At 48.2% G+C, this 143210-nt stretch overlaps 3 protein-coding genes and 2 long non-coding RNA genes across 11 annotated transcripts in view; 2 read left to right on the top strand and 3 right to left on the bottom strand.

Annotated features, from left to right (window-relative positions):
* Positions 1-20620, top strand: part of Mxd1 (MAX dimerization protein 1) — a 24163-nt gene extending 3543 nt beyond the window's left edge. Inside the window, exons 3-6 of one of the 2 annotated variants that reach the window (XM_036181218.1) lie at positions 4315-4344; positions 14459-14573; positions 16041-16200; positions 16591-20620. In XM_036181218.1, coding sequence (XP_036037111.1) covers positions 4315-4344; positions 14459-14573; positions 16041-16200; positions 16591-16814 — 529 coding nt within the window. In that variant the 3' untranslated portion in view covers positions 16815-20620. Of the gene's footprint in view, positions 1-4314; positions 4345-14458; positions 14574-16040; positions 16201-16587 lie in introns of both variants that reach the window. The other variant, XM_036181217.1, reaches the window with a different exon arrangement.
* A 15874-nt stretch (positions 20621-36494) lies between these two features.
* Positions 36495-43149, bottom strand: Asprv1 (aspartic peptidase retroviral like 1). The gene is given in 3 exon segments (XM_036181909.1): positions 36495-37517; positions 37520-37730; positions 43013-43149. Coding segments are annotated over 3 exon segments (1260 nt in total). The 3' UTR covers positions 36495-36605.
* Positions 43150-59429: 16280 nt separating this feature from the next.
* On the bottom strand, positions 59430-62403 carry LOC118579216. The gene is made up of 2 exons (XR_004944450.1): positions 61842-62403; positions 59430-60457 (listed from the first exon to the last, which is right to left on the bottom strand). It is a non-coding gene; the product is annotated as an uncharacterized LOC118579216 (long non-coding RNA).
* A 13928-nt stretch (positions 62404-76331) lies between these two features.
* On the bottom strand, positions 76332-134437 carry LOC118579215. 6 transcript variants are annotated; one of them, XR_004944445.1, is made up of 7 exons: positions 133214-134437; positions 129388-129533; positions 110302-110485; positions 110101-110185; positions 99041-99115; positions 78150-78292; positions 76332-77400 (listed from the first exon to the last, which is right to left on the bottom strand). It is a non-coding gene; the product is annotated as an uncharacterized LOC118579215 (long non-coding RNA). The 6 variants fall into 6 exon arrangements; XR_004944448.1 differs by lacking the exons at positions 76332-77400; positions 78150-78292 and adding an exon at positions 98253-98283 and having other exon boundaries at positions 133214-133304; positions 133935-134437; XR_004944449.1 differs by lacking the exons at positions 76332-77400; positions 78150-78292 and adding an exon at positions 98253-98283 and having other exon boundaries at positions 133214-133301; positions 133935-134437.
* Positions 134438-134960: 523 nt separating this feature from the next.
* Pcbp1 (poly(rC) binding protein 1) lies at positions 134961-136705 on the top strand. Its single transcript, XM_036181412.1, has one exon. It carries the CDS (start codon positions 135246-135248, stop codon positions 136314-136316), a length of 1071 nt encoding a protein of 356 aa, XP_036037305.1. The 5' UTR covers positions 134961-135245; the 3' UTR covers positions 136317-136705.
* The last annotated feature ends 6505 nt before the right edge of the window (positions 136706-143210 follow it).

Below are 143210 nucleotides of genomic sequence, written 5' to 3'. Positions count from 1 at the left end.
CCTGAGTTGGGAGGGACCGTCCACCTTACTAGGGTTACTCCAATTCCCTAACACTCTTTGTCCTGCATTTTAGAAGGTTGCGGAGGGACCTGGAAAGGCTTTGTGAAGTGACTTGGTCCCAGGAGGATGATTAAAAAAGCATAGTGAGAGCTGAAATGCCAAGCTAATCACTAGAGTCCTCCTCCTGTCGTTAGCCTGCAGTGCTCCTGGACAGTGGCTGCAGTTCCTGGGTTTGTAAAAGCGGAAAACCCTTCTGTTAAGAGGCCTGCTTTCTATTCCTAGAGGCCAGGCTGTCGTGTCTGTCTGTGCACTTCACTGACAGTGAATGGGTGTGATGCAGTCAGTGTAGGAAGGAGCCCTCAGAGTCCAGGATTAAAGTCTAAGCAGGGTTTTTTTGTAGGCATGGTCTCTTCCATGGCTGTTGGCATATCCCTCTCCTGAGGAGTGAGACACCATCAGAGAGTAGCTGGACACCAGTCAGAGTCAGCCTTCTGCCCAGGGCCATGTGACCATGAATTTGAAATGAAAAGGCCAGGGAGATACTGCTAGTTCACAGAACTCTTTGACAATAACATGTTCAGGTTGAAATATTATGTATGCTCTTTGCTTGTGAAGTCTGAGGAAATACTTTGCCTTGGACAATAAAGAATAAGATTCAGCCATTTTTTTCAAACTTCTTGGGAACTGAAAATGCAGTTTGTTTTAAAATTGCTTTTGTCAAAAAATTAATAATAATAATAATAATAATAATAATAATAATAAAAGCATAGTGAATGTCAGTTGCTTTGGAATCATCCAGAGAACTACTGGATTAGAGAGACAGGATCTTTCTCTCCTGCTGGTTTTTAAAATCACTTAGTTATTATTTAGACTTGAAATTGAGAGCTTTGTTTTTCATGTTTTTGTTTGCTGTTGTTTTTAAAGAAAAACATCTCATGACAGAAGATAGACTTCAGTGGTAAAGTGCTTGTCTAGGATGTGTGAGGCCCAGGGTTCAGTCGCCAAAGGTAAAGACAGTCCCGTTGCCCAGGCTAGCCCAAACTCCTAGGTCTGACATTGTTCCTGCCTCAGCTTCTTAAGTAGCTGGAACTATGTACCATGCCTTTGCCTGTGATAGAGTTTTTAGAGGAGTATTTTGTTAACGTGAGTTAAACAGGCTCTCCCACTGATGTGAAAGAGGAAGTCACTTGGTCACTGAACTATTTTATAAGGAGTGGCTGTGAAGGCGACCTAGCATGGGGCGGCTTTCTGACATACTGCATTAGGTTGTGTTATCTTTTTATTAGGGCATGCTGTTATAGGGTAGGATTGACCTTATGGCCATTCCAGAGTCCTCGGTGACTGCACGAAAATGGTTTGACACAGAAAGTATCTATGCATTCTACCATGCCTTAGAATCTTGGTGCTCACCCTTCAGTGGGCTGGCTGCTGCTTATTAATGACTAACTCAGTCAGCAAGCCAAGAACACTTCAGTTACACCTTAGATGGCCGCCCCCCTTTAAAAGGTACCATGTGCTCAACACTCTTAAGTAATCAAGTAAAACCTGTCATTTCTAAAACTTGAGTCAAAAACTGCCAAGAGTTATGCTTCCTGCAGGATTTGTAGATAAAGTTTGTCCTGGGGATCAGATTTTTTTTATGTAAATAGAAATCGTCAGTCTGTCTATCTATAGCTCTTCAAAGAATCCAATTGTCAGTAAGAGTACCCCAGATGCTCTTTCTCTTCCCAATATTCAGGGACAGGGTGGGGGCGCTCCTTCTCTGTAGTTAAACAGGGAAGTCTTAACCAGCTCTATTAAAAAAAAAAAAAAAAAAAAACCTGTCAGACTTTGAACTTAGAATTCCCAGTTAAAGGTAAAACGCCACGTGTTTGAAGCCACGTGTTTGCAGTTCGGGCCAGATTCTTGTTAACCGAGGGTCCCTGCCAGTCCCTGAAAGACTTAAACCAAACTGATGGAGAACCCAGGGAACCAACTGAAAACTGGTTTGGAGGTCCTAAAAACAAAACTTTAGATGCATCATTATTTCCTCATTTGTTTCCCCTCGTGAACAGAAGTTAATCTTCTGGGGCTTTTAGCAGAGAAGTTTGTTTTTATCACATCTGTATTTGTTTGTGTGGATGCGTGTAGGTGCACACACACCACAGTGGGCCTGTGGAGATGAGAGGGCACCTTTCAGAAGTTGGTTCTCTCCCTCCACCAAGTGGCTCCCGGGTATCAAACTCAGGTCATAGGTGTTGAGGCAAGCACCTTTATCTGCTGAGCCTTCTCACCAGTCTCTGGAAGAGAAATTTTAATGCTGGGCTAGAAATCTGCTGTCTGAAGACAACCCTCTACCCCGACTCAGACATACACACTATCCCTGATCTGTGAGTGAACCTGGCTGTCGTGCCAATGATACCATACATGGCTGAGCATTCGCCATGGCCGCCATGAGACTTTACCTCCTGGGCTCACAGAATTCACACCAGAGCCAGTTAGAGTCCACAGAATTCCACATGATAAGTCCAGATTCAGTCTTTTCCAAAGATGGGCTTCCTCACTTTTATGCCTAGTCATAGAGAAGCTGCATGAAGATGCGGAGGAATGGTGTTGACTTGGATGGCTGTGGAGCCCTGGCCATGGAGTCCAAGGCCAGGTCAGCTATAAACACTAATCATGGGCTTCTCACCCAGCATGCCTTGCATCGGAGCCCTGCCCGTCACTTTTATGGTCGCTTCCTCACTGATCAGCGCTCGTTTCGTAGATTATCGGCAATTTTGTATTCCCATTTAACAGAGGGGTTAACCAAGGACTTGATAGTAAAATTATTTCATCTCCACACCATGGAGGGCAAAGGTTGCCTTTCTTCATTCCAGCTCCTGCTTTACCAGACATTGTCTTCTTCGTGTTGAATTTGAAAACGCTGCTTTACCTCACTGCTGTGGGGAGCAGCGGCTCTCCTGAGGTTGTGCATGAGGCATTTAATTCAGGGAGCTGAATTGAGGAGGAGTTATTTCACCAGTTAAAATGGGATTTTGTACCCGAACAGCATCACAGTTTAGTATATGCTGCCCTTAGGAGGTCGGGCGGGGGTATGACACCACCCCCAGGATTTTACAGATAACATAAAGAAAGCTTTGGAGTGTTATGCAACTCCAGGGCACACCACACTGTACAACTGTGTTTTGTAAGTGACCCTCTTCCTCCTTATAAAAGACTGCATGCCTCTTAATAAGTCATTGGAGTTCCTTGAGCTGTATTTATTTAGATTTATAAATTTGTGTATATGAGTGTCTGTATGTCACATACATCATATATGTAGCTGGTGCCCACTGAGATCAGAAGAGGGGATCAGATCCCCTGGAGAACTGGAGTTACAGATAGTTGTGAGCTGCCATGTAGGTGGTAGGAATTGAACCCAGGTCCTCTGCAAGAACACCAGGTGCTCTTAGTCACTGAGCCACCTCTCCAGCCCCTTGAACTGTATAGACTCCCTTATAAGAACCCAAGGAGTCACCCCATCTACCTCCTCTGTACCAGCTTTGTAGAAAAGAGTTAAAATGGGGTTAGGGAGATAGCTGTCTAGGTGATATGCTTGCCCTACAATCATGGGGTGCCTGACATTCACGTAAAACTTGGACTTGGGAGCAGACATCTCTGACCCCAGCACAGTGGGTATAGAAACAGAGCCATAGGGCTCTCCGACCATCAGTCTACCTAAGCAGAGCTCCAGGTTCACTGAGAGGCCTGGTCTCAGTATGTAAGATGGAGAACAATACTAAAAAGATGCTAACATTGCCCTGTGGCTTACACACACACACACACACACACACACACACACACACACACACACACACACACACGTTCAGTTACATTGGTGTTGAAGGCACTTTTTCTTTTCTTTTCTTTTTTTTTTTTTTTTTTTTGTTTTTCGAGACAGGGTTTCTCTGTAACTTTGGAGCCTGTCCTGGACTAGCTCTGTAGCCCAGGCTGGCCTCGAACTCACAGAGATCCGCCTGCCTCTGCCTCCCGAGTGCTGGGATTCCAGGCATGCGCCACCATCGCCCGGCCTCTTTTCTTTCTTTTTGAGACAGGTTCTCATCATGTAACTCTGGCTGTCCTGGAACTCACTATGCAGACTGGTCTAGCCTTGAACTCACAGAAATCTACCTGCCTCTGCCTCTTGAGTGTTGGGATTAGTGGCGTGGGCCACCATGCCCAGCTTGCAGTCATTCCTTAACACAAGAATAATTGAAGAGGGGAAAAAACGCCAAGAATAGTTTATTTCTTTTGAAAGACAAAAATAATCTTACTTCTTTGCTCCTCTTTCAGGTCCACCCACAATGAGATGGAGAAGAACAGGTGAGTGGGGGTCTTGAGTTTGACACATCTATTACTCATCACGTTTTTTAACCCTCCCTCCTCTTCCCAGTGGTGACTTCTGAGTTAAGAGCTCACTCGGGCCCTCTAACCAGTGGTGTGCACGCATCACCTGGTGGATGAAGAGCTTGCTGCCCTCCCCTCTCCCCACCCACTCTCAGGGTGTTCACGTGCTTGGGTATGCTCTTAATCACAGCCTTAATCCCATGTATGTGATATGTGCAGTGTGTGTGCACATGCATACATGGCTGCAGTTAACTTGTGGGTGAAGAGTCTCGACTCAGGCAGCTGTGCATGTGGAAATAAGGAGGATGGCATGGAGGTCTGGGCTGTTTGTTGCCAGAGGGGCCTGACACTCTCTGCGCCTCACCAAACCCAGCCTGACTCCTGGATGGCTGCTTGCTCCGATGTAAACCTTGTTTCCAGTCAAGTTAACCTTCCTTCAGCTGCGCTGCCTGGTAGTTCTCAGCACTTTTGACACACTGGCAAAACGTTTAAGTAATTTTTTTAAAACGTGTTAAATGCATTATACATACATATATACATGAGTTTTCTGGGGCGGAAAGCAACTGTTTATTTCTACTGATTCTGTGAAATAAAATCTTAATGGGGAAATTTTAACATACAAAGGTAAAATGGATGTAGTGAGTATTATGTGTGTCCACCCAGCCAGGTTCCTACACTTGCAACTACCCTTCTCCATGAAGGAGTTAAAGCAAATTTCCCATCTCCACTAAAAACTCCTTTGTGTTTGTTTGTTTGTTTTGCGAGACGGGATTTCTCTGTGTAACAGCCCTGGCTGCCCTGGAACTCACTCTGTAGACCAGGCTGGCCTCGAACTCACAGAGATCCACCTGCCTCTGCCTCCCAAGTGCTGGGATTAAAGGCGTGTGCCATCATATCCAGCAGTAGAGATTTATTTAAAAAAAAAAAAAAAAGTAAACTTAACCACAGGCCTCTACTATACTGAGAAACAATTAATAATGATTCTCTGAGGAACTTTAAAAACAAACAAATAGTGCCAGCCCTTGTGAAATGATCCAACTTAATTGCTTTGGGCTGGGGCTCTGCACTAGAATTCTTCAAAAGCTCCCCAGGTGACTCTCACTGGAGCTGGGTTGAGACCATGGAGCAGCCTCATTCTGTGTCCCGAGCATCCATTCACTTAAATACAGGCTACCCACCCAGGTGGAAAGGCTTTTGTGTGCCTGTGCAAACAGGAAGATCAGCTCTGATGATGGCCCTGTGTCCGGCAAACCTCTTAAGGGACCCAGACTCTGAAAGTCAGATCAGAATTGTATGTAACTATGGAAAAGACAGACTAGGCCCTCACCAGGCAGGCAGGAGCTGGGAAGAAAACCAAACCTTCAGTTCTGTTACCCTGCAGGATTCCAAGTGAGTGTGACATGTGGGCCTCCCCACTGCTCTGCTTTGTGACTCTGCTCTAAGGCTGAGCTGCACACGTCAGGGCTAGAAACTCAGGATTTTCTTCAGGTGGAAGATGGTAGCTGTAACCGTCCTTCCTTATCCTTAGCGTCTCTCTTATGTCTGCAGAAGTCTAGGTAAATCAGGCTGTCTCTGCCTCAAGTTATCCTTCTTTCAGACCTTTTGTGTGGCTGTTTATTTGTATTCTCCAGTTCCAGCCCTCAGGGCCAGGGCTCCGTGGTGGAGTGCATGCTTGGCGCGCACAGCCTTGGGTCCCATCCCAACACTGCAGAGGAAAAACAGATTGCATCCCAGGCCTCCCGGGACTTTATGCCTTTTTCTTCTGTGAGAGCATTACACAATGTCTGTGTGTCTGTCTGTCTGTCTGTCTGTCTGAGTGTCTGTGTGTGTGTCTGTCTGTCTGTCTCTGTGTGTGTGTGTCTATCTGTCTGAGTGTCTGTGTGTGTGTCTGTATGTGTGTGTGTGAGTCTGAATGTCTGTGTCTCTCTGTGTGTGTCTGTGTGTGTGAGTGTCTTTGTGTGTGTATGTGTGTATGTGTCTGTTTGTGTGTGTGTGAGTGTCTTTGTGTGTGTGTCTGAGTGTCTTTGTGTGTGTGTGTGTCTGTATGTGTGTGTGTCTGAGTGTGTGTGTCTGTCTCTGTGTGTATGTGCGTGTCTGTGTGTGTGTATGTGTGTGTATGTCTGAGTGTGTGTCTGTCTATGTGTATGTGTCTCTTTGTGTGTGTCTGTATGTGTGTGTATGTGTCTGAGTGTGTGTCTGTGTGTATGTGTCTCTTTGTGTGTGTCTGTATGTGTGTGTCTGAGTGTCTTTGTGTGTATGTCTGAGTGTGTGTCTGTATGTGTGTATGTGTCTCTTTGTGTGTGTCTGAGTGTCTTTGTGTGTGTATGTATCTGTATGTGTGTATGTGTGTGTATCTGAGTGTGTGTGTCTGTCTCTATGTGTATGTGTCTCTGTGTGTATGTGCGTGCGTGCGTGTGTGTGTGTGTGTGTGTGTGTGTGTGTGTGTGTGTGTTTCTGAGTGTCTTTGTGTATGTCTGTTTCTGTGTGTGTGTATGTGTGTGTGTGTATGTGTCTGAGTGTCTGTGTATGTCTGTTTCTGTGTGTGTGTATGTGTATGTGTGTGTGTGTGTGTCTGAGTGTCTGTGTCTGTGGTTTGAAGTCAGCACTGCTGGATAGACCTCAGATTGCTTCCCTGTGTCCTTCAACTTGGGCTTGTCAGGAGTCCTTTCCACTCTCCTACTTCCTGTTCTTTTTGGGATTTGGTCCTACACTGTCCTGACAAGTTCTTTGCCTGTTTACAGTATGTGGTCTGAAAGGGAAGGAAGGAAGGAAGGCCTCCATCGCTTCATTTAGCCAAACCTTGGTTACTGCAACCCAGGGGAAGAGGTTCCAGTTTTCTGACCCTTCTTCCTCTCCCTTGTCTGCGTACACTGCCACACCCAGTCTTGGCTGGGCTGGGCTCAAACCCAGCAATCACCTACTATGAGTTACACTCCCTGATCCACGTAGTCGAGAGAGAGAGAGAGAGAGAGAGAGAGAGAGAGAGAGAGAGAGAGTGAGTGAGTTTCAGTGCACACTCAGTGGTTAAGAGCACTGGCTGCTCTTGCAAAGTACTAGGATTCCATTCCTAGCACATACATGCTGCTCAACTGTCTGTAACTCCAGTTCCAGGGGATCTGACATCCATGGATACCAAGCACATATGTAGTACATGTACATACACATGTACACATTATTTTTTAATCTTAAAAATATAGAGCACGTAAAAATAGTGAGGGCTCTCAAAATAAAAATGACCTAGAAAAAAGTCTAAGATGGGATCCCCCCCACCCCCGGTTTTGTAGAGTTGGTTACATTTGGGTTTCTGTGGCACCTTAGACATTAGGAACAAGCCTTCCCCCAGGTTGAGGCTCAGCGGTTAAATACCTGGCATCCATAAGAAAGATGGTACCAGGCTTTGTTAAGCACCTGCAGTTCCACAGGATAAGGATGTGCATGAAAGACACATCTGTTGTGTAGCTCTCTGCTTTATCATTTCCTTCAGGAAACCAGTTTTCACTGATGGCCCTTGCCCTGTGTGTTCTTAATTCTTGCTTCCATCCAAGTTCTTGTTGTTGTTTTGTTTTATAGACATATCTATTTTAATTTATGTGTATGGGTATTTTACCTGCATATGTGTATGTGCACCACATGTGTGCCTGTTGCCTGCAGAGTTCAAAAACTCCCTGGAACTGGAGTTAGGGCGGTTATGCTGAGCTACTGTGTGGGTGTGGGAACTGAACTGGAATCCTCTAAGAAGAGCAGCCAGCGTTCCTGACCACTGACTCTTCTCTCCAGCCTCGGTGGCCATGTTTTTCTATGACAAATTGTCTTTGCTTTTTTGAAACACAACTTCACTACTGTAGCACAAGCAGGCCTCAGATTTGCTATGTAGCCCAGATGACCTTGAAGGGGGGGGGGCGGTCTCCTCACTTCAGCCTCCATGTATGGGGGTTGTGGTAACCTGTCACAGAGCCCAGTTCCAAAACATTTTTTCGATCAGTCCTCCAATTCCTCATCTCCCGTATTAGGATATCAAAAGTTGAAACTGAATAATTCCAATAAATTAGCCTTTAAAAGTATATGCCCAGCCAGGCGGTGGTGGCGCACGCCTTTAATCCCCCACTCAGGAGGCAGAGGCAGGCGGATCTCTGAGTTTGAGGCCAGTTCCAGGACAGCCAGGGCTGCACAGAGACAACCTGTCTCAAAAGAACGAAACAAAAGAAACAAAAAAGAGTATATACTAAGCTACTACATCTTTCCATCCAGGACTCGGTGTGTTTCTTCATTTGCTGAGACCTCTTTTCCGTCTCTAAGCAAAGCATTTCCACATAAACCTTACACCTCTCTTGCAAAAAGTGTGCAGGGTTTGTGTAGTTTTGGGGTACTATAGGTTCCTGTGGTTAACAGGTTGGTGAGCTTCAGAACACAGGAATCCTTTCCGCCTCATTGCATGCTGTGTGTGGGTTCTGCTCTGTCCCTGTCTGGGATTGCTCTGGTGTAAGTGTCTTTAGGAAGGCCTGTGGTGATGGAGCTGGAGTCAGTGCCACAGCAGGGGCCTGCCCAGAACCCTCTGCTTCTCCTTCAATAGCAGGCACCCATGTTTTCTAGGGTGATACAGGTGTGGGCTTTGCCAGGCTTAGGGTCTTGTGACCCTATGACTAAAGATTGGTGTGTGTGCTCTGTGGAGATTCACAGCCCTGGTCTGTGCTGTGGTCTCCATTTGTCCAATAGGACTTTAGTGCTGCCCAGCCTGGCATGAGAGATCATTCCAGTAGTTTTTCTGGAGAATGTTCTGATAATCGTAGGTCCCTAGAACTGTTTCCCTGGGTTTCTGATTTTCAAATGGCCATACTCTTTATATCAAAAGGGTCATGCATGGTATATGCAGGACGTGGGCATGGTGCATACTGGGTGTGGTGTGCACTGGGCCAGAGTGTGCTGTACACACCTTCTCCGCTTCTGCACACCCTTGACCACACTCAGATTTCATTCTAAGATACTATAATCAATTCTTGACTGTTGGCACCTTAGTGAAGGCAGACAGTGATCGGCGTACAGATGCAGGCCGTGCTGACAGTGTACCACTAGAACCTTCTTTCCGGTGCTTACCTCCGGTACCATCTGCCTTTGGAGGTTGGGAGAAGAGGCCTGTGTGGTCTGCTTCTCCAACTTCCAGCCCCTGCCTGGGGCTCTGAGGACACTCTCTGACTTCATTGCCAGAATTAACAGTCACCGGGTGAGACAGAGCTACCAGGTACTCCTTAGAATCTATTTTATATTAAAATCAAGCCCTGGGAAGGAAATCCTAAGGAGGCGTGACTGCGCAGTTCTTGATTAGTAAAGAGAATCAGTGTCTTCTGCATGAAGCTACTGTGCCGCTGTTTCTGGACATCACTGGGCATGTTGCTGCCTTTGTGTTTCTACAAAGATTTATCAGCATGATGATGAGGAGTCTTCCAGGGCTTCAGTCAAATTCGTGCGACACCACTCCTGCAGTTGATGAAGACATCACTGTAAAGGAGAAGAGGAAACGTACCTTCCCTTAAGGCATGACATGCAGTCTTCACCTGGGTTCTGTTTAGCTCAGCAAGACTTCGTTCTCAACACGAACCAGTGGCAGCCCTACTCACTTCATGAGGCTTGGATTCCTTAGTGAGGCTTGGTTCTTCCGACTCCACACAGCACAGCCTGTGCACATCTAGAGATCCTGAAGGGCTCTGTGCACACACCATGGTGGGAGACAGAGCTCCGAAGGCCCACCCTCTCCTCTTTGGATAGTAATCACAGGCACCTGCTAGTGGAAAAGCCAGCTCTAAGCAAGGTCAGGTCATCGTGCTCTGGGGGACTCTTGTCAGATGACAGACACAGTACGCTCCCGGGGTCCAGTATTTGATGAGAAACAGAAAACTTGGCATCTTTTTGTCCTTGGTAGTGAGCTGGCCACATAGAAAGTTCAGTGTCAGTTAGTGAGTGAGAGAGTAATGTGACCCAGTTAGAGAGGAAAGCAGATTATCATAGACCGCACGCAGGGAGCTCTGAGGGGCTTGTCGGTGAGGAAGAGGACAAAGGGCGTCCATTCAGACGCTTGGGTGGGAGCTGATCTTAAATGGCTCCAAGGCAGGGACTTGCTTTCTCCAGCATGGCCCCAGTGCCCAGGAAGAAGACAGTAGTCCCCTGAGAATCCCTTCAAGGAATAAGGAGTGGATGGAAGAACCGAGCGTTTGCCACATGGAGGCCACCTTGACCCTGGTTCGGTCTGCCCCTTGATCAGCAAGTGCTCAGCTGCTGTAGGGTTCCTATTTAAAGTCAGGCTCTGCAAAAGGTGATAGCTCACACAGCAGCCTGGCAGCTTCTAAGTCAGGGAGCGCAGGGTGGACACTGTTAGTTTTCACACTGAGTCTGTATACAAGGCATTAGCATGTGAACACCACTAGCCCTGGGGTCATTTCTCTCTGTTGGCTATTTGGTTTTCCGTCCTTCATGACTAAGGAAAGCTGAGCAAAACTAACAGCACTCTGCATCATCGTGTGAACGTGTTTGTAGTTAGACCTTCAGTGTGTTGGGGTACATTTTGGTGGTGACCTGTCCACTCCCAGGCCAGAGCCTACAAACGCCTGCCCTTTCTCTGTGAATGCAGCTCTTGTTTCTTGAGAGTCTGTTCTGCACTCTTGACGTGTATGCGCTGCCGCAATGCTAGCGCTGCCTCCGGCCATCACAGCTTCCAGCGGGTCAACATCTGGGCAGAGCAGTCCTCCTCAGCTTTCTCCAAAATGTGGCAGTCTCTCACATGTATTCGTCCAGGTGAAGTGTAGACTAATTTTCCAGCATTAAACGAAAGCTGTAGGGATTTTGTTTTTGTGAACTTGTATTAAATTTTAGGGACCCTGGCATTTTTGCTGTGAGGAGTCATTGCCAGGAATGTGTGGATTTTTCCATATACTCAGATTTTCCTGTCCTTCAGCAATATTTGATAGTTTTCTTCCGTTAACCCCCCTCAAACTGTTTTAATGTCGCTCCTGGCTGTGGTACCTCTCTCTTGCTGTGGGAGGGTTTGAAGCTCTCCGGATGTGCGGCTCTCCAGCGAGGGCTGCATCCTCACCTTTTGCTTTTCAAAGATCTTTGGGATAGATTTGGAGGGAGGCTGGGGCACTTCAGAATGACAGCCTGCAGCCTGGAAAGTGAGGCCCATGCCTCCCTCCTGACCTGGATCCTGCTACCACGTGGCACACAGGGCCTCAGAGGGACCTCCTGTTCCACTCACTACTTATAAACACTTTGTTGATCCTTCCATAAGCAATGCCTGTGTTTCCACAGAAGGGTTAGCTTACTTACTAGCTGTTTCAAGGACAGAAGATGTCCATTTTCTTTGAGTGGTTTATTGCTCATCCCCTGCCTGGTGAGGACCCTGAGCTTGCTGGTGGTCAGGAAGAACATGGCAGCACCCTGCTTGTTCATATTTGCTCAGGATAGTTACCGTCGTGTAGAAGTTCTAGGCTTGGAAGAGTAACACCAGCCGAGGCAGAATACAACACATCAGACCCTATGTGGGTTTCTAGAGAGCCACAGAGACTCTCTGGGGTAGGCTCTGTCACACATTCTACAGATGAGGACATAGAGGCCCTGAAGTTAGGTAGCTTGTTCAGTGTCACATGGGGAGTAAGTGGTAAACAACCTCTGCTCCGCACCCCTGCACTAATGTTGGCTTGTGTAGCACGGACTGGTGGAGAATGATAAAGAATGGTGCTGGGGTACTTGGCAACCAAGAGGATTGTGGGCAATCAGTGTGGACTGCTGCTTACAGACCACTCCTGACTGTAAGCACCCTGATTGCAGGGCAGGGCAGGGCAGGGCAGGGCGGTGCAGTGGCAGGGCAGTGCGGTGCAGTGCAGGTGAAAGCATGGCTTCTCCACTGCTGTAGTCTCAAGCCTTTTGTCTACGCATGCTAAGTACAGCACTCTCCTGAAGAGCCAGCAGGAAGCTGCCCAAGTTCATTACCTGGGTTCAATGACAATGTGGCTGTTAGCAGCAGGCGGAGGGGCAGGAGGAGCTAGTGTTTGGTACTACCTTCCCCTGCCAGGACAGGAGCGAAAAGCCACTCTTGGTAACAGAAGACCATCTCATGGGACAGTAAGATGACCCAGGGGACAGTGACAGATCTGTACACTGCCAGTCTGTGTCCGTGTGTTACTACATCACAGGAGGACAGTGTGACAGACTTGTCCCCTTCAGTCTTTGCAAATAGCAAGCAAGCTGGTGAACTTGTAAATATAATTAGTCTGCAAGCCTTGCAGTGGGAGTTAAGTCAGTGTAAACGGGTCCTGTCATGTGTAGTCACTAGTATTTTTTCAGTTTCTCCTTTTTTAGATTATTTTTTTTTAATTATATTCCAAGCTGGGCAGTGGTAATGCACACCTTTAATCCCAGCACTCAGGATGGCAGAGGCAGGCAAATCTCTGAGTTTGAGGCCAGCCTGGTCTACAGAGTGAGTTCCAGGACAGCCAGGGCTACACAGAGAAACCCTGTCTCTGTGTCAAACAAACAAACAAAAATGTGTGCCTGTGTATGAGTATGTGCCATGAGTGCAGGTGCCTGTGGAGACTGGAGGCATCAGATCTTCCACTGGTTGTGAGCTGCCCAGTGTGGGTGCTGAGAACCAAATCTAGGTCCTCTGGAAGAACAGCAGTGTTCTTAATCACTAACCTGTCTCCAGCCTTCGTGGTGTTTCTTTAGTAGTCATTTTCTAGTGTGCGAGCAAATGTTTCATTGTGGCATTTTCATACATGTGCATTGTGTTTTGCTTCTGCTCAAACAATATTTCTAATGGGCTGATCTGTGGTGGAATGTTATCCACCACCAGTACTGTACACACAGCTTCTGCTCCCCCACCCCCAGCATCTAGCTAATGCTATTGAGCCTTTACTGTGGGCTCCTCCCCAGGGCAGGACTTCACAGCCAGCATCCAGGCCTTTCCATCAGCCAGCTTACTTGTGATCCCTGAGCTCAGAGGCCCTCAGCGCACCATGATCCAGGTGGGGCAGGGGGCTCAGAACGAGGTCCAAGCCACGTTTCCCAGTGCTGCCCCAGGAGGCACTGACTTCACTGTTCCCCACCAGCTGGAGGCACTCTGGCTGGCTGGCAGTGTGGGAATGGGCATGCCCGGGGCCAAGCTCTATGTAGATGTGATGAGTTGGACGCTGTCTTTGAGAAGCCTGAAGTCCACTGGGAGGGTTGATGCAGTCAGTCATTGTGTGCATGTTAAGTGTCAGTAAGTAAACCTCAGCTAGGCTTCCCAAGGAGTGAAGGGTTGAGAGACAGACACCAGACCACATGGAGAACCCCAGAAAGAAGGATTCCCTGTGGGCTAGGATGGCTCGGAAAGGCTTTAAGGAGGTGCTAGACCTACCCAGACACCTGGAAATTGGCCATTTCTCATATTCATGGAATCTATTCCGTTCTAGAGTTGCGTTCAAACCAAGGTTTCAGTAAACCGTAAACGTCCACAGTTGTGGGGGCTCCTATACTTCTTCTGGCCATGCTGTGACACAGGGTTTGTGTGTGGCTGTGGTCCCTCCACATCAGCCTTTGTCCAGCACACTTGAGATGGAGGTGTGGTTCTCTCAACCACACATTTGTCAGCATTACCTGTGATATACCTGTCCATAGCTGCATGGTCTTCCCTATGTAAATATACCGTAACTGAATTCCAAACAGTGGTTGTTTGGGTTGCTTCCAAAATCTTTGCTACTATATATATATATATTTAAAAGCCTCAGTAAATAACTACAAACATAAAAATTCTATGCACGGCAGTGATTAGATTCAATAACTTCGAAAGAGAAACACAGGTTGAGGACTTTCCCCTGGGCATGTCATCTTCTGACTCAGGAGAAGCTGATAAAAGTGCCTGATACAAGCAGATTTTATACCCCACGCCCCGGAGTTACACATGGAATCAGCCTAGAAGCTCCAAGTTCGGCTTCTCACTGGGTTCCAGTGCAGGTGCCTGACCTCATAGGGTTGCTGCCCCCGGTCTTTGCTGGGTCTGGCAGTCCTACACTCCAGAACCCATGTAGGAGTCTCAAGTGCTGCTGTGGTTCTGTTTTCACAGGCGTGCTCATCTCCGCTTGTGCCTAGAGAAGCTGAAGGGCCTGGTGCCGCTCGGCCCTGAGGCAAGCCGACACACCACACTGAGTTTGCTGACGAAAGCCAAATTGCACATAAAGGTAGGTGCCTTGGCCTGCCGCTCTGCCTCTTCAGGCCTGGTGCTGTGAGGGGCAAACAGGAGTGTGTCTCCAGGATGGTCTCTGGGTTCCTCCCATCCCACCTGCCTCCCCAACATCCAAAACCTGGTTAAAGGGTCCAGTCAGAAATTCAGGCCCTGATGCCTTGAGCCACTGGTATCCCCACCATCACCAAGACCTCAGTGTTTCACGGCTTGACAGTGCCCACCACTGTCAACTGAAAGAGACCCCACAGTCTCCTACATGCTCTGTACCCCCACACACATCTGTTGCCCCCTGAGAGACAAAGCTGCTGAAGCTCAGCTGCACACGTTATTCTAAATGCCTCAGGGGCTCTGGACGAGCTGTCGCTGGGGCTCTGCAGTCTCTGCAGCAGCCCACTGCAGCCTTCTCCGTTCCTGGTCTTGTGTGTTCTGGAACCAGAGCCACCATAGCTGCCATGCCCTCTGCGGTCCCTTGTCCCCTCTTCACCATGGCCAGCGTCTCCTCACGCCTCATATCTCTGCACAGGGCTCCCAGTGCTCGAGGCCTTTGTTGACTCTTTCCTGTCACAGGACCCCTGACTCACTGATTGACGTGGTGCCCATTTGTCAGTGTCCTGTGTGGTGGCGGGTGTCTCTAGAATTGGATTGTTGATCCCCGAGAGAACCAGGTCTTTGTGCATCCATGCGTCCTGAGCACCTCATGATGTCTGTCTGTGCCGACTCTGGATACACTGCTGCGCCATTCAGCCATAGCTTGGTCAGACAAATACCAGTTTCTTACCAGTTAGCAGCCTGCAGACGGGACAGCTCTGGGAGAGAGCCCCTGTTGGAAGCAAACAGCTACAATTAAATAATGAGCTACTCTCATTAATTATCTGCAGAATATAAGGAGCTGGGGGCAGATTTGTAAGAGTAAGGCATCTGTGGAACTGCACTTCTAGACGCTTCTGTTGGACAGTTCAGAGTCAGGACTTTAAAGGGCTCTGATTTCCCACTAGCAACAGAAGTTAATTGGGGTTTGGGGTTTGGTGTGATGTGAGAACTTGCTTTGTAATCGGGACTGTGCTGGGATAAACATCTTTTTAAATAGTGTTTCAGAGCTCACATGCTATGTGGCTTTCCAGTTCTGAGAGGTGTCCAGATGGTTACTGAAGCTATGGATTCCAGGTCAGGGGGTTGTAGTATTTTGGGTTACCAAGGACAAGGGGTATAAGATTCAGACTGTTGAACTCTCCCTGCATCTCTGTGACAAGCCAGCCAGCCCCACAGTGCATGCTGAAGTTAGACAAAGCTCACAGTCACTGGCCAGCCAACTCCCAGTCTAGGAGAGAAGCCTGACAAGGCACACACCGCCTGGCTCCTAGGGATACACAGCACATTTCCCTGCTGGCAGGGCAGGTATAGGTCCTTTGCTGGTGTTCAACATGCCCCATGGACTCCAACAACCACCCTTTTTGACTTGCAGAAACTTGAAGATTGTGACAGGAAAGCCGTCCACCAAATAGACCAGCTTCAGCGAGAGCAGCGGCGTCTGAAGCGGCGGCTGGAGAAACTGGGTGTCGAGAGGGCTCGGATGGACAGCGTGGGCTCTGTCGTCTCCTCAGAGCGCTCTGACTCAGACCGAGGTGAGCCACACCTGCCAGAGGGGCTTCAGGCAACAGAGCCGGCCCCAGAACAGAAGACAGGACTCGTGGGGGCTGTCGAGGTGGCTCTGTGGCTCTGTGGACCTGCCACTGTGCTCGAGTTTGACCCCGGGGCTAATGGTGGAAGGAGAGAACCGACTCCCGAAAGCTGTCCTCTAACCTTCACTTGAGCACACAAGCCCATGCGAAATAAAAACGCAATAAAACTATAAAAAAGGTAGAGCTCAGGCCTTCAGGAGCTGAGCGGCAGGACAGGTGTAGCCCCACTGCAAGAGTTAGCTAGCAGTGTCCACGAAGGGATATGGGAAACTCTGAGGTGTCCCGAGGGCTCTGCAGCAGGTCCTCACCCATGTGTTTCATCCCCTGCAGAAGAGCTGGACGTGGATGTGGACGTGGACGTGGACGTGGACGTGGACGTGGACGTGGATGTGGAGAGCACAGACTACCTCACTAGGGACCTGGGCTGGAGCAGCAGCGTGAGTGACTCGGACGAGCGAGGCAGCATGCAGAGCCTGGGCAGTGACGAGGGCTATTCCAGCTCCAGCGTCAAGAGAGCCAAGCTCCAGGATGGGCACAAGGCGGGTCTTGGGCTATAGGAGAGGGCCTGCAGGTCATCTCCACCACACCTGATTAGGTAGTACCAAACCTGCCCAGATGCCCTTGCACGCAAACCTCATGCACCACCTTGACCAAAATCAGCTGTCCGTTTTGCAGAAAGCACGTAGGGTTGCGGTTCTGAGTGCGTTCAGTCGGTAGCTTCTCTGTCCATCCACGTCAGTGCTGAGAGACTGTACATTCCAGTCCATTTGAAGAGCCCAAGAATCCTGAGCCCTAAGCAAGTTTCACCTCTGAGCAGCCCCTGTGCACTGTCCTGCAGCCGGCCAGGCCCTTCTTAGTTTTCTGGCTCATGATGGTACTCGCCCAGGAGAGAAGTTCAAGCTTTGTCTGGCACATAGGAAACCGAAGCAGACAAACTTCTCAAAGGGAACTCAGTCTCAGAAATCCCAAAGGAAGCTTTGAAAGCAAAACTGAAGAGCACTGAGAAGCCAGGAATACCTCCAGATAGCCCTGCTGCGGCCCAGCCGCCGTGCCTCAGTGTCCCCGCTTAAGAGCGGGCACTCGGCAGCTCAGGAGAACAGTGTGCCCCCTGCGTGCTGTTCTGGGGGCCTGGCTGTGTGCTGTGTCTCAAGGTACCCCCACGCCCCAAGTTTGTTGATGCTACTTGTCTCTGGAACATTGTCCTACCTCAGAGATAGATGAGATCTCCATTGTCCACACAACAAAAGTGATGATGCTTCTTTACCCCTGGCCCACTCCAACCTGTTTCCTGTTGGACTCCCAGCAATAACTGAGTTTGGCACTGGCTGAGCCAGGAGCCACTGTCTCTGAGAGAAAGAAGCCACGTTTCTTTTCTGTGGCAAGTAACCAGGAGGGTCCCCATGTCACCAACACCTCCCACTGAGTTATTTTTGAGCACATCTGGAAGCTTCCTTCTGGAGACTTCTGGGTGATGGCTTAAAAGGATGGTTTTTTCCCCCTTGTGGCATTTTTATTTAAGCTAAACCAGAGCACATGTGTATGTACATAAGACACACAAAACCTATAAATACTATTTATTCATTTTATATAAACTAATGTAATGGAATATAAATTCTTATGACTGCTTTTATAGATGTTCTAGAAACTTTGTATGTAACTGTCTACAAATTAGTTCATTCCCCTGAATATTTTTGCATTTGTATTTTGAGGTCTAGATGTTTTCAGCCTTTGGTGAATCTTTTTCATTGAGTCTGAACCATTTGTAAAATCTGTGCCCTGCTCGGAGCCAAGTCTGTGTCACGGAGTAATGGAACATTCCTGAGACCCACAGGTGCCACCTAAAGGCTCCATGGCTCACTTGGCAGCAGCCAGCCGCACAGTCACACACCTCTCCTCAGAGCCAGACAGACCCTGGCAGAGAGAGCAGTCCTGACCACACAAGGTCACTCTGTGGTCTGTGGAAGGTGTGGGTTCCTCAATGATCCTGAAGCCCTGTTTTTGTGCCCCCACCCCCCTTTGGAGTGTTTCCCAAATACCAGCTGAAAATTAGCACAGAAACACAGCTTGGATCATTTGCATTTATAAAGTCCCTTCCAGAGTCTAAGTGAGTGATGGTGTTCAAGGAGCCGGCCAGGTCTGCCCTTTGTCTAGAAGACACAGCTGTGCCTTGAGGTCCTCTTCAGTCCCCATGTGCTAGACCGACCCTGAGGGCATTGTGTCTGCTCACTGCATCCAAGCGTTAGAAAGCCAAGACTGAGGGAGAAGCTTGCGGGCTGCACAGGGCGGGGAGGGGACAAAACCTGTGCACACGCTCATTTCACTCAGAAGATCTGAGAAATGCCATTATTTTCTGGTTTCGTTATTTTGCCTTTGAGTTAAACTGCTTTTCCCCCTTTTTTCTCTTCTTTTTTTTCTGGTTGAAATATGAAGTGTACTGTAACGTAAAGCAGTATCAGTTGACCTTTGCCCTGTTCACTGGTCCTTGCATCTATGTGTGGTAGATCTCTGGTTTTGAAGCACTTGTGACAGGCTAACTGCCCAGGTCAGGCTTTGGAGGTAGACTGAGTGTGGTAGGCAGGCTTTTCTCTGACCAAAACTGTAGATTTGGGGGCACGGCAGGCTTAGAGCCCAGGGCAGCTAATTCCCACCCCTCCGCTCATCACCAGCACGACTGCCGAGAGCTAACTTGAGAGTGGCTTTTGTTTTCTTAAGCAAAATGAGGGGGCAAAGGTGTGAACCCCAGCCGCTAAGACTTTGACAATATACATAAACAGAAATGTGTCAGTGAGGGCACGTGCATATTTTTATGTGCAAGTTCCTTTTGAAACTAAGACCTAAGCCTCACTCACTGTCATGATGCAGGTGGGAAATCAGGGGCTCGCCCGTCGACTTCATTCCTCAAGGAAACTTTTGCCCCGTCCTGGAAAACACAGGACTGGCTTTGGGTGCACGCCCAGCACCCAGCACGTTTGATTTGGGTTTTCTTTCACTGACCAGGTATCTTGAATTCAGTAGCAGCTGCCTGATGCCTCTGCCCTCGGAGACCTGCCGCTTCCTTAGCAAGGTCACCAGGGTCTCAACAGGACCTAGATTCTCCTTCTTGACCCAAGGCTGGGATGGGTGAGTTGGGTAGGGCCCAACCCTGCAGTGGCGGCTGGAATAGTTTTATTGTTTGGTTTCAAAGTAGTGGTTGTTGTTTTTTTTTTTTTTAATCTACCCCCTGCTGTGTTCAGAAGAAGCCAAGGTTTCCCTGAGTTTCCTGTGGCCTTTCTCCCCATCTTTGATGTAGCCAAGGGCATTTGGGGTCTAAGAACACAGGAGATAGCATATGATACTCAAAACCTTCTAGCAATATCTTGGGGACTTGACGATGAGTTTTGTGGACTTTTCCCCTCTTGCCTTCTTCCCTGTCCCTTCAAGAGAGAACTTATTTTTTGAAGAGCGTATATAGACACATTAAGGTTTTATACCATGCTATATTGGCAGGAATACCACTTGTATTGTACTTTGTAATTGATCACCGAAATCGTGTTTTAAGGTTTCCTTCCCGGGGTGGCTACATTGTTTTGTCTTCCTACTTTACCATCCCTGTGTGTTTTCTATTATTTCTGTTTCTTTGGTATTGCAATCGCTGCTACTCCTGGCTTAGTGCTTTCTGGGAGAAGACAGCTCCGCACTTCTGTTGTGCGCTGGCTTCTCTCGTTCTGTGTGCTCAGAGCACTATCGTCTGCAGCATGTTCTGTTCGCAAAGATCCTGGGTTGAGGTGGTGTGAAATGTGATTCATCAATACTTCTAATACTTTTCTTTTACTGTGGTCTTCTAAAAGAAGACATAACTGATTGGCACCATTGCATTCAGATCGTGGATGGCCAAGGAAATCAAGTGTGTATGGTATCTCAAAATCACACGTGAGGATTCGGAAGGCGTTCTGTCCTCAGATGTATCTGAATTTCTTACTCTGAGTTCTTACTCTGCCTGGGAGGGCAGTGGGTTAGGTGGGCATTCTTCACTTTAGCTTTGACCTACAAGCAGGCTTGCCCAGACCACTGTCCCTAGAATTGGTGCTCCTGGTGTGTTGCTGAGTGGCTAGTTTGGGGAAACCATCTTTCTAAAGGTGAACAGCCTCCACAGGAGAGCCGCAGATGAAGGATGGGAAATGTGTTTCCAGATGTTTCTTTATGTAAATATGGTGCCAATGTAAACCTGTGTTGAGACTGTGGAGAATGGTGCTTTTTTGGGGGGTGGGGGGCTGCAGTTAGCACTTGTGTTTTTTAGAAACCATCATGATTTAGAGACTCCTTGCTGTGTGTAAACTTAATGTGTCCATCCATTAACAAATAAATTATTTCATTATTAAAGAAACACTGGCCTTCTTGTGTCCCACTTCTCAGGCTCCATGGCAAGAGGTGGGTTGATCAGATTCCTGTTGCTTTTCACTTGACAGCAAGTTCACTTGGGATTCTTTGAGACTCTGAAAGTATGGCCACTCAGTTGGGCTCTCCTGCTTCAGTTTTCCTCTCTCTGCCTCTCTCTCCCTCACCCTCTCCTCCCTCTCCTCCCTCTCCCTCCTCTCTGTTCTCTCTGACGTTTCAGATGGAGTTTCATATATATCCCCCTAAGCTGCCCTTGGATTTGCTAAGTAATCAAGAATGGGGCTGGAGAGATGGCTCAGTGGTTAGGAGCACTGGCTGCTCTTCCAGAGGACCCGGGTACCATTCCCAGCAACCACATGGTGGCTCACAGCCATCTGTAGCTCCAGTTCCAGAGCATCCAACACCCTCTTCTGGCTGCAGTGGACACCAGGCATATATGTGATACACAGACATACATGCAGACAAAACACCTATACACATTTAATTAATTAATTACTTAGAAACTAAGGAAAAAAGATTGGCCTTGGATTCCTGATCCCCCTGCCTCAACCTCCCAAGCGCTGCAGTGACAGGCATGTATCGCCACACCCAGTTCAGTGGGTCATTTGTCGATTAGAACTAATCACACTTTAGTTCCTTGGCACTGCCAGGCACCCATGTCCCCTCCCAGCTGGCATTCCTTACCATGTTCTTTGTTAGCATCTGGTGAGCCAGGCACTGTGCTGGAGCCAAGAAATAGGAAAGCACCTGGAACATAAGAGCCAGCTTGGAGAGAGTGAGTACCCGCTGGGACAGGGGCTTCACTGAGAAAAAGCCTGGGCTGGCCAAAATAAGGGCCAGTGTAGCTCTCCACAGGAGGAGAAAGGCATCCAGTTTACAATGACATCTTTTAAAAAAAGAAGAAGAAAAGAAAAAAGAAAAGTACATTTATTGCCAGATGTGGTGGCACATACCTTTGATCCCAGCACTTGGGAGGCAGAAGGATATCTGAGTTCAAGGCCAGCCTGGTCTACATAGTGAGTTCCAGGACAGCCAGAACTACATAGAGAGACCCTGTTTCAAATAAACAAAAAGAATTCCTTTATTTGTTCTGTATGTGTGAATTTGTGTACACACATGTGCCTTGCAGGAGTTGGTTCTTGCCTTCCATCATGTGGGTCCTGGGATTCAAACTCAGGTCATCAGGCTTGGCAGCAAGCAATTTCACCTCCTGAACTGTCTCACTGACCCTGCAGTGTCTGCTAAGGGTCATATACCCTTTGGTAATGTACATTCTTCACATAGACACCGCAGACCTCTGGGCCAGGTTCCATCTCACCTGAAGTCACACAAGTGAGCCCCAGGCGGTGCTCCTCCAGGGAGCCTGACCTGGACCCACTCCTGCAGTGCCCTGCTCACCTAGCTGCACGTCTTCAGGAACAGGAGTCGAGAAACAGATCTTTCTCCACGTCTCTTCTCCCTTCCCTTCTCTTGTAACCCTTGGGATGGAACCCAGTTTCCACACATGCTAGGCAGGCATTCCTTCTCCAAGGAATTAATTTTTTCTTTGTAAACAGGCCTCACTCTATGGATCAGGTTGGCTGAACCCCCTGAGCCCCTGAGATTGACAGGTGTTCAACACCACACCCAGTTTGACCTTCAACTTCTTATTCTTAAAAACCACCCAAAAATCTAGAAAGATTTTTAGGTGTCCCTAGAAGCCTGTAGATCACAAAGAAAGGGAGTTTCCTGTTATTTCTCCTTCGGAAAATTGGCCTAGGATGTGAGCTTTCTCACAAGGAGGAGAGCCTTGCCCTGTCCCTCAGGGACCATCTCTGATCAGGCTCCAGCTCGAAACCATCGCCCACTCTGTGACCAGCCGCACCCACAAAAGTGGGGTTCCTCAGCATCAGGCTTACTGAAACCCAGGAGAGGATGCTCAGAGCTGGAGATAACTGTGGAGCAAGGTTCACCCCACAAGAGTCCCCATCACGCCAAGACAAATGCTACTTCCAGCTTCCCAGCGTTCTTTGTCCGCCCAGGCCTTGCACGATGTGTGCCGTTCTGCAGGGGTGCTCATACCGAAAAGCACTCACAGCCCATCCGGGGAGGTGGGAGCTGCCGCTCCCATTTCACAGATAAGAAGACCAAGTAGGGAGAGGGATTTGCCCACATGCACAGCAGGGGTGATGAGTGGGGGCTCAGCACTTCCACTTGCACCCCACCTGCCCTCTCGGGGTCTACTGTCACCAGGTCCCCAACAGAGCACCCGTCCTCTGCAGACCTTGAACAAGGAAAGCTGTTTTCCACCGGTCTGCCACGTCTACATCCCACAAGGGCTGCTGGCACCGGGACCCCAGGGAGGGGGGGAATTAATTCAAACCAGTCTTGCCCTCTGCTTCCATGGGCCTTAGAGTCCCCTTTTGCAAGCCCCATCTTCGGTCTCTGCTCTGACGTCACTGTAGCCTCCATGAGGACGCCTCTGGAAGGCTGCCCCTTGTCTCCATTGCTCCAGTGGCCGAGAACCCAGAGGGAACAACCCACACTGTCCACCCAGGATTCGGCTGCACCGTGGGGCATCACTGGGGAAACTGAGGCAGGCTTAGGGCCAAGCGGTCCCTGAACTGTGCAATCTAAAGAGTCTGAAAGGCCAGGGCCAGCACACGAGCCAAGGCCTTGTCAGAGTTGTGGGTGAGGACGATAGGTATGTGACCTCCTCTTGAGCAGAGGGGAGGGTGGCAACACAGACTGGGAGCTGTCTGCTTCCAGAAAAATCCAGGAAGGGCCAGGAGGAAGGCATGGTGCTATCCCAGGCTGGACAGCACAGGGAGGTCACCCCAGCACTGGGGCTGAGGGGGATGAGAATCCAACCTGTGCTTTCCAGAAAGCCCCTGTGGGTAAAAGCTGGGCAAACTGTCACCTCACCTCCACGATTGTCCCGTCTGGGTGGGGCACTGGAGTGAGCCAGTCCGACCTCAGGGACAATTCAATTGGGCAGGCCAAGCGAGGGAGAGACCCCCCAGGGCCCACAGCCCTTACATGCAGGAGTCAGGCCTGTTTGTCAGTCAAGTGCACAGACGTCCAGGCCCCAAGACCACTTCTGCCCTAACCCCTGGAGTCGTGGGGCAAGAGTGTTGAGTGCTGGCCCTATCTGTAATATGAGGGTGATAAAGGCCTCTTTTCAGACACTTCGGGGCTATGCAAGCTGAAGTAGGTCAGGGCCTCATCCTGGTGCCTGACAGACGGACAGCGCCATGCAGGAGAGCCATAAGACCACAGCCAAGAAGAGTCTGAGCGTGGTCATACACGCTACTTCAGGTTTGGGGTGCTTTGTTTTCATTTGAGGGGCTAGAGAATTTAGCCTGGAGCCTCCTGCATGCTAACACTCTACCACAAAGCCATCCCCAGCCCCCTCGAATTTTCAGAAATGCACTATGCCAAGCCTCGGTGAGAAATAGATTGGAGGGGGAAATTACATGGTGTGTGTGGAGGGGGGTTCAGATATGCCGTTCTGACTCTGCTGTTGAGATGACAGTGGTCAGGAAGTGGTTAAACCGAAGGCGTGGAATTGAGGGTGACTCAGGACAGAATGTGGACACTGGCTGTGGGGGGAGCAGTGTCAGGTGGGACCTCACCTCTGAGACATTCAGGAAGGCGAAGGGAGTCTCTCCCCATGAAGCCAGGCAGCATGGCGCACTGTGGGGAGAGGGTGGGGTGGGGAGAAAGGCTTTCGTCAAAGCCCACTCTGGGTAGTGTCTTGTGGGAAGAGGGTAATGACTTCACGTGGGGGAGGGGGGGGCTGGCTCAGGAAATGCCCACCCAGGTAGGCTGTCTCCAGACGGAATCTGGGCGAAGCCTCCCCACCTCACCTGTGAACACGACAGGGAGATGCTGCCGGATTGCAGGCCGTAGCCCGGTCAAGTGTGCAATCTGGGACCGAGAGTGGAACACGTGGTGTCTAGAGGAAGCAACTCTAAGGAGGAAAGGTCCCTCAGGGTTGGGACAGAACTCACTGTAGGAATGCTGTGGCCTCCCCTGAAGAAAAGGCGTGTGTTTACCTCAGAGAACTGATTCAGGAAACATCTTCTTTCTCCTTTTGCTTTGGCTGCCAGGAAGCTGAGAGCCAGTTTGCACTTCACCCTGATCTTTTCTCTGACCTTGATTTCTGTTTTTAAATTTTCCCGTTTTAGTATATGCATTTTAAAATTATTATTATTTATTTACTTTTTGGAGACAGAGTCTCACTATATAGTCCTAGAACTCACTCTGTAGACCAAGCTGGCCTCAAACTCACAGAGATCCGCCTGCCTCTGCCTCCTGAGCGCTGGGATTAAAAGCGTGCGCCTCCACACCTGGCACAATATATGTAATTTTTGAAGGGTTTTAGGTAAACCCTCTCGGAGAGCAGGGATCAGGCCGTCATGCAGGATCACTGTGAAAGAGAGCTGTGGTCTCTCTTCTCCACAAGCAAAGAGAGGGTAGTAAGACTGACACCATGCAGTCGGGGTCACGTGTGTGGTTTATTGGTTTGTTTCAGTTGTAGAAGGGAGCTGCCTGGGGAGAAGACACTCTCTGGTTCTGGGGACTCCTGAGGGAGCGTTCCCAAGAGTCCAGGTTGTGGCCAAGTTGACCAGGGCCAGAGCATTTGTCAGAAGCAAGAAGGGACAACCATTGCCCACCTGTGCAGCTGTGTGGTCCTCACACTAGGCTCACGCCTGTAAGTGCAATGCTGTTTCAGCACTAACCTTGGCTCTGCTGTTACACACAGTTAGAAAGTCCCTAACAAGGTAGGTGTGGTGGCATAGACCTGTAATCCCAGCATTTATAGAAGGTGGAGGCTAGAGGGTCAGGAGTTCAAGGCCAGCCTCAGCTACACGTGAGTTTTTAAAGTAAGCCTGGGCTGGACCTCTCAGAAAAAAGGGAGAGGGAGGCAAAGTCAACTTTTATTAACATCATCTGTGAAGCAGGTACCTTCAGTAAGGTGGCCAGGGCCACAACTGGGGTCCTGCTTCAGCCCTGACCTGGTCAGTATCACCTTGGGAATGTGGTAGAGTTTCCCGTATCGGTGACCCCAGGGTGGCCATGTTGTACTTCCAAAACCCCAAAGCACAGGGGCCAAAAGTTTTTATTCTTTTCTTAATGTGTGTGTTCACACACCTGCGCTTGTGAAGCCAGAAGTCCAAATCAAGGGTCTTCACCTAATTGTGTCCACCTAGTCATGGTGGGTGGGGATGGAGTGGGAGTGGGGATAGTGTACGTGTTCACATGTGTGTGTGCAGATGTGCATGCTTGTGTACACCAGAGCTCATTTCTGGTGTCTCCCTGATCATTTCTCACTGAACCTGGGGGCTCACTCACCCATTGGCTAGACCGGGCTGCCAGCAACCCTGGGAATTCTCCTGCCTCCACCTCACTAGCACTGGGATTGTTAACACTGTGCTTGGCTCTTAGGTGGGTCCTGGGGGTCCGAAGTAGGTCCAAATGCTCGCATGGCAAGCATCTTATCAGCTGGACCATCTCCTAGCCCAGACAAAGTTCTTGACAGGATGCAGTAAGGGGGTCTCAGACAAGACCAGAGGAGGCTCCTGCTGCATATGGGAGTCTCTCCCAAGAGAGAGACTGCTGCTGTGTGCTGCCGGTTCAGAGTCCTTCTCCAAAGGAGAGCAGCGTTGAGCAAGGGCTCTAGGAAGAGGCTGGAGTGAGGGAGACTGCCATGGACCCAGCTCCTAGGCCACCTGTCACTGCTTAAGACCAACTGGTCTTGCTCAAAGCTTCTCACTGCCCTCCTTGCCTCTGCCGGGACTTGTCTGCTCTCTGTGTCTTCAGAACAGGCCTCAGATCTCATTGTCCACATTTCTAAGCCTCCCAGAGAATGCCATCCACTTGGCAGAGTAGACAGTACCTTCACAGGCGGATACTCACGTGCTCCACCCTGACCCCTCTGTTTCCCATCCCTCCCCCTTCCTCACCACAGGACCTTTGCACGGCTGCTCCTCTACTCCCTCATTTTATTTGGGAGCCAGAACAAATGTCGACTCACGCTCTTGCTGACCTGCCCATCGCTTTCTACCCACTGTCCCGTGCTCTGAGTCACTCTGCTTTCTCTTATCTTCACAGGGCAGCTTGTATTTTTTTCAAGTGGATACTCCAGCAGGGCTCTGATCACAGAAGGAGTCGCCTCCTGAGGCTCTGTTCTAGCACCCAGAACAAAGCTGGTGCGCAGGCAGGCAGGCTCCACAATACCCACCCATGAAAAGAGACTTTAGGCTCAGCCCTGAGACAGGCCAGTCTCCATGGTCATATGGCCCAGCACAGACAAAGAGAATAAGACTTTTACTAAAAATGAAGGACTTGCTTGATGTGGTGATATATACCTGTGATCCCAGAACTCAGAAGGCAGGAGGGTGGACCGTAAGCTTGAGGACAGCGTGGGGTTAAAACTAAGCTTTACTGTGATGCCATATGCATACATAAAGGAAGACATGGCATTACTGAAGTGTCCCCCAACCAAGAATCAAGATGCTGCTGGCCCCGAGGCGCCCAGCATCCTTCTCGAGCTAAAGGGCATGCAGGTCTCCCAGGGAGTGGCTGTCCTTTCTTGACTCACTGTTTTGCCTTCCGAGCACGCAGCTCAATGCACTGTGGTTTAATTTTGCATAATTCATTTGGAAAATTGTGTGAGTAGAGTCATTGTGTACATTTTGTGTCTAGCTTCTTTCACGTAGCACATGAGATTTGTCTGTGTTGCAGGTGATCAGGACACATTCCTTCTCAAAGTAGTGGGAGCCACATAAGAACCCCAAACTAGGGGACTGGTTAAAGAATGGATTTAAAAAAAAAAAAAACTTTTATGAAGAAAGAAAAGACAGGCGCTGGAGAGACGGCTCAGAGGTTAAGAGCACTGACTACTCTTCCAGAGGTCCTGAGTTCAATTCCCAGCACCCACATGGTGGCTCACAACCATCTGTAATGAGATCTGGCGCCCTCTTCTGTATACATAATAAATAAATAAATCTTTAAGAAAGAAAAGACAGAACAGAGAGAGAAGGGAAGGAGGGAAGGAAGGAAGGAAGAGAGGGAGGGAAAGGGGAGGGAGGAAGGGAGGGAAGGAGGGAGAAAGGGAGGGAGGAGAGAGGGAGGGAGGGAGGGAGGGGAGGTAGGCTGCCTGGGTATGTGGTGATCCCATCACCAAAGCAGAAGAATTAGTAGCTAAGGCTAGCCTGGTCTCTACAGCAAGTTCCAGGGCAGCCTGGGTTACATGGTAAGACCCTGTCTAAAAAGAAAGAAGGCAGACGGATGGGTGGACAGACAGTCGTAAAGTGTCTATACAGAGAAGAAAGGAAAAACTGTGCCATGTTTGACCTACAGAGGGTGCAAAGGATACAAGGCCCTTCATAGACTCATTTATTTATTTTATTTATTTTGTATTTCAAGACGGAGTCTCACTCTGAAGCTTAGGCTAGCCACAGATTCACAGCTATCCTCATGCCTCGGCCTCCCAGTGCTAGGGATTTTTTTTTTTTTTGACTAGCTCCATTTTTTTCTAGTTTTCCAAGGATGAACACTTAGTGTTTCTATCACTGAAAACAAACAAAACCCACTAAAAAGAGTTTAAACCCCAGAGGAATTAACACAGAATAAGAAGTAGTAATTAAAAGGGAAGGATTGGGAGTTTTGGGGAAATACTAGGTATCCCCCCACACACACACTCACTCATACACACACACAGACACACACACACACACACACTCACACTCACACACACTCACACACACAGTCACACACAGACACACACACACACACACACACACACACACACAGACACACACACACTCACACAATGGGTTTATTTTAAAGCCAATTATGTTTCCTCTGCTTGTTTGGTAAACTTTTAATTTTTTTCTGTTTTCGTAAATCGATTAAAAACGAATGTTTCCAGCCAGAGTTAATGTGTTTCTGAGGTTTCCTCTCACCAAGGCTGTCTGCTGCCCGTTTGGCTTTGGACTTCATGGTGGCCCACTTTGTTCTGTCTGCTCTACTTAGAACAAAAGCGAGCGGTCCAAATCCATCCCTCCCCCTCTCTGTCCACAATGCTGCAGCTGACTAACTTGAAGGGGGCGGGTCCCTCACCCCAATACCAAAGAGATAACCCTGCTGTTTTAATTTCCCCAATTGTGGGGTGGGGCATGAGGTGAGGGTGGGAGTAAAACCTCCGGAGATGTTTTATGAGAGTGGAAAGAAATTCTCCAGCCAACTCGTCCTCTGCTGTGTTGGGGAATTCCCTGAGGAGCCTCCAGTGCCCGGACCTGGTCCTCTCTCCTCCACAGCCAATGCCCCCTGAGTGTTCCCTCAACAGCATCCTGCCCACTGGCCGCCGCTTCAGCCTGAACCTGGACCTCCCCCGTCAGACAGCCTCCTTCAAATAGCTTCTTTCCCTATCCTGTCTCTCCTACTAGTCGGCCTGCCCGCGCAGAGGGCCTCCTCCATCTGACCACCTTCCCCATCAGATGGCTCCCTGAGCAGCTGGCCCCTCCCTCGGGCCTTGCCTGGTCTCCTACCCCGAGCTGCTGGAATACACATAGCAAGGATAGCAATGAAGAGGGACTAATATTGCCTCCGTCCGTGTTTGCTGATTCTTCTTCAACCGGGCAGGCAGCGGGACTTGATGAGTTCTTATCTATTGTGCCAAGAGCCAGTGGTGGCTCTAAGATAAAGACACTTTCCTTCCCCTCCTGAATAAACTCAGGGTTGAGGGCAGGAGCATCCCCTCGTCTCAGCACTCCTGGTCTCTAAGTTTTCCCCAGCACATCTCACCACGTCTTGGGTCAGGTTGCGCCACTGATGTCTATACTTATGGCATGAGCTTGGTTTTTATTTATGCCAAAAAAATAATAATAATAATTTTTAAAACCTCACAAAATGTACAGCCCAGGTTTTAGTTGAGTGGCTTCTACCTCCCTGGCCACCTGGACTTTGCTCAAAGGGCGCAGGAGTCCCCCTCTGCACTGGTCTCTGACTTCCCCGTCACCTTTTGGTTGGCAGCAGCTTAGCTGGCCTTTGTGACGGTCTACTCTGAGGAGCCTCACTTAGTCCATGTGATGTTGGCTGGTCCCCACCCGCCCCCCACAGATGTGGGGAGCATGTTAAGCTTCACCAAAGCCTGCTGCTTCCCCTCTGACCCAACTCCCTGAGGGCGGGTAAAATGAATGACAGTCACATGGCCCCTCAAACTCTGCCAGGAAGGTCTGTGACTTGGGAGCCTCTGCCATTCCTGTCAACTACCTCCGTGTCTCGATGGTGGCAGAGGACCGGGCAGGCCAGGCCAGGTCATTCTCTGGAGCACATAGGCTGGCCACTCCCTTAGCACCCATCGGGATAAGCTCTGGTGGCCTTTGGTCTGGCTCCAGTTGTCTCGGTGTCCTCTGATAAGGGACCTCCGTCAGCTGGCCCTGAAGCAAGCCCTGTACACGTGAGGCCAAGCTCCTGTCTTGTGATTGCGTTCAGATTTTGCCACCCCACCTCGGATCTGCTGCCAAGGGCCGCCCAGGCCCTGAGGCACCCAGGAGGTAAAATTAGTTGCTTCTGGGTTGATTTTCATAGACACAGGGTGAGCAATTCAGAGACTCCTTTCAGTATTTCAGGACTGAGCAAATAACCTGGAGCTGGGTTCCTCACTACGAGCAAAAGAGTTTGCGAAACAGGAAAGGGGTGGAAAGATGGATGACAGGGCTACAACTCAGGGTCGGAACTGGAAGTGCCAGTGGAAACCCGTCTTTCTAATACATACAGAAAGAAACAGAAATATACCGTGGGAGGGGCTAGAAAGGCGGCTCAGTGGTTAGGACCATTTGCTGCTCTTGCAGAGGACCTGAGTTCAGCTACCGGTACCTATAACAAGCAGCTTTTAACCAACAGTAGCTCCAGCTCTGGGGCATCTGATACCCTCTTCTGCTTCCTTAAGGACCTATACCTATGTGTACATGCCCACATAACGACACACACATAACATAGTTAATAATAACAATTTTCAATAAAGAAATATATCATGACAGTTCTGTGGTTTTCTTTAGCTCTGACCACTGAGAGGACCTAGGATTAGTGTGTAAGGCAAAGAGTAACTGACCCTCAATCCTGGCTTCTGAATACCAGATCCTAAGGAAGGAACCAAGTCTTCTTGGAGAAATTGTGCTGGGCAGGGACAAGATAAACCTAGGATATCTCGTATTGGGAAATAAAAAGAGGCTCTGTTCTCTCTCTCTCTCTCTCTCTCTCTCTCTCTCTCCCTCTATCTGAAGCAGGGCCTTATATATCCAAGGCCAACCCTGAATTCACTAAGGAGTAGAAGATAACCTTGAACTTCTGACCTCCTGCCTCTACATTCAGTCAAGTGTCATAGCATACTTTCCTGAGTCCACTGTTAGGCGGTGCTGGAGATGGAACCCAGGGCTTTGTATGTGTTAAACAAGTACTTTACCAACGGAGCTATGTCCCCGTACCTTACTTTTCATTATTATGTATGTATTTGTATTTTTTGAAGCTCCAAGACACTTTCTATTGAAGTTTAAAAGAAAAACACTCCAAAGCAGGCAAAGTGGGACTCTCAGCCCCTGCCTACAGGAGAGAGAGGCAGAGGCTTTTGAGCTAAGCTGGTGCCAAGGTCAGCCCCGCGAGGGGGAGGGGAGCTTTATAAAAAGAATGAAGCCCTTTTGTTTGGGAAAGCATGCTTAGTCTCTGGCCAGCATCTGAAAGAAAATGACAGAAGAGAAGAGGGAAAACGTTATACCCACGTCAGGCAGGACTTGGCGAGGTGGGCAAACCCACACAGACCCTCATAACTCTGGGACAACTGCCTGCTTTTCTGTTTCTAAGACCAAGTCTTGCAAGGTAGTCTAGGCTAGCCTCAAACTCAGAGATCCTCCTGTCCTGCCTCACACCAACAATTACAGGTGTGCACCACCACCCAGGAGGACGACAATAGAAAAATGCCCCAAGAAGACAGAGGCCAGTTATTTTAAACAACTCAAACATCAAAATCAACAGCAATAACACCTGAGGGTGACTCCAAATTAGACAGGTACTATTGAGTGGTGGTAATGGAAACTGGGGAGCCCAGTGCCAGCTGGTGAAGACAGAGCTGGAAAATCCCCACTGGAGGCCGTCCCGGGAAGAGAGCCTCAGCTTGCAGGATCAATGACCTCAGTATCTAAGGAGAAACGTTCACAGAGCTTCGGGTGGTCTTTATAGACACTGACTCATTACACAGGGAAAAGTAGTCACCCGTGGGTGGAGAAACGTGGCTGGCGGTGCCCTAAGCAAGCAAACAAGCCCGCACCACCAGCCCTGGCCAAGTGAGCACGCTGCATCCCTGACATGATGACTGAGGACACACCATCTCTCCAGGGTGTTCTCCCGCCAAATTCGGAATAGTGAGAAAATAGGAGAACCGGCCAAGGTGAAGGCCATTCTGAAAAATAACCAGGCAGGTATCCCACACATCTCAAAGTCATGAAGATGGGCTGAGTGAGTGGTAAGATCATCAATGCAAAACCAGTTATTACGCCAAAGGGAACTCGGGAGAGCTTAATTTGGACTATGGCCGGGAACACAGATTTAGGTTACTGCGAACTCCATGTTCCAATGAGGAGGCAGTTTCAGGATGATTTCATAGTAACAGAACAAAGAATGTCGTAAATCAAGACACTTTTCACATACACTGGCAGAAACATTAAGTAGGTGGTTTCGGCAAAGCCGAGAAATCTCAGATTTCCCAGCCTCGGATGCCCTGATGAAACTCTTAGCCCTTTGATTGGTGGAAAACTAGGGTTAAGGTAATTCATTCCAAAAGGTTTTTATCTATTACTCAGAAGAGGTTAGGTCTAACAGAGGGAGGTATAGGGTAGTTATTTAGTGGGCCAAACATAGCTTAAGATAATTGTAATTAAGTTCTGATCCCACGACATTCCAACCTCCCGAGTCACTCAAGTTTTAAACAGTCAATTAATTGGCCTTTGTGGACATGGTTTCTTTTTATGAATTCTCATTCGCAAGATGAAAGGTGACGTGAGGGCTGGTACTCAGTTGTTAGAATGTTTGCCTAGATCCAAAAGCCCTCAGTTCAGTCCCCAGGACTCCATAAACCATACCCATAATCCCAACCCTTGGTGCGGGGTGTGTGGAGGCAGGAGGATCAGAGAAGTTCAAGGCCCTCTTTCTGGGCAGCTAGTCCAGGTTTTGTGAGAGACCCTGTGTCAAAAAATAAGGTGGCACTGGTAAGATGCTCAGCAGGTAAAGGTGCTTGCCACCAAGCCTGATGACCTACCTAAGTTCGATTCCCAGGCCCCGAATGGTAGAAGCAGAGAGTTACCCTACAGATTGTCCTCCGACCTTCACAATGCACTCACAAATGACACACACACACACACACATACACACACACACACACACACAAAATAAATAAATAAATAAATAAATAAATAAGCTTTTAGAAATAAGGTGGAGAAAGGTACTCAACAGTGAGTTCTGGCCTCCACACATATTTCTGCATCCCCCCAACACACACACACACACACACACACACACACACACACACGTACGTACGTACGTGTACACGTGTGATTTATTGGTTTTGGTAACTGTTATGTTTATATGGGAGAAAGTCTTTTTAAAATAAACAGCAATTAGCATTTCTTATGTGTGATTTTCAGATGGGTCCTCTACATGGGGAAGAATAATAATTACTAACTATTAACATTTAAGGAGCCACGTGAAATTCTTTGTTTTATTGCAACTTTTCTGTAAGCCTGAGATTAATTTAAAAGTTTGACAATACAACAAACATGTGCTGGATAAAAGCACACAGCATGATCTAGCATACTCTGGGAGACTTGGGGTGATTGGTGGGTGGAGCTGTGATCAGAGAAGGTGGAGCTTCTCCAGGTGAGGAGCTGGCTCCTTAGTGAGGGGTTTGTCAGGCAGGATGTTCCCTTGTCTGGTGCAGCTCCAGCCTGGGTCTGGGTGGGGCCTATGGTAGCCAAGCTGCCAGGTGAGCCTAATGTGCCTATCTACTGTGAGCTCCACACGGGCAAGACAAAGCACCAGTGGAATTTGATCCAGGCAGCTGCACACAGAGAGAACAGGGGAGCTGACCATCATCACTCCTCCACTGCCTCCAAATTTCAGCCTTCCTCTAGACACTGCAGGGCATCCACACTTCCTTCTGCATTCCATCTTACACCCAAGAGCCAGATGAGTCCAGACTAATGAAATGTAAATGCCTGACTCAGGTGGTGGGTGCATCTCCCAGGGATATGGCTGAACCCAGTGGCTTTTTTCCTTGGTTCTGCTTTGAGCAGCGGGGTCCTGATCCCTGGAGAGCAGCCCTGGGATTTTGCCCACCAAAACAAATTGGTTTTGCTATAGCTTTTTTGAGGTACTGTCTCATGTAGCCCAGGTTGATCTCCAACTTTTGTAATAAGGATGACCTTGAACTACTGATTCCCCTGTCCCTGATTTCTGTGACTAGAGGTGTATATGACCACACTCAGCTTATGTGATACAGAGGGTTGGTCCCAGAGCCTCCTCCCGCATGCTAGGCAAGCCTCTACAGCAGAGCCCGGGCCTCAGCCTCCTCCATCAATCACATTTCATCATCCTCCCGCCCACGAAGCATCTACCCTAGTCCACTTAAGCCTCCAGCACCGTGTGGTTCCTATGGCTCCTCTGAAGGCCCTTCCTCTCAGGGAGTCCCCATTCCTTTTGGAGGGGCACGTTATTAAGAGTTGCCAACCCAGGCCCCCCTTATTCAAAGCCAAGGTACAACATGTGTTGCAAGGACACCCACAGGAATTTGCCCAGCAAAGGCTCAACTCCTTTCTGGGTAGGAGAAGGGCAGGGACATTTTGGGTAGTGTCCCAGAATTCTGGCCTGGCCAGCCATTTCCTGGATCCCCTTTTCACCTCCACCCACTGTCTTCACCCACCCTCCTTCAACCTAGAATGTGGCTAGAATCTGAAGGACCTAGAGAAAAATAGGTCACAGGGAGGTGCCCCTGGCTTGCTCCCTAGAGAGAGGGTTTGGCCCAGGACAACAGCCGCAGCGTTCCTGAGGCCTACAAATAAATGAGGGGGTGGAGTCTGGGACCTCAGGGAGACCACTACCCTCTGTTGACCAGGCCCCCTGTCCATACCTACCCTTCACCCACACTTAGGGGCTGATTCCAGTTAATTCTGGCCTTGGCTGTCCAGGCCCAGGCTTCAGTGAACCCTAGGTATTAGGACCTGAGTCAGGATCTAGGGGAGTCACAGTTGGGACCAAGGAGGATGCCATTGCTGTTATGAACCTCCAGAAGTTCTCAGGTCTCTCAGACAGAGGGGTCAGCAAGGTTTCCTGCCATCTGCTCAGAGAGCCTTGAGGGTGGATCCAGCAGGGCTTCTTTGGCCTAGAGAAGGGGGCCCAGCAGAAAAACACCAGCCAGGTGTGTGGTGCAGGCCTGTTAGGCCGGACACTCAGAAGTCTCACATAGGAAGATCACGAGTTTAATGCCCATTGGAGCTGCAGAGTTCAAGGGCCAGCCTAGGCAACTTAATGGGACACCGTATTGAAATATAATTATTTAAAAAGGAAAGGGGAGCCGGGCAGTGGTGGTGCATACCTTTAATCCCAGCACTCTGGAGGCAGAGGCAGGTGGATCTCTATGAGTTTGAGGCCAGCCTGGTCTCCAAAGCGAGTTCCAGAAACCCTGTCTTGAAAAACCAAAAAAAAAAAAAAAGGAAAGGGGAATATAGCTCAGTAGTAAAACACTTGCCTAGCATTGTGTGAGGCCCTGGGTTCAATTCCCAGTATCACCAAGTAAAAAAGAGGCTCCCCCAAACTGTGTCCCCAGGACCCTGCAGCAAGCAGACCTGTGCCAGCCCACGATTCAGCTCCTCTCTGGAGCTTTCAATCCACTCTGTAAAACTGGTGAGTTTTCTGATTCTCAGAGGAGGCAAGAAATTGGAAGAAACCCAAGCTGGACAAGAGATGAGACCTGTCCCCAGCCTTAGGCATGTCCTCACCTCCATCCCATGTCCTCCCAGAACAAACTACTCCATCATGGCCAAGTTTCCCCTAGTTGCCGGAGTCCCAGATCTTCCCAGGGCTGCCCTTACATGCCCGTGCCTGTCTCCTGGCCTTATTTTCTACCTCCAAGTCTGGTTCACTGAGCACCACTCTAAACCTACTTGCTTGGCAGAAACTTCTTGCTATCCAAGCTAAACACCTCACAAAAATAGTCTTGGGTCACTTTTGGGCATTAGGGACAATTTTTGCGCAAAAGATTATGTAGCATAAAAGGGAGGAATCAGAAGTAGTTAGAAGGGATGCAAGGGATTCAAAGTTAAAGTAGCTGCAGTGGAGTCCACCTTGAAAACCCAAGACCCGTTGGTACTACTACGAGTTTCTTTTGCCTCCCCAGGCCAAGTACTTGGGGAATGCTCATGTTCCCCACCCCAATCCTCCATCTCTGTCACGACTATTAAGCACATGACATGTTTTCTTTTTTTCCACGAACAGATCTTTATTGGTGTTTTGAAATAATTGCATTATTAACACAGGCTCCATGGGGTTCAAGGAAGTGACATTCGAGGAGAGAACAGCACTGTGTAGTTGGGGGGACTCATGGGGAGGAGTCCAGGGCAGCTGTCACTCTCCTCCAGGGATCGGGATCATGGGGGCCTTAACCAGGACCACTTGGGGACCTGAAGGTGACCACACTTCAGGGGACCTAATATTCCTAACCTCCTTGGAAACTTCTGACAGCCTTGAAGGTCTTTGTAGACCCTGCTCTAGAGCACCAAGCTGCCCTCCCTCCCCCAGAGGAGCAAGGTAAGGCTCCTGCAGAAGGAGGGAAGCCGAGAACACATATAAAGACTGACCAGGCCCAATGACATCTCCTGAGGACATCTGCTCCCCACAACACAGGGTCCCCCCACCAATGCTGGTTAAAGGAAAGGGGTTTCTTAATAGGAGCCCTCCGAAGGCTCCTCCTCAATGAGCTCCAGGTCAAACTCATCCTCCAAGGAGCCCCCAACAGGCAGCATGCGGAACTTCTTCCCCTTCAGAGTGCAGGTACGGTGTTCAAAGTCCAGCACAGCGTTGTGATCCTGCAGGACATCAGTGCCGATAATGGCCTCTTCTGCACTTGCGTTGGCCACCAGAAACTGTGCCTTCAGCTTCAGCTTGCCCAGGGTCACTTCTGTGTCCCACACACCCAAGATCTTCATCTCTGCCCCATTGGCCACTTTGACCACATTTTCAAAAGGCCGAAGGCTATCCAGGTCACCATCAGTGACCTCCTCCCATAAGCTTGGGTGGACCACAGACACCTGAGCTCCAGAGTCCACCAGGAACCTTACAGGCACGTGACCAATCTTCCCTTTAAGGTAGTAGCCCTTACCCATGCTGTTGGCAAACAGAATTTCTTCGGGTTTCTCACTGTGGGTGGTCTCAGAGCCCCCAAAAGCCTTCAGAAGAGCCTCCTTCACAATACTGTAGTCGCCCTGAGCCTGGGGATTGAGTCCATTGTAGACATCCAGGGCATCTCCTCTGAGAGATTCTCTCAGGAACCTCAGTTTGGTGGTATGGTCCCAGTGGTTGAGGTCATCAATGACTTCAAAGCGGTGCAGCCAAAGGCTGGGAGCCTCGTTAGCCCCATTGAAAGGTTCCGGGATGAAAGCATGTTCCCGGCCTTCGTTGCTTCTGGCTCTGCTGGTAGCCATCCCTCTGCTCACCTCTGGAAGTTCAGCAGCAACGCAAGCCAAGTAAAAAAAGGCGCAGAGCAGTGTGGGCGCAATCACGCTGGATAGCAAGGCTTCTGTTGACAGGGCTTTGTACCTGCCCAGCCTGGGCAAGTTGAGGGGAGCAGGTATACAGGGTGTCTAGCTGGCTGCTGGGCACAAAGGCGGGCTGTCTGTGTTCTGCTTGTTCTGCTCGGCCTTTTTGATGCCCAGCCTGGGCCCCCAGGCTCCTCATTCTCCTTTGTTCTAGAAGCTCCACCCCCTGGTCCCGCCCTCCTGCCAGCATCTTGCCTGACTAGCAGGATGAGTACCTCACCCTCGGTATCCATCCACGTGACACCAGCCCACCTGGTGAGAAAGGGCAATCTCAGTCAGAGGACAGGGCTGTGGGACCCTCCCCAGCCTGTGTCCCAGAACAACTCAGATGAGGACACAGATGTGTTGACATTCCGGTATTTATCATTAGCCAGAGAAGGGGAGGCAGGAAGCAGGTCTCCATCTGCTTCAGAAGAGGGGACCTCGTTGGCCTCACCCAATCACTGCTTGGGGTGGTCAAGAGAAGGCACTTGTACCACTGATTCTCTCACTGTCTGCACCGATGAGGTGACTCAGGCCTTCTAGATTAAGTGTGGATCCTGTAAGGTTCCCCGGAGAGGGAAACAGAGGGGATTCCAGAGTCAGGAAATCTCAAGTCTATCATGGGTCTCTATCACCTGTCCATCATCTGCCTTTCTACCCACCCATCTACATCTCTATCTACCTGTCGGTCTCCGTCATCTATCCATCACATAGTTGTCATCTCTCATGTACCTACCTAACTGTAGCTGTCTGTCTGTCTCCAACATCTACCAATCACATACTTACTATTTATATCTATTATCTATTTTTAAAAGATGTATTTATTTATTATGTATACAGAAGAGGGTGCCAGATCTCATTACAGATGGTTGTAAGCCAGCATGTGGTTGCTGGGAATTGAACTCAGGACCTCTGGAAGAGCAGTCAGTGCTCTTAATCTCTGAGCCATCTCTCCAGCCCTCTATTATCTATTTACCTATCTGTATCTTTATCTGTCTCTAAGCTCTAGCAATCATATATCTATCTAGCTATATGTATCTCTGTCATTTATCTCTTTAGTTTGCCTTTTTGAGACAGGGTCTTCCTATGTAGCCCTGACTAGCCTTGAACTCATGGCTGTTCTGCCTCAGCCTCCCGAGTGCTGGGATCACAGAAGTACACCCTCACAAGCATGGACAGAAATTGTTTCTATGTGAGTTAGGACTCTCCCCCATACATAATAATTTTTTATAAACACATTTTACTGTGGTCATTTCTGTTACCAGCCACTTCTAATTCAGAGTTGGTCCACTATGGGGCAAGGCCTCAGCCTATGGGTTCATGAAGACCCAGAAGTAGGTGGGCACAAATCTTGAACTTCCTGGAGTGATGTCCTGAGTCCAGTAGCAGACTCCAGGTCTGGGTGAGCCCCATGCCCAGCCCCTTGAGCACAGTATCTTCCCTCCCTGGCCTCCTTTCTTGCCTTCTAGAAGGACTTCCAAGCGCCCCTTCCCCCATTGCCCAACCCTGCTCTTGCACACGACTCATCTGAAAAGCCACCGAGAACCTCACTAATTTGTTCTCAGTGGGGAACATCTACAGTATGGGGCATGCCCCTGGAGGGGGCCTGGGAGGTTCTGGACATAGGAGATTGTCATGGTGACGCTTTACCCTCTCCACTGCTGGGATCATGGACAGACTTGTCTGTGCCTCCAACAACCACAGAGCAAATCTGTGTGGTTCAAGGCTCAAATTGGTCTGTACATGAGTCAGGGACCGTGAAGGGTCCCAGTTTTATGGCCCTGTTCAGATGTCTTCTTCTCTAAGGAGCCCTCTACACTGTCCTGGCACGAGGGTATACTTCCGGCTGAACCTGTATTGGGTACTCCCTTATGCTTGCTCCCAAGTCCTCCTGCAATGCACCAAGGCTGGAGCACACGACATTGACATTCGTGATCACCTCTGCTCTTCTAGAAATTTATCCTGGGATACAGAGTGGTCCAACTGTGTGCAGTTACAGAGTAGGAGAGGTTCAAGAGTGGAGATCAAGACAGGTCAGCAGGCACCTGTGGCTGTTGTGTCTGGCTGAGAGCATGCTCCTGTCTCTCCCCTTAGACTGTCCATCACTCAGCACCTAGCTGAGCCCCAGGGTCCCCACCACTCTGCAAGCCCCTCAACATGTTCCACCTGACACAGTGAGCCATCAGAGATGGCATTTGGTCAACATGGCTCACCACAGCTGCCCAACTGAGGTGGGGCCAAAGTGGCATACCAGGATCCCAAGGGAGTGGAATAGATTGCTGGAAAGGTATCAGGAGAAGGTAGGTCTCTAAGATCATTAGTTATGCAATGAACAACACGTGTCCAAAAACAGGGCCCAGCCACCTACAGGACCAGAAAGCCCCTTCTGCAAAGAGAAGCTTATGGGTGGACTTGTGGCCCTGGGGATGAGTGTAGTCCCAGGGACTAGAGGTCTGACCCTGTGGCTTCCTAGCTCCCCAGGATTCATCACCTTGAACACCAGGTCCCCGGAAGTGAGGATGTGGCTGAAGGAGGCATGTGTAAAAGTGGAAAGCTGTGAGATGTCTGAGACAGAATTCTCAGACCACACTTCTCAATGTGGAGGTCAGATCTCCTGGTCCAGCACTGGGTCAGCATGGTACAGATAAAGACCGGATGGTCAGGATGCTGGGAGGCCATCCTGAAGACCTGAGGGCTTGTGCTATTGATGGCCTCCATACAGGGCAGTGGCCATGGCAGATAGTGAGACAAGAGATGATTATTAAAGGTTCAGGAAGTTTCTGAGTTGGTTGCTAAGTGGATTCATAGCTTGAAATTGGATGCAGTAGAATAATGATACCACAGAAATTGGCAAATGCCAATTTTGGATTTTTCTGCCCTTGAAAACTGATTTACATGTTGGGGATTTAGCTCAGTGGTAGAGTGCTTGCCTAGCAAGCGCAAGGCCCTGGGTTCGATCCTCAGCTCAAAAAAAAAAAAAAAAAAAAAAAAAAAGAATGAAAGAAAGAAAGTCGAAAACTGATTTACCCCTGAATGAATTCAAGTCAGTTTCCATCCCCACACTCAACCCACCACTTGGACCTTGTAAAGGTCTCCACCCCAGACCCCTAAGTGCTTTCCTAGTCTCTGTGCTTGGGTGGTCGGGGCTTGTGGCAGGGCAGGTGGCTTCTGTGCAGGGGCCGGTTGCTTTGCCCAGAGCCACATGGTTTCTGTGACTGCTAGCTGAATGCAGGACCCATTTCTGGTTAGTCATGAGAACACAACAGAAGTGAGTTCTCAAGCCCTTAGCTTTTGTTAGGTATCCACACCTGGAACACCCTGAAAACTGCAGACTTGGGGGTGACTAGTGCTGATGGTGTAGTGAGAAGCTAAACCCACCAGGGAAGGTGAGAACCACAGCCTCCTCCCAGAACCCAGGACAGCAAGTGTAATTATTGACCAGTATAGGGAGGTATTGGGGTGAGGGCGGAACACCTTCATTATCACCTGTGAGTACCTCTGAATGTACTTTGAAGCAGGCACCCCAACTTGACCCAGGAAGAGGCAGACCAGGACAATAAACAGGAAGGGCACAGGGAGCCTCCGCCCTCCTCCCCTCCTGTAGATTCTGCCCCAGCTCCTGGTTCTCTTGGCCATTTCTCTCTACATCGGAGTTGCCAGCTTGACAGGAACCCAGGGCAGAGTTGCTCCATCACCCTGAAGGCATTGGTGGGAAGTGGAGATACTCAATCCTGTTTTTATTTATAGGTTTATTTGTTTGTTTTCTTTTTGAGACAGGCTATTACTCTGTAGCCCAGGCTGTCCTCAGATCTCCAGGGTTCCCCCAAGTGAACTACCACACTCAGCACCCCAGCCTCTTTGAATGGTTCCTGATTCCTGGTAATATCCGAGGGACCTGGCAGAGACTCAGAGAGAGGCCTGAGCCTCCACAGCATGCAGGCAAGAGAGGGATGGAGGCTGTTTCTTGAAAAAGGCGCCCAGGACAAGTGTCACCTTAGGAATGGTGGTGTCCTGTGCGGGGCCTGGCCTCGAAGAGAAGGCACAGGAAAGGCCAAGGCAATGCTAGGCCATGCCAGGCTCCTGGCAGCTCCTGGCAGCTCCTGGCAGACTGTAACTCAGAACTTTTCAGGACAGCACAGAAGAGCTAAGAGAGATGGGAACTGAGCTTTCTTGGCTGGGTCCCCCAGGAGGGCTTCATGAACTTGGCTCTAGCTTGGGCTTGGTTCCATGTTCCCACCCGGACAGCCTGAGATTTTCGCGCCTGCTTTCATTTTGCACCAGGCTCTACAAACGCCGTGGCTGTTTCTGCTCATCACTTTGTCCTATCCAATGGCGGATTCTTCTCTTCACACACGTGCGCGTGTGTTCACACACACTCCCTGCCACACACATAGATACTAGCTACAGAAACACTCTACACACACCACACACATCCGTACACACCGCCTTCTCAGATGCAGCTCTGAGAAGTGGCCCTTAGCATCAGCATTCAAACTTGTCCTTCCTCACAGCTACACTCCCATTTATAGGGAGAATTAAGAGCTTTTTATTGGAGGCACCTGCTGTTTATTAGCCTCTAGGCATACTTGCAGTTTCAGAAAACAAGGTAGGTCCCCTTTGCTGAGACTTACAAGCTAATGAAAACAGAATGCCAATGTTTAACAGCTGTGTTTTGAAGAGTTTAAGACCAACGTATGCATGTAAGCTAACCCACTTAAAGCAGCCCCTAGTCACAGGCACGCTGCTTTGAAAGGAGCCGGTTTTTAAGTGGGTCATCCTGTCCTCGGTTCCTTCCTCCTCCGTGAGGCCAATGACACGAGGCACTCCATTCTTCCTACCTCTGGGTACTGCACACAGAAGGCAAGGGCTCCTATCTGCCTGCTGTACCCTGCCCAAACCTTCGTTGGCCCCAAGGCCCTGTCCTGGGACTGGTGTGAAGTGCAGGGGTGTGAAGGGCAGGGGTGTGAAGGGCCGGGTTGGCAGAGCTGCTAGTAGAACCACCCACAGCATGTCCCACTTCTGGCCCCTGCTTTGGGAGGCTTGTGACAGCAGGTCTTCTAGCTGAAAAGAAAAATGAGGAGGTGATTTTTGACACCAAAATATAGCTAGGAGCTTGGAATATAGCTCAGTTGGTAGGGTGCTTGCCTTGCATATCCAAAGCCCTGAGTTCAATCTCCTCGTTCTGAATAAATCAGGTGCGGTGGAATCTCACCAGTAATCCCAGAACTTGGGAAGTAGAGTTGGGAGAATCAGGAGTTCAAGGTCATCTTTAGCTACACAGTTTAAGACCAGTCTGGGACACATGAGACCCTGACTCAACCCAATAATCTAGCTAGGGGTTCAGATTGGAACCCCGGGGTCCAGGAAGGTGTCAACCAAAGCAAGGCATACTAGGAACTCCAAGGCAGGCTCAATACTGAGCCACCACCAGGTGGGAGCTGCCCAGCACTCACAACAGCTGGGGCCGAAGGCACGTGGCAAGATGGCTCTCACGTCTGCCTTTTGGGGCCATGCCAAGCTCCCTACAGGGAGTGTCTCTGCTCAGTCCTCACCAGATGCCACTGAGCACTTGTTCTGGAACCTCCTCTCTGGTTTGGTTGCCCTCCTCAACCACTGCCCAGGAGCTCTGCCTCTGGAAATGGTCCAGCATGGCAACCTCTGCCAATCCAGCACACTGGCAGCATGACATGCGGAATGAATCACTGATCCACAGGGCACCACCTGAGTGTATGGGGAGCTGTGACTTAGGACCCATTTCATTGTGAACCCTTGGATCTGGGGTCAGGACCAGGACTGGCCAATAGGTTGATAGGCACAATCTGCTGACTAACCCTTAGGAATTCAAGTTACCAAAACTGGTTCTCTCCTGCCTTTATCTATCAATCAAATATGAAGATCACTAAAGTGTCCTGAAGGCCTCCCAGTCTCCTTCTCAGTGACAGGCCCTCACACTGAGTTTCCATATTTTTCTCCCATTATGGTTTCCCTCTGCCTTCTTTCCCCTGCCCTCTGCCCTTTGCCCTCTGCCCTCTGCCCTTCACCCTTCAGAATCACAAAGTTCCAAGGGCTCTGCCTGGCCAGGCAGCAGCATCCAGGAAAGATCCTGAAGACCCCCTCCTTCCCTCTTTTACGCCCTGCATCTTACCCACCCAATTGAGCTTGGGAAGACTTAAAAAACAGGTCCACACATCTTCAGGGACAATAAACCACTTTCTTAGAGGCCTCTGCAGCTTATGAATTACCCAGGCAGTCGAGATATAGCCAGGCGGTGGTGGCGCACGCCTTTAATCCCAGCACTGGGGAGGCAGAGGCAGGAGGATCTCTGTGAGTTCGAGGCCAGCCTGGGCTACCAAGTGAGTTCCAGGAAAGGCACAAAGATACACAGAGAAACCCTGTCTCGAAACACAAACAAACAAACAAACAAAAAAGACACAGATTGAGAAATGTCCAAGCACAGGACAAATAGCCAAACGAACGGAAGCACATGAATTATGAACCAAAGGCTGTGGAGCCCCCAGCTTGATCAGGCCCTCTGGATAAGTGAGACAACTGAATAGCTTGAACTGTTTGGGAGGCACCCAGGCTGTGGGACCTAGACCTGTCCTTAGTGCATGAACTGGCTGTTTGGAACCTGGGACATATGCAGGGACACTTTGCTCAGCCTGGAAGAAGGGGACTGGACCTGCCTGTACTGAATCCACCAGGTTTAAATGAATCCCCAGGGGAGTCTTGGCCCTGGAGGAGATAAATGGAGGGGAGGGGTTGGAAGGAAGGTGGGGGCGGGGGGGGCAGGAAGGGGGAGGACAGGGGAACCCATGGCTGATGTATAAAATTAAAACACAAATATAATAACTAAAAAAAAAAAAAAAGAAAGAAAGAAATGTCCAGAAAAAGTGAGCTTCTCAGGATACTAGAAACCCCAGCTTAGGGCGAGCCATGTGGGAGCCTACCTCAAAGGCAGCTTTGTACTGATCCCAAATCGTTTTAATTGCTGTTAATGATAACCAGGGTGGTGAACAACAAAAGCTGTAAGGTAACTCACACAGGGCACTATTTTTTTAATGTATTGCCAACCCAGCTCTTTCCCATCACAGGAGCCGGGGTAGTCGAAGGGGCATCTTCCCTAGCATGACAGAGTGATCTCTCCTTAGGCATCTGGAAGAATGTGTGAAAAATCTCCAGGTGATTGGTACTATACTATAAGGTATTGTAAGGTACTAAAAGGCATGGGATGAGTCTACAGTGCAGCTGGTGATGGGTGATGGTAAATTGTAGCTCCATTCCACTACACACACACACACACACATACACACACACACACACACACACAGGCCCAGCCTGCCTGACTCTGAGGAATGCACACCTGCCTGCCTCTAGGAGCTGACGAGCAAGTTGCAGACACCAACCCAAATTCTCTGAATCGAGAGAGATGAGAGAGGAAAAGAAGCCACAGCTGTCGTGGGATATCTGCATACTGGGTGAAGGTATATTGGTGTGACTGGCTTAATAAAAAGCTGAACGGCCAATAGCTAGGCAGGAGGTATAGGCAGAACTTCCGGGCAGAAAGAGCACAAATAGGAGATGAATTTAGGAGCGCGCTCACCTGAGAGATGTGTGCAAGAGAGAGATGTGAGGAGACATGAAAGAAGCAGGATGGGCAGGACAGGACAGAACGTAGATTAATAGAAATGGATTGATTTAAATTGTAAGAGTTAGTTAAAGCCAGGTGGCTGTGGCACAAGCCTTTAATCCAAGCACTGAGGAGGCAGAGCCAGGTGGATCTGTGTGAGTTCAATGCCAGCCTGGTCTACAGAGTGAGTTCCAGAACAGGCTCCAGATCTACACAGAGAGAAACCCTGTCTCCAAAAGAAAAACAAACAAACAAAAAAAGAGTTAGTTAAAGACAAGCCTGAGCTGAGGCCAAGCTTTCATGATTAACAAGTCTCCATATAGTTATTTGGGAGCTGGCTGGAGGGACAAGGACTCATTACACACAGGTGCTTGGAGACTTTGGATGACAGTTCCAGAAATCAAGCAAGGTCAGCGAAGATCCCCAAAAATCAAAGGCTCGTTAAAAGAGAAACTGATGAGACATGGCGGCTTGCACTGAGGCTGAGGCAGGAGGATTGTGCCTGTACCTCAACTACACAGTGAGGTAGTGTTTCAAAGGAAGAAATAAAGAAGTTATGCTGGGAGTACTGGAGCACATCTCTAATCCCAGCACTCAGGAGGCAGAGGCCGGAGGATCTCTGCAAGTTCTAAGCCATCCTGGTGTGCATAGTGAATTCCAGGACAGCCAGGGCTACACAGAGAGACCCCATCTCAAACAAGCAGACAAGACTCTGAAACTATGCGCTGATCACACCACAAACAAAAACGTTAAGTCTGTTTTTATTTATCTCAGCCGACGGTGTGGTAAGGGGTCTGGAGCTAAAGGCTACAGGAGTGTCAGTAACTGTGGACGCAGCAGACAGGCAGACTCTGGGGGAAAGGGTTAGCCCCTGGAAAGGGTTAGTCCGGTGGAAAATGTGTGTGTGAGCACAAAAAATACATCCAAGCAATAACTCGGGTAGTGGCGGGGGAGGGGGTGGTATGGCTCATTCATTTTCTTCTGTGTATATTATTTGAATATATTCTCTAATAAGAAAAAGTTCTATAGAAACAAGCGAGAAGCAAGGCTCAGTGGATAAAGTGCCTATTGCGCAAACATAAGGACCTGAGTTCAGGTTCTTGGTACCCACAAAAATGCCAGGCACAGTGGCATGCACCTGTAATCTCAGCACTGGGGAGGTAGAGACAGGGGAACTGCTGGTGCTCACAGACAAGCAGGCAAATCAGTGAACTCCAGGTTCAGCAAGAGGCCTTGTCTCTAAACATAAGATAATGGGGCTGGAGAGAGGACTCGGTGGTTTCGGGCGCTTACTGTGCATGCAGAAGACACAGGTCAGGTTCCCAGAAGTCACAGAGCTATTCACAGCTACCTATAACTCCAGTTCCACAGGATCCAGCACCCTCTTCTGACCTGCATGCGTGTGGTGCACATACATACACTCTGGCACAACACATGAAGACAGATAAATAAATCTTTAAAAAGAATAGATAATAACTGCAGAAGACACCCCAGGTCAACCTCTGACTCATGCATGCATGTGCAAGGGTGTGTGCATTCACACATGGGTACGTATGTGCACACACACATACAGACACACACACCACCACTACCACCACCACACTAAATTAATATAAAAGGCTATTTTTAAAAGTAAAAAAACAAACAGGGAACTCTACCCAGGTCCTGCTGACTGTGTTCCTGGCCAGCTCCCTTGGCAGCTTGCTTTGGGGACAAGTGGTCTCAGCTGTATCTCAGGTCCCTGCTCTGCCTAGTAAATTCTGAATTGGCAGCTGGGCAGTGGTGATGCATGCCTTTAATCCCAGCACTTGGGAGGCAGAGCCAGAAGGATCTCTGTGAGTTCGAGGCCAGCCTAGTCTACAGAGCTAGTCCAGGTCAGGCTCCAAAAAGCTACAGAGAAACCCTGTCTCGAAAAACAAAAACAAACAAACAAACAAACAAACAAACAAAAAACAGAAAACAAAACAAAAACCCAAAATCTCAAAAAACAAACTGCTGCATCCTGGACTCTGCCTCAGACAGCCAGCAACCTGCCCCATCTCCTCCCTCCACCACCCCAGGCTCCTATCTCCACTCTGTAGCTTCTATTCAGCTGCTTGTTTGGGGCCCTCTCCTGTACCCTCAGTTCCTGAACCCCCAGATCCTCCATAAGTCCCTTGCTCTATCCAAATGGCATGCACTAGTCTACAGGCCTCTGGATCCTACATCTTGGGGAACAAGGGTGGACTCTCTCCTTTCTTTTCTGGCAGTCTCACCAGGGGCCATGGCATGGCAACAGCCCTACTGCAAGGTCACGGTACAGCCTGAACCATCTTGTCAAGCCAGTGTACCAGGATACAAGGCTGGATCTGCTGGAAGGGGAAGCATCGGGTCACCAAGACACCTTGTGTTCTGGGCACAGCCTCACTGCTCACTGTTGTTTCTGCTCACTCACGCTGCTGGCTTCTGTGTCCAAGGATGCCAGTGGCTTCCCACTGCACCTGCAGACCTTCAGCGCACAGCTCCTGACCCAGCCGTCCGCTTGCTGGGCTCTGCACAGTTCTCCTTAGTCTCTCCCGCCCCAGCTTTCCACAGGCACGTCCATCTGGAAGTGGTATTTCATACAGTAAACGTGCTCATCTCTTCTCCCTGACACTCTCAGCTCTCTGTGAGCCTTAGCCAGCTTGCAGGGTCCCGGCCTCCCACAACCCTCTGGGTCACTGCTATGACTCTCTTCCTCCATACCTCCACATCCCCTGTCCTAGTCCAGGCTACTCCAGTGCCCACCACGGTCATTGGCTTCTCTCACCAAAATGTCCCCCCAGAGTCATCTTCCAAGGACTTACGCCTGCTATGTCCTTCTGCTTGATGTTTCCAAGGCTCTTTATCCCCCACAAACTCTCTCTACTTGAACAGAACCTTTGAAGATCCTGTCTCTCTCACCCATGAGCCTTCTACACTAAATGGCTGAAGTTCACCAAACAGGACAGCTTTTTCAGCCGCCTTCTCCTCCCCAGTCACACAGGTGAGCAGAGCCCTGCCTCCAGGCAAACCCGCTGCTTCCCTTGGAAGTCACTGGAGGGGCTATGGACTACCTGCATGACCCCTGCTTCCCACAGCAAACCTAGGGGCCACTGCTTCTACATTTCCCAGCCGGCTCAGCCTCTGTCTCAGCTAGAGTGCCCAGGCATGCACCTGGCTGTCCTCCATAGTCACGGTTCAGTTCCTCTGTCGGATGGTTCACAACTGCCTGGAACTCCACCTCCAGCGGCTCCAATGCCCTCTTTTGGCATCCATGGGCACTTGTATGTGGGCAAGTGCACACATACACACACACATGCACACACACACATAAATAAATAAATAATAAAATAAATCTTTTTTTTTTTTAAAAAGGAAGATGGCTCCTAAAGAAGGACATCTGAGATTAGCCTATACACACATGTATACAAGACACACACAGAGGAACATAAATACACACATGCAAAAAAAAAATAGTAAGATATAGCCGGGTGGTGGTGGCGCACGCCTTTAATCCCAGCACTCGGGAAGCAGAGCCAGGCGGATCTCTGTGAGTTCGAGGCCAATCTGGGCTACAGAGTGAGTTCCAGGAAAGGCGCAAAGCTACACAGAGAAACCCTGTCTGGAAAAAAAAAAGATATATATGTTGCCTAACACAAACAATTGGTTCTATAAAATATGGAATATATGTCCTAGCAGCTTCTGCTTGGCTTTCTCAAATCCTGGTAATGACACTTGAGATGATCTCCCAATGCCCCAGTGGGTCCCTACCAGTTTGAAAAACTGCCCAAGCCAGCCTGGGGGGATCAGTTGGCTTCCATGAAACCCGGTAGTGCTTGCTGAATGTTCTAGGGGCAGGGCAGTATTGTAAATCACTAACCTGTCACCTGCTTCTTAACCTTGCAATAATGTTACAAAATAGCACGGTGATGTATAAATAAATGCATGCACCATTGGTTACAAAGTCACCAGGCATGGTGCTGTGCTCAGAGCCTCAGGTGACAGGAAGTAGGTGGCAGATGGAGCCTGAGACTTGGAGTCGTTTTCTCAGTACTATCAATGCCCCCAAACCTCAACATGTGACCCCCCCTTCCTCTGGCAAACCCTGGTCCTGGAGTGTGTGTCGGCCTGGACTTTGCTGAGAAGCAGGGCACCTGTGTGCAGTCAGCCTGCTCAGCACTGCCAAGCTGCCTACGTACCAATCCTCACTCAGACCGTTACCTTTGAGGGTCCTGAATGAATGATGCTTAAGTTTTCTATACCTTGGGCTCCACCCAGGATTGTTCCATGGTTAACAAAGAAATCCCAATCTCGATGTGTTCTGGGGCTCTGGTTTGCTGTCCACTCTGGTTCCCACTGTGCAAACTGCATTTCTTCCTTGTCCCCTCCTGCCTCCTCCTGGCCCTCCGTGGCTGCCCAGACAAACCTCTTCAGCTCTTCATTTCTTGCTTTGAAAAACATCTTCATCCAACCTGACAGAGGAAGTGGGAGGTGGGTCAGTTGCCTGCCTTTTTCAACCATCCCCACTGTTCTAAGACCCCCACACACTCCCAAACCCCCGCCCCATCTCTGAACCAGTTCAGGGCAGTCCCTCCCCTGAGCCTCACTTACAGGCCTCTTCTCTCCTGCAAAGCCCCTCCTCTAGAACCTATCTGGAGTCAGCTGCTGTCTCTCTTCAGCCAAGATGTCTGCCAGTAGTGCTCTGGAAATGTTAGCAAGGGACTTTATAGACACACACACACACACACACACACACACACACACACACACACACACACACACACAATGTTTTGGTAACACAGAAGATGATTAAAAGTTTACACATAATAATAAAACACATACTATTCTTCATTGGAAATTACATATAACCAACCAAGTCTATCTTTCTTTTCCTTCCTTCCTTCCTTCCTTCCTTCCTTCCTTCCTTCCTTCCTTCCTTCCTTTTCTTTCTTCCTGACAAGAAACAATCCTCAACAATCCTCCACTCTCTGCCAATTTAATCCATTTCTTTATTTTAAAGTAAGCACATGTATCTCATGTACTGTGTGTCAGGGGACAACTTGTGGGTATCTGCTGTCTCCTACCATGAGGTTTCCAGGGATCAAACATTGGTCTCTTCCAAAGCTGGGTTTGCAGCCATCAGCCACGCCCACCTGTGTTCTAGTGATCCCAACTCTGGTGTCCCTGCTTGTACACAAGCCCTGAGCCATCCCCTAAGAGCTCCAACCCCTGGCCTTAATTTTTTTGGACAGGTTCTCAGTCTGGAGCCCAAGAAAACTGCACTCACTGCGCAGGCCTAGCTGGCTCCAAACTCCTGATCTTCCTCCCTCTACCTCCCAAGGATGACAGATGTGCACCATAGTGTTGACACTAAGGACTGGCATGAGCAAAACCCAGCTCTTCATGGTCAAGCCCGCTCTTTCCTGGGTTCCTTGAGGAAGGCTTTCACCACCCACCAGGGGTCAAGGCCAGAAACCAGAGCAGAAGCCTTCTTCTGCCTCACACCTCCTGTGGCTTCAGGCTATGGCCATCAAGCACCTCTAAGGTCTGTCCCTGTCTCCACACTCTAGCAGACATGCCCACCTTGACCCTCACAGGCAGCTCCTCCCTCTCTCCCTCCCACTCTCCCCTCCCTATCTGACCCTGCCTCCCCTTCCCCATGGCACTGTGCAGAGAAGTCCTGCCTTGCTCTGTTCTGAGCAAAGCTAGGCTCCCAGAGCCCAACAGTCCCTGTTTCTTGTCTCACATCTTGACTCTCCAGATCTATGTCTGGTACCCCCTCCACCCTCAGCCTCTGCTCCTTCAGCAGAACTGAGATGGGGCCTCCTTAACAGGTCCCCACCTTGAGTGGAACCAGAAAGCAGGCCAGTCCCCTCAACTCTACCTCCATCTCCTCAGGCCTCCCTGTCCCTGCCTTCTCTATGCCCAGCATCCTTCTTGTATCAGATGTGGCTTATGAACAACGAGGCTGGGGCAGCCGAGGCAGGACAGGTGACATCTTGGATGGTGGGCAGCATGGTGGCTCTCCCAGGTGGTCCATCTGCTGCTGCGTTGGGCAGGGGGGGAATCTGAATGACTACAGGGGACTGGAGAGCCAGTGTCCTGTCAGCACCTCCTAATGACAGCAGGGATTTGGTTGTTTGCTCCCGTGAGATGGGAAGGTGAGGAGAGAGGTTTTGGGAAAGGCTTGGTAGAGTAAAGGAAAAGTAGAGTTGTCAGCTGCCTATGGATTGGAGTGATCTGGGCAGGGCTGAGTGTGAGGACAGAGGGTGGAGGATGCAACCCTAAGTAAGAAACCAGGGCTGGGAGGCTCAGGGAAGATGGTAGCTGAGGGTAGAGAAAGGGCCTGGTCAGGGGCTGGAGAGATGGCTCAGCAGTTCAGAGCACTGGCTGCTCTTCCAGAGGACCTGGGTTTGAGTTCCAGCACCACAAGGAGGCTCACAACTGTAGTTAGAGTTTTCCTACCTGGCCCAGAGTCAGGATAAATCTCTCTCACCCACCAGTCCCACAGTCTCTCAGACCCCACCAAGTAAGCACACAGAGACTTATATGACTTACAAACTTTATGGCCGTGGCAGGCTTCTTGTTATCTACTTCTTCTATCTTAAATTAACCCATTTCTGTTAGTTTATACTTTGCCACATGGCTTGTGGCTTACCAGTGTCTTTACATGTTGTTTCTCATGGCGGCGGCGGCTGGCGGTGACTCCCCCCCAACCTTCTACTTCCCAGAATTCTCTTCTCTCTTGTCCCGCCTATACTTCCTGCCTGGCCACTGGCCAATCAGAACTTTATTTACACAGAGCGATATCCACAGCACACAACAAGTCTCAGGTCCCAGAGGATCTGACATCTTCTTCAGGCCTCTACAGGAATTGCACACACGTGGTGCACAAACATAATTAAAAACAAAGAAAGGAGGAGGAAGAGGAGATGAAAGCCATGGAGCCAGCCTAGTCAGGATGGGAGAGGACAACGGTCTGGGAGGTTGGAGGGACAGCTGGCTGAGGCCTGGGGGGAGCTGGAGAGGGCCTCTTTAGGCAGGCTGAAAGTGAGGATTCTGGAATTGCTTTGGAGTAGACAGTCCTGGATGAAATGATATCGGGTGGCTGAGGAGTCCCTGAGTGTGTGGGACAAGGAGCCACAAGGCCAGGCTGTTTCCAGGTTCGTCATGGTGTGAGGACATGCTTATATCTAGAGGATTCTCCCCACAGCAGCATACCTGGTACCCCAGATATGGCCTGGGTCACACCCTGGCAGCCTCTGAAGCCTTCAGCCTAGGCCCTGCTGTGGGTGGCAGAGGGAAATGTTGTCACAAGTGCATGTGAGTTTGATGAGACTTCGCCACCAGCATCCTTCCATGGGAGACCCAAGGCCAGGCCCACAGCTTTCTCCTGCTGGTGCCGAGGTTTCTCTGGAAAGACATGGCTCCCCTAAACTTCAAGGGAGGAAAGGGCAGGTAGATCAGAAGCTGGAGCTGAAGAAAGGTTGGATTCCTCATGAGTGAAGGTCTTCCTGAGGCTACTTATTCAACATCCACCCATGCCTGTTGATCAGTAGACTGGCTCTGGTTTCTAACTTGCTTTGGCTGAGCTGGAGTCCTAGGCCTTGCGACCACAGACCTAGGTTGGAGGCCACACATCTCAGGGAAAAAGGGGTTACACCTGTCCTTTCTCAAGAGTCACAGGAAGTTGCTAAAGTGTCCAAAAGAAGAACCTTGTAGTTACTGTCTTCCCTGATAGCTGTCCCCACCCCTGCCCCACACCCCAACCTGTTGCCTAAACAAAGGGTCAAAACAGGAAAGATAAAGTCCATCCCACTCACAGTTCCAAAGACACAGTGTCAAAGATGTGACTTGAGGAGCCCTGCCCTCCTGGTACTGTCTCTTATCATCAATGTGACACCCCCCCCAGGAGACTTGAAATAATTATTTATTTTAATTGTTTTTAATTTATTATTGTCATTTTATGTGTATGGATGTATTGCCTGCATATATGTCTGTAGACCACATGTGTGCTTGGTACTCACAGAGGCCAGTAGAAGGTGTTGGATTCCCTGGAACTGGAGTTACAGATGGTCGTAAGCCTCTGTGTAAGTGCTGGGAATTGAACTCAGGTCCTCTGCAAGAGCATGTGCTCTTAACCACCAAGACCTCTCTTCAGCCCCCCAAATAAATATTTCTAAAATGTTCTGAGATACATGAATGAGTGGATAGTACATGACATTGATCCTTGAGTCATAAGCCTTCAAAATATGTCACTGTGGGTTCCTGTCACTCAGAGACCCCACTCTGCCACAGATGGGGCAGTCACATGACTTCTGTGCTACAGGTCCCGTCCCCCACACTGCTGTCTCTGCAGCCCACTCAAAGCTCAGAGTCTAACACAGAGTCTAACCTGTGTGGAACAGGCTGAGGGTAGAAAGCACTAGAAACACACACCACTGCAGAAACCCAAACAGGGCAAAAATGTCAAATTCAACTTTACTGGACTTCCTTTTTTTAAATTTTTTATTTTTTTGAGACACAGTCTCATGTAGTCCGGGCTAGCCTCACACTCACTATTTTAGTCCAGGATGACCCAGAACATCTGATCCTCCTGCCTCCACATCTCTAGTGCTAGGACTATAGGTGTGAACCACTCAGTTCAATGCAGAGCTAGGGGACCTTACTCAGGGCTTCACAGATGCTAGACAAGACCTCCACTAACTTGGCCACATCCTCAGTGCCTGAACTTTTTCCCCACTCAGTTTTGGAAATCCCCAGTGTCTCAAAATCATAATCCCCGGACAAGACTGCATAGGTAAATACAGGACTCGACTTGGCCACAAGCTGCGGTGGATGGGAAATCACCATCAAGGGGAACTCTTCCCCACCCTGGTTCTGCAATCTTGGCAGGTTCAACTCCTGATCCTCTGCATAGGGTAGATTGTGTAAGATATCAGCTGTTGAAAGACTGCAGGGCAAGACCCCTCCTCTAAGCGCTCTGTGACCTTGGATGAGGTCCTTTGAATATCTGGGTTGCCATGCCTCCATTTGAAGGATGGGTGGCCTTTTATCACCTATGCCATGAGTTCCTATTCTCTCTCAGTGCCAGCCCCATGTCACCTGGAAAGAGCTTCATAGAACAGATGGGAAAAACAATCCAACTCCCCTGGCTCTTAGGCTGAAACGTGGGTGGATAAGACATCGATTCTCATTGGCTCCTGGGGAGAGCCTGGTAAGGAGCCATCTTCAGAGGGTCAGGGGTCTTAGCGATTCTTTCTAATGTTTGGCCCTGGGGTGTAGGAGACAAGGGTGGAAGTCAGAAACTGGAGTGACTCGTGCCCAGGACTGCTTGTTGGTACCCTCTCGAGACTGAGCTGATCCATCCTCCATGCTAAGAATCACAGAAATGGGTCCCTATCCTCTGCTGACATCTGAGGACCAAAGTGTGTATAACCTTGTCCAGAAAGGGCCTATCCAGGAGGATCCTGCCCATAGGGGAATGGGGGTCCAGAGAGGCCATGTCCAAGGGGACTCTGTTCAGGGGGCCTGCTGGGGTTTCTAGTGCCTTCCTTGCATTAACCCTACTAGACAGGTGCCCTTCCTCGGCCCACAGTCAGAGCTCTGCAGGGCAGAGAAACTAGAAGGGACTTGGTACTCTGAGACAGGCTTACTGCACCCCACAAAGAAGCTTCCAGCGGGTGGGTGGGGCTTATGCAGCCATAGTCTCTCTGCCCCACCAGGCATGGTGAGGAACACAAGTACAAGTTTACTCAGGCAGTGCCTTGTAGGTCCATTCTAGAAGGGCTGCTTTCCCGTTTCTTCTGTGCCCCCTGGGGGCAGACCCAGAGAGCTCCAGAGCCCATCTTGAGTCCCATCAGTCCGGCCCCTCGCTGGCCAGACCACTGTGGGAAGGCCACAGGCAGATGTGGCCTCCTCCCCACAATGAGAGTAGCAGGTTCCGTGACAGCCCTGGAGGACAGCAGCTGAGACACCAGGGACACCTGGCCAAGCCCAGAGCTTGTCATGATGCTGACAAAGGAACTGCAGAGACCTCCCCAGTTTGACCAAAGACAGGCCACAGTGAAAAAACAAACAAACAGGACTGGGCGGCGCACGCCTGTAATCCCAGCATCCCAGGCAGAGGTAGGCGGATCTCTGTGAGTTCGAGGCCAGCCTGGTCTACCAAGTGAGTTCCAGGAAAGGCGCAAAGCTACACAGAGAAACTATGTCTCAGGGGAAAAAAAAAAAAATCAGCAATCAGGTCCCAGGAAGAGAGCTGCCAGGAAGTGCCAGATCACCAAAGCCAGCACTCACAGTGACCTGAAACTGTTGGAGGAACCCTCTGCTCACCACTATGGAATGGCAGGCTAGGGTGGAGGTCACATGGCAGTTTTAGGACAGTCAGAACACAGACTCTCTCTCTCTCTCTCTCTCTCTCTCTCTCTCTCTCTCTCTCTCTCTCTCCTCTCCTCTCCTCTCCTCTTCTCCTCTCCTCTCCTCTCCACAAAGCTGGATTATTTCTCAGTTTTTCACCACATTGAGCTGGTCAGTATGTTTCTGTCCTGTCCCTGGGTAATACTTGAACTTCGGGAAGAGCCATCTCTCCTTCCTTGATTTTCCTGAAGCTGGGTCTTGATCCTCCTTATGGGGAGGAGATGAGGGAGGGGAGGGGAGAGACTGGAGGAGGGGACCAACTTCCATGTGGAGGGGTTATCAAGAGGCTGGAAAACAAGCCCTGTGCTCAGGGAGGCAGGGCCACAGTGTGAGCTCCGAGACTGGACCACTCATAGGGCACACCCTTTCTCCAGCATCCTGTCTGTTTTCTGGGCAGTGCCATAAACCTCTTGGGTTCAGGGAGACCCTTGTAGGGATGGGTCCGATCATAGCCAGATGGGGTCTCACTGGGCAGCAGGAAGCTGAAGTCAGGGCTGAAGTCAGTCCAGAAGGGCTCTATCACCCCGGGGGTGTTGTTCTCACAAGGCCGAGCTCGGTGCCCTTCACAATATCAAAACAGTGTCTGCTGCTGGCCTGGGGTGTCACAAAGTACCACAGCGGTCCCTCTGGTCCCTACACAAGCCTGAATTGACTTCTGTTGAATAGAAGGAGACAGGAGGGCTCAAAAGGTGGGGTCCGGAGGACCCTGCCTGAGGGGCTCAGTGCAGCATGGTCACAGCCTCGGAGGCCCACCTGACTTGTATGTCACCTTGAAATCAACTAAAGACCTGGCAATAACACACATACCCCCTTCACTCTCTCTCACCCCCTCACCCCACACCCCCCTGTAGGTGGGGAATCAAAAACCAGGAAAAGAGAGTGGCCACTAAACAAAAACAAAAACCAAACTATAAAGTCACCAGCAATGAAGGGCTTCCTAACAGGGCTGGGCCTGCGTTCCCATAGAGTGGTAGCCCAGAATGGGGTTCTGTCCCCCATACTGCACAAACTGTGTGTGTGGGTTCACCTCTGTAATCCCAACCTATAGGAGGAAGAGGTAGGAGAGTCAGAAATTCAAGGTCGTTTTTGGCTACATAGGGAGTTTGGGACTAGCCTGGGCTACATGAGACCCTACTAAAAATAAAAAGTTGGCTGAGGAAGTCTAGAGTTGTTGTTTCTGCCATGTTTATCACATTGTTGGGGTTCCCCAAATACTGTTATTGGCATCATAAATCCAAACAGCTGGGGCTGGGGTACAGCTCAGCAGAGAGTTTCCATCCCCCAGCACTCCCAAGAAAAAATAAACAAAACCCACACTTGCCCATATATGCACACATTTATAGAGTGTCCTGTGTGTACACACACAGGTGTCCACACCCTGTTAAATACAGCATGGGGTCCCGGAGAGGATCTGCAGGCGAGAAATGGACATTTGTGGAGAACCAGCGAAGCTCAGATCGTCTGGCATTTTGAACCAGGCCAGCTAAACTGTTTGCTCGGATAGGGGTGCGCTGGGTAGGAAAGTCTGCCTCTGATGGACATCCCCCAACCATCGCCACCGCTTCCCTATAGATTCGCTTATTTCGAAATAAAAGATTTCTTTAAAAAAAAAAATGTTTACAGTCTTCTGCTCAGAATTTCACTTCTAAGATTTTTATCTCAAAACTTACCAGAGACTAAGACATTCTTCAAGGAAGAAATAATAAATACAGGAAACTGGGTATGTCAGAGCAGCAGGTCAACCACAGGCTTGAGGCCAGCCTGGGCTACTGAGACCCTGAGTAAAACAATAACAAAATGCAGAGGAATGAGCTAGATGTTCAAATGTAGCAGGCTGACCGACTGTGTGTGGTACGCTGGGAGGAACCACCCTATAAACTGTGAAAAATGCTTCCAACAGAAAGCCGGAAGGGCCAGCCAGGACAGCTCAGCCCAGTCCGGCTCCCAGTACCGAGCCTGAGGAAAGGCCACAGTGAACCAAGGTGGTCGGTCACTTGCCTTACTTTTTCCTGAGCATATTTATATGTATTTTAAGTTTCTAGGACTGATGGGTATTATGTTTATCAGGATGAAGGATTAGAAATTCCCTCCTTGTATTAGTTCCTCAAAAAGCAGTTCATAAAATCACCATATGACTCAGCAATTTCACTACTCAGTGTCCACCTGAGAAGTGAAAATTCATGCCCAAAATACAAGTGCAAGTGCGTATTCATGGGGACCTTGGTCTTTCTCAACGTATTCGTGTGGGGGATATATATGTGGACATGCCTTCCGCAGAACACGTGTGGAGGTCAGACACAGCTTTACCAAGTCTGTTCTCTCCTCACACCTTTATGTATGTTCCCGAAATCAAACTCGGGGTGCAGGGCGTGTGCAGCTGGCACCCCACTATCTTGATAGCCAGAAACACTATCAGTAATCACCAAAGAATAGAGGCGATCCCTCAGGATCATCAATCAGTGGAAGAGTATGCAGCCTGGCACAGGTTACAACATGGCTGGACCTTAAAGAGAGTAAGACACCAGGCACAAAGGCTGCATAATGTGTGATAATTCTTCTATCCAATGTCCAGGGTGGACACATCCAAGGAGACAGAAGATAGATTCATGGTTGCCAGGGGCTGAGCCACAAGTGACTGGTGATAGATTTAGGGTTCTTCTTAGGGTGAGGAAAATGTCCTATAATACGATTTTGGAAGCCGGGCCTGGTGACGAACACCTTTAATCCCGGTACTCAGCAAGCAGAGGCAGGTGGGTCTCCAGAGGGAGCTCCAGGACAGCCAGGGCTACACAGAGAAACCCTGTCTCAAAAAACAAACAACAACAAAGACAGTGATGGTCACATAACATTGTGAATATATTAAAAAAAAAAAAAAAAACAGAAACAGACAAACAGTAAAAACATTGGCAACCGGGCCTGATGACCCGAGTTCAAATCCCCAAGACCCAAGGAAAAGCAGAGGAGGAAAACTGGCTTCTGCAATTGTCTTCTGACCTCTAAAGCAGAGCACTGTGGGGAGGAGCACTGTGGGGAGGAGCACTGTGGGGAGGAGCACTGTGGGGAGGAGCACTGTGGGGAGGAGCACTGTGGGGAGGAGCACTGTGGGGAGGAGCACTGTGGGGAGGAGCACTGTGGAGAGGAGCACTGTGGGGTGGAGCACTGTGGGGAGGAGCACTGTGGGGTGGAGCACTGTGGAGAGGAGCACTGTGGGGAGGAGCACTGTGGGGAGGAGCACTGTGGGGTGGAGCACTGTGGAGAGGAGCACTGTGGGGTGGAGCACTGTGGAGAGGAGCACTGTGGGGAGGAGCACTGTGGGGAGGAGCACTGTGGGGAGGAGCACTGTGGGGAGGAGCACTGTGGGGTGGAGCACTGTGGAGAGGAGCACTGTGGGGAGGAGCACTGTGGGGAGGAGCACTGTGGGGAGGAGCACTGTGGAGAGGAGCACTGTGGAGAGGAGCACTGTGGAGAGGAGCACTGTGGGGTGGAGCACTGTGGGGAGGAGCACTGTGGGGAGGAGCACTGTGGAGAGGAGCACTGTGGGGAGGAGCACTGTGGGGAGGAGCACTGTGGGGTGGAGCACTGTGGGGTGGAGCACTATGGAGAGGAGCACTGTGGAGAGGAGCACTGTGGAGAGGGGCATTGTGAAGTGGAGCACTTTGGAGCACTGTGGGGTGGAGCACTGTGGAGAGGGGCATTGTGGAGTAGAGCATTGTGAAGTGGAGCACTCTAGAGTGGAGCACTTTGGAGCACTGTGGGGTGGAGCACTCTGGGGTGGAGCACTCTGGAGGAGAGTACAATAGAGGAGAGCACTGTGGAGGTAAGTGCTCTGAAGGAAAGCATGGTGGAGGGGAGCACTCTGATGGAGAGCACAATGGCAGGTGTGAAACCATTTTACAAACACAAATAAACAGCAAAAAATGTCTCTCATAACTTTCTTTATTAAAAAACAATTGTTCTTCCTTATAAGTGACGCTCAGACCTACAGGCTCTTAGATGAGACCTGAGCGGATGGCTTTCCTCAGAAAGGACATGGGAACAGAAAGGCAGACACAGCCAGGCTCAGCCTGAGCCATCCCTCCATGGCCTGTGGAGTTGCAGGCCCTGGCTCTTGTTTCCCGGTACTCTGTGTCCCTGTGGCTCTGCCCTGTACCCAAGCAGCCCACCCGATGACACGCTCTCCACAGGGTTTGGCCAGGACTAAGACATAAAGAAGAGCCTGTTTGAAAAAGAGAAAGTGGGAGGGAAGCAGCAGCGCTTCAGGCTGGGGGTGAGTGGGTGCTCGGGGCTCTGAATGGCAGGCCTCTAAATAAAGGTGCCACCCTCCTGGCCGGGGCCACCTGCGAGAGCCAGCGTGTTGGTGGAATGCTGAGGAATGTGAGGAGGTGGAGGAAGTGAGAATTACATGGCTCAGTTCTTGCCAGCCAACCAGCTGGGCAAACCAGCACCCAGGGTGGCAAGCTCCGTGCCTGGTCACCCTGTGGTGGCCAGCGGCCTGCTCCTCCCTGCTGGATCCATGCCTCAGTTTCTGCGAGGAGCTCAGCTCTAGGACACAGACCAGCTATAGACTGGAGGGTGGGACCCACAGGCCACACAGGGGGCCCGCAGCAGCCCTCCTGTCCTTCAAGCCCACGTGCCCCTTGCCTGGCTCCCCTGAGCACCATTCAACCCTGAGAAGTAGGTGGCTTCTAATAAGTGCTCCTTCTTTGTCTTAAAAGTGACACACAGAACGTGGTGGCATGGTCATTCCCAAAGTCTCCAGGTGCCTGTCACACAGAGGCAGAGTGTCCATTGATCTTCCCACCCAGGGAGAGGCCTGCTCCAGCCTGGAGCACCACACTCAGAAGAGACCGCTTCAGGTCCGGCTTGACCTGGCTTCCAAATTTAACCTTCTCCCTTCCTTTGGCCTTCCTGTCCTTCCTTCTGCCCTCTCTTTCTTCTGGAGTCAGAGCTGAAGAGCAGAGAAGCTAGTTAACAAGTATCTCCGTTCCTGGCTTAGGGCGTGCAGGTAAAGCCTGTTTGTTTTGGCTTTTGGTTGGTTTGTTTATTTGTTTGTGGTTTGCTTTTGTCATTCATTCACTCACTCGCTCATTCATTCATTCATTCATTCATTCATTCATTCTGTGTGTGAATGTGTGTTTCATATGGAAGTCAGAGGACAAATTTTGGGTGACAGTTCTCTCCATGTGGGTCCAGGGATCAAACTCAAGTTGTTACTGTTTTTTATTTGCTGGACAGGGGTCTTGCTATGTAGATGAGCCTGGCCTCAAGCTTGCTGTCTTCCTGCCCGCTCCCTGAACGCCAGGTCACAGGTATGTGCCCCCACACATGCCCCTTTGTGTCTGGTTACCCAATCCCGCCCCTCCTTGCTGAGCCACCTTCACTGTGGCCCTGATGACACTTGCTTGGGGCAGGGCAGGGCCTTTGGCTGGCAGGCCCTCCAGACACCTGGCAGAATCAAGCTTTTGGACTCTTTTGGTTGTTTCTCACAGGGACTCGGATCCAGCCTAGGCTGGGAAATGTCCAGGATGGTTCTCTGGAAGCCCCATCAGTCGGCTGACCCGTCAATCCTGCAATGTCCAGTTCTGGGCAAGGCTGAGGTGGGGAAGTGTCAAGAAAGAGGAAAATCCAGTTCCTGCCCAACTGTGTATAGAGCCCAGCCTCATAGCCAGGTCCAAAGTCCGGGGGCTGGCTACAGGGTCTGCCCTCCGAGAGCAAGAGCCCGGGGAAGGAGGAGGCCACTGCTACCCTGTGTCACAGGTTGTGGACTGGGGTACAGTAGCAAGGCCTGGGTGTGGTGCGTCGGTCACTAACCACAGGTTGCTGAAGGACATATGTGCGTGTAAGTACCTCTGGGTGTTATGAAATATAGTGGGCAGAGATTTTGACACATTTAAAGGGGAAGTTAGAGTGACCACAGGCTGGAGAGATGGCTCAGGGTAAAGAATCTTGCCACCTGAGTTTGATCCCAGGATTCATGCGGTAGAAAGCACAACAGCCCAGCACGATGGTGCACACCTTTTGTCCCAGAACTCAAGCTACAGAGGCTGGAGGAGCTCTGTGAGGTCAAGGCCAGCCTGGTCTACATAGCAAGTTCCAGGTCAACCAAAACTACATAGAGACAGAGGCATAGGGGCTGACTGCCAGTAGCTGTCCTTTGACTTCTACATATGTACCGTTACATGTGCGTGTGCACACACACACACACACACACACACACACACACACACTCTAAATAAATGTTTTAAAATTTTATGTGTGCCATGCTGCATGTGCTCGCACACACACACACTCCTACCTAAGACCCCCACTGCCCTCAGGTAGCCCCTCCTCACCTCAGATGACGAACACACGTCCATGCTGGTAGTTGTACAGTGAAGGGGTGTGGGCATCCCTCCTTCCCTGAGACCTCTGAGTGGCCTTGTAAGGTGGCAGGCTCCCTGCAGAGAGCATTCTTTACACATCCATTTTAGCAGTAATGTATCCCTCTAAGCAGCGACTTGTCCAGTGCACGTAGATAAATTATCACACTAAAGCAGAGTCCATCCAGGATATGTGTACTTGTCCCCTTGGCATTTGGGAAGCTGGTGAGGTGGCTTAGTGGGTGAAGGTGCTTGCTCTCAAGCCTGGTGACCTGACTTTGAGCCCCAGAACTTGCATGGTAGGACAGACCCAACTTCCACTTACACACACACACACACACACACACACACACACACACACACACACACACAATAAATGAATGTAAACAAACAACCGGAGATAGGGCTCAGTGGTAGGACACTTGGTTGGCATATGCAAGGCCCTGGGTTCCATCTTTAGCATCACATTAACTGGGTACAATGGCCCATACCTATAATCCTAGCATTCAGGAGGTAGAGGTAGGAGGATCAGGAGTTCAAGGTCATCTTTGGCTACAAGGTGAGCTGGAGACCAGCCTGGGCTACATGGGACCATATCTCATGTGTGTGTGTGTGTGTGTGTGTGTGTGTGTCTGTCTGTCTGTCTGTCTGTCCTCTGTTGTTGTTTTTGCTGTTAAGAATAGCATCAGGTGTCACAGGTGTTTATAACCATGTGACTTTGTCCATATCTCTGAGCTGATTTGTAAATCCATTAGCCAGTAGGCTCTCCCCAGGAAGGTCTATGGGCATCTGGGGCTCCTGGGCAGAATGGGGCTGTCTCAGCCTTCCTGGGCTGTTCTACTCTGGGTGGTCAGCTATCAGAAACTTGGTTCCCTTGAGGGCAGGGCTCTCTCCACTGAGTCACCTACGTTTACCTGGGTTGGGCAAAGAAATAGGTCTGATTTGGGCACTGGAAACCTTGGCTCTAAGTTCTGGTTTCTTATATGACACCTCATGTCTCAGACTGTTTACTTAGCTGTAAAGTGGGATGGCCCTGACACCATCCATGACTCAAGACAGGGTGTTTCACCACCGCCCAGCACAGTGCTGAGCAGAGGGGCCTGTGGGCAGCTTCAAAGAATAGGCCTGAAGCTTGGGGTGGGGGGTAGCTGGGCTGTGGGCCTTAAGCTGTTTGGGAGGCCTTGGGATAAGACTGCTTCTGTAGACCTGCCCATCCAGCCAAGCCTGTCCTAATGCTACTTACTCCGGGACCTGTTGGGGACACAAGTCCAGCCAACCCCAGAGCATACAGCCTCGAGAGCATTGCAAATGCCTCTGAGCAGTATCATGGCTTCAAAGGCTGGATCCCACACTCCATGGCCTTCTCCATAGATGAGTACAGCTACCGGGCGGTGATGGCACAGGCCTTTAATCCCAGCGCTCGGGAGGCAGAGGCAGGCAGACTGATCCAGGAAAGTCGCAAGGCTACACAGAGAAACCCTGTCTTGAAAAACCAAAATAAATAAATAAATAAAAATAAGTAAGATAGATGGGTACAGCTTAGGAGATGGGCAGCCCAGGACTGCCCAGCTATCTCCACAGGTGTTGTTCTGTGTCTCCCAGGCTGGGTTGTAACATCTAAAAGCAGGAATCGGACCTCCTCTTCTCCACTCCTCTCCCCACACAGAGGACCCCAGACTGCAGAGTGAATCGGTGGAGCTGGGAACACTGCAACTGCTGCCCAGCATGCAGCCTCAGCCACGGGAGTGGCAGGGTTCCAAGGGCCTGGATTTAACTTTTTAAACATCAAAGGAGTTGGGGATGTACTCGGCTGGTAGAGTGCTTGCCTAGCATCCCCAAGGCCCTGGGGTGGACCTCATGCACTGTCTGTGGTGGTGCACATCTGTAATGCCAGTACTCTGTCTAGAGACCAGCTTCCGCTGAATCTTCTAGAACTGTGGGTTGTTACACAGAAGAGAGCCCCTGAAACGAGGGCAGGATGAGCAGACACAAAACTTTGCAAGGATGGGTGCTGGGAGACTTGGCCCTTCCTGGCTCTCAGAATTTCTTCAGTGACAGGCTAGTGACTGTCCATCTATGTACTGTGCCTCCCACAGCCCCCACCCAGGCCTAGAGATACAAATAATGGCACTCCTCCACCGAGAGCCCAAGAAATTGTCACAATATCCTCCTGCTGCCCACACGATGCCTTTTCCTGCAGGCTCAGCCTGCCTCATCCTCCACCTGCCAACCTCGCCCAGGTCAGCACCCCATGAATCACTGCCGGCTCCTCCCCTCCCTCCCACACTCGGGTGCCACCTTCTGCCCAGCTGGGCCTCCTCCTGTACACCTGTACCTGGGCAGGACTGCCTCTTGAAGCCCCTGCTTCCTGTTCTGGCCACCTCAAGCCCTTGGGGTTTTAATTCTGTGTGAGTAACAGAGTGACCCAGATAGGTGTATAGTCTAGATTCTGACTCAGTGGGTTTTGTGAAAGCGGCCGGGTAACTCTGATACATCTGTCATGGCCTCCTCCTCGGGTCACTGCTTAACAACAACAAACAAGAATTGGCATGCTTCATGCACTTACCAGCTCTGCCTCCTGGAATCCTCTTGAGAAGCCTGAGGCAGGAGCAACCATCTGCTCCCATTTCACAGTTATGGAAACTGAGGCAAAAGCCATTCAGGAAAGCAGGGACATCCATGCACCCCACAATACCCTCAGTGACAGCTGTAGGAAAGAATGGCAGTATGGGAGCAAGTCTGTCTCTGAGAGCTACTTAACTCAAAGAGATCTTGGGTGAGAGATGGTGACAAAGTGGATGCTTGTATGAAAATGCACTGGGGTTTGCTCAAGATCTGTGACTTCCTGTTCTTTAGCTCCCAATAAAAAAGACCCTTTAGCGGCTGGAGAGATGGCTCCGTGGTTAACAACATGTATTATTCCTCCAGAGGATCTGAGTTCAGTTCCAGAACCCATGTCAGGTAGCCTGTGACCAGCTCCAGGGGATCTGATGCTTCCAGTGGGCACACTCTCACACACACACACACACACACACACACACACACACACACACACACACAGTTAAAAATAAATTAATAAAGAAGCTGGAGAGATGCCTCAGTGGTTAAGAGCACTGGTTCTCCTTCCTAAGGACCTGGGTTCAGTTCCCAGCATATACATGGTGTCTCACAGCCATCTGTAATTCCAGCCCCAGGAGATCTAACACGCTTTTCTGGCCTCTGTGGACAATGCATACATGTGGTACACAGACACAGGCAAAGCACATACACACATAAAATTAAAATAAAAATATTCTTTAAATATTTTTTTAATCATTTTTAAAAAGAAAGATGGTGCCGGGCAGTGGTGGCGCACGCCTTTAATCCCAGCACTCAGGAGGCAGAGGCAAGTGGATCTTTGTGAGTTCGAGGCCAGCCTGGTCTACAGAGTGAGTTCCAGGAAAGATGCAAAGCTACACAGAGAAACCCTGTCTCGAAAAACCAAAAAAAAAGAAAGGAAGGAAGAAAGAAAGAAAAAGTTCCACACTAGTCAGAATTCATGGTAAAACCCTGTCTCAAAAAAGCAAACATGCAGGTTGGGGATTTAGCTCAGTGGTAGAGCGCTTGCCTAGCAAGCACAAGGCCCTGGGTTTGATTCTCAGCTTAAAAAAAAAAAAAAGCAAACATCTTCCAAAGAAACTAAAAGAAAACCATTAAGTACTGGCAACTGGGAAGGAAGAGCTCTTTCTGGCAATAACTAGAGAACAAATTGAGAAAAGATCCCAGATCCACCTCACAGGAAGTCCTATCAGGAGGCCAGACAGGAACAGAGTCAGTCCAACACAAACACAGAAAGGCTTGCAAAGATGGCAGTGGGTGGCAGTGACCCGGCCTCTGAGCTGCAAGACTGCTCTCCTCCCCTCCCCTCCCCTCCCCTCCCCTCCCCTCCCCTCCCCTCCCCTCCCCTCCCCTTCCCTTCCTTCTTTCCTTTCTATCTTTTTTTTCTTCCTTTCTTCCTGTGACAGGGTGTTAACTATGTCATTGTGCCTGGCCTGGAACTTACTATGTAGACAGGCTGATCTCAAACTTAGAGAAACTTGCCTGCCTCTGTCCCTCAAGTGCTGGGACCATGCCTGGCTTGCAGGACCATCTTCAGGCTGGGGACAAGGCTTTTGTGACTTCAGCACAGGAAGACAGTCCGATCCCTCCAAATCCATTCCCTTATGGGTGCATTTGGAGGTCAGGATTCAAAGGACCCAACTGGGATCCCCTGTGCTCCCACAGCCCCGGGGCACTCCAGCTTGGCAAACTGAGCTGAAGTTCATTCCCAAAGAGCAACTGAAATGCTGAAAAAAATGTATGATAAGGCCCCCAGTACCTGTTAGCCCTGAAATACACAGAGGGCCCAGCTGTGGGGACAGACAACACAGGGATCCAGCTAGAGAGAACTAGAAGGAACCCAGGGAGATATGATGATGTCAGACATGGGACATGGCCAACCAGAGGGGTGAGAAGATATTTTAACACGGTGACCCTGCTTCCCACAGTTCATCATACTGCACAAACAGCATCTAGACTCAAGCTCAAATGCACAAATGTCCCATGCCTGTAATCCCAGCACTTGGAGTTAGGGGCAGGAGAATCAGGAGTTCAAGGCCAGCCTGACCTACCTGAAATACTACTAAAAAAAAAAAAAAAAAACAAACCCACTAAAAGTATTAGGATCTAGTTTGGGTCACCATATAATTCAACAGCAGGAGACTTTCCTGAGTTTGACAGGGGTCACTCACTTGCTCTTAGAGACCCAGATCTCAGCTAGTTATCCCACTAGGAGCTTGGCTCATCCAGCTCAAAGGGAATCAACCATCGCACCCATGCAGCCCTGAGGCACCTCCCTGCAGTCCCCGGTCCGGCTCACTGTCCTCCACCTGCTCAGCCTTTAGCAGGTCAGCCCCCCTGAGTCACTGCAGGCCCCTCCCCTCCACTCCTACCAAGCCTGATCACCACCCCCAGGGCCACCTCTCCACCCTGCACCCTGGCGCACACCCCACTGGCCTCCCTGCTACCAGCCACTCCCAGCCCTGGGCTTTGAAGACTATTGAATGTTTTTACAATTAATGAAACTAAATGGCAAATGATAATCTAGAATGAAATATTTGTGACATGAAAGGTGATAAATTAATAATCTGAAAAAGAATTCCAAGCTCTCTTAAGAATGAAAAAGGAGAGCTGGGTGGTGGTGGTTCATGCCTGTAATCCCAGCACTAGAGAGGCAGAGGCAGGAGGATCTCTGTGAGTTCAAGTTCAGCCTGGGCTGCAATGAGAGTTCCAGGACAGCCAGGGCTACACACAGAAACCATGTCTCAGAGAGAGAGAGAGAGAGAGAGAGAGAGAGAGAGAGAGAGAGAGAGAAGAAGAAGAAGAAGAAGAAGGAGGAGGAGGAGGAGGAGGAGGAGGAGGAGGAGGAGGAGGAAGAGGAGGAGGAGAGGAAGGAGGGAGAAAAGGGGGAGAGAGAGCATGTGTGGCCCATTGAAGTGGTCAAAGACTTAAGGCATTTGCCATCAAGCCTGATTATCCAAGTTCAGTTCTTAGGCCCCACGTGGTAGAAAAAGAAAATCAACTCCTGGAAGTTGTCCTTTGACTAAGGCGCGCGCGCACACACACACACACAACCACCACCACCACCACCACCACCACCACCACCACCACCACCACACCAACAACAATAAAACAAATAAATAAATATGTACATGTGTATATGCATAGAGTCACACAGGGGGAAAGATGTAAAACCCAAATGTTAACAACACAGATTTCTGGCAAGTGTTCTCAGTTTTATTTCCTTTACCAGGTTTTCTCCCGGTACTTCTGAACCCTGACTTACCATCCTTTGGGTGTTCCCTTTGGCTCTGAGCATTGCATTCTTTCTATGTGGCACATGGGATGGTTTATCTTTCTGTTTTGCTTTTTTATTGCTGGACATTGAACCCAGGGCCTTGAGCATGCTAGGCAAGTGCCCTGCCGACTGAGCTACCTCCCTATCCGGCCATGTAACTTCTTAAGCCTAATCTTGTCTCTGATATTCACTAGCATGAGTAAATCTCCACTTCTGTTTGCTCCCCTCAGTGCCTAGAACAGAGCATACTCTCAGCAAACAGCCCCAGAAAGAATGCATCCCTCTGTGGCCACACCCTTTCTGGCTCAGTGCTCTGGCGTCCAGCCAGTTCTCGGTCAGGTTTTGGGCTGTGTGTTGTGGCCTCCCATCAGTGTAGTCTGTGAAGGTGCATGGTGCTGCTAATTGTTGCTGAGTGACAGGACTGTCTCTTTAGAGCACAGGTCCCTGCTCCACTCCCAGGGCAATTAATGAACCAGTAAGTGTTCCCCTTATTTCTGATACACAGTGGGCATCGGTCCAACAGACACACCTGCTCCTGCCTCCCTCACCTCAGCTGTTGGAGACTTCCTTCCAGAAACATTCCTTCATCTAACCCATGGCCTGCCCACAACAAGCCAGCCCCACTAGCTCCTCCTGTCCTGAGCAATCAAGTGAGCTTGCGAGGTAAACTAATCTGCTAGACACTCATTTTCTCTAAGAGACCCTGGAGGAGCCATAGCGCATCTTCTACTCAAATCCAACAAGCAGAGCCTCACATTGCCCTTCGTCCTGGAGATGAGTGCTCCCTCTAATTTCACTCTCTGTAGAAAACAAAAAACAAAACAAACAAACAAAAACAGAGAAGCCACCAGGTTTCTGTACCAGTGACGTACTGAGGGGATAGAGACAGTAGAAAAAGTTCAAGGTTCTCCTTAGCTACATAGTGGGACAGCCTGTGGCTTCTTTTTCTCCTTGAATAGACACACTGTAGTGTGTACAGGGTTCTAGAAGGAACAGAGAGAGCTCTGGAACATGGGCTGTGATTCCAGCTCAGGAGATCCAACGCCCTCTTCTGGCGTCTGCTGGCAACTGCACTCACACGCCCATACCCTCTCCACAGACACACACAATTAAAAAGAAATCTTTTTTTCAAGTGTTTGTTAATATAGTTTCGAGCCAGACAGCCACCCATCCCTCAGCTTTTCTGAAACTGATTCTGGAGCCACAGAATGCAGCCATGTGCCAGAGACCACTGCCCTTCCTCATCTGCCTTCCTACCTCAGCCAGGGGACAGTGTGAGCAGAGCAGATCTCTAATGTGGAGTTGTCTGTGGTGGAGAGTTTCAGCAGCAGCCCTGGCTCTACACAGAATATCAGTAGTTCGAATGTGTGTGTGTGTGTGTGTGTGTGTGTGTGTAAAGTAAGCACCCCAAGTTATGACAAATAAAAATGTCTCCAGGGCTGGCAAAACATCTCAACAGGTAAAGGAGCTTGCCACCAAACCAGAGAACCTGAGTTCAATCCCAGGGACCCACGTAATGGAAAGAGAGAACCAAGTTCACTATTCCTCAAACCTCTACACACGCACCACGGCATGCACATGTCCACACACACGCACACACTAAATAAACAAACGTAATTTTTAAAATTTAGAAATGTCTCCTAACATTGCCAAATGTTTCCTGCTGGGGGTGGGGAGATAGTCTTACGACAGCCATGCAGAAACCACCTCTGACCACTGGCCAGGTCTGATATGGATCATGGCGCCTCAGCAGTGCTCCTAGTGGCTAGATGTGGCACTGCAGGTGAGAAGGCCACAGGGACCAGTTCTGCTTCTCCAGGCAGCTGCCTTTTTCTCATCCAGCAGGAGAAATACTAAAGCACCCTGGGTGGTGGGAGTGGGTCACCATCACCCTTAAGATACCAAAACTACAGATGAAAGAGGATACCCGGGCAGACTCTGCCAGCAGCCAGCCTATTGCCTTGACCTTTCTAAAAGGGCACTAGAGATAGGTGGGTCCAACGAAAGAAGTTGAAGTAGAACTCAAAGGTGGGGCCCCGGCACCAGGGGTGCATTTACTCGGGGTTGTTAGAAAACCACACTGCTCTTTCAAGAAGTGACACATCCCCAAGCCTCACTGTGCAGTGAACCCTGACTGAGCAGCACAGGGCTAGTTGTGTGCCTCTGGGCACAGCCCAAGTGCTGAGATCCACGGAAGGCGTGCTGTGCTCAGTCACTACCAGACATGTGACCTGGGGGGAATTATTGACCTCTTTGTGACTCAGTTCCTTCATTTGGGAAGTGGGTGTGATAAGAGGCCCTAATTGGACCGGGACAAGATGTACGTGACTTGCCAGATGTCAACAGTAATGTGGTCATCTGTGCTCCACAAGTACTAGCTGGTCACATGTGCATTGTGTCCTTAAAGCTGAAACCTGGGAGCTTAAATGCTGATTGGCTGCATACCTGTGGTATTTCAGTCTATGGAATGCTAGACAGCACTGGACAAATGAAGTGGAACCATATCTGCTTAGACCTACTTGGTAAGGAATGAGAAAAGTTTCTATTGTATGTAGAAAATATATGTAGATAAGTACACAAACATAGTTTAGTTGTTATTTTGTTTGTTTGTTTGTTTGTTTGTTTGTTTGTTTTAAGACAGGGTTTCTCTGTGTAGCTTTGAGCCTTTCCTGGAACTCACTCTGTAGCTTAGCCTGGCCTCAAACTCACAGAGATCCACCTCCCAAGTGCTGGGATTAAAGGCGTGCACCACCACCACCCGGCAGTTAGTTGGTATTTTTATTTATTTTGGTTTGGTTTGGTTTGGTTTGGTTTTTTCGAGACAGGGTTTCTCTGTAGCTTTGAAGGCTGTCCTGGAACTCGCTTTGTAGACCAGGCTGGCCTCTAACTCACAGCAGTCCACCTGCCTCTGCCTCCTGAGTGCTGGGATTACAGGCATGCACCACCACCGCCCAGCTTATTTATTTTGTTTTTAAGATGAGGTCTCATGTAGCCTAGATTAGCCTCAAAATTGCTGGGTAACTAAGTATGATTTGCACTTACCATCCTCCTGCCTCCACCTCCCAAGTGCTGGGATTACAGGGGTGCACCACCATACCTGGCTGATGAGACGTTGGGGCTGACATCAAGGTCGCATATGTGCTAGGCAAGCACTCTACTAACCGAGCCACATCTCCCTGCTCCCCATTTTTAATATTTTTATTTTACTTTTCAGATTATAATTTGATTACATCACTTGCCCCTTCCTTCTCCTCCCTCCAACCCTACCATATACCCATCCTTGTTCTTTTTCAAATTTATGCTCCCTGTTTTCATGGATTGTTTTGCATATATAATCCTTAAAACAACCTGCTTGGTCTGTCTGATGTTGCTTGTATGTATGTGCCACAGTAGCACACACCTGTAATCCCAACATTTAGAGGTTGTGGAGGGGGGATTTCAAGTTTAAGGCCAGCCTGGGCTACACAGCAAGACTCCCATCTAAAAACAAAACAACCAAGAAGTTATGTGCATAAATCGATACGGCATTATCTGCCTAGAATACTTGCAGCACCTTCAAGAGTCATGATGTCAACAACCTTGCCAGTCTAGGGAGAGGGAATGGAGGACCAGAGCACTGACTTCCTCCTTTGTTACTGTCTGAATTATCACCTGAGCAGATACTTTTGGAAAGCTTGGTAGACCCTGCTGACCTCGGACTGAGGGAGAATGGCCTCTGCCTCCCTGGCTAGGATTAAAGGCGTGCCTACCACATTCTTTAGCTTAGTCCGTCTCTGGCATGGGGAAATTTTAAGAGGAAATAGAGTGTTACTTTTTTTTTTTTTTTTTTTTTTTTTTCCGAGACAGGGTTTCTCTGTGTAGCTTTGCGCCTTTCCTGGATCTCGCTCTGTAGACCAGGCTGACCTTGAACTCACAGAGATCTGCCTGGCTCTGCCTCCCAGTGCTGGGATTAAAGGCATGCACCACCACCACCACCACCACCACCACCACCACCACCACCACCACCACCAAGTGTTTACTTTTAAGAGCAGGATATAAATAGTACAAGCTACAGGGATGAATCTTAGGTGTGCAAGAAGAAATCCAGCCAGGCAGAGCAATGGTTGAGAGGGAAAGACACTTGCTGCTGAGCCTGACCACATGTGTTTGCTCCCCAAGACTCACATGATAAAAGGAGAGAGCCTGCTCCCAGGAACTGTCCTCTTGTGCACACACATTCATGTGCATGCATTCGAACACACACACAGTGTAGTGATTTTCAAAAAGAAATCCAATCATAGCCCAGACTGGTGGTGCACACCTGTAATCCTAATCCTCAGGCAGGAGGATCAGGAGTTCAAGTTCAATGTTGCTACTACACAGCAAGTTCGAGGCCATCCTGGTCTACGTGACAACCTATCTAAATAATGAATAAATAAGTAAATAAATAAATAGCCATGCATCTTTTGCCTCCAAGCTGGTTGGAAGGTGATGCAGGCCACACTTTTGTGGCATTCTGGTGGACAGCCCTTGGCAACCTTTTTTGTGGAAAGGGTAGAGAGACCCATGAGGAAAGAGCTTTTTCTGGGCACGTGAGCGGACCAGAGCCGCCATCTGCCCAGTGACGATGAGCTGATCAGGCTGAACATCCATTTGTAAATTCAGATCTATCCATGGGGCCTCCCTACATGGCCCCACAGCCAGCAGGAGTGTCAGCGACTGACTCTCCAGAGGTGTGAGGGGCCTATTGGGCAGGGCAATAGCCAACGGAACTGAGAGCTGCTTTGCTATGGGAAGGGGCAAAGGGAAGGGGCAAAGGGAGGCCACAGACCAAGAGGAAGAGTGCGATGGTCACTGCCTAGCCTTGTCCACTAACGCGTGGAGACATGCACCCCGGGACACCCACATGCTCATGGGGTGAGGGTGTGGGAGCTAGGCGCTGGGACCACACATGGATGAGCCCTGCCCACATGAGAAGTGTGGGAGAACTCAGGTGTGTGTGCCAGTGGAGAACACAGCAGAGGGGAAACCACATAGTCTGCATGGGAGGGCCCAGCCATCCCTGAGCCATAGAGCACGTGTGATTCAGAGCCCTCTGACAGGCAGTAGAAGAAGGTGAGAAGTGGCTGGCGGGGATGGGGGGTGTGTGTACAAAGGCCTGGAGTTGAGAGTACAGGCTTAGGGGAACTGAAAGCAGTTTGGGGAGTGGCAGATGATGCCACAGGCTGGGCTCCACGTGAGGAATGTGGACTCTGTCCCACGGGCGGTGGCAGAGCAAGAAGAGGAAATGAGGTGATGGCGTTGACCAGGAAGGCCCTGCTCTACCTCTCAGCTGACACCCACCCAGCCAGGAGTCTCTCCCCTCACATCCAGGGGTACCAAGCACCCCCACCACCTTCCCCGTAGCGATGAGTCTCAGTGACCTGTACTGTTCTTTCCTTCACATCCTGAGTGCCAGAGGTCAGGAACAACTTCCGGTGTGTTCTATGCTGCTCCAACACACAGTACCTGTCTTGATAATTCCTCAGAACCCGTTGAGAGAAAACGAAGTGTGAGAGGTAGTTCGTGTGGTTCCCACTGGAGATGTAGAGTCAAGGTTGGACATGGGCAGCCAGGGGACCTGAGGCGAAGGCGCTTTTCAGAAGTCTAGGTGAAGACTGGTGACAGGCTGAGCTGAGGTGGAGCAGGGAGGGACTGGGAAAACAGTTAGGAGGCAGAAAGAACCAGCCTGCGTTGATAAGGATGCCAGGTTAGGGGAACAGGCACCTGGGCTTCTGGCTTCAGGAGCCCAATGGATGAGATAACCAGGAAGGGCTGTTCTGGAGGGAGGCGGCACACTGGGGTGGTCAGCTGAGGCCTGACAGCAGGACAGAGGTGAGGAGGTCCCATGTGGAGCCATGAACTGCACACCTACAGACAGGCCTCAGAGAGGCAGGACTTGCTAGTCGACAGCCTGCAGTGGTCAAAGACCCAGAGAGGGGTGATGGCCCAGGGAGAGGAGGGGATAAAACAGAGAGGAAGCCAAACCACAAGGAAGAGTTGAGGAAGAGAGATGGAGAGAAAAATTAGAGGTGAGTGAGTGAGGATGGGAAGCACCGGCCACTAGAGAAGCTTCAGGGACTAACACGTCCTGTGGGTGTGGAAAATGGGAGCTGTGTGAATTCCTTTTCTCCTCACTGTGGCAAAGCACCAGGTAGAAGCAACTGGTGAAGGAAAGGTGTGTTGTTTTCTGGCTCACAGGTGGAGGGTGCACTGCAGTGCGGTGACGGTGAGGGCGTGGTGGCAGGAGTGGGAGGCAGCTGGTCACGTGGCATCCATGGTCAGGAAGCAGAGGGATGTTGGTGCTGGCACTCAGCCTGCTTCTTCCTCCTTCATCCCAGGACCGCAGCCCATGGCATGGTGCTGCCCACATTCAGGGCAGGTCACTCTTTTTCAGCTGACCCTCCCTGGAAACACCTCCACAGACACATCTAGAGTTTCTACGATGATTCTAGGCCCCCGGTCAAGTTAACCACCACAGTCTGCCTGTGTGTGCCTTACAGCAGAGAAAACTTAGGCCCAGGGAGGCTGACCAAAGCAGGATACTGGCAGTTAGGCCCATGGATGTACAGATCAGTGGCCCTCAAATGATGGGCTCTGGGGTCCCCAAGACTCTCCCAAGGGTCCAGGACCGGCTTCATAACAACACCAAGAGATTTCTTCAGTGTCCGTTTTGTGAGTGGTGAGTAAAGTGCCTGGGACTTACCACAAGTCAACAGTGGCAGCTACTCGAGGAAAGTGTGGGGAGAATGGGAAGGCAGGAGGGAAGGAGGGGATCTCATGAACAGAAAGCTACTACAGAGCTATCAGAATCCGAGCACGGGGCCGGTGACACCAGCACGCAGAGTCCCAGACTAATGGACTAGCACAGAACACCCCAGCGAAAGCCATGGTCTCCATTCAGTGATTTGTGACAAGGGCACCAAACTGCACGATGGGAAACGGGGTGTGCAAAGTAGGGAATGCAGTTAGACCTGAACCTCGAAGTGCACAGAAAACACAAACTCACAGTGGGTAAGACAAGGGTGGGACCTCGGGGCTGGAAGGGTGGCTCAGTGGTTAGAGCACTTGGAACTCCTGTAGAGGACCTGAGTTCAGTTCTTAGACCCCCACATGGTAGTTCACAACCACCTATTACTCCAGTTCCAGAGGACTCAATTCCCTCTCCTGGCCCTTGGGCAGGGCATGCATGTGGTGGGCATATATACCTGGGGGGCAAACATGCACATAAAATAAAACTAAGTAAATCTTTTTGTTTTTTCTCAAGGGAGACCTGAACCTATACAGTAATGAGAAGTAAACAGTAAGGAAGCTGCTCTGGCCTCGGCAAAGATGCTTTGGATTTGATAGCAAAGGCACAGGGATCCTGCCAGGCTCATATCCAGACAGCACAGGAAATGGTTAGAGAGCGAAAAGTCACCCCACGAAACAGGAAGATGTGGGTGTGAATCATGCTGCAGATAGGAAATTGCTATAGGGCTGGAGAGTTTGGCTCAGCAGTTAAGAATATTGTTGCCTCTGCAAAGCAGGTTGGTTTGTTTCCCAGCACCTGCGAGATGGTTTACAACTGTCTGCAGCTCCGTCCCAGGGAGTCTGAAGCCCTCTTCTGACGTCTCAGACATCAGGCATGCACGTGGTGCACACACACATGCAGGGAGATCATTCATACATATAAAATAATAAATACATCTAAAATAAGGTAAAGAAATTACCTTATAAAACAAACAAAAGCCAGGTGGTGATGGCACACACCTTTAATCCCAGCACTCAGGAGGTAGAGGCAGGTGGGCTATCCTGATCTACAGAGCAAGCTCTGGAACAGCCAGGGCCAGGGCTGTTAAACAGAGAAATGCTGTCTAAAAAAGAAAGAGAGAAAGAGAGAGTGGGGGAGAAAAGCAAAGAGAAGAAGAGAAGAGAAGAGAAGAGAAGAGAAGAGAAGAGAAGAGAAGCTAAACAACCCAGCAGTCAGAAGACAACTCAACGGAAGTGGACTGAGGGCCTGAAAGACATCTCTCAGGAAGATGGGCAGATGACCAGCAGCCCTTGCAAAGGCACCCAGCTCCCCCAACCACCAGGGAAATGAAAATCAAAACAATAAAGCCAGGCCCAGTGCCTACCCATCCTCTCTATTCCCAACATCAAAAGGCCAAGATTCATAAACTGAAGGTAGGACTCCACAGCGAGACTGTCCAAATAAACAAATGACATAATAAAAAACAACACTTCACACTAGTTGGGATGACAATAACAATAACACTAAAAGTGTAGTCTGGAAAGTGAGGAAAAGGAGCCTTTATGCACGGTTGGTAGGAGTGTAAAATAACACAGCCAGTGTTAGGTTCCTCAAAATTCTAGTAGAGCTACCATGGTCCACAACCCCAAGCCCAGTTATACATCTAAAAGAAAGGAAATCAGGGGCTGGAGAGACAGCTCAGCAGTTAGGAGTGCTTACCGCTCCTGCAGAAGACCTGAGTTCAGTTCCAGCACCCATGTCAGGCAACTTACAACTGCATCTAACACCAGCTCCAAGGGATCCAGTGCCCTCTTCTGGTCTCCACAGGCACCTGTGGGTGCATGCACACACACAAAATCAAGTAAAAATGTTTAAAGAAAGGAAACAGTACATTAAAGTGATAGTGGCCTCCCCAAAGTTCACTGCAGCATCATTCACAAAAGCCAAGCTATGGCGTCACTGATCCAAGAACGGATAAAGATATGATGTAATGACTATTACTCAACCTCAAAAAAAAAGGAACCCTATCATTTGAGAAAACATGAACTGACCTAGAGGGTATCATGGTAAGTGAAGTAAGCTGAGGACAAAGGAGAAATGTCATTCATGTGTCCATGTGGGGTGTGAAACAGTGGAGAGTCACACCGGCAATCGGAAGAGGGTTCTCCCTGGGACTAGGTGAGGGGATGGTGGTAACATGACATTTGTCATGCAGTAAAAGTGAGTAGAGAGGGGGTCACAGCACCCTCTCTGCTGCCCTCCCTCTTCTTCTACCCTGCTGCCCCTCCCCACAATGCCCCTCCTCTTCTCTAGTAGTCCACCTTCCGTTCTCAGGTTGCCAGTTTCTAGTTAATGCTTTGAGGCAGGGTCTACTATACCGCCCAGGCTGGCCTCAAACTCAGAATCTTCCTGCCTCGGACTCCCAAGGGTTTGGATTACAGGTCAAACCACCATATAGTTTTCCTAGGAGAGAAAATACATACTACAGTATTCCTCGCTATCTTTAACATGATAGTGTTACAAACGCAGGGGGCACTGCCTGTGCCCCAATAAGCCAGGTTCAGCCACTCAGCCTCAGTAAGCCAATGAAAAGAGCCATATTACTTGTGAAAAGCAGAAAAAAGCAGACTTAGTTAATGTAGCCATGTCGGGAGGACAAACAGACAGATGGCGTTCATCTTCTCGGTCCTGATGAGAGGGCAGGATTTTAAAAGAACGCAGGAGACATGCATAACTGAACAGGACTGCAAGGTTCAGTCCCCTGCCCACTCCTGCAGCAGCTCCAAATCTTCAGGAGGTCATGCAACAAGTTCCTCTCCTGGGTGTCCCAGGGTGCAGTCTTTTCCTCTCCCAACAGGAGATTCCTGGGGAAATTCCAACATGTTGAGGTCCACTCTCGCGAGAGTCTGAAAGAACAGCATGTGAGTCTCTTCAGCCAGATTGTCTGGTTACAGTAGTCCCCAGTCCACCATCCATATTCCTGCAAACAGCATGGTTTCTTCCTTCCACTCCACTGTATATATCATTCTTTTTCATAACTTATTTATTAGTGTGTGTGTGTGTGTGTGTGTGTGTGTGTGTGTGTGTGTGAGAGAGAGAGGGGGGGGGGGTTGGTGCTGGCTACATTGTATATCAACTTGACATAAGCTAGAGTCATCAGAGAGGAAGAAACTTCAACCGAGAAATGTGATTAGGCTGTAGGCAAGCCTTACGGTCATTTTCTTAATTGGTGATTGATGGGGGAGAGCCCAACCCTTTGTGTGTGGTACCATCCCTGGGCTGGTGGTCGTGGGTGCTATAAGAAAACAGGATGAGCAAGCCATAAGGAGGGAGTCAGTGAGCAGCACTCCTCCATGGCCTCTGCATCAGCTCCTGCCTCCAGGTTCCTGCCCTGACTGAGTTCCTGCCCTCGCTGTTTTTGATGATGAACTGTTCTATGAAATTGTGAGTGAAATCAACCCTCTCCTCCCCAAGCTGCTTTTGGTCATGGTGTTTATCACAGTAACAGTGACCCTAACCAGGACAGAGGGATGCTGCCATGGCATGTCTATGGATGTCAGATGACAACTCTGTGGAGCTGGTTTCCTCCTTCCACCTTTACATGGGTGCTGGGAATTGAACTCAAGGCACCAGGCTTGCATGCAAGCACCTTTACCTGCTAAGCCATCTTGCCAGCCCATCAGGCATTCTTTTGTATACTGGCTTCATTTCCTTCAGGTATACAGGAGATAAAGGACCTGTGTTCTGTATGCACGGTGAGCATGTTCTAACGATCTGTCACTCAGCAAGCACCTAGAGCTAACAGAACAGTATTGTGCACTTTAAAATACAGTAAGAGGATGCCTGTCACCTTAAGTTTCTGACTGACCAAACAGAACTTGGCAGTGTGTGTGTGTGTGTGTGTGTGTGTGTGTGTGTCTGTGTCTGTGTCTGTAGTGGGGAGTGGGGGTGGTGATGACAGATTTAGTATCTTTAAACAGGCCATGGAGACAGCAGTACATCTGCACATATTCAATGTATATTGTTTCCTATGTGTCAACTGTACTCCAAAGGCAGTGGGAACCAAAGGCAGTGGGAACCAAAGACAGTGGGAACCAAAGGCAGTGGAAACCAAAGGCAGTGGGAACCAAAGGCAGTGGGAACCAAAGGCAGTGGGAACCAGGAGTATAGAGTGGTACAGCAGCCAGACATCTGACACCCACTGATGGAGACCTTCCATTCCTGGCTCAGGTTCCTGAACTGTTTCAGGCACACCTATCATCCCATTCACCTCTGACAGAATACAGAATCCTAAAATCCTAAAAATAGCACAGTTGAGGAAGAGGTGAGGCGGCAGGCACAGAGAGCTACAGCTGATAAGACAGGCCAGTGTGTTTCTCACACACACACACACACACACACACACACACACACACACACACACACACCCAACAGCTGCCACCTGAGGGAAGGCAGGGGCCAGGCCCTGAGCAGGAGGTCAGGTGTCTTGTCTGTCCTGACAGAGCAGTGAGGTAAGGCAGGTGAGGTGATGTCACAGAGCCGTGAATGATGGGGAAACTTTAGTCCACACCTGTACAGAAGAGATGGGGCTGGAGGAGGGTCTTCTAGCTACACCCTGGGGTCCCTCTGCACCTCTCCAAGCCTCTCTTATCCACTCAAGCCTAGAGGTTGAGTATTAAAGTTTGCTTCCTTGCTGATGACACCTTTGCTTAGGTTTATGGGCCATGTTGATTTTTTCTTTCCTCTGTTCCTTTGGCTCTCTCTGTAAGAGCCAGGGCTGGAGAGAAGTAAAAGGGCACTCGTCTTCCTTCCCTCCTCTCCTCCTCATCCCCTCTGCACCTCCCCTCTGTACACAACTCCCCCCCCCCCCCCCCCCGCACCCTCCCCTTTCCATCTGCAGACAGAGCAGCTCTAGGGAAGCCCTGCCCCCTCCCCACTGGCACTTCAGCCAGAGGACCTGCAGCAGCAGGGGAGTCCTGAGGCCTGACCTAGGGCAGATCTTGCTCATTCCCGGACTCGTCTCTCTCAGTGTGGCGGAGGGCTGGTGAAGGACCCCAGAATGGTCTGGATATGCAGCAAAGGCTGGCAGTGGTCTAACTCTGAGCTCAGCACTGCTGTGAACCTAGTGCCCCCCACCTGTGTCTTGCTGTTCGCAGCCTAAACAAATAACCTACCTATACAAACACAGCTGTGTCTCAGTTTCAATGACGCGAGCGGATGTGAAAAAATGGAACACGGGAACTAGAGGGATGGCTCAGTCGCTAATGTGCTTGCCGCACAGGCATAAGGACCTGAGTTCAGATCCCCAGAACCCCTGTAAAGAGCTGGGCACAGCAGTGTGTGCTTGTAATCCCATCATCACTGGGGAGGAAGACAGGAGGACCCCTGGGGCTGGCAGCAAGTTGAGCTCTAGATAAGGTAAACATTGGCAATAACCAGTTTCCTGGCACCTCATGTAGTCAAGTTCTGGTGTCTCTTCGTGGTCCTGTCACTGGGTGATGGGAAAAAAGACCTCAGCAGAGCCCAGTTCAGATAGGAAGCATTCCTTTGAGAACTGTGCCAATGATTAGTCCCGTGCTGACACTAGCCCTTAGCAGCCCCCTATGGCAGATGCTTCAGTGGTGGACGCCTTGCCTTACTTAAAGACTGGAAGATAGGATGGGATAGAAGGCAGATACAGATACACTGTGATGACTTCCAGCATCTGTTGCTATGGGTGGGCTAGAGTAGTCAGCCAGTCCAGATGCAGAAAAACTGATGCAATAAGATTTGCCACACCTGAGGCCATGCTCAACTGGGCATGGTTAGTTGGAAGGATTAAAATTCAATCATGAAGCCAGACAGGGTAACACAGGCCTGGAATCCCAGCATCCAAGAGCTCAAGGCCAGCCGGGCGGTGGTGGCACACGCCTTTAATCCCAGCACTCGGGAGGCAGAGCCAGGCGGATCTTTGTGAGTTCGAGGCCAGCCTGGTCTACAGAGTGAGATCCAGGAAAGGCGCAAAGCTACACAGAGAAACCCTGTCTCAAAAAACCAAAACAAACAAAAAAAAAGCGCTCAAGGCCAGAATCAGAGTCTGGAACTCACCTGGCGTTTGCTGGGTCTTCACAGAGTTAGCCTGTGGTGACAACTGGCTGAAGACCGGGCATGAGAGAAGGAAATGCCTGCAAGGATAACAGAGGCTGCTTCCCAGACCTGGGAAGGGACTGAAGATCCTAAGCAGGTCCCCAAAGCCATGAGCAATGATTTGAAGGAGAAAGACCCTCAGCATGGTTGTGATGGCACTGATGCAGGAGGGGCCAGAACATTCAGGCTCTTGAACCCTAGCAAACCCTTACTGGCACAGTAAAGAGGCCTGGGATGTTTGAGATGTTTCAACAAGCCCTCCAAAGTCCTCCTTCCAAAAGGATCCACCCTGTTACATCTATCAGCACCTAACATGTTCCTCTTGATTAAAACATAAGCACCCCTGAATGTGCAGCAAGAAACATGGAAGAACGGGTGCACTCACACAAGAGCACACCAGGGGTGCCCTGGGACTCCTGTGTCAGGGGCTTTGGGATGGCAGTCCCAAGCGTAGGGGAGTGGACAGAGGATGAGGGAGGACCAGGGCTGTCTGTCTTGAAGGTGCATTTTCATGGACAGCAGCTTTTTTAAAATTACACCAACGAGTTCTTTGGGATGGGGGTGGCTGAGACAGGACAGGCAGAGATCTGGAGTGCCAAAGACCCAATCAGCCAACTCTGGACAAGCCAGCTGACTAAGGACAACGGAAATCAAGCATGGAGACCGGGTGCTAACGGGAGACCTTCCAACTCAAGACAGTCTGCTGGCCAGGGCTAGGGGATACCCACAGGGGACCTCGGTTCCTCAGAAGGAGTTCTTGGCAGATGCTGAAGCAGGCAGAAAAGGCAAAATAGAGGCATAGCAATGCTGTCCTGTTAGTCGGTCACGTGACACAATCCACGGCCTTCTGTCACATGATCCTCTCCCCCTCCCCCTTGGCTGTTATGATTTGGTGAAAATAGATGCAAACCTTGGTCGTTTCTATTTTTAACACCCAGCCATTACATAATCTACCCATAACTGCTGACTAGAAGCAAATGGCAGCGGGAGAAAATCCCTGGAGTTCTTGACAGGAGCGCTGCTGCCCAGCACAAAAGCCGCTGGCAGCTCCCCCGACTGTCAATTGCCAGGGGAGTCACATGGGCCCTGGGAAATCCACCCCCCTCCCGGGGGGGGGGGGAGCTGGAGGGAGAGCAGGCTTTGGGAGAAGGGAACAGCATCCTGGTGGGGAGGAGGTGGCATTGTGAGATTGGCTCAGTCGCCGACCAAAGGTGCCGGAGGGTGCCCAGGTCACCAGGCACCTCTCACTGATTGAGTTTCTTCAGAATGGAGTCTCCAGAGTCCTGGGTCTTTTCCATCACCAATGCTTGGCCTCCCAACAGCCTCTGAAACACTCCTGTGAGAGCGGGAGAATGGACACAGAGCCAGGAAGCTGTGTTTGGGGCACAAAGAGCCCCTCTGCAAAGCTCTGCAGGCGCTAGTCTGGAACACCGTTCAGTTGGTTAAGCGTTTCAGCCACCAAAGAGGAAGCGCCCTGCACTACTGGCAGTGCATGTTGGCAGTGTGGGACTGACTGCAGGGGCTGCAGAGGGGACAGCCTCTCTCCCTGAACATGGCAGTCTGGCCCCAGTCCTGACCTCCTGAATCAAGACGGCCAGTCCAATCTGTAACAACTCATTCCATTAACATCTGTGGAGTGCTGGAGTGGACAGAGAGTAATCACTGCCCTGGTAGAATACCATTACCAACACAGGGAAGGGTGGGGGCAGGCAGGGCTGAGGGGTGAGAGGTCACTCTCAGGCATTCAGGATCCTCCTACCTCCTGCTTTGATTCCTGTACTTGATATTTACTGGGTTTTCACTATGCGGCTTGCTAGCTTCTTTAAGCTAGGGCCTCATTTGACTCACTTTAAAGCAAAATTCACTTTAATGCTCCAGCCAGGACAGTCCACAACTTATACACTGACATTTCTGGCTGATGAAAATCCAAATCAAACTTTCATAAGGAAAAAAAAAGGCCACAGTGGCGGCTCTCACCTTTCATCCCAGCACGCGGAGGCAGAGGCACTCGCTCTTGTGAGTTCCAGGACAGCCAGGGCTACACAGAGAAACCCTGTCTTGAAAACCAAAGTTTAGTTACCTGAGTCTCTTTAATAAAAAAGGCTTTAAAACTGAAACTCAGTTACCTGCCAGCCTGAACTCATTCACAGGTAAAACTCAGGCTTTGTTTTCCTGAAGAAACAGGCCTCCTCTGAAAAAGAAACCCACAGAACAGGCTTAAGGTAAAAACAAACTCAAGCTACCATGCTGTTGTCACTGACTCAAGATTTACTCTTTTCTGTTCCTTTATTTAGAAGAACTTGCTTTTCAATGACTGCCCTCAGGAACCCTGCACCTGTGTCTCATGGAAAATGACTGGATATTTCCAGATGAAAAAAAAAAGTTCAAAATATATGCAAGTTGTAAAGGCCTAAAGAAATGATTTAAGGCATGTGAAAAATGAGACTTCAAGATGATACCTGATGTTAAGACTTCAAAACTTGGCCAGGTGGTGGTGGCACACACCTTTAAACCCAGGCAGAGGTAGACAGATCTCTGTGAGTTCGAGATCAGCCTGGTCTACAAAGGGAGTTCCAGGACAGCCAGGGCTACACAGAGAAACCCTGTATCAAAAACAAACAAACAGACAAAAAAGAATTCAAAGCTCAAAGTTGAACATATAATGGAGTTCTGATAAGTTATTAGTCTAGCCTTGGTAACAATTATAATTATCACTGGCTACTAAACCTTTTTAAAAAATTATCATAGTCACAGCCTCAAAATTCTAGTCACAGGCTCAATTTTTAAATTTCCTTTGGTTGTTTTCTAAATATAGACTTAAAAGTGCTTCTCACTGTGTTGAAAACATATCCATTCAGTCTCCATCTCTCCAGCCTGGACAGAGGAAGCTGTTCACGCTGCCACCCCAGACCATCTTTTGGGTTCTCAAACTCCTCTCTCGATCTCTTCCCCGCCAGGGCATTTCTGTCTCACCACAGATGAACACTCACACCTCCTCAGGCTGCTGACTTCTCAGAGGCCTGAGTCTACTCCAGCTGTCCCCAAACACCTGTTAGCTGCTTTTTCTGCAAGGAGGATTTCAGTGCAATTACAGACAGTGGCCACATTAATACCTCTGTCCCTCGTCTAACCCTGTCCCAGCGGATTTCCACTCAGCTGACAGACACCATCCAGGAACCAGTTGGGGCCGTCTGCAACTGCTCCAAAACAGGCTCACCTCCTGGCCTGGCTAGTCCTGCAGAAGCAGCAAGCCCGGCCTTTGCTAAAAGCTAATGTGAACCAGTCCAGCCAAATGAAAGACAACAGACCTTGCGACTCCAGGCTCCAGGAGTGGACTCCAAGGCCATCCTTTGCTCTCCTTTGGCCCCCAGTTCTGCCCCTTCTCAACCTACTGGTCTCCTTCATTTCATAATAATAATGTGATTGCTCCCCATCTCTTCAGGTTCTTTCAGGGGAAATTACCTGATGGTCAATAAACCAGATGCTTCTGACGGAATTTCCACAAGTCTCTTGCCATTCACACACACACACACACACACACACACACACACCCAGTCTGGTTCTTTTTCTCTCTGCCCTGGACTCGACTCCTCTCCTCTCCTCTCTCTGCCCTACACTAAAAACCTTCTACCTAGTCATGGAGCAGCGGTTTTGTGATTTCTTTACTGTACCCTCACCTGTAGCTAGCACTCCTCAAAAGATGACACACCTTTCATCCCAGCACTCAGGAACCACTGACAGGTGATCTTTGTGAGTTCAAGGCTAGCTTGGTCTACGTAGCAGTTCCAGGCCTGCCAGGGCTCCGTATCCAGACCCTATCTAAAAAGAAGGAGAAAGCCAGCGAGGAGATCTCTCCAGAGGAGAGGGGGGAAGGCAGGGGAGGCTCCAACACCCCCCCCCCAGCAGCTCTGAGCCTTCCTGAGCAGCCAAGTTTCCCTTGTCTTTTTCCTTTTCTCTCCTTCCCTTCCCCTTTCCCTTTCCTTTCTCCCCGCCCCCCCCCCCACTTTGGTTTTTCCAGACAGGGTTTCTCTGTGTAGTTTTGACGCCTTTCCTGGAACTCACTCTGTAGCCCAGGTTGGCCTTGAACTCACAGAGATGCGCCTGCCTCTGCCTCCAACGTGCTGGGATGAAAGGTGTGTGCCACCGCAGCCTGGCCTAAAATTGTATGAGTTTTTTGGTTTTTTGTTTGTTTGGGTTTTTTGTTTGTTTGTTTTTGTTTTCTCTGTGTAGCTTTTGGAGCCTGTCCTGGAACTCACTTTGTAGACCAGGCTGGCCTTAAAAATCACAGAGATTCACTTGCCTCTGCCTCCCGAGTGCTGGGATCAAAGGCGTGCACCACCACTGCCCGCCCCCCATCTCTTTTTAAATAAAAAGACTGTACCTCACAGGCCTCAAATGACTTCACAGTCGTGCCAAGGGCTCGGATTCCCCCAGCTCCCTTTGCTTTCAGACAGGCTCTAGACCACAGACTGTGAACATACCAGAAAGTACAATGGCCAGCAGCCTCGTGGCCAGGCAGCCTTCCTCAGCAATCCTGTCAGTTCTGAGAAGAAAGTGTTGGTGAGAGGGCCCTAAATTCTTCTGAGGTGCTAAGTTGTATAATGCTAAATTAAACCAACAACAACAACAAAAAGGGGGGTGGGAGGCTCAGGATGGAAGGGGAAGTTTGAGATTACAAAAGAGGGAGGCCAGCTCCAGCCTTAGAGATGCTGTTCGCTTTGTTGTGTTTCACTTCGTAGCTCTAGCTGGGCTGGAACTCAGTAGGTTGACCAGGCTGGCCTCCAGTTCACAGTGGTAGCCAGGTGGGATGACACATGCCTCTAATCCCAGCTCTCAAGAGGCTGAGGCTGGAATAGTATGTATTTTAGATCAGCCTAAGATATACAGCACGCTCTAGGCCAGCCTGGGCCACATGGTGAACTCCTACCTCATGAAGCAAAGGCACTGTAAATCTCTTCCCATTGTGAACACACTCCATGTCCCAAACGCCCCACGGGGCTGTAACAGAGCCAGTCTCCCCATGGTGAGATGGGGGTACCACAGGATATCTTCCATGGCACGATGCTCCTGCCCCACAGTTCCTTAGAAGAAGCTAATCTATAATCCTCACAGAGGCAACGTTACTGGCTTGGAGGAAGTGTGCCAAGGGTAAAGGGTGGCCAGGAACCCATGCCAGAAAACGCAGGGTGGGGCCAGGTGACAGCCCCAGTCCCTCTGGAGCCAGAGCCAGCACCTCCCAAGTTTACTTTTCCCTGGTAGAGAGCAGTGCCATTTCCAGCCAACCTAAAAATCATCACTGGCACACATCCAGAAAATGGCTAGACAGGGTCAGCATGAGCCAGGGACAAGACAGAAGGCCTGGTTTAGTACCAAGCAGGCAGGAGGAGGGAGGTAGAGCCTCCCTCACAGACTAGGTAACAGCTACCTGCCTTGTCTAAAATCTAGGTTGCCAGTGGGCTGACTCCCTTGGGCCTCCTCATTTGCTCAAAGACTGTCTAGATCTTCTAGGAGGACTGCTCTTCTGCTGAGCGACCAATGACACCATTGAGCCAATTTGGAAAAGCCCGAGGAGTCACCGGCTCCCAGAACAGACACTTCCCCAGGGGTTCTGGTTTTTTCCCTCCACTGTAAAAGCTGAGACAGACTTGTCCTAAAACAACCCTCAAGCTGCAGCCTGAAGCTCAGGAAGTCATCCCACACCCTCACGTGCCTGGGTGGGGTAGGATGCCGCAGGTGCTCACTGCAGCTCACTCAGTCTTCTTTTCTCACTGCCCCGAACTGGAGAGGATGGGCTGCAAGGTTGGTTACCACAGCAGTGCAGACACCAGTGCAGTGACGGGGGAAACCCACTGAAAGCTGAGCCTGTGGGCTCAGAACTTGGCGAGGATGGAAGAGCCTCCTCTGTCATGTGCAGGTATGTGATTTAGTACCATAAAGACAGTCACCTGTTAGGAAAGTGAGGTGATTTGAGAGACCTGATCTACTCTTTAGAGGAGATTTATCTTGGGTCTGTACCAGCTTGAGAACAAGTAGAGATGGTATGGGATTGTAGAAGTTAACTCACCTCGAGACTTCTCCAATGTTTCCTTCCCTCTAACTCAGACAGATCCTTTCTTCACTGGTCTGAGTCAATACACTTTCACTGTATTATTTTCAAAGAATGAAGGCAGAATAAACTGAAATAACCTATTAAGCTGCCCCTAACTGCTGCAATCACACTGGGCAGCCTCACTTCCAAACACCTCATGGCTATTTAAGGACAGGTGAGGCCTTTCCCCCAACTTGAATTGGATGGACCATCCAATGTTCTCGCGTTTAGGGAATGTCTATCGGGGCCAGCGATGAGCACGCAGCCTCATCCAGTTACCCTTGACCTCCCTTAGCTCCAGCTGACACCTTTGCTTTAATCTTTCCCTCTCCTTGGAAGGTCAAAACCAACAAACAGGACAGAAAAATGGAAATATTGTGTCTCAATTTCACTTTTGTCTGTTTTTTGTTTATTTGTTTTGTTTTCTGAGACAAGGTCTCACTATGAGGCTTTGAACTCATGGCAACCCTCCTGCCTCGGCCTCCAGAGTGCTGGAATTACATACGGAGCCATACTCCTAGCTCCCAATTCTATCCTGAGCTTCAGCTCATACAAAAAGAAAGAGATGCTGGGAAGCACACAGGATCCTGTCAGTCTAGGTTGTGCACACAGTGGGGTTTTTCGGAGGTAAGGCAACTCGAGCATGCTGGTGCTACACTTCTCCCCAGGCTCCCGCTCAAGGGTTCTGACTGAGGCATGGCTCCCTTCCTCCCCAGCACTGCTCACCACCTACAGCAGGAAAGGAGATGCCGCATCTCCCCTGCCTGCCAAGGCTGCCAGATTCCTAGGAAAGCTGCTGTAGAGAAACTTCTCACAGTGGAAATCTACAGCCACAGAATAGTCCACTTCCTCCAAGAAGATCACTCGCCTCTCTTGCTGTCATGTATGGTATTTGTATTTCATAGGGGTGGACCCACATCGGGTTATTTCCATCTTACCCTTTGTCCTTTCTCCTCCATGCAGTCCTTGGACAACCCTCAATCATAATCCCACTGCCAGACCTAACTGATGCCCACCACTTCAGGCCTGTGCCTCTGCTATAGCTCAGTTTCTGTCTCATCTATTCACATGGCATACCATGAAGACTTCCTGGTTCCTGCTTTTGTCTCTGCCATCTGCTCAAGGGCCTATTATGGCTCTTCATTACTTCACCCACTGAGTAAAATCATTTGGTCAAGCCACTCTCAAGTCAGAACCCTATTTTTTGTTGGTTTGCTTTTTTGAGATGGGTCTCATATAGCCCAGGCTGGCCTTACACTCCTGATCTTCTTGCCTTCATCTTCTAAGCACAGGGATTGTAGGCATGCACTGCCACGACCAGCTAGAATCCCACTTTTTAGTAGCATTTTTTCCAAACCAGAACATTTATGTTATGCAATTTTTAAATTTTATTGTTTTGTTTTGCCTTTTTGAGATAGAGTTTCTTTGGGTAACCCTGGTTGTCCTGGAACTCGCTCTGTAGACCAGGCTGGCCTCTAATTCACAGAGATCCACCTGCCTCTGCCTCCTGAGTGCTGGGATTAAAGGCATGCACCAACATTGCCTGGCTAATTTTTATTCTTACTGTGTGTGTGTATGTGCGTGTGTGTGTGTGTGTGTGTGTGTGTGTGTGTGTGTGTGTGTGTGTGTAGGTGGTACCAGCCACCAAACACATGTGGAGTCAGAGAACACCCAGCTACTCTCCCTGAGATGCATCCCAGAGCTGCTTGCACAGTCAGTGCTTTTACCCATTGAGTTATATTGCTGTTCTGCACCCCTCCTGCAGGTGCCTCCTCTGAGCTGTATGCCCCAGCTTCACTCCCCTGAGCTGCACCTCAGTCCCTCTTCTTTAATGTTTGTTGTTGACCTACACTGAAATCCAACATTTCATTTTTGGTTATTTTCTAGATTGAGAGCAAAGAGCCTTTTTCTTCATACTTCATTTGTATTGTTCTGACTTGGGCATAATTTCTTCAGGGGTATTGTTTTTCTCATAAGAGCAGTGTTTGTGTTAGAGATATGATCTTTAAAATCATCAAAATCATCAAAAATATGGTCTCTAATCATCACTGGGTGTGGTGGCGCAGGTGGTGGACTCAGGCAGATCTTTGTGAGTTCAAGGCCAGTCTAGTCTAGTCTAGTCTACACATCAGGTTCCAGGCTAGCAAGAGATTCACAGTGAGCCCCCGTCAAAAACAAACAAAACCTCCTATTTTCTTCTACTATATTCATTACTTTGTTATTTTTGCTCTTGTTTTGAGACAAGGTCTCAAAACTGAATCCCAGGTTGTCCTGGAACTCATAGGTAGTCCAAGTAGGCCTTGAACTCATGCAATCCTCCTGCCTCAACCTCCTCGGTGCTGATAGGATTACAAGTGTGACCTCCCACACCCAGCTTTATAGTCTTGGTATGAAAGTCACTCAGTTATCTCATTCCTTTAGACAGTAATCAGGTTTTCTCAAAATAGAACCTCAATATGTGACCCAAGCTGGCCTTGCAACCACGGTCCCCCTGCCCTAACCTCTCAGTGCTGACATTACGGGTGTTTGCCACTGTACCCAGCTCAATGGTCTCTTTTTAACAGTTAGCCATCTGCCAGTCCTGTTTCATGTATCCTGACACTGTGCTGGACTTTTTCTGACCTCTCTTCCCCAAAACCCTACTGTCCAGTTGTACTGGTTCACAGTACATAAGCACCTTTCCTGTTGCTTGATTTTTCTCTTTTTACTATTAATTTTTCTATAGAATTCATTCACAGATTCCTTGCAGACCTCTAGATGGGGAAGAAGAAGAGGAAAGAACCAGGTCTTAAAGCTATTAAATTTTTGGGCAGGCTGGAGAAGTGGCTCAGTAAGTAAAGGCACTTCTGAGTTCAATCCTTGGAACCAATGTGGTAGAAGGAGAGAACCCACTCTAAAAAGCTGTCTTCTGACTGCCATAAGCATACCAAGGTTTATGTGAACACACACACACACACACACACACACACACACACACACACACACGTACATGCGCACGTGCACATACACAAAGACACAAAGTTCTTTCTATTTCTGGTGGGAACAGTGGACAATAGCAATGGGAACACAGTTTACAAATGTCCCTGATGATGATATTCCTAAGTCAATGGAAAATGTGGAAGAGAAGGAAGTCTGGAGGAGGAAGATGAGCTGAGAGGAAAAGGATATGTGGATGGAACATACTGAGCTTAAGATACCTGAGTGCCATCAAGGTTACCATGCCAACGGTGTATAGCTACTGTGACAAACCCAGAAAAGAAAATCAGGCTGGAGACATAGATTCAAAAGCACTTGACAAACCAGATGTGGTGGTGCACACCTGCTAATTCCAGCACTTGGTTGGGAAGCAGAAGCCAAAGACTACAAGTTTGAGAATAGCTTGGTCTACATAATGAATTCTAGACAAGCCAGAGACACAGAGCAAGAAAAAAAAAAATTAGTGTCAGTTGAAGACATAAGCAGGAGGCATCACTAGAGACAGTGCAGAGAAGGAACAGGCTCTTAGGACATGGCCTCGCTCAAAGGTTATGACTGGATTTACATGGGCCTGCCCATAGGTCACTGCTTATCTCTAAGGACTGAAGGGAGACTATGGAAGGAGGGAGATTTAATAGGGAAAGTGGGAATTGTATAATGTTATATATGCTCCATAAAAATGTGCTACCTGGCACTGATGGCCCTGTGCAGTGAAGTCCTGAGCTGATGTTGAGATAAACAGTCCCCAACAAGAAGGAAGGGCTGCTCAGAGAGTAGCCCATAAATCCTAAGAGGTCAGTGGGGAAAGGGTACAGGAAGAACCTTGGTCCTTAGAGCAGGTGACATCTAGAGACAAGAAGGTGGAGTCCCATCCTCACTTTGTCTCAGACGGAGAGTGGGGGGTAGCCAATTTCTGGAGCTCCAGTCTAGCTGGGAGCTACTATGTACTCTCTCAGCAGGAAGTCAGGGCATAGTGACCAAATCCTGCCCATCACCTGTTAGGTTTTTTTTTTTTTTCCTACCTGAACTGGCATTAATGTTTCTTGATATGACTTCATCCAACTGTCCTTTTGTGATAAACCTTTCCAGAACTACATTCCATTAATACTGTGTTCTGGTAGGTTTCATAACTATTCTGGGTCTGGCTCAGTGGTAAGAACACTTGCTGCTCTTGTAGAGGACCAGAGTTTGGTTCCCAGAACCCACATGGCAGCCCATAATCATCCATAATTCCAGTTTAGAGCATACAGTGTTCATGGGCACCAGGCATTACACATATATATGTGTAAGCAAACGCTATACACAGAAAAATTAAATAATAAATATAAAAAATAAAAACTTCCTTCAAAAAGACGAATGGCTTAGAAAATGCTTCTTTCTTCCTTTTTGAGGATTTATGATGCTTCTTGATAACCTCTCCTGAAGCAAGGGCATGGACAGCATGAAATCCAAGACAGTTAAGCCATAAACCTTCCTCTAAAAGAGGAGACAGAACAACATGACATCCAGTCAGCCCCCAAAGCAACATGCTATCCAAAGTGGCCAGCAGAGCACGCAAGACTTTCTCCCCAGTGAGGTCTGGCCACAGCTGCTGACAAGGAACTCACAACTGCTACTGGACAAGAGTAAGGAGCCCAAGAGGGAAGGTGGATGGTGGCCAGGGCCTGGCGCTATGAAAGTACACTACAGGCAAGATGGAGGAAGGCAGAGACAGGAGAAGGCACTGTCATTTAGGGCACAGAACACATGACAGGGGTCCCTCCCTCCTGGGGCTGCTAGTCCCTGAATCTTCAATCAACAGCAGACACAGCTGACATTTGAGTCTGCATATAAGATTGCAGATGTAGAAAGGATGGTATTCTAGAAACTTCCAGAGTTCTACTATAGTTAAAAGAGGTCCACATCTTGTCAAACTTAGGGGCAGCAAGAGAAGAAGTTAAAATGTTAGAATCTACAAGGCCTGAGTAAAGTCAAAGTCCGGGCCCAAAGGAAAATGCTATAGACAGGGGCCAAGACCTGAGCTGGCCTTGCCCAAGATTCCCTAGGGAAGACAACCCGGAGAATCCAAACCATTGAGGTAGTTTGAGCACCAGAATCTCTCTGGAGGAGGGCAGACTGAATCTGCATCTGACTCTCTGGGCTCTTCTAGAAGCTTGAGGTATGGACAAAGGGGCTGTGTGTAGGTGCCTGAGCTGCTTCTCACATGCTTGTTTGCTTTCCTGCAAACCCCTTCTCTTCACACAGCTCACTGGGAGAGTCTGCGACAGCGCACGGAGGAAGTGCCCTGCCCTTGCTGTCACTAGAGGCCTCTTTTACGCCATCATTGTGCATCATTTCTGGGAAGCTGAGCCTCCCCTTCCTGAGATCTGTGACAGTCTGAGGACATCACAGCAAACCACAGACCCAAACGTTTTTGCACTCCTGCGTGTAATCCGGACATCAGCCACTCTCCAGAGCCCTGCATCCCAGTACCCTGTGGAAACCTCCTGCCTAGCATTCATTCAGTCTTGGGTCAAGAACCTTCATCCTCAGCAGTCCTCGAAGCTTGTCTTCTGTAGGCAAAACTGAAGAACACAAATGTGTTCCTTTAGGGCCCAGCTTCTCTTGTAGAGCCTTTACTTCAGACCGATAGTCCCGCTCCTCTCTACCACTAAGACAAAGCATGCTTCTCCCTCTCCATCACTTCCATAGTCTGGTTCTAAGATCAATTTCATATGTTCATCCCCAAGTGCTCTCTCTCTGTTTCTCTCCCTCCTTCCCTCCCTCCCTCCTTCCTTCTCTTTCTCTCTCCAAACAGTGTTGGGCATTGAACTCAGGGCTTGGAGCATGCTAAGTGTGTGTTCAATCACTAAGATACATCCTCAGCTTTCATTTTCAATTGAGTCCCAAAGATTTAAATCAAGAGCCAGGCCTGAAGGCACAGACCTATACTCCTACTTGAGGAAAGTGGGTCACAAGTTCAAGGCCAGCCTGAGCAACTTTGTAGAACTCTATAAGAAAACAAAAAGCAAAAAGAGGACTGAGCATGTAGCTTAGTAATGGAGTGCTTGACTAGCATGTGTGACCCTAGGTTCAATCTCTAATACTCCTATACACACAAGAACAGAAGTGCAGGCGCACACACACACACACACACACACACACACACACACACACACACACAATCAAGAGAGCTTTCAGCTGTGGAATCCCAAGCACTAGCAAAAGGCCAGGGAGTCTTCAGAAACAGGACATTTTTGGGCCTTCTGAAGTCACACCAGCCCTCTTTTTATCCCATCATCACCTGGCACCCTCTGTCTCCTCTGCTGGCACAGGGCCAGGACCCCTTCCTTGGACCTGTGCCATCACCCACAGCCATCTGGTCTTCCTCAGAAAGGCAAAAGAGCGCCAGCCTTGTTTACTCAGGAACAATTTACTGTAACAGTCACAGGACAGGAGTGGCTGGCTCCAACCCAGACAGTGTGGCACACCACACCCTCTCTGCTACATCATAGCTTACTCACCGGGACAACAGACTTCATGTGAGACATAGCAGGGCCATTAAGCCATAAGCCAGTCAGCCGTTGGATTTCAACACTTATGGGCTATGCAGAGGTGAAAGAAGATGCACTGGCTGAACAGGTTGTTGCTACGGGCAAAACTGTGAGGTTGAGAAAGATGGCGTCTTCCCACAGCTCCCCAGCCTCCTTTCCTGAGTCTCCCAGAGTCAAAGCTCTGAGAAACAGCTTGGGCTTTAGAGCTGGCCAAACCAGAAGAAACCAGTCCTAGCTAGCTTAGGCTTTGCTAGCTGCATGACCTTGAGCAAGGCACACAGCTCTTTTGTTTTCAGCCCACTCAACACAGCACAACAGTTTAAGGCAGTAGTTTTCATCTTGTGGGTCTAGACCCATCTGGGGGTATCAAATGACACTTTCACAGGGGTTGCCTAAGTCCATCAGAAAACACACATTACAATTCATAATAGTAGAAAAATTACAGTTAGGAAGTAGCAACAAAATAATTTTATGATTGGGGGTCACCACAACATGAGGAACTGTATTAAAGGATCACAGCATTAGGAAGGTTGACAACCACTGCTCTATGGCTTGAATTATAACTTAATAGTATACGAAAGGCAATGTGGACACTCTTGGCCAACAGGGTGTGAGCTTGTTCTTCCTATCTGATCTTCTTTCTCCAGAGGGTCCTTGCCTTGGGATAGCAGAGGGGACAGCTTGAAGGTGTCAGGTAACAGGATACAAGAGGCCTTGGTGCCCCAACTACTCTATTCTCTAAGCCAAGTTGTGTACCTTTCAAACCTTCTTGGCCTTTTTGCAACCCCTATGAAAGTTTCTTCCTATCCCTTGCAGGATAACCCTAATCACCCTGTTCACAAGCAAGTCTGAGGACCCAAGTTCAAGAACACATGAACACCACTTCGGTTCCGATATTAACTCTGTGAAGAAGTTTCAGTATTTGACAAAGCAAGGAGCTCAGTTGGTAGGCACTTTTCTAGCATACACAAAGCCTTGAGTTCCATCCCCAACACAGCAAAAACAAGGCATGGTGGCACATGGCTGTAATCCCACCATTTGGGAGGCAGAGGTAGAAAATCAGAAATTCAAGGCCCTTTTTATCTACATAGCAAGCTCAAGGCCAGGCTGGGCTATGTAAGATCCTGTCTCAAAAACAGTCACGTAGAAACAGATCTAAAAAGAGTTTAAAGCCAGGCAGTGGTGGCACATGCCTTTAGTCCCAGCACTCAGGAGGCAGAAGCAGGAGGATCTCTGTGAGTTTGAGGCCAGCCTGGACTACAAAGTGAGTTCCAGGGAAGGCTCCAAAGCTACACAGAGAAACCTTGTCTCAAAAAACCAGAAAAAAAAAAGTTTGAAATTTTGAATCAAAGAAAGGATGTGTACTGGTGAGGCTCTCCCTGAGGGTGAAGACATGAGTGTTACCTCCTTCCTGCAAGCCAGGTTTCCATGACTCTGAGCTGGCAAAGATTCCAAGTCACAGAACGTCAGCTCAGACTGCTGGCTCAGCCAACAGGTCCCGAGTAAACTCAGGAGGCTGTCCCCGCTCTAGCCAGGAGTGCTTCAGTGCAGCTTTGCCGGTTTTCCAACCCAGACCTCTGACAGGACCTGGCAACAGTCAGAGCCTTGCATGAGACCTGGGGAGGCTTGGGCCCCACTTTCAGTATAAACCTTTCTTCATAAAAATGATCTCAGTGGCTAGGCGGTGGTGACGCATGCCTGTAATCCCAGCACTCGGGAGGCAGAGGCAGGTGGATCTCTGTGAGTTCGAGGCCAGCCGTCCACAGAGCTAGACAGGCTCCAAAGCTACAGAGAAACCCTGTCTCAAAAAACAAAACAAAACCAAAAACAAACAAACAAACAAAAATATCTCAGTGAGGCCCAGTATACAAGAAGCGGAATGGTCCTCCATCCTCCATCTTGACCACTGAGTAATCCAGGAAGGGCCATCTAGGTTTTCCATTTACAGGATTGCAGAAGCAAATCATCATGGCCAATATTGGCCTGGACATAATCAACTGGACAATATTGTACTGACTACAAACCACAACTCACGTGGGACACAGCAAGAAGTATTTTGCAGCCATGCCCGTGTTCTGTATCACCTTGCTGGGCTACTGGCCCAGCCTGAAGTCTCAGGAGACGGATGCCTCTTGGAGTGGAAAAGGCCAGCTAACAGCTGAGCAAGTGGTATGAAGAGGAACGAAAAGAGCCTAGGCAGCAGAGGACCAGGGCCAGGTGGGCTCACCTAGAATAAGGTGTTTTTTTTTTCCCCCCATTTAAAAATTTTAGGTATATGGGTATTTTGCCTGCATGTATGTCTGTGCACCATGTGCATGAATCTGTGAGGGTCAGAAGAGGGTGTCCATCTCCAGATGGTTGTGAGCTGCCATGTGGGCACTAGGAACCAAACTTGGGTCCTCTGGAAGAGCAGCCAATGCTCCTAACTGCTGAACCATTGCTTTAGCTCCTCAATAAACACTTCGAAAGGGTGTTGGTTAAGTGTCAGGCCTTTGATTAGACCCAGGATATGAGAAGAAACAAAACCAATGTGGCACTGTAAGAATCCCCACTGTATGAAAGCAGCATCCAAAGCCATCAGTCTAGGTTGAAGCCAGCCTCAATGTCACTGCCAGCCATAGGTTCCCAGAAGAGCCACTAGAAGGTGAGGAGCAGAGCAGGAGCTGGCTACCTTCCTGTGCCCCACCCACCCACCCAGCACTACCAGAAAGTAGTTCCTTCTCTACTTACAGCTGAGCTGCAGGCTACCTGCATCACCCTGAAAGCTCCAAAGGATGCAGGCATGTGCTGTTGGGACAGGGTTCATAGCGGCCCAAAATGGGATTACTTTCAGAAAGGAGGGGCAGTGGATCACCTTGTCACCACATTTCCCTGATAGTGCATGGAAAGGAAAAGGCGCTATGAGGGCTAGAGAGATGGTTCAATGGTAAGAGTACTCTAGGAGAAGATCTGGGCTCATTTCCCAGCACCCATATGGTAGCTCATAGCCATCCTTAACTGCAGTTCCAGAGGGTCCATTGCCATCTTCTGACCTAGGAACTAGGGATGCACATGGTACACACATACACACAAGCAGGCAAAGCACTCACACATTATAAATAAATGAATGAATGAATGAATGAATGAATGAATGAATAAATAGGGAGTTGTGAAGATACCTGGTGTCAACAAGAAGAGTGTCTACTTAACAGGGGGAAGTAGCCTGACATTAGAGTCATTTCAATAGCTGGCTGTTCATGGTAAAGGTGCACAGCCAGCTGAAGTGAGAGCAGGAACCAGACGGCAGGGCAGTGGCTATGGAGCTCTCCAATGGTTGCTGTCTTCTGGCCTCCATTTTCTTCATCAGAGTGCAGAGGTGGTGGTGTGTGTATTAGTCTCTAGGGACATCTAACAGACTGTCAGGCTTCCAAAAGCAGAAGCTCATCCCACAGCCTGGAGACCACAGATGACAATCTGGTTGTCAGTAAGGCTATACTCAAAAAGGCAGGGGAGGAACTTGTTCCTGGTGATAGCTGGTTGTCCCTGGAGTAGTGAATGACAGCATGTAGAATCCAAATCCCTGCCTCCATCCCCATGGATGTCTTACAGAACACTGTCACTGGACCAGGATCTGCCACCGTATTCATCTGAAATTAGTTACAGCTACAAAAACTGTATTTCCCAGTTGGAGGCGGGCTCAGTGGTTAAGAGCATTTACTGCCCTTGCCAAGGACTAGAGTTCAATTTCCAGCCACCAACCACCTGTAACTCCAACTCCAGGGGACCCAACACTCTCTCTGGACTTTGCTGGCACTACCCTCATGTGAACATGCACACATACATGAAAATAACATAATCTTAAAATAAAATCTTTAAAATCGACTACTTGCATTCTTAGGCTCTGATCAACAGACACGAGTCTGAGGGGTGCTACTCAACCCAGACAGACAGCACTTCAAGAGGGGCTTAACACAGCCGCTGCTCAGGACCTTGCACATACAGTGTGCCACATGAAGGTGAACTTCCCTTCACTGTTTGTGGCCATCAGCAGCCATACTGAGATCACACACTTATACCTGGGTCTTTCTTCCATTTTAAGTCCAGGCAAGAAACTTCCTGGAACTAGAATTCTGGGTGTTAAGGACAGAATTGGAGTCCAGTGGGGTTATTACCATTCAATACCCCTTCACCAATATTCCACAGTATCCACAGGCTGGAGGAAGTATCTGCTATAGTCATAGTCACCTGGCTGTTTCTGTGATGTTGGGATCAAGCCCAGGGTCTTGACATGCTAGACTATGTCCCAAGCCTGTCATTTGTTTATGAACAAAGCAAAATACTGTGTTCACATGAGTGGGTGAGCCCTGTAAATAGTCCTTTATTGGGTCTGCATGGGAAGTTTACAGAGCCATGTAAAGGCTGCAGCCAAGGACAGCCGTCCCCTCAACTCAGTCCACAACACAACTAATTACAAGTCAGCAACTACAACACTCTGGACCACTATCAGACATTAACCCCACTCTCTGAAACAGATCTGTTACCTATGAGGACATGCTGTTTAGAGAAGGGGGGCATCTGCATATGCCTCTAACCCCAGTCCTGGACAAATGGAGGGAGGAATATAGATTATGGAGCCAGCCAGGTCTTCACAGGAAGACTGTCTCAAAACAATCAAAAAAGAATCCTGCTTTTGCTTCTCTTCAGCAAAGGGGTCTTTAGACCCCTACCCACATGAAAGAAGTAGAAGGTAGAGCAATAAATAACTCAGCAGGTAAAGGTGTCTGCCACCAAGTCTCATGACAACATGCTAGTGACACAAGTGAGTACAGGCTCAACACACACACACACACACACACACACACACACACACACAGAGTAAAAATAGAAACAATTGTTTTTAATATCTCTTTTATGTGTGTGTGTGTGTGTGTGTGTGTGTGTGTGTGTGTGTAAGCCACATGTGTGTGGGTGCTTGAGGAAGCTAAGAAAAAGGAGTTGAATTCCTTGAAACCACTGGGTATGGATGCTGGGAACTGAATTCTGGTTCTCTGAAAGAGCAGCAAACACTCTTTAACATTTCTCCAGCCCTTTAAAAAAAAGAAGAAGAAATTTTAAAAAAAAGGATCAAGACTCAAGACTTAACCACTCTCTACCTAACAATAAATTCTAGACGGAAAAGTTGTTGTAATTTAAAAATTCAAATTAATAAATTAAGTACACTCGAAAGAACAAGAAGCCATTTTTATAATTTCAAGATAGGAAAGTATACTTTTTTCTAAACACTGGTCTTGTAGCAGAAAAGACTATAAGGGAAATATCTGATTGCTCTACAGGTAGAAGATAACCGCATAAGCAATACTGAAGGACAAATGTGGTAATTTATAGATCATGAGTGTTAATAAGCAAAACAATCAGAAGGCTGGGGAGATGGCTCAGTGATAGCATGCTTACCCAGCATGCATATGTAAAGATGACTAACCTTAAGCCAGAAATGGCAGGGCAGGCCTATAATCCTAGCACTTGTGAGATGGATACAAATGGACCCAGTTCAAGGCAGCCTCAGCTACAGAGCTTTTAGTTTGAAACAAGATCAGACAATATGAGATGCCAGTTCAACTTTTTATAGTCAAAGTGAAAACCAAACCATGTCTATAAGCACTTCCCCAGTACGTATAAAGCTCTGGATACCAGTACTACAAAAGCACACCAGTCCTATTGGAGTGACTGTCTCAGTTACTAGTCTAAGCATTGGCCTTAGCCTAACTGATGACCCTTCATAAAATCCCTCCAAATAGGTACCATTATTACCCTCCCTCACCAAGAACTGAGGGACACAGGACTTACCCAAGGTCAAGCACGCTAGTTCCACAGTCACAGCCTGAAGCATGGTGTTACCAGGCCACGTCTCCCATTCGTCAGCTGGGGAACACATGGAAACACAAGACTCAGTGTTCTCAGAACCACAGAGATACCACCAGGTATGGTGGTACCCAAATACCTTTAACCTCATCACTCAAGAGGCAGAAGCAAGTGGATCTCTCTGAGTTGGAGGCCAGCCTGGTCTACCTAGTGAGTTCCAGGGTATACAGTGAGAAACTGTCTCACAATCAACAACTTTGAGTACACATAGTGTGTTACATAGGACATTTTCACACAAGTATACTGTATACTAAGCACATTCCCCACCACTACCCTCCAATTTTTTACCCTGCTCTCATTAGATCCTTACATGTCATACATACATACATGATTTTATACATCTATATAAAACCTTCTAGAAATCACACATAAAAGAAAGCACAGTATGGTTTCTTTTTATGTTTGAGACTGGCTTAATTGGAGAAAGATTGGCTTAAATTTAACTGTGTAGCCCAGGCTAACTAACCCAGCTTGACCTTCTTCCATATATTTGGGGTTTTATTTTTTTCTGTTTTAGTTGTTGTTTTTTTTTTTTTAAAGATTTATTTATTTATTTATTTATTTATTTATTATGTATACATTATTCTGTCTGCATGTATCTCTGCCAACCAGAAGAAGGCAGCAGATCTCATTACAGATGGTTGAGAGCCACCATGTGGTTGCTGGGAATTGAACTCAGGACCTCTGGAAGAGCAGTCAGTGCTCTTAACCCCTGAGCCATCTCTCCAGCCCATATTTTTTGGTTTTTCAAGACAAGGTTTCTCTGTGTAGTTTTTGGTGCCTGTCCTGGATCTTGCTCTGTAGACCAAGCTGACCTCAAACTCATAGAGATCAGCCTGGCTCTGCCTTCAAGTGCTAGGATTAAAGGCATGTGCCACCGTCTCCCAGCTTAACCTAGAATTCTTGATCTTCCATCTCCATGCCCTGAATACTAGGATTATAGTTATGTGCCACTTGAAATATACTTATGTTCCCACATTCTTGAGGGAAGCTGGTTCCTTGAACTGGTGTGGTAAATGTGCATATACTTTAACTCTGCTGTTCCATTTCTTAGAAACCTTCCCAAGGTGATAGTAGACAGAGGTACAGAGAAGTATATACAAGCACACTGTGTATATAACACCCAAAATATAGCAAATAAAAGTCACCTTTAAGAACTCAATGCTTAAGCATCGTGTATATACAAGAAACTGTTCCAAACAGGTGCTGAGAAGTACTAAAAAGGGGAAGAAAAGCCATTCGCCTGGAGCTTGGCTCCTACTGGAAGTAGGTAGGTGATAAACAAATGAGAAAAAGTGTGCAATGAGTCAAACAGTATGAAATGTTACTGATAAAAGCAGGAGGGAAGAGACACAGGGACTTTCAAGATATTAAGTAAAGGGTCAGAGCATGTGCTGTTGACAAAAGGGATGAACTGATTAAATACTATGAAATAAATGCACTATGATGCAACCACTCAATGAAATAATTCAGTCATCTATTGCTGCATCCCACAAAGCTTGGTCCTAGAACCCTGACCAGGGGCACTAAGGGAATAAAGAAAGACAGATATCTGTACAGAACACCTGGGATCAGGCGAGCTGCATGTTCTCTGATAGAGTTGCCCCTGGAATCCCGGATTCCTTATTTGGTACAGCACAGGAGGCAAGAGGCTGATCTCAGTGGAGGAGTCTGTAGGACTCAGTCTCAGGCTGTAAACGTTAGAGAGGAGGAAGCTGCAGTTGATAGTTTTTGCCCACACTGATCAACTGTTAGTGAACACTCATACTTGGACCAGAGGAGGAAAGCTTAGCCAGTGCTCAGCCTGACCCATATGAGGAAAGGCTTTACCAGTTTGCCATGGGTCCAAGGCTTTGGTCCTTGCCCATGTCAACAATACACATTCACTCAGCTTCTTATGAACTCAGGTTCACTGGCTTCTTATGATCTATTTTTTTTTGTTGTTTTATATTTATTCATTGTTTTTAAGACAGGTTCTCTCTATGTAGCGCTGACCAGCCTAAAACTGGCTGCTATATAGACCAGGCTGGTCTTGAAACTCACAGAGATCCTCTTGCCTCTGCTTCAGGAGTGTTGATATTCAAGGCATTTGCCATGATGTCAGCCATGAAAAGGTGTATTTGTTGTTGTTGTTTTTATATATATATATATATATATATATATATATATATATATGTGTGTGTGTGTGTGTGTGTGTGTGTGTATGTGTATGTGTGTGTGTATGTGTGTGTGTATATATATATATATATATATATATATAAAAAAACTCCTGATCAGCCCCTATACCTACTGCCTTGCCACAGCTGCCCCAGAGATGCAGGACTTCCTCATCAGAGCTGTTCAGCTTGGAACCAAGTGTGGTGACTTACACCAATAGCACTTGAGAGGCTGAGGCAAGAGGATTAACATAAATTTGAGGCTAGCTTAGGTGAGCTCCAGGGCAATCCAAGCTACAAAGAGAGACACTGTTGTGGGGAAAAAAAAAAAAATTAACGGGGTCAGTAAGATATCAAGCCTGCCAACCTGAGTTCAATCTCAGGATTCTAGTCACTAGAACTCACATGATGAAAAGAGAGAACCTGCATAAACAAGTTGTCCTCTGACCTCCACATACAAGCTGTGGCACACACACATATGTGTAGATACACACACAATAACAATAGTAATAATAATCAATAATAATAGTAATAATTTTTTAATAAAAGAATGAGATTAAGGGTGTAGCTCAGTTAGTAGAGTACTTGCCTAGCATACATGAAACCTTGAATTCAATCTCCAGTACCACTTAAAAGTGGGCATGGTCAGGTGGATCTCTGAGAGTTCGAGGCCAGCCTGGTCTACAGAGCGAGATCCAGGAAAGGCGCAAAGCTACACGGCGAAACCCTGTCTCAGGAAAAAAAAAAAAGTGGGCATGGTAGCAGCCGCTTGTCAATTCCGGCAGTTGAAAAATGGAGACAAGATCAGAAGTTCAGAGTCATCTTAAGTTACACAAAGATTTCAAGGCCAGCTTGAGGCTCTACCAGGAAAGAAAGAGAAAGGAAAGAAGGAAGGAAGGAAGAAGGAAGGAAGGAAGGAAGGAAGGGAGGGAGGGAGGAAGGGAGGGAGGGAGGAAAGGAGGGAGGGAGGAAGGAAGGAAGGAAAGAAGGAAGGGCGAAAGAGAAAAAAGAAAACAAAATAATAAAACCTATCAGGAAAAATGACAAAAGTCACTTTTATCATATTCTATTCTAGGCTACTTTCTGAATTTAAGAACCCAAGTATCATCAGGTCCAGCTGCTCTACTGACCATTCTTTACACAGGCTTGATTTAGGAAGAGAAACCAGATTCTCCTAGGCTGTGACACAGAAGCTCTATGTGGTTCCAGACCAGGGCCTTAGGCCCTGTCTGACTTCTGCTCCTTTCTGTGGGCTTTCAGTAGGAATAGACAACAACAATGCATACACCAGGCCTCCAACACGCTCAGTTGGAAGAAAGCATCTATTGAGATAGGACATGAGTCACAAGGTAAGTCAGAGAAAAACCAGGCACAATTCACTTCTCTGGCAGACTGTTTCTCTCCCCCTCTTCTGTCTTTGTTGAACATGTACATACTGAGGAGATATCATGCTCATTACTATGGGATAAAATCATGAGAAGTTGCCTTCCTTCAAGAATTCTTTCCACTAATGCCAGGTGTGGTGGTCCACGCTCTCAATCCCAGCACTCCTGAGGCAGAGGCAGACGATCTCTGTGAGAGTTTGAGGCCTGCCTGGTCTACATAGAGAGTCCCAGGACAGCCAGGGCTATACAGAGAAACTGTGTCTAAAAACCAAACAAACAAAAAAACAACAAAAAGACATTTTTTTAAAAAAGATTTATTTATTTATTATGTATACAGAAGAGGGCACCAGATCTCATTACAAGTGGTTGTGAGCCACCATGTGGTTGCTGGGAATTGAACTCAGGACCTCTGGAAGAGCTGTCAGTGCTCTTAACCACTGAGCCATCTCTCCAGCCCAAAAGATACTTTTTGCTCTGATTCCTCCCAACCTCTGGCTCTTGCAATCTTTCCATCCCCTCTTATGTGATGGTCTCTGAGTGAGTTGGAACATGCTGTCTGATTTTGTTTTTTTCTTTTTCTTTTATGTATACAGATGTTTTGCTTGCTGTCTGTATATCATGTCTATGCAGTGCCTGAAGAGGCAAAAAGGGGGCATTGGATCCCTGGGACTGGAGTTACAGGCAGTTGCAAGCCACTATGTGGGTGCTGGAAAATAAATCTAGGTCCTCTGGAAGAGCAGTCAGTATTTTTAACTGCCAAGCCATCTCTTTCCTAGATGAAATCACAACACAGGGTGAAAGGCCTCTGTAAGAGGAGCTAAGCTGTGTATTGTGACATGGGCCTGGAATCTCAACATGAGGATGGCAGAGGCAGAAGGGTCATGAGAGACCAGCCTGGGTTACACAATGAAAAAGGAAAAGGAACAAAGCACTGTGCTGCTCCAGTAGATAGTGAAAGCCTTATAGGCCATAATTCAGGGGAAACTGTGGAAGACTGCTGATTCTAAACTGAGGCCCTGAATTGGGCTCTTAAAGGAGGAAAATGAGGGCTGGAGAGATGGCTCAGAGGTTAAGAGCACTGACTGCTCTTCTGGAGGTCCTGAGTTCAATTCCCAGCACCCACATGGTGGCTCACAACCATCTGTGATGAGATCTGGCGCCCTCTTCTGTATACATAATAAATAAATAAATCTTTAAAAAAAAAAAAAAAAAGGAGGAAAATGATATCCAGTTGCTCATAGGAAGAACTGAAGCAATATGAAAGAGAACTCTGGGAAGAGAGGGCAGCTAGAGTAGAAGAAGGCGGCTTTCACTAGAGCAGAGGAAACATACGCAAACCCTACAGGCAAGTCTCAAGTATGCTGGGCAGCTACCAGGGCCTTCATTTAACCTGCTTCCCAATGCCAAAATCTCCTGTAAGTCTCCAAAGCACTGGTTTGCAATGGCAGATGACAGTAAGGCCCTCCATGTCAGCATTCGGGTTCTGCCCCTTCCTATGATATCTGGTCTGTGAATGTTTCTTTTGTTCGTTTTGTTTTGTTTCGGACAGGGTTTCTCTGTGTAGCCACGGCTATCCTAGAACTCACTCTAGACCAGGCTGGCCTTGGAGTCATGTAGATCCACCTGTCTCTGCCTCCCAAGTGCTAAAGCTAAAGCCATGTGCCATCATGCCCAGAAAAAGTTTAATTTTTTTCCCCCAAAACTTCAAAATCATTAACTTGACAGCTAAGGTAGCAAGCTGGCTGGCACCCTTAGTGTTAGTAAACTGTGCACAAAGAGTCAAGCTGGGCATGCAGCTGGTGATCTAGAACACAGGTCTGAGTGGACTGTGGAATCTGATCGGAAAAGGGAAGTAGGGACATGAAAGCACAAGTGTAGAGAGAGTGCAGAACAGTATGCAATGACAGGGCAACCTCGGGAACTGTAGCCGTCACCAGGGCTACTCTCTTCGCTTGGAGAGCAGATGTGCCTCACACGGGACAGTCACACGGCACAGACGACTGCCTAGACTATCCCATCTGTGTCACACTCTCCAGCCTTCCAGAGAGCACTCTGTCTCGGCAAGTACTGTTTTACTCTGATTCCGCTCGGCTTATGTAAAGTCCAAGCTACACAGAAAAGCACACAACACATCTCCAAGAGGGTTAGTGACAGCCTCTCTCATGTCTCTTTGGCACATCAAAGTCCCTGTTCTTGCTATAAACCCAAAGACCATTCCAAGCAATGGTCTGGAGCCTACTGCAAACCTGGAACCCCCCACCAAGGGATGGCCAGCCAGTCTTCTACTACTGAGAAAGGACTTGCCACATAGCCCAGCTCCCCCTGCTGCAGCTTCTCCAGGCACGTGTTACCAAGGCCTGTCCTCTTTCTTACTCCTTCTGTGCTTCACTGGTAGATTCCCACCCTAGAGGTAGTACTCTCATGTCCCTTCTCAAAATCCAGAGCAACTCCAGATTCAGACTCAATCCAGCCCTAAGGTCCTACAGCTGTGGAGGCCAACTCCTAAGCCTGGGTCAGAAGGAGGGAATGCGCGCGCCCGCCCTCCCTCCCTCCCTCCCTCCCTCCCTCCCTCCCTCCCTCCCTCCCTCCATCTTAAGGGACCTCCAAGACGACTGCAGGCATCCACATAGGAAGCATGTTTAAAGATAAACTAGCTAACACAATGGCTCAATGAGGTAAAGGCATCGTTAAGCCTGACTACTTGAATTTGATCCTCAAGATCCACATGGTGGACAGAGAACCAACTCCTGCAAGTTGTCCTCTGATGTCCACAAGTGCACTGTGTCACCTGCATGTCACCCCACCCTCTACCCCATGCACACAAAATGGATACATAAAAAGGTAAAGCCAGGCAGTGGTGGCGCATGCCTTTAATCCCAGCACTCGGGAGGCAGAGGTAGGTGGATCTCCGTGAGTTCGAGGACAGCCTGGTCTACAGAGCAAGTTCCAGGAAAAGCACCAAAGCTACACAGAGAAACCCTGTCTTGAAAAAACTAATAATAATAATAAGGTAATAATTTCTAAAAGATAAAATAGCTGAATCGACTGAATTTGGAAGGGCTAGAGGGATGGCTCAACAGGTACAGGCACTTGCCACCAAGACTGACAACCTGAGTTTAGTTCCAGGACCCACCCACATGGTAGAAGGAGAGAACTGATTCCACAAAGCTGTTCTCTGACTACCACACATATGTACTGTTACACACACCCCTAAAATTTAAAAATTAAAATGATTGTAGAGACTATAGAGATGGTTCAGTTAAAAATACTTGTTGCTAATCCCAGCAATCAGGAGACAAAGGCAAGTAGATCTCTGAGTTTGAGGCCAGGCTGATCTATATAATGAGTTCCAGGACAAAGCCAGAGTTACATAATGAGACCCTGTCTTTAAAACAGCCTAATAATAATAATAATTTAAACAACAAAAGAAAACAGTCTCCTGAGGAGAGAAAAAGGAGCATGCAGCACACCAAATACACACAGCATCAGGCAACCTTCATGGAGCCCTGCATGTTAACTACCAGATCCTTTCTATATGACAAACGTTTATTCCTTAAAAAGGCAAGAATGCCTTTAATCCTAGCACTCGGGAGGCAGAGGCCAACCTGGTCTAGAGAGCGAGGTCCAGGACAGGCACCAAAACTACAGAGAGACCCTGTCTGGAAAAACCGAAAAGCAAGAATGCTGAGAGAGGGCCAATGAAATGGCTCAGTGAGTAAAAGTGCTCACATCCAAGTCTGATGGACCTGAGTTTGATCCTGTAAATCCACAAGTGAAAAGAGAGAACCAATTCCCAATTGCTGTTCTATGACTCCCACACATGTACTATGGTACTTGTGCACCTCCACATCCATACAAACACAGTAATGCTTTTAAAAGTAAACAAAAAAAGGAGGTAGGAAGGGAGGGGAGGGGAGGCACAGGAGGCAGCAGCTGAGACTGTTTCAGTGATCTCTGTGGTTATAAATGACCTGTCCTGAGATGCTTGCCCAGCCCTCCTTACTCTCCATCTACCATTCTGTTCTCAAGTGACCTCAGATGCAGCCTTTGGTTTCAACCCTGTTTGTGTCCTCCTGCAGGGCTCTATTCCTATCTTGCTCACTGCTCCACTCTCTCAGCCTTCAGCAGCCACAGAAGCAGTGTCCCATCTTTACCCTCTACCTTCAGCATGCATGCCCTCAAGGTCAAGTCCCTGCCACCCTTCTCTGGTTTCAGGAAAATGATTCAGTGACTCCAGACAAGCAAGTTAGGTGGCTCATCCTGGCCAGTATAATTACCAAAGGTGATCAAATAACAATGACAATAAGCCAAGGCCAATTCTACTTAGAGACTACAAGCAAATATGAAAGTAAGCCAGAAAAATACTAGACAATGACAATGCTCTGCAAAGAATAGGTAATACGGGGTAGAGATGACTCAGCCGTTAAAAGCACTTGCTCTTCTTGGTGAGGACCCAGGTTTGGTTCCCAGCACTCACATGGCAGCTCACTGTAACTCCAGTTCCAGGGAACAGTTCTTCTTGCCTCAGAGAACACACCACATGCACATGGTACTTTTACATACATGTAAGCAAAACACTCATACACATAAAAATAAATTTAAAAAAGGAAGAGGAGGAGGAGGAGGAACCAAGAAAACAGCACAGCTGGTAAAGACACTTGCATCCAAGCAAGATGACCTGAGTTCTATCCCCAGGTCCCACATGGTAGAAGGAGAAGTCCTGAAGGCTGTCCTCTGACCTCCACACATACTGCTACAGTGATGACTGTGTAGACACACACACATACACACACACACACACACACACACACACACACACACGAGATGGCTAAATAAATGTGAAAAAAAAAAACATATTAAATCAAATTTTAAAAAAGACAAATAAGGTAATGGGACAGACAAGTGTATTGGTAGCGCATGGAATCATCAGGTGTTCAGGAAGGCCTCTTTAAGGAGATGATTTAAAAGCTTTGCAGCTGTGCTCTTAATGAAAGAAGACAGACCGAAGAGAAAGCTTTCTAAGTGAGAAAAAACACTCTTACGTGTCCAATGGAAATATTGCTGATGTCCTTTTACTTTATTTTAGGTTTTTCAAGACAGGGTTTCTCTGTGTAGCCCTGGCCATCCTGGAACTCTCTTTGTAGACCAGGCTGGCTTCAAACTAACAGAGATCCACCTGCCTCTGCCTCTGCCTCCTGAATGCTAGGATTAAAGGTTTGCACCACCACTGCCTGGTCCTTATTTTTTTATTTTATGTGTATGAGTGTTTACAAGGATGTCCTTGCACCATGTGCATGCAGTGGCCAAAGAGGTTATAGAAGAGGGCATCAGATCCATCAGATCCACCAGAACCATCATATGGGTGCTGGGAACAGAACCCAGGTCCTGTGCAAGAGCAGCCAGTGCTCTTTTGTGTGGTTGTTGGTTTTGGGGGTTTGTTGTTGTTCTGGAGTTAGGGTTTCTTTGTGTAGTTTTGGTACCTGTCCTGGATCTCGCTCCATAGACCAGGCTGGCCTTGAACTCACAGAGATCCTCCTGGCTCTGCCTCCTGAGTGCTGGGATTAAAGGCATGTGCCACCACCACATTTATTTATTTGTTTGTTTGTTTATATTTTTATTTTTTATTTATTCATTCATCCCTTTATTTATTATATATTTATTTTATTTATTATTTTTTATTTATATTTATTTATTATTTACTATTATTTATTTATTATTTATTTCTATTTTGTTTATTTATTTATTTGTTGTTTGTTTGTTATTTGTTTGTTTGTTTACTTGTTTATTTAGTTTCTGGAGTTGAGTACCAAACCCAGGGCCTTGTGTTTGCTAGGCAAGCCCTCTACCACTGAGCTAAATCCCCAATCCTGATCTTTTATTCTTATACTATTTTCTATTTATTTAAACACTTAATCCAGGCTAGTTAGATCGCCTCCATTCAGGAAGCCCCTTGTGATTAAAATAGTTTTAAATGTATGTACTAAGTGAACTTGGTATTTCTCAACCATCTACTCCTCTTTAATAAGAACTGCCTAATTCCTAAGTGATACTTCGGTTCTGTCTCCCTCCTCTGGACTCCTATAATGATGACATTTTCCACATAGCCCAGACTTGACAGTGCAGCTTTTCTGTCCTCATGGTGCTGCATGTGCCATTGTGTATGTCTGAGACATATGGTCTTCAAATGATCAACTACGAAGCCATCTATACAGCCACCAAGCTCTGAGAGTCACTTCTCCCTTTCTGTTCACTAGTAGAATGTATTACAATTCCTAAATGTTTATTTTATTTTTAATTCTGTAGATGTGTCTGTGTATGTACAAGTTAGTGTGGGAGTACATGGAAGCCTAGAGCTGGAGTTACAAGTGGTTGTGAGCAGCCAGAGTAGATGCTAGGAACCTAACTCATGTCCTTTGCAAGAACAATCAGCAAGCACTTTTAACTAACTGAGCCATGTCTCTAGCTCCTTGGTTACAATTCCAAATACAATATTCTTTTTTGTTTTTATTTTTCTTTCCTGAGACAGAGTTTCTCTGTGTAGCCTTGGCTCACCTGGAACTTGCTCTGTAGACCAAGCTGGCCTCAAAGTCACAGAGACCCACCTGCCTCTGCCTCTTGAGTGCTGAAATTAAAGATGTGCACCACCACCACCCTGTTTTTAAATACAACATTCTTTTAAGGACATTCAAATGCAAAATAAGTTCAAAAAATTCGACAATAAAAGATATACAGAGTAGCTGGGCGGTGGTGGCGCACGCCTGTAATCCCAGCACTCGGGAGGCAGAGGCAGGTGGATCTCTGTGAGTTCGAGGCCACCCTGGTCTACAGAGCTAGTCCAGGACAGGTTCCAAAGCTACAGAGAAACCCTGTCTCGAAAAAACAAAACAAAACAAAACAAAAAGATATACAAAATAAATTTAGCCTGCACCTGACACAAGATCAGCCTGCACCCAAAGTATGGTATTTCCCTCCAGTTCTATCAGACTCTGGGCTCTCATGCCAGGAGGGCCTCGAACCTCACCAGGACTCAGGGGCAGTCTCAAAACAACAACAGAAAGTCAAGCCTGGAATGAGGTGACTGCATCACCACCACATATCACTCGATAGCCCCTGACTACTGTAAGCACTTTACACTGCATTTAACCTGGTAAATGAGAAAACCACAGCACAAGGCAGTGGCAACAAAGAAGGCAAAGTCTAGGTCTAAGAATCCCAAGGGCCCATTCTGGTGTTTGATGGTGATCAGACCAGGAATGGAAAGAAGGGATGTCTAGTTGATGCAGGGCTTGGTTATCAGAGGATGGGGTACCACATAAGGAGCACAGTATGCTCATCGTGAATGCAAAATATAGGCTGGTGATGCAGCCCATTTGCCTAGCATATATGAGGCCCTGGGTTCGGTCCCCAGCACTGAAGAAACATAAACACACACACACATACTCACCATTAAGTTCTCCCTGTGAACTGAAGAAGGCTGCGATCAATGGCTAGGAACAGAACACCAACTCTTGAGCCACAGTAAGCAGCATCTAGAACAGAGAAACACCTTCATGTCACTCAACAGGAAAGTGGCTAAATAAAACAAAGCATTACCCATTTTATGAAATACTATACAGCAGCCAAAAAGAATGAAATGAGTACTTACTAACAGGGGATAGTGCCAAGGCCTTTATTTTGTTTTTGAGAGAGTCTCACTATGTAGCCTTGCCCTGTCTTGGAGCTTGCTATGTCGATCAGACTGGTCTTGAACTCATCCAGATCCAGCTGCCTCTACCTCCCTGAGTGCTTGGATTAAAGATGTGCTCCACCACAGTGGCTGAAGGTCCATTCTTAAGACAAAAAATGAAATATCAGAATGATACATAGCATCTGTATCATTTGTGGAGATAAAACTTCAAGGTCACACATTCCAAAGATACATTCTCTCTAGGGAATGGAAATAGGAGAAGAAGTCAAAGATTGCTATATTCCTTGTAAATTACTAAATTCCAAGCGTGCTGATGTTTGTGGTGCTGGGAGTAAAGTGCTCGACCACTAAGCTGCATTCCATCCCCAAACAGAATGAGCAGGAGAGGAAAGCTACAAAGGACACCTGCTTCAAGTACTGCATTTCCTGTCTCTCCCACCCAAAACAGCCTTCGTGGTCACATGGCTTCACACTTGCCCACATCTTAACATATTAACACAGCCTCTCAATGCCATGTTCTCTCCTGAACCTCTGGGCCCAGGCTAGTCTTGGCTACCAATAATCCACTGGGACCATTGAATGTGGAAGACAAGGGAAGACATGCAGTTGGCACTGATCCGGCAGAAATCCCAAAGGAGAGAGACGTTCTATGGACTAAAAGCAGTTCTGGAGTGCTACAAAATGATGCAGGGGCAACCCAGTGAGGTCATGTGGTACCCCAGTCCTACTAGAAAGAGTTAAGTGAAGTGCTATGCTCTGGGAGGAGGTTTATGGTGATGGGCAAGGACAGGAGAACAGCAGGAGAGGGAGACTTGGATAGGAAGGAGGTGAGGAGGTCCTACAGATGAGACAAGAAGTTGAGATAAAACCTTTTGGAGCAAGGCAGAGTGGTATACACCTATAATCCTTACACTAAAGTCTGAGACAAGAGAATTAGGAGTTCAAAGCTAATCTTGGTCAGCTACACAGAGCAATCTGGGGATGGGCCATGTTCTCTTCAGGAAAGCAAGGCTGAGGTTGTGCAGCCCTCTGGTGACTGCACTCTTAACTTTCAGCTTCCTGAGCAGTAAACATGTATTTGGTTGTGTTTTCCTGGTTACCCAAAGAAATGACATTGCCCAGATCTTACCCAACAGCTGATTCATCACCTCTCTCATCACAAGCTCACATACCAGCTGGCTTTAGAAAAAAAAAAAAGCTACTGTGAGCTGTCAAAGTCCTCGTGGACCTGACCTCACCCTGCAGAGCAGGTTTCATTTCTAAACTGAAAGGACTGAGGGACTGGGGAAATCCAAAGCTCAACAGACCAGGAACAGGTGGTTCCCATCAGAAGAGTCCCAGGCTGGAACTCAAACAGAAACCAGACCGCTGATAAGACACAGTTTATGGCGTCTGTCTCCAAGCTTTGGCAGCTGATTAGGTTGTCCAGTATTTACAACAGGGCATGGTCAAACTTATCGAGCTCCAGGCTACTCAAAACCTCTATTCTCCAAAGTTGAAGCAACTTTCTGATCTCACAGAGTTTGAGAATTATGAGGTAGATCCATTAATGGGACACCAGAGCACAGGAATTGTCAGTCTTTCACATGGGCCACATTTTGAGTGTGAAGAGTTCTGTTACCTCTTCTTGATTCCTCAGGAACTGCTGGCAGATTCCTGTCTCAGAAAAACCTCCTGATTTATTACTCCTAACGAGCCTTTGCTGTGGGGTGACTGGAGCACTGGCGACAGCTCAGCAGGAGTTATGTGCCTGATGTTCATGGTGGCTAGCTGTGACTCAAGGCACATCACTTCACTTTTCTGGGTTTAGTCTCAGTCTCTTCATAACATGAGAGACTGGAAAGCACCAGCACCAGAAAAGGCTTAAGTTCTAAAATCAAAGTTACTTTTCAAAGGCACACCTCAGCACTCGGTGGTAAAATTCAAGGCATAAATAAAATCCGCAAACTCCAGTGGTAACATGTTATTGCTTACAAAGGACTGAGGAAGGACCAGCACAGGCCACTGGCACATGCTGCTGGGCACTGGATGCTTCATCTGCATCTCTAGAATCCCAAGATGCCAGAAAGCTGCTGACTGATCAAGCAGTCAAGAATCCTGAATGCTGTGAAGACACACCGTTCACACAGGACCAAGTGTGCTGAGACATGCAGATGATCCTACCACTCAGCAGGCTAAGACAAGACGTCAGCTCTGAGGCCAGACTACAAAAGTGGGACCCTGTCTAGAACAAAAGAGCAACACAAAAAAAGACATCAAGGGCTGTAGAGATGCTCAGAGGTTAAGAGCCCTGGCTGCTCTTCCAGAGGTCCTGAGTTCAATCCCCAGCAACCACATGGTGACTCACAACCATCTGTAATGAGATCTGGTGCCCTCTTCTGGCCTGCAGGTATATAAGCAGGCAGAACACTGTACACATAATAAATAAATCTTAAAAAAAAAAAAGACTTCAATACCCCTGTGTTCATTACAGCACTACTGACAATAACTACATAATGCAAGCTAGGGCTCTCTGGTTGGATGCTGACCTACCATCATGAGGACCTGGGTCCCACCCTTAGCTCAAAGAGAAACAAAATTTTAAAAAGTAAAAAAAAAAAAAAGGAAAATAAGTAGGACAGTAAGAAGGAGGAAAGGGGAAGAAAATGTAAATCACAATCACACTACAGACTCTAGACTGCTATTCAGCCAATAAAAGTAACTTTTTATGAGTCTGTCATTTGCAACAAATAACATGGACTCAAGCTAGGCATGAAAAGCAAGCACTGTACACTCTTCTCGTCCATGGAAATAAGGACAATGATCTCATGACAGCCAGCAATGGAATGGTGGTCAGAGACTGGAGAGAGAAGGAATGAGGGTGGAGAGGTTACAATTAGGAATATGCAGTTTGGCCATGCTAGGTCAAAGAGGAAGCCTACTAGAACGATAATGTGTCATACATTCCAGAAGCTAAAAGATGAAGTCTGAATGGTTTGTTGTTCTGGTTGTTTTTTGTTTGTTTGTTTGCTTGTTTGTTTTTACCACAAAGAAAGGATTAATGTTTGAGGGATAGGTGCTACAGTTTAACCTGACTGAAACACTACACAATGTACATCCATGTGAAAACATCACACTGTCCCCAAGAAATGCACTTGACATCTGTTTTCAGTTTACAAATGAATTTCAATTTTAAGATGGACTGTTTACTGGAGGGGTGGTATATCATGTGTGTGAAGGTCAAAGGACAGCCTATGGGAGCCAGTTCTCCTGCCACCATGTGAGTCCCAGGGAGGGATCCCACTGAGCCACAGTGCTGGCCTCCATTTAAACTGTTAAGTCACACATACTCATTCCCCTCTTCTAAGGAAAACACTCCAGGAACTTTTTCACACTAGTATTTAAAACTAGAACAACACTAAGAAAGACAAAGCATATGAGGAACACGGTTTTTTTTGTTTTTTTGTTTTTCTCAACACCTAAAATACCTTCAGTGAGGTAAGCTGTGTCTTCAGACAGCCACTGACACAGCAGCCCCTGCTCCCGGGTCTGTGAGTCGCTCAACACCTAGTGGCCTAATGAAGTAAATGCAGCTTGCCAAGAGCTCGAATAACTTCCAGCCATTTTGTGATTTTTCTCAAGATGCCCAGACGAGCCCTCGATAAAATTCCCCAGCTTCTGTGAAACTTCCCCTCCACCCATTCTCCAAGCTAGGAAAGACTGTACACATCCCTGATTTCTTCTCCACGGTGAAAAAGGCTTTACACCTTGGAGTAAATAATGACAAAAGTGACACACATCTGCCAGACTGCATTTGGAAGGTACTTAAGAGGTAAGAGGGCTTCTGTGCAGGGTGACCAGGTGAAAGGAAAAGGCTATGGGGAGACTTCAAGTGTGCCTGTCTGTGGGAGATGGACTAGTTCTATGGGGCTCCAGGTGAGCCAAACTGAATGAGACATCCCAATTAAATTTCAACTCAAAACAAAAAATAAGGCCTGGCACCTCAGCAACCCCATGTACTCAGGAGGCTGTGGCAAGACTGTAAAGGCTAGACAGCAGGATCAACCATGTCTCAAGAAAAGAAAGAGAAATAATCTTTTGTTAATGACAACTATGCAACAATATTATCAGGAAATAAGTCAGACATGGATACATGGTGATACACGACTATATTCCTAGGGAGGCCGAGGTAGGAAGATTAAGAGTTTCTGGACGGGGTTGGGGATTTAGCTCAGTGGTAGAGTGCTTGCCTAGCAAGCGCAAGGCCCTGGGTTGGGTCCTGAGCTCCGAATAAACAAACAAAAAGAAGTTCAGGTCAGCCTGAGCTACAGAGCAAAACTGTCTCAAAAAAAAAAAAAAAAAAAAAAAAAATAGGGGAAGTAGTAAAGTGATGCCCTTCCCTGTCAGTGGAGGCACTGGAACAGAATGGGGTGGGCGTCTGTCAGGGGAGAGTAGAAGCATACCTGTAGGACAGCAGATCAGAAGACTATGTTAAACACTTCAAAGGTTCTTCGGCTCTAAACTATCATCATCCTGAGCTAAAAAGTCACTGACAACACTAAAGACTCTCTCCTGCGTGTTTTTTCAGATCCCCCAAGCACTATAATCCAGTGGCTGGAGGCACAGACCTGACACTACCATCTGAACAATGAACACGCCACTGAACTGTTTTCCTCAGCTTTGTTACCTGCAATTCTGTTTAGCAGTCATTACTCACATAAGTCTGTCCGCATGTATACCTGCCGGCCAGAAGAGGGCACCAGATCTCATTACAGATGGTTGTGAGCCACCATGTAGTTGCTGGGATTGAACTCAGGACCTCTGGAAGAACAGTCCGTGCTCTTAATCACTGAGCCATCTCTCCAGCCCCACTAGTTAAGTTCTTAAAACAGTGCTGCACACACAAAAAGGTACAAAACCAACATTTTGAAGAGACAAGGAAAGGAAAGGTGAAGGCAGGGAGTGACCTGCTTGCTTTAGCTAACCTTACCCAAGCCTTAATCAAAGTGCCCTAGCTGTTGCTGACCAGAGGCTGAGTTCCCTTGGCAATTGGCCTCAAGAAGGAGCCAGAGCTACCATGTTCATGGAGTGCTCATCTCTTGGCTTTAAAGCTGGAATCTTCTGGGTGCTGAGACAGGCCACCCTTGACTTTACAAGTACCTCACTCCAAATTCAGTGCTGAGCAGTAGTACTCTCCTTTTTATGATCAGTCAAGAGGACCTCAGAGACCCTCTAGACCAACACTTTGCTTAATACATGAGGGCAAGAAGTCTAAAAGTAAGTGAAGTCCTAGGTATAAATTGGGGTAAAGTCAGGCACAGTCATGGGCCATTATTTCTAGTGACCAAAATCTTCCCATTTTTCAGGAAAAGAAAAATGGTGCATTTAACCTGTTGAGTCATCTCTCCAGTCCCTTATTACCTCTTAAATCACACAATCATGTAACATACTTTTTTTAAAAAAAGATTGATTTTATATATACAGTGTTCTGTCTGCACGTATCCCTACACACCAGAAGAGGGCGCCAGATCTCATTACAGATGGTTGTGAGCCACCATGTGGGTGCTGGGAATTGAACTCAGGACCTCTGGAAGAGTAGTCGGTGCTCTTAACCTCTGAGCCATCTCTCCAGCCCATAACATACTTTTAAAATTTTGTATTTTGTATTTTTTTGATTAGGGATGTTTAACTGGCTTTTTAAAAAAGGAAAGAAATCTTGCAAATACCGAAAAAAAAAAACTTAAGAAATAAAGAAAAACTTACTCCTTAGTATTTCACATATGGGGTGTTCAACTAGCATTATACACTTTTCATGGGGGCAGCAGGGTGCAAGTATCTGTAGCCAGAACACTGCTCAAATCCCAGGATGGCTCTAAGTGAGCCTCCTAACCTCCTTCAAACAATGAAAAACAAACATGACTATTCACAAGGCTCAAGGATTAAAGGAGCTAATTCCACATAAAGTCCACCCCAGAGTTCTCACACTGACTGCTTATAGACAGACTAGGAGCTGGAGAAATGGCTCTCAGTGGTTAAGAACACTAGCTGCTCTTGCAGAGGACCCAAGTCCAGTTTCCAGGTGGCTATATTAGGTGGCTCACAAATGCCTATAATTCCATCTCCAGAAGGACCCAACACCCTCTCTGGTCTCCACAAGCACCCACACACGTGCCTAACAGACACATACATCAAAGAACAACAACAACAAATGGTAAACATAATGAAAAACAAGATCTCACTTCTAGTCCAAAAAGACTAGAACACTAAGGCATACATATTTAGCTCGGATTTCCGGCCCAGAGAATACCCGGCCAGCCCTTCAGCAACCTAGCATTCTTTCATTTCTCTGCATCTGGGGAAAAATCAACTCAGAACAAAGGCACAGGAAGTAAGATGCTTAAAATCACAAACGTAGGTCAGGAGGAGAGAACCCAAGCACACCCAAAAAACTATAACTCACCTCAAGTTCAGCAAGACACACCTCTAGTCCAGTGTCTCTCCCCATCAAAAGTGACACAGCAGAATGCTAGCAGCAAGAGCTCAGAAGGTCAACTGCCTGAGACAAACTCTGGTCCACCCCTTCCAGGCTGTGTGACTTATGCAAATGGATTCACTTTTCTCTGGGCTATCCTTCTTTGTGAGAATTACATTGCAATTATAACATTTGAGAAGTACATTCTAGTTGCTTAATACTATGCCAAGCACTGTACCTGGCCATGCAATTTACATGCCACAAACTACAGAATGCCACCATTCTACAGAAGTGCTCAAGGCCACACAGTTACTGATAAAACTGAAACATCTGTGTAAGAGGCCTGCTTCCAGAGCCTAAGTTCCCAGTCTTTAACTCCTCTGCCTCTCCAACTACAAACAGAAAGTGGCCATGTGTTGAAACAAAAGCAACTCCATAAAGTGCTCGGCACAGGGTCTGGTCAGCCTTGCTGTGACAGAAGCTGGCATGACCCTTGCAGTTCTGATCACACCTTCACTAAAGGAGAGGGATAGTTTGACTTTCTGGTGCTGTGACCAAACACTCTGACCAAAAACGTTAAGAGGAAAAAGTTTATCCAGCTTCTACTTCCAGGTTACAGCCCACCGAGGGAAGTCAGGGCAGGAACTCAAGCAGGAGCTAGAGAAGAAACTATGGAGGAATGTGCTTGTTTATTCACTTGCTCATACTCAGCTAGTTTTCTTATACAGCTTAGGCCCACCTGTCTAGGGATAATGCTGCCCACACTGGGCTGGGTCCTCTCCCATCAATCAAGACACTCTTTTTTTTTTTTTTTCAGAGCTGAGGATTGAACCCAGGGCCTTGTGCTTGCTAGGCAAGCGCTCTACCACTGAGCTAAATCCCCATCCCCAATCAAGACACTATTACACACACTCTCTCACTGACAAAGTCACAGGTCAATCTAATTGAGGCAGTTCTTCAACTGAGGTTCCCTTCATCCCAGATGACTCTAGTTTGTGTCAAACTGAAAATAAAAACTAACCAGCACACCTACCAAGGTACTTGGGATTTGGTTCCAGTACTTCATTCCTTCATGAACAATATAAGGTCTACAGAGGGAGTTCTAGGACAGCCAGGATTACAGAGAGAAAACTCTGTCTCAACTCCTCTGCCCCCAAAAGAAAGAAACAATACAAGGATTGCTTGAACAGAGCAAATCTGTACTCCAGGAGCTGGGGAAATGGTTCAGTGATTTAGTTACTATGTAAAGCATGAGGACTTGAATTCAGAGCCCAGTCCCTATGTAACACGCTTGGCCCGGTCTGGTGCAGCCCTGTAAACTGGTGCTAGTTGGCTGCCATCCTAGCTAAAATGAGCTCCAGGTTCAGGAAGAGACTTTATCTCAAAGAAATAAGGCAAAGAATGAGAAAGGAGGGCAACCAAAGCCCTTCTCTGGCCTGTAAACACATGTGCACAAGAACACATACCCCATACCATATACACAAACATCATATATCCTTCCCACCCCATCTCACCAGCATACAAGTGTACACACATACACAGAGAGAGAAAGAGAGAGAGAAAGAGAGAGAGAGAGAGAAATCTCTACTCCATAAAAAGCAGTATATTAGAATCTTTTTTTTTTTTTAATTTAAATAAAATCTTTATTACTGTTAGCCAGGCAGGCATTTTGAAGAACACAGAATTCTAGCACAGAATTTATCTATCAGGAAGATAAAGCAAAAAGATGGAGACTTCATGGCAGCCCAGGTCATACAACACCCAGTTTTGAAAAACATAAGGCCGCTGAGATAGCTCAGAAGTAAAGGTACTTACTGCCAAGGCTGAAAACCTGAGTTTGATCTCTAAGACCCACATAGTGGATGGACATAATTGATTCCCAAAACTTGTGCTCTGACCTCCACATGTATTGTGGCACCATGTGAACTATGGCACATGTGCACACATACACACGCACAATCAATATTAAAAGTGTTACTATGTTATAGTGAGCTGGGCATGGTGGTACAAGCCCCTTGGAAGGCCAGGAAGGAGTTCATGGACACCTTTAGCTATCTAGCAAGTTCAATGCCAACCTAGGCTGTATGCCACCCAGTCAGTCTCAAAACAAAACCCTTGATTACAACACTTGTAATAAAAGCCTTTTATGCCGGGCGGTGGTGGTGCACGCCTGTAATCCCAGCACTCGGGAGGCAGAGGCAGGCGGATCTCTGTGAGTTCGAGGCCAGCCTGGTCTACAAAGTGAGTTCCAGGAAAGGCACAAAACTACACTGAGAAACCCTGTCTTGCAAAAAAAAAAAAAAAAAAAAAAAAAAGGTGGGGTTTCTCTGTATAACCCTGGCTGTCCTGGGTCTCGCTCTGTAGACCAGCCTGGCCGCAAACTCACAGAAATCCACCTGCCTCTGCCTCCCAAGTGCTGAGATTAAAGGTGTGCACCACCACTGGCTGGCCTAATAATCGGGTTTAAAGAAACCCTTAAAGGGGCTGGAGAGATGGCTCAGCGGTTAAGAACACCAACTGCTCTTCCAGAGGTCCTGAGTTCAATTCCCAGCACCCACATGGTGGCTCACAACCATCTGTAATGAGATCTGGTGCCCTCTTCTGTATACATAATAAATAAATAAATCTTAAAAAAAAAAAAGAAAAAAAATTAAAAAAAAAAAAAAGAAAGAAACCCTTAAAAAGGTCATAACGGGCCAGGCGGTGGTGGTGAACACCTGTAATCCCAGCACTTGGGAGGCAGAGGCAGGAGGATCTCTGTGAGTTCGAGACCAGCCTGGTCTACAGAGCGAGATCCAGGAAAGGTGCAAAGCTACACAGAGAGAAACCCTTTCTCGAAAAAACCAAAAAAAAAAAGTCATAATGGGGGAACAAGAGAGGATGACGGAATGTGACATGAAAGGAGACAAGGACTATTTAAGAGAGTCTGGGATAAGGTACAGAACAGGGTTGGGCAACAGAAAAACATTTTCTAAAGGTCCTAACTTCCACCTATAATCCCAGCACTAGGAAAGATCCAGTTTGAGGCCAGCCTGGTGTACATTTACAGTGAAACTCTATCTCAGAATAAGTGAATGAATGAATGAAAAGAAGGATTGAAGGTGACTAATAAAGGAACTGGGACAGGAAGAGCATACTGAGCACAGTGATCACTACAAAATCAGCCTGTGCCGGGCGGTGGTGGGGCACGCCTGTAATCCCAGCACTCGGGAGGGAGAGGCAGGTGGATCTCTGTGAGTTCGAGGCCAGACTGGTCTACAGTGTGTGATCCAGGGCAGGCACCAAAACTACACAGAGAAACCCTATCTCGAGAAACCAAAAAAAAAAAAAAAAAATCAGCCTGTGCTATGTGAAAGTATCTCAAACAACAACAAAAGTTGGTAGGATAGGACTGGAGATATAGCTCAGTGCTTAAGAGCAGTGGCTGTTCTTCCAGAGGTCCTGAATTCAATTCCCAGCACCCACATGGAGGCTCCCAACCATCTGTAATGAGATCTGGCGCCCTCTTCTGTCATGCAGGCAGAACACTATATACAAATAATAAATTAAATCCTTTTTTTTTTTTTTTTTTTTGCCATAACTGAGGACCAAACCCAAGGCCTTGCGCTTGCTAAGCAAGCACTCTACCACTGAGCTAAATCCCCAACCACAAATCTTTTTTTTTTTTTTAATATAAGATCTTTTTTGACAGATAATTCACATAGTATACAATTTTCCTGTTTGCACAATTTGATAGACTTTAGTCCAGCATCCTGATAGGCCCATGACACCATCACCATTTCCTATTTTAAAAACATCGCTGTCTTCAATTTCTTTCTTTCCTTTTTTTTTTTTTAAAGTGCTAAATGCTGTTTATTGATGGAGGGAGGAGGTCTTAAATACAGGCTTACAGCACAATGGGAGAACCCTGGAGGGCAGAAGTTGCTTCCCATGTTTTACAATCTTGCATCTAAGCTGTTACTGCCCAATATTCAGGATACACAAACAAGGAACTTCCCTTAAGCATTCAGGAGGGTGGCAGGCAATTGGCGTAGGGAAGATATCAAGGTCAAGGCCAGCAAGCAAGGCAACAATAACCCAAAATGGAGGGGGGGGGCTAGAGGTCCCCCCCTTTTACTGAAAAATGAGCTTCTGACTTAGGTTGCGTGGGATGTCAGCAGGTCACTTTACCCGTCATGGAGACACCTGTCCAGGCGCTCTGTCTTAGGTTGGTGAGTGGCCCCCAGGCATTGCCTGTCTCTGAATATTCATTATCATACAGGCTCAATCGTGTGAGAGCTGCAGAGTTAACTGTTGCCAAAGATCTCTAAGTGGCGCTGGGCTTGCAATCTGTGTGTTCAACACAAAAAAGACCAACAGAAGTCTTAATCCACCCATAGCCGGTAGGCTAACAGCAACTGAACCATTCCCTTCTTTAATGAGCCTTACTGCAAATTGGAGTCCTTATAAGATGGTATCCCAAAAGCAAATGGAACCTGAGTTTGTAAATTTATAACTTTCATGCAGGCAAAACACTGTATACATAATAAATAAAATATTTATAAAAAAAAAAAAGTATGCCAGGTGGTGGTGGCGCACGTCTTTAATCCCAACACTCAGGAGGCAGAGGCAGGCGGATCTTTGTGAGTTCGAGGCCAGCCTGATCTACCCAGTGAGTTCCAGGAAAAGCGCAAAGCTACACAGAGAAACCCTGTCTCAAAAAACCAAACAAGTATAAAAGTTGGCAGGATGGTACAAATGGAAAGTTCACATCTGATTTCATGTGGTTGGACAATCCAAAGCAAGTACACTACAGACACTGTGAAAAATGTCCTTCAAAGCTTCATGTACACATATAACAAACACAAACCTCACATGCAGACCAGGGTTCCACCCCGCAAAGCTCACTGTGTATATACAAATATTCTGGAACCAAAGCACCTCTGTTCCACATCATGCTGGAAACTCAACCTGCAATTTCTTACCAGCCTCCTTGTGTTTTTACCACCTATAGGAGACATCCCTTTTACTGCTGATACAGTCTATGAAATTCTTACATTTATTTTACTTTTTTTGTTTGTTTGTTTGTTTGGTTTTGGTTTTTTCGAGACAGGGTTTCTCTGTAGCTTTGGAGGCTATCCTGGAACTCACTTTGTAGACCAGGCTGGCCTCGAACTCACAGAGATCCACCTGCCTCTGCCTCCCGAGTGCTGGGATTACAGGCATGCTCCACCACTGCTTGGCTATTTTACTTTTTTACATATATGAGCGTTTTGCCTGCATGTATGTCTATACACTACACTTATGCAATGCCAGTGGAAGCCAAAAGAGGGCTTCAGAGCTCTTGGAACTGAGTTATAGACCATTAGCTGCTACGTGAACGCTGGGAATTGAACCCAAGCCCTCTGGGTAAACAGCCAGTGCCCTTAACTAGTGAGCCATCTCTCTAGCCCTGGAGATAACAGATTTTAACAATCAATAATGCTGAACAAATGCTTTGTCTAGTTGAAGTAACTGTGTCTGAAAACACAAAATCTCTGACAGCATCTCACTTGTGTGTTCAGTAGGTGGGATCAGAGAAATGACCTAGTGAAACATATTTCTGTTGTTCTGAATAAAGCAGCAATTTCTCTTTTCCCTCCTTTCTAACTCAAATATCCTCACCAACTACACAAAGTTCTAAGTTTACACATACATTCTTCCTTAAAGACAAAGCCTGACAGACAACACAGTGGTTAACAGCACTTGCTCTTGCAAAGGACTCTGGTTCAAACCCATATGGTAGTTCACAACCATCCGTAATTCCAGTTCTAGAAGAAAATCCCTCTGCTGACCTCTTTTGGCACCACACAGGTGGTACACATACTTACATGCAGGCAACAACTTACTTAAAAAACAACAAACAAAAACACAAACCAGGGGGGCTAGAAAGATGGCTCAGTGGTTAAGAGCACTGACTGCTCTTCCAGAAGTCCTGAGTTCGATTCCCAGCAACTACATGGTGGCTCACAACCACCTGTAATAAGATCTGGTGCCCTCTTCTGGCCTGCAAGGACACATGCAGGCCAGAACACTGATATATAATTAATAAATTTAAAAAAAACAAAAACACAAACCAACAGTCAGACATGGTGGAGAACACATACATCCCTGCACTCAAAGACTAAGGTGGAAGGACTAAGAGTTCAAGATCATTATGGGCTATGAGGCACGTTCCAGGCCAGCATGCATTACACAGTGAGACCTGCCTGTACAATGCTGTGGAATAGAATATTTGTTTTAACTAAGATATGTTGCATTTGTCTGTATTGCAGAATAATTGTTTAACTATGTAAAGATGTGTTGCTTTTGTTTATGCTGCATTTGTTTAACTAGGTAAAGATGTGTTGTTTCACCTTGCCTACCTAAGGCACCTGACTGGTCTAATAAAGGGCTAGAAGGCCAATAACTAAGCAGAGGGGGGAATAGGCAGGGCTGGCAGGCAGAAAGAAAAGGGGAGTCAGACAAACAGACAGTTAGGGGCCAGGCAGCCAGACATGGAGGAAGCAGGAAAGTAGGACATAGAGATGAAAGGTAAAAAGTCCCAAGGCAAAATGCATATGAAGAGAAATAGGTTGAATTGTTATAAGAGCTAGTGGGGCCAGGCGGTGGTGGCACACGCCTTTAATCCCAGCACTCGGGAGGCAGAGCCAGGCGGATCTGTGAGTTCGAGGCCAGCCTGGTCTACAGAGCGAGTTCCAGGAAAAGGTGCAAAGCTACACAGAGAAACACTGTTGGGGGGGGGGGGGGGAAGCTAGTGGGACAAGTATAAGCTAAGGCCAAGCATTCATAACTAATTAAGTCTTTGTGTTATGATTTGGGAGCTGGCGGTCGGAGAAAGCCTGCTACAGTACAACACAGTGATTCCAGTCTGAACCAGAGTGAGGTGGGCCTGCACTACACAGTAAGAAGTGAAACCACGTCTCAAAATTCATAAAGCAAGACCAACATGATAGCATACATCTTCAAGTCCAGCACTCCAGAGACAAAGCCAGGTGGATCTATGTGAGCTCAGGGCCATTCAGAGCTACACAGAGAAACCCCTGCCTCAAAAAAGAAAAAAAAAAGAAAGAAAAAAAAAATCCCACATCTTTCTTTGTCGTCTTATTAAGTACTGCTCTAAAATAAAAGAAACATTTTCACTTTCTGCATTCCAGCAAGGATAGTTCAAGTGCCAATAACACAGAGCTGGGGACATGGTTCAGTTATCAAAGCGCTTTCTGGGATGACAACGCCCTGAATTCCATCCCAGAACCACATAAACTGGGTGTGCACGCATGCAATCCTACCACTCAAGAAGTAAAGGAGAATCAGGAGTTCAAGGCCATCCTCCATTACATAGTCTGAAGCCAGCCTGGGGCTAAAGACCATGGCTTTGAATGAATAAGCCATACTTCTGAAACAGCACAAAAATAACCATTAAAAACTAGGTAACGAGACAGTTGACGGGGGCTAGTTGGAGCTCACTGACTCTAGACTGACAGCTCAGGAACCTGCATGGGACCGAACTAGGCCCCCTGAATATGGGTGACAGCTATGTGGCTTGATCTGTTAGTGGGGTCCCTGGCAGCAGGTGCAAGAACTGGCTTTTTGGAGCCCATTCCCTGTGGTGGGATACCTTGCTCAGCCTTGATACAATGGGGAGAGGCTAGGCTCTCCTTCAACTTGGTATGCCAGACTCTGTTGACTACCATGGGAGGCCTTACCCACTCTGAGGAGTGGATGGGGGCAGAGTGGGAGGGAGGTGAGGAGGCGGGAGAAGGGGAGGGAGGGGGAACTGGGGTTGGTATGTAAAATGGGGAAAAAAAATTAATAAATAAATATATTTTTAAAAAAGGAAAAAAAAAACAAACAAACTAGGTAACATGGGTTGGAGAGACAGCTCAGAGGTTAAGAGCCCTGACTGCTCTTCCGGAAGTCCTGAGTTCAATTCCCAGGAACCACATGGTGGCTCACAGTCATCTATGATAAGATCTGGTGCTCTCTTCTGGTGTGCAGGCAGAACACTATATACATAATAAATAATTAGATAGATAAGCCAGGGAGTGTTGGCACACACCTGTAATCCCAGCACTCGGGAGGCAGAGGCAGGTGGATCTCTGTGAGTTCGAGGCCAGCCTAGTCTACAGAGTGAGTTCCAGGGTAGCCAGGGCTGTTACACAGTGAGACCCTGTCTGAAAAAAATATAAAATGGAAGCTAGAGAAAGAGCTCAGGGGTTAAGAGCACTTTCTGCTTTTACAGAGGGCCCCAGTTCAGTTCCCAGCAACCACAATGGGAAGTTCACAGCCTCTTATAACTCCAGTTCCACGAAACCCAACACCTTCTGGCTTCTGTAGGCACTGCACATGTGTGGTATGCATACAGACAAGCAGGCATTCATATACACACAAAAAATAACATTTTTAAGCTTTTTAAGGAATACAGAGACACCTCAGTGTAATAGTGTATATTAATAGCGTATATTATTCTTCCAGAGTACCTGAGTTCAACCTCAGCACCCATATCAGTTAGTGCATAACTGCCTGTAACTTTAGCTTCTCGGGACCCAATAACTTATTCTGGCCTCTGTGGGCACTGCACTGATGTGTACAAACCCACACAGATACACATATATACACATAATCAAAATAAAGTGGTTTTTTTAGAGTAATTATTTTAACTATGTGTGGGCAGGTATGTATACATGAAAGTTATTTTAAATAAAAATGAAATGGGAAGAGAGAAATAGCTTGATGGTTAAAAACATTTTTGCTCTATCAGAGGACCAGAGTTTACATTCCCAACACCCACTCTGAAAGGCTCATAAAAGCCTATATAACTCTAGCTCCAGAAAATCTGACACCCTGTTTTGGCCTCTATAGGACTAACAGAAATGGGTTAATTTAAGATAGAAGAAGTAGATAACAAGAAGCCTGCCATGGCCATGCAGTTTGTAAACAATGTAAGTTTCTGTGTGTTTACTTGGTTGGGTCTGAGCGTCTATGGGCCTGGCGGGTGAGAGAGATTTGTCCTGACTGTGGGCCAGGCAGGAAAAATCTAACTACGAATGGCACCCAACATGTTGGCAAGAGTTTCCACCTAAAACCTGACAAAAAAGATTCTAAAACGGAGCTAGAAACAACTTCCTAGTTGTCTCTCTCAAGTTAGCGGCAGCCTGCCGGTTTGAGCTACTATGGCAGGTTCCTGGTGTGTGCATCTGACCTGCAGTGTGGCGGGAATGAGGAGTCTACAAGCGGCACTTTACTCTGCTGCATGGTGGATTTAACAAAAAGAAAAAAAAGGTTTCTGGGCTATGCACTGCTTTGATAGAACTGCTTCTTGATAGTTGATGGTACACATGGCTCCAGACCCAGAGCTGGCGGTAAACTGTACCACTGCCACCTTAGAAAGCTGAGATGGGCGGAGCCAGTCTTACAAAGATGGATATTACACAGAGAATCTGGTTTGTGTTGTCTTTGGGATTTTTACCTACAAAAAAAGATTTGATTGTAAAAGCTGTTGAGTTAAACAAATATGTAAATTTTAAAGGTAACTTGACTTCAAAATTTGGATATAAGGATATGTTGCTTTGGAAGAGAGTTTCTGCTTTTGTTTCCACAGAAAGCCAGAGGCTGTGGGTTTATTCCAGATTAAAATACATCAGGTTTGATCAGCCAAGACCACCTGAAAGGTCTCCGATGACACCATGGCCCAGATGATCCAACATCCAGAATGGTTTCAAGGCAACTGGCTCAGAGGTTTACCCTCACGGACTACTCCATAATCCTAAATTTTTTTTTATGTCCCCATAAGATACAGCGCCCCCCTCCAGCAGGAAGTAGTAAGAAAAACTACGCCCAATTTCCCAAAATTATCAAGCTGGCTTTGGAGATGGAATTAGCTCACTCCTTCTCTAAACCCAAACATATTGCTAAAAGAAAAGGTTAAGAGATTTTTGTGTCCCAAATCAGAAGAGCCCTCTGGTGTGGGACAGAAAACAGTATTTTTATTTAAAGTAGGTTGATTATAAATGCGATCTCTTTCTAAAGAAGAAAAGGGGATATGATATAGATATAATAAGAAAAAAGGGTAGATTAAGAAACTTACTTCTAAAGAGCAACAACTTGTTTAAAATGTTTTAAATTGGTATAGATTTTAGTCTATTGATACAAACAAAGTTAATTTTGTTATACTGTGTGTATATTTCTACTATTGTTTAAGGTATTATGTTTGTACAGCTCATTTAAAATTGTAATGGGTAATTAAAAATAGATTAATAATTAGTCATCTATGATAATCATACTCGTAGCCATGTTAGTTAAGTCTTCTAAGTATACACAGAGATATTTCAGATAGGTAATCTTCAAATACTTCAAAGACCTACAGAATATGGCATTTAAAGTATTTTTAAAATTTAGACTTTCTGGATAGTGAGACATGTCTGCTCCTGGCAGCACCGATTTACTTCAGAGAGGAGGATGGGCATTGAAGACACTTCATATGGAGTTTATCTTCACCTTGGCAAAAATAGCCCTTTGGGCAAGAAACTGTTCTTGCCTGGACTGCTTGATCAACTGGACATGCAAGACCCATAGAAAGGTGACCACTGAACTTGGCTTGACAAAATGGTCCTTCAGGTTCCTGCTTCACAGAGGAAACTGCCAGACATTCTACAGGACACTGAGAGAAGTGACCGAGAGACTCTAGCCCTGTGGGCTGAAGACAAATGCCCCAACATTACAAAGGAACATTGGGTGACTATCCAGGCTGCCAGCTGTCTCTGAGTACCCTGCAAGACTCCTGAAAGTTGCTTGCATCCTTCTCCCGGTTCTCAGATAATATTATATCCTTCTGAGGTCTTTGATGTGGTTGAAGACTAGATAGTTATAATTTCCTCAGTTATGATAAAAGATAAGTTAGATATAAAACCTTAGACTCACAAATATAAGATAGATAGAATATCTTCTTTAATATTGTAACTATAATTCTTGCTTGATAATCATTTTGTTATCTAAAATTTTACTATATAAAAGTTAAAACTTTACTTCTTGAAAAAAAGAAAAGGGCAAGAGCTGTGGGATGTTCTGTATATCAAATGTGTTGCTCTGATTGGGTAAAATAAAGTGCTGATTGGCCAGTAGCCAGGCAGGAAGGATAGAGTAGGGGGGACAAGGAGGAGGAGAATTATGCGAAGTGGAAGGCTGGGAGAGACATTGCCAGCAGCTGCCATGAGAAGTAACATGTAAAGACACTGGTAAACCATAAGCCATGTGGCAAAGTCTAGACTAACAGAAATGGGTTAAGATAGAAGAAATAGATAACAAGAAGCCTGCCACGGCCATACAGTTTGTAAGCAATATAAGTTTCTGTGTGCTTTCTTGGTTGGTTCTGAGCGACTGTGGGACTGGCGGGTAAGAGAGATTTGTCCTGACTGTGGGCCAGGCAGGAAAACTCTAACTACATATAGGCACTGGCACAAATATGAGTATACACATACACACACACGTAAGTAAAACAATTTTGGGCAGGGGTTGGGGTGGTTTTAAGAAAAGGTTTCCCTCTGTAGCCTTGGCTGTCCTAGAACTCACTCTGTAGACCAGACTGTCCTCAGACTCAGAGATCTCTGTGAGTTCACGACCAACCTGGTCTACCACAGCAAGTTCCAGGCCAGCCAGGGCTACATAGTGAACCCTGTCCCTGTCTCAAAAACAACTAAGAAATAAATAAGGAGCTAGCCTGGTGAGATTCCAGCATTTATCAGCATAAGGTAGGAAAATTACAAATTTGAGCCAGCCTGGAGTACATAATGAAACTTTTACCTCAAAACAACAATAGGGGCTAGAAAGATGGTTCAGCAGTTAAGACCACTGACTGCTCTTCTAGAGGACCCAGGTTCAATTCCCAGTATCCACATGGCAGCTCACAACTGTCATCTGTAACTCTAGTTTCAGGGGACTCAAGACATATGGCAAAGCACCCATGCACATTTTAAAAAGAATATGGAATACAAAGCTAGTGCACGCCTGTAATCCCAGCACTCGGGAGGCAGACGCAGGCAGATCTCTGTGAGTTCCAGGCCAGCCTGGTCTACAGAGCAGGATCCAGGACAGCCAGGGCTACATGGAGAAACCCTGTCTTGAAAACACACACACACACACACACACACACACACACACACACACACACACACACACACACACACACGGGAAGAAGAGTCCCTAAACACTTGACCCCAAAAGTCAAGGGCCTGAGGTCAGCCATTCTTCTGAGTTCGTGTGCTACTTTTCTACTATCTAGTCAGCCACAGGCATAGAGAAAAAGAAAACGTGACAGCCAGGAGTCAGGAGACTCACCTCAAGTCCTAGCAAGCTGTCTGACCTTCAGCAAGCCTTTTCCCACCCACAGAGAGCTCTTCTGTGAAGTGCACACTTAACAACAGTTGAATGGCAAGGCTTCTGTGATACTTAAATAATGTAAATTCACTATCAAAGGGTTTATGTAGCATGTCAACATACGCTAAGAGGAAATAAAAACCATCCCTCTGAATGGAGAATAAATCCTGTGGTTCGACTTACAAAGTCTAGGCCTGACTCACCTTCCCAGACTCATTAAGCCCCTTAACCAGCCTGTGGTCACTTGAATTTGAGAAGAATCATGGATGATATACAGGGGACTATCCAGTCCACTGCTCCATTATCTCAGTAGCTTCAGGGGTGGCTCCTCAGAACATGGAGTGTTGGTCTAAAGGAAGTAAAGAATGTGCTCAATGTGAGGTAAAACTGCCCCCTTCCCCAAAGGGATAAACAAGCAAGGTCATCGAACAGTACCACCCCCAAACAAAATCCAAGAGCTTGGAGATGAGCTGGCCTTCTGTTTTATAGATGGGAACACTTAGGCCCGAACAGCTGGGCTATACAAGTCTCACAGCTAGTGTGTCCCAGAGGTAGGACACAGTTCTGGAGAATCAACATCCTCTTCTGGCCTCATCAGGTACTTCACACATAGGGCATACCTACATACATGTAAGCAAAAACACTCACATAAAATAAAAATTAGCTGGGCAACAGTGGCACACGCCTTTAATCCCAGCACTTGGGAGGCAGAGGCAGGTGGATCTCTGTGAGTTCAAGGCCAGTGTGGCCTACAGAGCGAGACCCAGGACAGGCAGCACTGTTACACAGAGAAGTCTGTCTCATAAATAGATAGATAGATAGATAGATAGATAGACAGACAGACAGATAGATAAATGTAAATAAATAAATAAAAATCAGCTTTCTTTTTAAAAGACGAATCAGCCTGGCAGTGGTAGTATTCTGGAGCTAGTTCCAGAATAACCAAGGTTACACAGAAAAACCCTGTCTTGAAAAAACAAAAATAAACCAACCAAAAATAAAGGAAATGAAATATTTCCTGATTGATAAATATATATAATTAATATAAAATACATATAAATATTACAACTAAAAAACTTAACCAAGTCAGGCTTTTCATCCTGAGTCTATTTTAAGTCTTTTCTGCCTCAGCAGACTTTAAATATATTGGTTTTGTTCTGTTTTTGTTTTGTTTTGTTTTGTTTTTTCAGGGCAGGGTGTTTCTGTGTAGCCCTGGCTATCCTGGAACTCACTGTGTATACCAGGCTGTCATGGAACTCAGAGATCCGCCTGGCTCTTTTTATGTGTATGGTTATTTTTGTCTGAATGCATGTCTGTGCATCACTTGCATGCCTAGTTTCTCCAGACGCCAGAAGAGGGCGTCAGATCCCCTAGAACTAGGCTAACAAATAACTGAGCCACCGCGTGGGTTCTCAGTATCCAACACTGGTATCCTGGAAGAGGCAGGTACCCTGGAAGGGGTGCTCTTAACTGCTAAGCATGTCTTCACTCTGAGCTAATAGCTTAAAAATTGGCAAATTCAAAACCAGAATTTTCTAAATTAGGACACTCTCTCATTATATTACATTTCATCCATTTGTTACCTGATTTTGTTTTGAGACAGAGCCATGACTGTCCTGGAACTTACTATGTAAGCCAGGCAGGCCTCAAACTCACAAAGATCCTCCTGCCTCTGCCTCTAGAGTGCTAAAATCAAAGATGTAGTCCACCAAGCCTGCCTCTCTCTATTGCCTGACTGTTGTATGATATTTTGTTTGTGTTCTGACAAAGCTTGCCTGGAGATCGGAGGTCAGAGCTAGCCACTAATTAATCATACAGGCCAGGCAGTGGTGGCACACATCTTTAATCCCAGCACTTGGGAGAAAGCAGCAGGATGTTCAGGAGTTCAAGGCCACTCTCAGCTACACAAGACTCAATCAGTCTAAAAGGAAACAGCTAGGTGGTGGTAGATCACACCTTTAATCCCACTGCTACGGAGGTAGAGACAGGAATATAAGGCGAGTGGAGTCAGGACCACTCAGTCTGAGGATTTGTAAAGACAGGAGCCCCACACATTAAGTCTGAGATTTCAAAAAGGTTAAGAAGTGGCTGGCTGCTCTGCTTCTCTGATCCTTCAGCTTTTACCCTAATATCTGACTCTGGGTTTTTATTTAATAAGACTAATTAGGGTCGAGCTTCACCTGACTATTTAGTACTTATTAATATTTTAAATTCCTTAACCTACACTGTCACCATGCAAGGAAAGACACCCAGCAAAATCCATATGTAATTTAGTGGTTTAACATATAGCTTCTGAACTCAAATGGCCTAGACTCAAGTCCTTTACTTCTGTAAAATGGAAATATCACCACTCATCTCAAGTTCTATGAGGATTAAACATGTGCATCTGTCATGACCTACTTATGGGCTTTTAATTACTTTAGTTATAATGGCTCCTGTTTTCTTGGCATATAAAGAAACGAGCAGAAATGCTATTTTGTAGTAGTTTGTTATATGTGTGTGTACATGTGTGAGTCATGAAAATTTAATTTTTTCAATGCTTTCCTTTTTCAAATGTGAGAAGCACTGAATTAAAGCACCCAATAACGCTCATAACAGTGCCCAGCACACACTTCATGCTGTCTATTCTTATCACTTGCTAATATTGTGTACCTACTAAAGCTGTTTGCAGAGTTGGGCAAAATTATGCCCATTTAGAATGTCTGACACATCATCTCAATGTAAGTCCAAACAGAACACTCTTCTCCCCCTAATGCCCACATAGTCAAAGGCACTTAGGTACATGTTTGTTGCTTGGCCCACTACCGATTACATTCAAGAGTCCACAGATTATGATTTATCTCTCCCATACTGTCAATATTTGCAGAAAATGGAGGATTGGAGTCAGGTAAATAGCTTACTTTAGGGTTGGGGATTTGGCTCAGTAGCAGAGCACTTGCCTAGCAAGCACAAGGCCCTGGGTTCGATCCTCAGCTTTAAAAAAAAAAAAAAAAAATCTTAACTTTATCTGCTAAGGAATGGGGAAGCCAGAAAACCACCATATGAATAACTGAGTCATACAGAAAACTGCTTGCTCCTTGAAGTCAGATAGAGGAAAATGCATCACAAATTAACAGATAACTTGAATCTTTGGGCAAGACTGAATCACTTCCACTTCGAGTCCTTAACCAGAGGCTTCTTAAAATAATATTTGAGCATGGACAAGTATCACCAACACCAGGAAAAGCTAGAAGGCACTAGACATACTAATAGGGGATAACTATATAGCAATTGGTAATCTGAGTGGCTCCTTTACAAATGACAACAAGTTCAGCCAGGTGGTGGTAGCCTTCTATGCCAGCACTTGGGAGGCAGAGGCAGGTGGATCTCTCTGATTCAAGGCCAGCCTGGGCTACAGAGCTAGTTCCTGAACATCCATGGTTACAGAAAGAAACACTGCCTTCAAAATAAAACAAAAAAACAATGAAACAAAACAAAACAAAACAAATAACGAAGTTTGCAGGAAGTAGTGGCTTAAGCCTTTAATCACAGCAGGCAGTTCAGATCTCTGAGTTCAAGGTCAACCTGGTCTATAGAGTGAGTTCCAGGACAATCTTGTCTGAAAACAAAACAAAAAATAGACAAAAATGACAAACTCATCTAACACACTGAAAGCAGCATTTAAATTCTTTTTCTGTTTTGAAACAGGGTTTTGCTATGTAGCCCTGGCTGGCCTCAAACTCCACCTGTTTCTTCCTCCCTAGAGCTAGGATTAAAGATGTTTGTTACCATGTCCTGCAACATTTAAATTCTACAATCCTGCCAGGGTTGGTGTATGCCTATAATTCCAGTATTTGAGAGGCTGAGACAAGAGGACCTGTAGTTCTGGGAAAGCTGGGCCACAGTGTGTGACTTTGCACTGCAAACACAAGGGCTGGGAATGTGGTGAAAAGTTTGGCTAAAAAGTTCAGGATCCTATGTCTGATCTCCAGCTCTGCAAAAATAAATTATAAAACTCTGGTTTAAATAAAAATCTGCAAAGGTGCTCACCAGTAAGGAAATCAGATGTTTATGGATTCCATCCTCCATACTGAGCGACCTTAAATCAGTCCCTTCATCTTTCTGGGTCTGTCTTACTCTGCTGGGGGAAGAAAGAGAGAGAAATAAACACCCACTGCAGTCAGCGGACTGTGACTAAAAAAAAAGGATTGTAGTGAAATGTTATCTGGACTGGCAAACCCAAAACCACCGGCGGCCCCTCGACTCTATTAGAGGACACAACTGCGAGCTTGCGGATCACTGGACAGCTGAATAGTAAGACACAGCAACCTTAAGGTTTTAGCAACAAGTCTTTAATCAGTTAACACCACAGCCTGTACAAGATCCAGAAAAACGGGTTTCTAGATGCCTGGATACTTGGCTGGGCACTGCGCGGACACGACCCCGCCGGCCATTACTCAAAAAGAAAGAAAAGCATCGGGTAGGCCTGCGTTTTATGCACAAGCCCAACAAGAGGGGTGGAGGGCCTAAGTTTCTGCCAACGAACTCGCCAGAGGCCCGCCGTCCCATCCTGGAAGGCCTGGGGGCAGGCCCCAGAGTGCGAAGACGCCCGTTCTAGAGCGTTCGGGCCCACCCCAATTTCGCGTAGGCGACACGTGTCGCCATTTTGTCGGGACACATGGCTGCCAGCCCTCCCCCGCTGTGGGGATCAAAGGGGCCGAGGAGCGCCACGTTAGCCCTTTCCCTGAGGTATGAAACACGTCCCCACAACCTCCTCTCGTCTGGCTAGGCCCGTGGAACAGGGAAAAGGCCAGGAAACCATAACTGCTCTCCAGAGCCCCCGTGGCCATTTCCGGGCGTCAGGAGCTCGGGCAGGAGGGCCTCCCAAGATGGCGGCCGCGCCGAGGGCCCGCGGCCTCGGAGAGCGCGACCCGGGGGCGCGCGGGCGAGCGCGGACGTGCGGGCCAGGCCGGCCGGCCGCCTTCCGGGGCGCACTACGGCTCTAACGTCTAAAGAGGCTGCCGGGGCCGGCGGCGCAGGGGCAGGAGGTGGGGCTTCCCGGAGACGGAGCAACGAAACGCAAACAAAGCGTTATGTAAAGAGACGCCATTCTCCTCGCGGCCCGCGATCCTGACCCTTCCCCACGCCGCCCCGGCGGCGCAGGCTGGGCTCGGGGAGTCTCTAGCCTTTCTGCGCCCCGGCCGCAGCGGCCGCACTGAGGCCGAGGTGGGGGTTGGTACGAGGCGCCCGGACGCCGGGGACGAAAGGGCCCCACGTGCCCACCAGAGCGCGTGCACGCCCGCCTGGCCGCGCCTCGCCGCCCCCCCCCCCCGGAAGACACCGCGGGCCCCGCCCGCCCCCCCCCCACCCCCGCGCATGCGCCCCGGCCCCCTCGCGCGCACGTTTTAAGCCCGCGGCGTCCCAGCTACCGCCTGCAGTGGGCCTCGGCGATTGCCTGTTTCGCTTCGCGTTCGAACCCTTCGCGGGGGAGGGGAGAGGGAGAATGGTCTCTGTCGCCGTCACAGAACAGTAATTTCCCCAGGCCCCTGCCGGTGCCGCTAGAGTTAATAAAACACGTGCTCCCTCTCAATCGCCCGCCGGGTCCCCAGGCTCGCCCTCGCCGTGCGTCTTCTCCCCTCCCGCGGGGCCCCTGGGTTACTTTTCTCAAGCACCGCGCGCGCGCTGGCGCAGCCTTGTGACCTAAAAAAGCCGGTCCTCTTTTTTTTTTTTTTTTTCCCCCCCTCCTAGGGGTCCTGCGCAGCAAGCACTTCCGGGGTCAGAGGGTACGCGGGGTTGAAAGCGGGCTTCCCGCCCCGCCCAGACCGCCGAGGCTGCCGCCGGAGTCGCCACCACCGCGCCCTCGCCCACCCGCCCGTCCGCCGCTCCCGGCCCCGCTCGCCCCCGCCGCCGCCGCCGCTCGCCTTGCGACGCCGCCGCGGCCTCCCGCCCGCGCCCGCCCGCTCCCGCGGCCCCCGCTCGCCTCGCGCCGGCAGTTCGGGGCCTACTCCTCCCCTCCCCCGCCAGCCGCCCAGGACTTGACCACGTAACGAGCCCAACTCCCGAACGCCGCCCGCCGCTCGCCATGGACGCCGGTGTGACCGAAAGCGGACTCAACGTGACTCTCACCATTCGGCTGCTGATGCACGGAAAGGAAGTGGGCAGCATCATCGGGAAGAAAGGGGAGTCGGTGAAGAGGATCCGCGAGGAGAGCGGCGCGCGGATCAACATCTCGGAGGGGAACTGCCCGGAGAGAATCATCACGCTGACCGGGCCCACCAATGCCATCTTTAAGGCCTTCGCCATGATCATCGACAAGCTGGAGGAAGATATCAACAGCTCCATGACCAACAGTACGGCGGCCAGCAGGCCCCCGGTCACCCTGAGGCTGGTGGTGCCCGCCACCCAGTGTGGCTCCCTGATCGGCAAGGGCGGCTGCAAGATCAAGGAGATCCGCGAGAGCACGGGGGCCCAGGTCCAGGTGGCGGGGGATATGCTGCCCAACTCGACCGAGCGGGCCATCACTATCGCCGGCGTGCCGCAGTCGGTCACCGAGTGTGTCAAGCAGATCTGCCTGGTCATGCTGGAGACGCTCTCCCAGTCTCCGCAGGGGAGAGTCATGACCATCCCGTACCAGCCCATGCCGGCCAGCTCGCCCGTCATCTGCGCGGGCGGCCAGGATCGCTGCAGCGACGCGGCGGGCTACCCCCACGCCACCCACGACCTGGAGGGACCCCCTCTAGACGCCTACTCGATTCAAGGACAACACACCATTTCTCCGCTCGATCTGGCCAAGCTGAACCAGGTGGCAAGACAACAGTCTCACTTTGCCATGATGCACGGCGGGACGGGATTCGCCGGAATTGACTCCAGCTCTCCAGAGGTGAAAGGCTATTGGGCAAGTTTGGATGCATCTACTCAAACCACCCATGAACTCACCATTCCAAATAACTTAATCGGCTGCATAATCGGGCGCCAAGGCGCCAACATCAATGAGATCCGCCAGATGTCCGGGGCCCAGATCAAAATTGCCAACCCAGTGGAAGGCTCTTCTGGAAGGCAGGTCACTATCACTGGCTCGGCTGCCAGTATTAGCCTGGCCCAGTATCTAATCAATGCCAGGCTTTCCTCTGAGAAGGGCATGGGGTGCAGCTAGAACAGTGTAGGTTCGCTCGTAACCCCCTTCTGCTGTTTTCCCATGATCCAACTGTGTAATTTCTGGTCAGTGATTCCAGGTTTTAAATAATTTGTAAGTGTTCAGTTTCTACACTTTATCATCCGCTAAGAATTTAAAAAAGAAAATCACATTCTCTGTTCAGCTGTTAATGCTGGGATCCATATTTAGTTTTATAAGCTTTTCCCTGTTTTTAGTTTTGTTTGGGTTTTTTGGCTCATGGATTTTATTTCTGTTTGTCGATGAGAAATGTAAGAGTGGAATGTTAATAAATTTCAGTTTAGTTCTGTAATGTCAAGAATTTAAGAATTAAAAAATGGATTGGTTAAAAACGCTTCGTATTTGAACAAGCTGGGAATTGCTATCTTAAACTCTATTGTTGGTGCTTTCTTTTCCCCTCCCTTCCCCTGTTAAGTGTGGGGCGCGTGAGGCCAGAGGGAGAAGGGTGGGCCGCGCTTGTTCTCTGCAAGCTTTCCTTGCCTTATCGGTGAGATTCCATTCCCTCTGCCCCAACAAAGGAATGGCAGGTTGGGCCTGCTTCGGGATGTTTACAGAGACGGGGGCTCAGGAGTGACATCTCTCTCCAGCTAAGTTCCAGAGAGGGGCCTCTGCCCATATCTCTGGTAGAAAATATAGGGTTTTCTCAGGTGGAAAAATTGCCCATTCAGTAGGACGGGATGAATGGAGAACATCCTGTCCGTCTAGCCAGCGGTTCCCCTACCCCCATCCCGCAGGGAAAACTTAGCCAGAACAATAAAATACTCACGGGCAAGGGTTGTGGGAGCGGGCAGGGACTAGAAGGAAAGGGAAACAAGGGTGGAAAGGAGGGCCACAGCTGCTGGGGGATTGGAGGGGCTTGGGTCGGGGCTGGGATGACACTACAGAAGGACCACGTGGGGAGCAGGCACCTGTGGCAAGTAGCCCAGTCAGAACGTTACACCTGCCAAGTGAGGTGCCCAGAAACAAAAGGGTATTTTTCTGATTTTCCTCAGCTGTGTGCAATGTTTAGCTAATAATTGCAGGAAATAATCCTGCCTAAGTGGGACAGCCCTCCCAGGAATGTAGACCGATCCAAGGTGCTAAAATGCAGATTCCTGAGTCCCACTACTCACTGAATCAGAACACTGCATCTTTAGTGCCCATTAAGAGACCTGAGGGGTTGGGGATTTAGTTCAGTGGTAGAGCCCTGGGTTCGGTCCTCAGCTCTGGCAAAAAGAGATCTTAAGTTTGAGAACAGCTGTGGTAAAGGCCTAGTAATCCAGTCCCTATGAGCTGAGTCTAGGCTGGACACAGAGCAGAAGAAAAAGTGTCTACAGGCCACACTAGACAACAGTAAGACAACAGACACTTAAGGTGCCAAAGTGGACAGTTCAAGCCCAGGCAAAAGAACTTTAGGAGGTTATTGGCAGTAAGCATTTGTTGATGCTTCTCTGCAAGACACCACTGTACAAGCCTGTTTAGTCCCTGGAGGAGAGATTTCCATGCCCTGCTAGTGAGTTGTGGGGGTTGCTGAAAGGCCAGGCCATAGAGTAGATGGTTCTGCCACTTGTGGCCTTGAGCAAAGCACTGGAAGCTGGAAGTGTTAAAAGAACACACTCCCTGAGCTTGGGACAAAAAAGCAGTCTTAGAGCAAAATAAACTAGATGGCAGATGGCCTATTTGTGGGAGTGGAGAGTGCCTAGAATACACAGGCAGAGAAGACCCGATTAAAAAGATGTATACTAGACAGGTGTGTGCATAGCCTTAATCCCAGCACTCAGGAGTCAGACAAGCAAAGCTATGACTTCGAGCCCCTTACATAGTGAGTTCCAGGCCAGCCAGGACTACATAAAGAGGCCCTGTCTCAAATAAGAATAATGCCAGGCTTTGGTGGTGCACACATTTAATTCCAGCCCTCCGAAGGCAGAGGCAGGCGGATCTCTGAGTTCTAGGTCAGCCTGGGCTACAGAGTGAGTTCCAAGACAGGTTCCAAAGCCACACAGAGAAACCCTGTCTCGAAAAAAGAAAAGAAAAGCCAGAAAAAGGAAGGAAAAAAACAATATGGTATGTACTAAACTTGGCTGAGTGACCAGGAAGGGCATGGGCCCGGTGAGGGTCTAATACAGTGTCTTCTGGAAACTGAGCACTAATCGGGGCAAGTGGACTACAAACTTGAGTCCTCAGACAAGCCAGTAGAGTCCCTGAAAGAGGGACATGGTTCAAATATACCGCGGGGATCAGTCACTTGAACTTTCTCAGCTCTCCTACCTGACATGCCCAGTTATTTCGAGATAATCTGGGCAGCAAAGCATAGAATGGCTCCCACCTTGGAAAAATGAAAGGCAGGAGCAGCCACTAAGAAGTCATCGTAGAAAGAGGTTCTAATACAGGCTGAGATGTATCAAGCAGAATGCACACTGCGGGGAGGCTGAAGACAGACCTAAAGAGATCAGTGTTTCCCGGCCTGATGACAGATTTATACACAGACAGAAATGGCCCACCAATAACTAGAAAAGAAGTCGCGGCAGCTACATGCCAGCAGGTAAATACAGAGCAGAAGCTAAGTAGTGAGGAGGTGTCATTTTGATGATGAGGGACTTAAGTAGTCTTGGATGCTGGTGTCTCTGACACAGCAGGATCTCAAAAGTAGTTTAGTGGCAGAGCAATTGTCTGATACGCACAAGGCCCTGTGTTCAGGTCAGTCCCCAACACCATACAAATAAATACTTTGAGAGAAATGGTTGAAGAAGCAGGATAGTTAGCTAGATAGTGGCCTTGAGAAAAGTGAAAGTTTCCAGGCTGATGAAGGGGCAGTAATGCCGAAGAGAGACTTGTTTTCTTTTGTTTTTCGAGACAGGGTTTCTCTGTGTAGCTTTGGACTCTGTCCTGGAACTCACTCTGTAGACCAGGCTGGCCTCAAACTCACAAAGATCTGCCTGGCTCTGCCTTCCAAGTGCTGGGATTAAAGGTGTGCCCCCACACCACCCAGCTGGAGACTTTAAAAAACAAACAGTTGGGGATTTAGCTCAGTGGTAGAGCACTTGAACAAGCGCAAGGCCCTGGGTGCGATCCTCAGCTCAAATAAATAAATAAACAAACAAGATGTGATGGCATAGGCAAGCCCAGCCCTCAGAGGCTAAGACAAGAAGCTCACAAGTATGAAGACCAACCAAATACTGAGACCCCATCTCAAAAACAAAACAAAACACACAGAGCCAGGCATGTGTCCAAGTGAAATCTGGGCACTCAGGAGGCTGAAGCAGGCAGATCTCTGAGTTCAAGGTCAGCTGATCTACAAATTGAGTTCCCAGGTCAGCTAGGGCCATGTGCAAGAACCTGTCTCTAAAGAAAAGAAATTCCCTTACCCACCCATTCCTCCGACAAAAAATAAAGGTACAACATTTAGCCAGGTGTAATGGTTCTTGCCTTTAACCCTAGCACTTCAGTGGCTACAGGACCAGTTCAAGGTCATTCTCAGCCATAAAGTTTGAGAGAGGATCTCTTGTAGACCAAAGCCAACTTGGTCTACAAGCTACAAGAGATCCTCTCTCAGAAAAAAAAAAAGGGGGGGGGATACAAGTCCCCACCCCTCCCTGAGGATTTTTTTTTTTTTTTTGGCTGGGGGAGAAAGGGACATTTTATTCAGTGATGTAGCCACTGGTGAAATGCCCATGCTCCTATAAATACACCCTCATAAACAGTGAAAAAGAAGACTGAGGTAGCTCTGTTGGTGGAGTGCTGCCCGCACTGGGTTCTGTCACCAGCACTAACAGCACACCAGAAATGCCAGCACTTGGGAGATAGAGGCAAGAGGACCAGACCGACGGCTTCTGGGAATCTTGAGAGTCACCACGAGAGAGAAGCCAGGAATAGTTTACTAAGACAGAAACCTAAGCCAGACGTGGTGCTGTGAGATCTCAGCACTTGGAAAGCAGAGGAAGGCTGATCTCTGAGTTCGAGGCCAGCCTGGTCTACAGAAGTAGTGCCAGGACAGCCAGGGCTACTCTCTCGACAGGGTTTCTCTGTGTACCCTGTCGAGAGAGAGAGAGAGAGAGAGAAAGAGAGAGAGAGAGACAGAGAAATTAAGAGGTGAGGCCTAGGAGGAATTTCAGTTCCCACCACTGCTAAATAAAAAAGTAAGTTGTGCTGGGCAGTGGTGGCACACACCTTTAATCCCAGCACCCTGGAAACAGAGCCAGGCAAATCTCTGTGAGTTCAAGGCCGGCCTGGTCTACAGAGCCAAGTCCAGGACAGGCACCAAAACTACACAGAGAAACCCTGTCTCAAAAAACCAAAACTAAATAAAAATCTAAATATTAAGGATTTTTTCGTCATACACCCCTGCTGCTGTCCCCCACCCCCAACTCCTGCACATATACTGTCATTTTAATGACCAAAATAACTTGGGGCAGACATTTCAAAGGAATGTGCATGCTTGCAGAGCAAAGATTCAGAGCAATGAGGGGAACAGAAGCCTGGGAGCTGCCACCGCCGCCCAGACAGAGTGGAGACCACTCAGATTCTCAAATACTGACGCTAGAAAGCATGGGAACAGCAGGAGGGAATGTGAAGAGCATCAGGGAAAAGACTGGGGTGTCTTCTAGGATGGTCTCACTATGCAGCCTAGGCTGACCTTGAGTTGTGAATCCACCCCCTGCCTGAAACTTCCAAGTGCTGGAATTCTTGGAATGAGTGGCCACACCTGGCTGGTATTTTTGTTTGTGTGCTTGTGCGTGCCTGCAACAAATCACCTGGAGCTGGAGTTACAGGCAGTTGTGAGTTGCCTAATGCAGGTGCTGGGAATCAAACTCAGGTCCTCTGCAAGAATAACAATATATGCTCTTGACGAGCAAGCCATCTCCAGCCTGCAGTGTTTCCTATTACAGACATCAGCAGTAGGCCACAGACACTCGAAAGAGGAGCCTGGACAGATTGACAGACACTGTTGTGTCCTGGCCATAGGAGCTGTACCATGGCACAAGGCCCGTCTCCCTCCAGACCACAGTCCCCCTCGTCCCTCTTCACATTCACCCTTTACTACTACCACGTGGAGGACCTCTGCCTTCCTGTTTGGACAGTGAGTCACCACCCTCAGGCCATCTCCAGAGCAGCTACTGACTCTGTGACCATCCCCCACCCCTGCCAGCACTATGTGCCGTGCCGGTGGCTGAGGCCTCTGAGTTGAAGCAACCTCACCCCTCCACTCTTGACTCTGGAGTGGCACCCCACAAACTGTCCAGTGTCGTCTTTGTGCTTGCATTCCCACTAGCCAGATGACAAGAAGGCAGACAGAGGAACAGACTGTCACAGGAGACATCTTCCACTGTGCTTCCACTTCCTTCAGTTCACTGACTACCAAAGGGACTTCCCAAAAAGTATTAGTTTCTTTGGAGGACAGGGTCTCATGGAGCTCAGGCTGGCCTAGAATTGGTATGTAGGATGACCTAGATCTCCTGATCCTCCAGCTTCTACCTCTCAGAGTTGGGATTGTAGGCATTCACCACATGTGGTTTTAGGTGGGCCTGGGGAATGGAACCTAGAACTTACTGTGTTAGACACGCAAGTTACAGCCCGAGCCCATGTTTCCAAAAGTTTAAATCTGATTATATCCTTCCCCTACTTAAAGTAAATGCCATCCCTGCCCACGCAAGAGAAAATCCGTGGAGTCTAGCCTGAGCTAAGAAGAAAAGAGAATCCCTCACCCTCCTTTATGATTGTTCCTTTCCAGCTCTGTCAAAGTGACAGTCCTCGTGGGTCCCCTCAGGCCTCCCTATAGTCAGTTACTCTGCCAGGCGGGCATCTGTACACAGGAAAGTGGGCCTGCCTGGTGGGGTGCTTCCTCCACGCATGGCCTGGGCTTCGAGAGCTCCTGCCTCAGCCTCCACATCTGCAAGCACCCCTGGCTCCGCTGAGGGATCCAAGCTCCAGGCCTGGCGCTGGCAGCTGCTTACAGTGACCTTGGACAAGTTGCTCTGGCCTTCTAGGGTTCAGTCTTCCTAGCTGGAAGACAGGAGGAGATAATATCCACCATTCTCTGGCTGCCTTAGAATATAATGCTGCCTTTGTGGCCCCCATCTCTGCTCTGCCTCCTGACACTGGGCTGACTTCTGACACACAAGCCTTCTGTCGACACCAGGGAGAGGCGTGGGAGAGCTGGCATTAGCCAGTTTCATCTTGGTATTTGGGTGGTTTTTTGTTTTTTGAGAAAGAATCTCCTGTATCCTAGTCTCTGCCTCCTTAGTGACCCCTTGGACCTCAGTACTTCTTCCAAGTACTGAGATTATAGGTGTGTGCTTCCCAGCCCAATTGAAGTTTTGATGCCATTTTACAGGTGAGAAAACCTAGCTCCCTCCTCCAGTCCTGAAGGGACTGATCCCAGGTCACAGCTATTGAATATTTAAATTCAGAGAGAGCACCAAACTGTCACTCTGCTGGATTGTCCCATCAGGCTGGAAAAACTACCTTTAGGCACACTGTTGTGGTGATATTTTATTTGTATATTAATAAATAAAGCTTGCCTGGAGATTAGGTGGGGGCCAGCCATTTTAAGTAAACAAGAAGTCAGGCAGCACACACCCTTAATCCCTTAGCAGGCAGGATCGCTGTGTGTTCAAGGCCACACTGTGGTGACACACGCCTTTAATCCCAGTACCAATCATAGAGACCAGGAGGTCTGTACAGACAGTGACAGCTGTGTAAGAAGAGGAAATGAGGTAGCTGGGCTAAGAGAGCCAATGAGAGGGCAGAACAGCAAGGCATATAAGCCTGGGTAGACAGACAGGAAGTCACGCTCTTTGGAAGCTGTGGTGTTGGTCAGGTGAGGTTAGCAAGACCATTTAGAAATTCGTCTACTTGGCACCTAACGTGGGACACGAACCCACAATCCTGAGATTAAGA

This window comes from Onychomys torridus, chromosome 3 (genome assembly GCF_903995425.1).
Source record: "Onychomys torridus chromosome 3, mOncTor1.1, whole genome shotgun sequence".
In the NCBI taxonomy this organism is placed as follows: Eukaryota; Metazoa; Chordata; class Mammalia; order Rodentia; family Cricetidae; genus Onychomys; species Onychomys torridus.
This window is presented reverse-complemented; position numbering and strand designations above follow the sequence as displayed.

What these genes read in the sequence shown, in the direction of transcription:
- Pcbp1 (XM_036181412.1), top strand. Translation starts at nt 135,246, where the DNA reads ATGGACGCCGGTGTGACCGAAAGCGGACTCAACGTGACTCTCACCATT.